This window comes from Salmo salar, chromosome 10 (assembly GCF_965601325.2).
Source record: "Salmo salar chromosome 10, fSalSal1, whole genome shotgun sequence".
NCBI classification, from domain to species: Eukaryota; Metazoa; Chordata; class Actinopteri; order Salmoniformes; family Salmonidae; genus Salmo; species Salmo salar.
Window position 1 is genome coordinate 19,368,057 of NC_138300.1, and position 144,179 is coordinate 19,512,235.

At 42.9% G+C, this 144,179-nt stretch overlaps 5 protein-coding genes and 1 long non-coding RNA gene across 8 annotated transcripts; 3 read left to right on the plus strand and 3 right to left on the minus strand.

Annotated features, from left to right (window-relative positions):
* Positions 1-3,374: 3,374 nt before the first annotated feature.
* Positions 3,375-20,979, minus strand: LOC106613688 (AP-1 complex subunit mu-1). Its single transcript, XM_014216216.3, has 12 exons — positions 20,719-20,979; positions 19,932-20,088; positions 19,530-19,597; positions 19,275-19,405; positions 18,881-19,028; positions 18,552-18,678; positions 18,061-18,203; positions 17,375-17,446; positions 17,080-17,238; positions 16,773-16,898; positions 9,105-9,180; positions 3,375-4,293 (listed from the first exon to the last, which is right to left on the minus strand). Exons 1-12 carry the CDS (start codon positions 20,758-20,760, stop codon positions 4,271-4,273), a joined length of 1,272 nt encoding a protein of 423 aa, XP_014071691.1. The 5' UTR covers positions 20,761-20,979; the 3' UTR covers positions 3,375-4,270.
* A 581-nt stretch (positions 20,980-21,560) lies between these two features.
* Positions 21,561-28,032, minus strand: LOC106613690 (protein FAM32A-like). The gene is made up of 4 exons (XM_014216218.3): positions 27,810-28,032; positions 22,150-22,297; positions 21,957-22,010; positions 21,561-21,828 (listed from the first exon to the last, which is right to left on the minus strand). Exons 1-4 carry the CDS (start codon positions 27,884-27,886, stop codon positions 21,760-21,762), a joined length of 348 nt encoding a protein of 115 aa, XP_014071693.2. The 5' UTR covers positions 27,887-28,032; the 3' UTR covers positions 21,561-21,759.
* LOC106613691 (large ribosomal subunit protein mL54) lies at positions 28,030-41,604 on the plus strand. The gene is made up of 3 exons (XM_014216220.3): positions 28,030-28,219; positions 40,893-41,040; positions 41,315-41,604. Exons 1-3 carry the CDS (start codon positions 28,093-28,095, stop codon positions 41,415-41,417), a joined length of 378 nt encoding a protein of 125 aa, XP_014071695.3. The 5' UTR covers positions 28,030-28,092; the 3' UTR covers positions 41,418-41,604.
* A 5,390-nt stretch (positions 41,605-46,994) lies between these two features.
* On the plus strand, positions 46,995-55,861 carry malt2 (MALT paracaspase 2). 2 transcript variants are annotated; one of them, XM_014216214.3, is made up of 17 exons: positions 46,995-47,284; positions 48,403-48,550; positions 48,814-48,980; positions 49,118-49,248; positions 49,777-49,927; positions 50,107-50,294; positions 50,464-50,560; positions 50,768-50,812; positions 50,929-50,970; positions 51,136-51,339; positions 51,457-51,634; positions 51,748-51,822; positions 51,911-52,038; positions 52,170-52,319; positions 52,528-52,685; positions 54,690-54,824; positions 55,064-55,861. In XM_014216214.3, the coding sequence occupies exons 2-17, from the start codon at positions 48,414-48,416 to the stop codon at positions 55,520-55,522; spliced, it is 2,445 nt and encodes an 814-aa protein (XP_014071689.1). In that variant the 5' UTR covers positions 46,995-47,284; positions 48,403-48,413; the 3' UTR covers positions 55,523-55,861. The 2 variants fall into 2 exon arrangements, with proteins under 2 accessions (XP_014071689.1, XP_014071690.1); XM_014216215.3 differs by having other exon boundaries at positions 47,033-47,284; positions 48,407-48,550.
* A 1,931-nt stretch (positions 55,862-57,792) lies between these two features.
* On the plus strand, positions 57,793-72,586 carry LOC106613692 (scaffold attachment factor B2). Of its 2 annotated transcripts, XM_014216223.3 has the most exons (18): positions 57,793-58,090; positions 58,702-58,792; positions 58,941-59,005; positions 59,101-59,328; positions 61,022-61,067; positions 61,854-62,259; positions 62,612-62,658; positions 62,813-62,919; positions 63,079-63,228; positions 68,151-68,236; positions 68,337-68,469; positions 68,578-68,720; positions 68,881-69,201; positions 69,421-69,558; positions 69,830-69,872; positions 71,488-71,570; positions 71,676-71,768; positions 71,903-72,586. In XM_014216223.3, the coding sequence occupies exons 1-18, from the start codon at positions 57,926-57,928 to the stop codon at positions 72,009-72,011; spliced, it is 2,454 nt and encodes an 817-aa protein (XP_014071698.2). In that variant the 5' UTR covers positions 57,793-57,925; the 3' UTR covers positions 72,012-72,586. The 2 variants fall into 2 exon arrangements, with proteins under 2 accessions (XP_014071698.2, XP_014071699.1); XM_014216224.3 differs by lacking the exon at positions 69,421-69,558.
* A 13,790-nt stretch (positions 72,587-86,376) lies between these two features.
* LOC106613693 (uncharacterized) lies at positions 86,377-100,855 on the minus strand. Its single transcript, XR_014378989.1, has 5 exons — positions 98,311-100,855; positions 98,040-98,106; positions 97,854-97,895; positions 97,589-97,677; positions 86,377-90,691 (listed from the first exon to the last, which is right to left on the minus strand). It is a non-coding gene; the product is annotated as an uncharacterized LOC106613693 (long non-coding RNA).
* Positions 100,856-144,179: the final 43,324 nt, after the last annotated feature.

A 144,179-nucleotide genomic window follows, 5' to 3' on the forward strand; every position in this document is an offset into this window, starting at 1 on the left:
CAAAATTCAAGGTTTACAGCTTTTGGCCTAGCTTCTGAGAAGTTATTGAAACATCCATGCAGTCAACTGTTAACACTGATATTAACTCGTACGAGTCATCTAAAAGATCTGCTAGCACTATACACTCACTGGCCAGTTTATGTTCATTAGGTACACCCATCTAGTACCGGGTTGGACCCCCCTTTGCCTCCAGAACAGCCTGAATTCATTGGGGCATTCTACAAGGTGTCGGAAACCTTCCATAGGGATGTTGGTCCATGCTGATACGACGGCATCATGCAGTTGTTGCAGATTGGACGGTGGTACATGCATGCTGTGAACAGCCCGTTCCATCCTTAAGATGCTCTATTGGGTTGAGGTCTGGGGACTGGGCAGGTCAATCAAGTAAACTGAACTCGCTGTCATGTTCCAGGAAATGTTTTTCCACTCCTCAGTCGTCCAGTGATGGTGATCTGGTGTTTTGCGGGTACTATTTAAATGAACCTGCCAGTTGAGGACTTGTGAGGCGTCTGTTTCTCAAACTAGACACTCTAATGTGCTTGTCCTCTTGCTCAGTTGTGTACTGGGGCCTCCCACTCCTCTTTCTATTCTGGTTAGGGCCAGTTCGCGCTGTTCTGTGAGAGGTGCTTCGGAGCACGCAGCACTCAGGGAGAAAGGAATTACCATTACTATATTCAGCCGAAGGGCCGCAAAAGCCATGGACTTTTTTATGGGCCATTACGTCCACACAAAGGGGATGCCGTCGGGAAATTCAAGGCATTATCAAGTGCTTGTCAAATTGTGAATGAGAGACTGATGAAGTGTATACAGTCTGTACAAAAACAAAGCAGAGCTCATGCCTTTCGTCATTAGAGTCGCATCATGTAGCCTTACAATGTATTAACAATCAAAACATTTATCCCAATGTTTGTAGAACAACTAAAGTTACATTAATAACTCTAAATGTAGCATATAGGTGTACCTATTTCTTTGTTAATTAACCGCTCAACCTGGAATAGCCGCGTTTGCGCACTGCCTCAAATCGTTTGGAGAAAATATCCTATTTTATTCAGCATTGTACAATTGCATTCTTCATACTATAAAATAATGACACGGAATTATAAGCAAATCTTGTCTGCTAAATGAACAGTGTAGCCCACAGCCATATGGCATAGCCAGATCAGGGCCTAACATAAGGACAACTACGCTATTCTGTTCTTCTGAAGTAAGATTACATTTTCTTCATATCATGTTTCTTTAGACCTGTCTAAAAGAAATTATGGATTTATTGTGAAAGAGTAGGCTATATTACATGGATTTAATATACTTTTTTAAATGAAGATGTTTCTAAATGTCTGCATCAGTGGCTTGTAGGCTATGTGTAGAAGCAAGGAGAAGCTAAATGTGTTTATGATAATAAACGGTCAATTACCGTGAGACCGGCAGTTATTTGCTTGACAATCACCGGCCGACGAACTTTTGTGACCGCCACAGCCCTAACCATACCACTTTCAAAGTCGCTTATGTCAGTCATTTTTCAATCGAACCGTTATTGAATGCTTCTCTGCCTGCTTTATATAACAAGCCACAGCCACATGACTGAGCGATACATTTTCATGAATAGGGTGAGTGTACATGTATAACCATTTAATAGCTAGCTTAAGTCGCCAAACCCACTGGCTCCAGGTCATCTACAGTTGAAGTCGGATGTTTACATACACCTTAGCCAACTACATTTAAACTCAGTTTTCACAACTCCTGACATTTAATCCTAGTAAAAATTCCCTGTCTTGGGTCAGTTAGGATCACCACTTTATTTTAAGAATGTGAAATGTCAGAATAGTAGTAGAGAGAATGATTTATTTCAGCTCGTTTTTCTTTCATCACATTCCCAGTGGGTCAGAGGTTTACATACACTCAATTAGTATTTGGTAGCATTGCCTTTAAATTGCTTAACTTGGGTCACATGTTTAGGGTAGCCTTCCACAAGCTTCCCACAATAAGTTGGGTGAATTTTGGCCCATTCCTTCTGACAGAGCTGGTGTAACTGAGTCAGGTTTGTAGGCCTACTTGCTCGCACACACTTTTTCAGTTCTGCCCACAAATTTTCTATAGGATTGCGGTCAGGGCTTTGTGATGGCCACTCCAATACCTTGACTTTGTTGTCCTTAAGCCATTTTGCCACAACTTTGGAAGTATGCTTGGGGTCATTGTCGATTTTGAAGACCCATTTGCGACCAAACTTCCTGACTGATGTCTTGAGATGTTGCTTCAATATATCCACATAATTTTCCTACCTCATGATGCCATCTATTTTGTGAAGTGCACCAGTCCCTCTGGCAGCAAAGCACCCCCACAACATGATGCTGCCACCCCCGTGCTTCACGGTTGGGATGGTGTTCTTCAGCTTGCAAGCCTCCCCCTTTTTCATCCAAACATAATGATGGTCATTATGGCCAAAACAGTTCTATTTGTGTTTCATCAGACCAGAGGACATTTCTCCAAAAAGTACGATCTTTGTCCCCATGTGCAGTTGCAAATCATAGTCTGGCTTTTTTATGGCGGTTTTGGAGCAGTGGCTTCTTCCTTGCTGAGCGGCCTTTCAGGTTATGTCGATATAGGACTTGTTTTACTTTGGATATAGATACTTTTGTACCTGTTTACTCCAGCATCTTCACAAGGTCCTTTGCTGATGTTCTGGGATTGATTTGCACTTTTCATACCAAAGTACGTTCATCTCTAAGAGACAGAACGTGTCTCCTTCCTGAGCGATATGATGACTGCGTGGTCCCATGGTGTTTATACTTGCGTACTATTGTTTGTACAGATGAACGTGGTACTTCCAGGCGTTTAGAAATTGCTCCCAAGGACGAACCAGACTTGTGGAGGTCTACAATTATTTTTCTGAGGTCTTCGCTGATTTCTTTTGATTTTCCCATGATGTCAAGCAGAGGCACTGAGTTTGAAGGTAGACCATGAAATACATCCACAGGTACACCTCCAATTGACTCAAATTATGTCAATTAGCCTATCAGAAGCTTCTAAAGCCATTACATCATTTTCTGGAATTTTCCAAGCTGTTTAAAAGGCTTCAGTGTTAATACTAAATTGTAATTATTTCGCCTCATTTCCTATTTATTGCCTTACCTCCCTACTCTTCTACATTTGCACACACTGTACATAGATTTTTCTATGGTTTTATTGACTGTACGTTTATGTGTAACTCTGTGTTGTTGTTTATGTCGCACTGCTTTGCTTTATCTTGGCCAGGTTGTAAATGAGAACTTGTTCTCCACCTTTTTTTTTAAAGTCACGTCAGTCATGTTATTTCCACTGACCAATGTGAGGATAAGAAACCCAAAAACAAATGAAAAGATCAAAATGTCAAATGAAAACACTGTTATAGTTTTTAATGAGCAAATAATACATCCTTAATAAGCATTCAGGATTTTATTCTTAATAGGGGTAATGGTGGCATAAAGGAACTGTAACTTTGGAGTGATGACACAAACATAAAAACTAATGTGGCACATATTTTATTACAATTTGTCTATTTTAAGTGCTCACTTTGATCTGCATGAATGTACCAATGCACCCTATCTCATCATAACAGCCACACAGACTGATGCCACACAAACAATATATATTGAAGAGCTTTTTCCAGCCTTGAGTCAGGCTATCACCAAGTAAATGGAACAGAGAAATTAAGAAAGCTGTTTGTCAATTCACATTTTCTTTTAACACTGTACTGTGTTGGTCACACAACACCTGAAATTGACCTATGAAATAAAATCTTCATGCATGTAATTTAGATGGAAAAAGGAGAAGTACCTTTTTTATTTTTTTAAAGGAGTGTCAGTCCCACTCACTTAATTCAGTTTTTAGTGGACAGGATAGAGGGGAAGGACAGAAGAGAGAGAAAATAGCAGTGGTACAGATTCAAACCCATGCTGCAGCGGTATATGTGATCTGGAGACAGCAGCTTGGAACGCTAGACCACAGGGAAGTAAAGTATCAACAACTGTATTTATTATTTGCAACTGACCTACCTTTGAGTAACTCTAGAGATATTGTGCATTTTACTGCTTTTGGAATACAACTGTAACCAAATAAAAGCCTAGATTCTGAATTTTCAGAGGAGTATCATATGTATTATGGCACTACATTTCAACTAAACTTTAAGATGGAAATGAAAACAAAAAGAACAGTTGACAACAACGGTCCATGACATAGGACTATAGGTAGTTATACATCCTGGAAATATGGGTCCTTCCTTCCTCTGCTGCAGCTTCTATTGGGTTCGGAGCTGGTAATCTGGAGAAAGAAAAGAATTAAACAATTCGTGAACTCATTAGTAAACATCCATTTGGCTGACAGTCATACATGAATATTGACTGATCTAGAAACATCGGTTTGGCCATAAAGGCTAAGCGAATGCTTACAGAGAAGTCCTTTCCCTACCCTTCCATCTTAACCTCAAAACACACAATTCATTAACGTTTTAATATTACTCCAAGAGCCAAACTAAATAAAATGTGATTCGTCTTGTGGGAGTTGGCTCCACCCATTATAAAACTAACAGAAGGAAGACAATAAGACGAGAAAACTCTTGTTAAAACCAGCAGAACCAGCTCAAGGATAAGTGTCCTTATTTTAGTTCCCTCAGACCAAAGACTGTGTGTTTGTAAGGAGATGTTAAGTTCCTCTGGTGCTATGCTTGGCAGCATGACTCGTAAATAAACATCTTAAATGCACATACATTTACAATGGGAAGCACACAGCTGTGTGGAGTTTGGTTTCTTCACTCAAGCCAAATTCTGACTGCTTATCTGTTCAGGAATCTGACTTTTGAGTAGAGGTGAGCATGACATCCGCACTCCCTCTCTCACACACACACACACACACACACACACACACACACACACACACACACACACACACACACACACACACACCACACACACACACACACACACACACACACACACACACACACACACACACACACACACACACACACACACACACACACACACACACACACACACCAGATTGTGTACTTGTTTGTGTGTGTATGTACAGTATGCATGTGTGTGTGGACTGTGTGAATTCACTTTTGCGACGAGGGCATGCACGCAGCGTGGGCCGGATTTAACAAGATCAGTACCGTCTGTTCGTGGAAACCGCTCCAAAATCACACTCTTTAGCCTAAAGAACACAGCCTCAATTTCTGTAATGATAACAATAATAAAAACACAGTTTGTTATGGAAACAGTGTGGTGTGTGGAACGTTAGATATGGAGTGATGAAACCGCTTGCCCCATAAGCCCAGCGTATCTGGTTTTCATTTGCCTTAAATCATATCTGCTTTAAGAGCAATTAAGTGCAAAGCCTACGGTGGAGCAGTGTTTTTGTGGTTGCTAGGGGGAACCAGAGGCACTTGGAACAATGGTGAACTGAGCCCAATAGTATTGTTACGTGACGTGGGTTTGAAACGCACTATTGACATTTGTAAATCCTTTAACATGTTACAGTGGTTCGAGAAATGACGTGTCAAATTTGGTAGTTATGAAGTGTCTAACAGACACCCACACACACACACACGCTTTAAATATCATAACATGTTTACTTCAGTAAAATGTGACGGTTTGCTTTCTAAATGTGCCTATTCATATTGTTAGTTTGACAGAATGTTTTCATGTGAATAAAACTAAAAAATACTTTTGACCCCTTCAAAACAACTTTAACAGACCTAATAAACTTCTAAATACTACTTCTCTGCAATATGACATTTCTTACAAAATATGAGACTTAAAACGGAACTCTTGAATCCAGTCTACACTGCAGTCTAAATTACTCCGACTCGCCTGGAGAACTATTTTTAATTGTAGCGTGCACATGCCACGGGCTAGACAATGGGTCTGGTGGCTTATTCCCCCCCCCAAGCCTCCTTGAAAATGACTGTCCTCTTAACCATCAAACACATGCTGGTTTCCTATATGGCTTTTGAGTGAGGAGAACATTAAAGGGGTAGAATAAGACAACTTAAGTCTTCAGGACTACTTTGGCTGTGGTAATTGATAGGCTGTGTTTACAGACCTTTACTGCACGCTTATGGGAGGTCTCTAATTTGGTCCCATGCGCCCCTCTCCCCAGAAATGCACGCGCACACAGTTCTTCTTGCGGAGACGGAGCCAACGCGTGGCTTTGCTGACTCAGGCTCCTGGCCATGGCACAGTCACACACAGGGACACGCAGATGAGGTGCCATTGGCTCTCCGTGGTCCACAACAAACTGTTTGTCGGTGCAGGGGTAAAGCCACAGGTCCTTGGGGGTGGCATTACCCTGTCACACCACTCCTACACTTTCCACCAGTCTTCAACGACAGCCCAGTCTGTGACCTCACCGCCACCAATATGCCAATCAGGACCTACAGCCACATCAAGGCCCCAAGGGCGCTCTGCAAATAGGACAAGGCTTTTCATTCAGCCTGAAGAAACTGTCAGGCTGCCAAAGGCATCAAGGCCTCTAGTTGGGTTAAGGCCAGTGCTTTATTTCTAGAGCTGTACGGTGTCGTGTATCGCTTCCCCATAAAAGAACACTGGTCCTCTTTAAAAGTGATATGAAATGTGGAATTTGAAGTAATTTGTCTTTCATTGTTTGATAACAGTGAGATGTCACCTAAACATAGAATGGAATTATTGACCTTCCCCTTTGAAGGTGTAAACGTTAATAGATGAAGTTAATAAAACCACACAGGGTACCACGCTTAATATTAAGGATGCCTAATTACATTTCAGCTCTTTTAATGAAATCAACCTCATGAAGATTGAATCGTCAGTTAAGGCTCGGGACATCTTTCCGCTAACGTTGCAGCTCTTTTGATCAACAAAATTACATAGGAAGTGAAAAAAAGACCCAAAATGGTGGTGCGGTGGAAGTCTGCGGTGGGGCACTGGCAAGGAATCAGTCTGGAAACTGGTGACCAGTTTGGCCACCAAAACCCAGAGCTCGTCGGGATGATGCAAGCAGTCAGTTCAGGTGGCATTGGCTATTCAGTTGGGGCCTTGGGGGTGAACGTGGAAGTAAAACTTGGCAGTGGCCAGAGCACGTGAGGTAGCATACATGAGATATCTTGTCTTCACACCTAGTTTGTAATTGCACCGTTGTGATCTGTGTTGTTTAATTGCCCTGACAGCTTCCATAACATGTCAACTTAAATCTGTTTAATAACAGGGTTGATGAGTGATAATAAAGTTGGATTTGTTTTTTTTTAAATTAAAGTTAGGGGCATTAACACAAATAAACAAAAAGGTGTAGTATTTGTTTAACCCTAAGCGGAACACACCACACATGAACATAACAAATACAGACGTATGGAAATGGGGATCTACACCTTCCCTTTTAGTGAGATACAACAGTGCAGCATGATGGCACCGTTCTCACATTTTTTATATCTGTGTCAACTAAAGAACTCAGTCTATATACAGTACATCTACTGTAAGTATTCAGCGATCCACCCACGTTAAGGTCTAACCTCCCCAGTATGAGATCTATCACCCATACCCAAGACAAGTAATTCAACAGACCCACAGGTCCCTGTTTAATTAGATCCTATCAGAAACATTGTGAGTGGCGATGGAAAAAGTATGCTTTCAGTTTCAGCAGCCTTGAATTTCCCTACTCACATGTGCATTCCTAAATCATTCCTTGGCTAAATGCACTGGCAATAACCCCCGAGACAAAAGGTAAGATAAACATTTAAGAGCAAGGGCGTGCACACGGAGTCCCTGTGGGCTGCCTACATTCGTCATCCGCTAACCCCAAACTGGATAGGTCACCATCGTTTGGCAAAAGCCTCTCCCCGGCCCGCCCTCCCCCCAAGCTACACTAGCAGGTTCTCTCAGTACTCTGGGACCTCAGAGCCCCCCCCCCCCCTCCTGTTTTTCTTCCCTTTTTTCACTCTTTTTCAAAAGATAGTATCAATGTCAGCGTTGCAGCATCATTCATAACCGCTTCAGCATGTGTTGGCTTTCGCTCTCCTCGCAGACAATGAAGGTGGAACTCATCTGTGTCAGAGGGGACTGAGACAAAATGGAGCCGTAGAATTCCCGGGACTCATATTGTCAAATATCATGATACTTTCTGGTGAGACTGGATCACTGGAGATACCGTTTCTTGTCCGTTGAATCTACTTTTATTGTAGTGAAAATATTGACATGAATTCCATCAGGATCGGCGATTCCGATTTGAGCGAAGCTAGACTTCTGCTGCATCTTCAAGCCACACAACAACAAAACCAGGACCTGTAGTCGGCGCAGACACCAAAGACTGCTCGGAACAAAAGATTCAACCCCCGATTGACAAAGTATCAAAACAAACAGTCGGCGGAGACGAATGCCTTCCTCTGGTTGATATCGGAGGTAATGAATATGTTGGTTGGCTCTGCGGGGGCCGGTGTATAAGTAAGACAGACATTAGTTGGGGTGTAGTACAGTACGACAGCTGGCCAGCGGCCGCCAAGAACAACGCTGTTTCCCGGATGCTTCCTTCCTGCCAATTAGAGTCGGGAGGGGAGGGGCCCCTGTCTCAGACCACCTGCACAGATAACCTGATCAGGAAGAGAGGCCTGGAGAGAGACGGACTGCAGACTGTACTGTAGAGCCTTACAACATGGCACACAGTAGAGGGGAGATAATAGAACCACACAGCACTGCATGAAGCAGGGGGAAATCCAGTGAAGGATGTTACAGACCACTTGGTAGCAGTGTCCCCCTAGACTTATTCCTAGGCAGGGCAAAACGGTCCCTGAAGCAACATTCAGTGCTGCAATTACTAAAACTATTGAAACCAGTAAAAGCCCAAACATTTATGTGAGGGGCAACAGAGCAACGTGGGGGGCCCACCCAGAAGCAGAAGCGCCAGAGTACAGGAGCAGAGACACGTGGCAGTTCAGACATGCATAGTTCAACACATAGGATTGATGGCAGATGACAGTGCGTTTCATATGCAGATGTTTGGTGGCTGGGATAACGAGAGATCATTATTACAGTATGGTGGGTTGAGGATCAGTCTTCATTGGGAGGTTTGGTGAGAAGGGTGTGAATGTCTAGTTTGAGACTTACCTCCGTTCTGTGTGATGTATCGAACCCATGGCAGAGCCTGGTAGCCACTCTTCTCAATGATCTTCAGATAACGCACCTAAAAAACAAGAGTGAGCAAACATCACGAAACCTGTCCATCGTCACACCTAGCACAAACAGTGACTAAAGGGAGGAAGCAGAGTCAAATTCTATAGAGTACATACGCTGAGTGGACAAAACATTAGGAGCTACCTGCTCTTTCCATGACATAGACTGACCATGTGAAAGTTATAATCCCTTATTGAGGTCACTTGTTAAATCCACTTCAAAATCAATGTGATTGAAGGGAAGGAGACGGGTTAAAGAAGGCTGTTTACGCCTTGAGACATGGATTGTGTATGTGTGCCATTCAGAGGGTGAATGGGCAAAACAAAATATCTAAGTGTCTTTGAACGGAGTATGGTAGTAGGTGCCAGTCGCACCGGTTTGTGTCAAGAACTGCAACGCTGCTGGGTTTTTCACTCTCCCGTGTGTATCAAAGATGGTCCACCACCCAAAGGACATCCAGCCAACTTGACACAACTGTGGGAAGCCTTGGAGTCAACATGGGCCAGCATCCCTGTGGAACACTTTCAACGCCTTGTAGAGTCCATACCCCGACAAATTGAGGCTGTTCTGAAGGTAAAAGGGGTGTTCCTAATGTTTTGTACACTCAGTGCATTTCATGTCATTCTGAGCCTGTTTGGAAAACCAGTCAAGTAAAATACATTGAACATAACAAAATAGGGTTAACTATACATGATACTGTGTTGTTTTTACAAGGAAGATTATTTTTATATTCACTTAAAATACTAACTTTAACAATGCCAAGTTCCACCCATAAGGTCATACATGCCCTGCAAACAAAGCCAATGTCTGTAGATGATGGGAACTTCTCTCACATTCAAGAGAGAAACGAGCTGGTGGTTAAGAAACTTTTAGATATTAATACTAAATTAGGGAACTGGCACTTCCCAATCCTATGTGAAATGTCATAAATTCTTCACTTGCCCTTCTTGTGAAACTACAACCTATTGAACAAGACCCACCAAGGGCACACATATTGCATAATATTACATAACTGAATTTACCAAATTGAGCCATGTCACACGAGAAAACTTTGATAGTAAGCAGAACGCATGACAGGGAGTTAACTTACTATGGTCATTAAAATCTCATTATTTACACTGAGGCCTATAAAACAAACAGCGTAAATTAACATACTTATCTCTGTGGTGAGCTTATCAGTGGATTGAGCTTCATATTACCCCATCGTAAAACAGTTCCCTATTGTTTCATGGCTGGGCTTTCGTTGAAACGAGGAGAACATTAAGGCATTCAGAGATCCTAACAGAACAAGAGAGCGGGGGATTAAGCCTTAAATCTTCCATAGGATAAAACACTTGCAATAACCGCCCAGAGAATTACACTGACAGACAGATTTGACAATGTGTAAATGGCCACAGCACACCACACCGCAGCCCAGCTCTCTTCACATAAATACTGAGCTTTTTATCAACACCATATGGGAAAGATGATAGTTTTTGCTTTAGGGAGTGAAACACTTTAGGGAGTGAAACACTTTACAACAAGGGTACCATAAATCATAACTGGGCTGTAATGAAGAAACCCATGCTACAACAGGACACCGGCCCTAACAGGCTCCTCAACAAACACCTCTGGGTGTGGGGCCCGTCTGTCTGGGGGTCCTGATGAAGATGCAAAAGGCATGCAGTCGGCCACCCAAAAAAACATCCTTCATCTTCCTCTCAGAAAAGGTGTGAACACTGCCAGTGCCAGGACACAACCTGCCTCCAAGACACACAAGGCGGTTCTTCTCATAACAGGAAACAAACAGCTTCACAGAGAGGGGGCTGTTGCGTCCCTTGACAACAACAAAAGGCTACAATCCCGCATTCTGGTGCAAAGGCAACCTAGTTGGATACAAACACATCATTTACTCCACAGAGGTAAATCTGTCTGCTGACCGACATTATCCATATCAGACTAGCGCTGTATTTGGACTGTGAGCTGTAGAAATCGCCTCCCATTTAGGCGCAACAACGCCTATTTCAAGTGTGATTTAAAATCTAAAAGGGTGTTCGAAGCAGATCATACGGCCAATACACAATGAATATGGCTATTTGCATATAGGAGGAGGACTGTCTGAACGGTCTGAGAGCGTGTGTGTGTGTGTGTGTGTGTGTGTGTGTGTGTGTGTGTGTCTGCAGTCTAGACATTGTGAGAATAGGAGGATCTCAGTGCTGGCAGGTCAAGGCTAACATCAGTTAAGTCTAGTGACTGTCATTGGCAGAACAGGGTTGCTAGCAGGTCAAAGCAAGCCACCAAGGACCATCAGAATGGCCTGGTGGTTATGTTGACATTCACTAGCGACCCTCAACTATGCGATCACCTCATACATAATCACTAAAGATTATAAATGATGTTTTTGTCCAACACATCCATTACATCTGGCCTACATTTATACATCCACACTTTTATCAGCCAGAATCATGCTAACCTAAGTCTCCTGTCTTGGCTAAAAGTGATATGCTAACTGAGCCAATTCAATATTTCATAGTTTCTATGGTTTATAAGTCGTAGTGAGAAATAGCCTTGATCAAAAGAGATGCAGGAATAGTAGCCATGGGGTGAAACAAGGACAGAGCATTTTTCTCGTCCCGAAGTCTCCAACATTAGTTTCCCCGTCTACAACTCTACACTGCCGGTGGTGAAATTGGTAGCTTCTTATTCCTACACTACCAGTTAGTCACAGACCGTAACAAGGTTGGCCGACGTAATGCTGTAATGAATGCAGCTAAATCGAGGTGTAGCCTACTACTCTGTGTCTAAGTAGTCTGGTGCCTTACAAATTTAGATGTTTGTTGTTCTAAACTACTGTAAGGCCAAAGCAGGCACAAACATTCGCACACATTCGTTCCAAAGTCTGGGGCACAGTCGGACCAAGCTAAGAATGCCATATTTTAAAAAAGGACACTCTCTTGAAATAGAGCAGATTTATCTTGGGGATGACTGTGTCCTCAGTGTTTAGGTTTCTCTGAGATGTTAGAGAATGCGAATACCAGACAGTAGTTGTTGAGAACAAGCGGTTTCTCCAGGCTATCTGGAAGACAGTTGACCTTTTCAACAGCCATTTGATTTGATTTGATCAGCGCTTCAATGAACGTTCAAGCGGAACTAGGCAACGAATCCGTCAACCAGGGTCCAACAAACAACTTGTTTTTGAAGTTCTCTTTTGAAATAACTAGGCCCACGGGACAGTTCTACTAACTACTGATAGACGTCTGATAATTTCTGTTTATAACAGGAAGAACAGTTTGTTTACATTAAATGAAGATCAAATGATCATGTGCTTACAAAAATTACCACAGAGGCACATCCATCAAATCGCATATGAAATTGATACCACACCAGAATTTCTGTGATGATGTCTGTGCCAAATACAGTTATCTTCATACACAGTACCAGTTTATTTTTTTTATTCAGTACACAATACAGACTATGATATATTTACTGTAATGCAGTACATGAGTACTTTGCAGTTGGCCAAGCGTTCTGTTCTGGTGGTTGACTAGGCCTATATGGAGTACATCTCTCCGAGAGGCTGGCAGGCCACGCCACTGTGTCTGAGGGGAGGGGGAACCTGGCTGTAATTATCCCCTGGAGGGGGACAGATGAGCCCTGATGTGGCTTCCCCCCCCTACCATCAGCAGGCTATAAAGAAACCCAGCAGCCTATGCCTCTGGAGCAGCCCAAACCGCTCTGGTGGTAAACTTCCCTTTTCTACCTCAGATGGGATATGGCTGGATATGGCTGGGGGGCTTAATGCACATCTGCCTGTAGGCCTGGCTGGTTGGCGGTGGGGTAAAACACCACTTTGATATACCACGCTGTCTAATCAAGGAGTTGATGATGTGGTTCCTTTTTTCCCCCTTGGTGCTGTGTGTCGTGTGCGAGAGACCGGGTAGCGTGGAGAGCGTGAGTGTGCAAACACATGGTCACACATGCAGCCAGGCATATGCAGAGGCACGCACCCACAGACACACACACTGAGCAGTAAGTGGCGTACTCCCTGTAATAAAGCCCAGGCTGCATTAATGTTCCCTCAATGCTAGCAGAGATCCTTGGTGGCGTGTGGTGGGCTCCGTTGGAGTGGCCACAGGGGCTCTGCACAGTTCAAGAGGCCCTGGAACACCAGCGTAGCGACCTTGGGGTCAGCCAGGGCCACAAAATAGCTCCCCATCAAAACCCCTAAATAGTAGCTTCCAGTAGCTAAAAGTAGCATCTCTGATGAAGGCTCCATTGATCTCTGGTTGAGTGAGTTATTTTGAGGGGCTTCGGTTTACAAGCAACCCTTTCCTCAAGGTGCCACCACTAGGGTTAAATAAGTGTGGCTGTTACGAGTGCATCTTGTAGTGATGATGAAACCTTTCGGAGAAAATTCTCTGGTAGAACACTACAACAGGAAGACACTGAATGTCTCTCAGTCCCGCTATTGGATTATGAAATCCCTCATTTTCCATTAGTGCCAAAACATCCTCATTTCCAGAGAGTTTCAAGCAAAGTGTAATTTAATCCTCTGCCTTTCAATTCTGTGTGGGACGCCACTGCAGAATATTGATATGGGAATGACACCAAAAACTGAGAAAAGCTCTAATTTAGCAGAGCATGTTTGGCTCTAACATTTGGGTATAGAAAAATATAACTTCCTTTGAAAAATATTGGACAGATTGTCTCATTTATTAAAACAGTTTGATAGTGAATTTACATAGAGGGTAAATTGAGAGAGACACCAGGTAACATATCCTGTGGCTCTATTGGCAAGACAAGAGGCCTTGTGAACACATGTCATACGCTCGTACAAAAGGAAAGGAAACCAGCCCAACGCACACATAAACCTGCTATGGAAGGTGAGGTAACCACTAGACACCAATGCGGGTTTCCAGCAATGTGACCTGATGTCACCACTGTGAGCTAGCATGGCACATTTACAATACGACACAATGGAGGTGTAGATAACAGGCTTGAGTTTCTTCTGCTTTACTGACTCTTAACTCAACTTTAATAACCAATTCCCTGCACTCCCAAAGTGCCTAATTTGTGTTTAGCCCAAATGCATGGGAGGTTAGAGGAGATGTCCCTAGGCAAACTTGAAAATCTAAGCTAGATTGTTACTAATGCTGAAAATGTTCTGCTGGTACAGCTCAAAAACACAGCGCTGCAGCACAATGGTATTGGGATTAAGATTTTCCAGAAGATAATTCATATTCATCCCGAGAATCCTGGGAAATACTGCGAAAATCTGAGGTTTTTGTTTATTCGTTTTGCAGAAGGAGTTGCTATTCTTTCTGGAGTCCACAAAGTGCCCGTTTAAAGTGTTTAAAATCAAGATATGGTGAAAATGCCTGGGTTCTCCCCAAATAAGAGGGACGTTGCGACACCTTGTCAGCGCCACTATGTAAAGATTTCAGAGCAAATGAAACTGATATTTAGTAATGATTGAGTAACTATCTTTGATCGCCAATGACATTGCTGTGAATTGCAAAACAGGCCATTATCATGTTCCTCAATTCAGTGCATTTCAGCAGTGGGTCATCTCAACAAAGAGTGCACTCAGGACGCACCGAGAGTACAGAGTTGTCGAACCATACAAACAAAAGTCAAATGAACAAAGTTGCTAAGCTTGCTAGATAACATCTAACGAATGACAGAATCTCTCCTACATTTGGCAAAATGGAGTTGATGATTATACAGACAGCAGATCAGCTCATGAATAACGGGGAGATGAAGAGAGGAAATGTTTTAAAAAGATATCTTAACAGGGACAAACTCTGTTTAAAAAAATAACATTCATATATACACTCACACTGTTTGTTGATCACACATTCTCAACCGAAGCTCTCAGATGGGCAGCAAGTAGGAGAAAAGCGGGGGAAATGTTATAGATGTATTTTGACATGCATAGGCACAAGACGTGCTTCGATAATGCAACCTATGGATCACAGAATAAAGTTAGGATTTTTCACGCGAGACTGGAGTAAGGATTCGGGGTTTCAGTGGGATTGAAGAATAGCCGAGGCTCTATGCCAGGAGAAGATTTCCCCTCGGGCTTCAAGACTGACAGATGTAGTGTATTGTGCATAGGGGCCTATCAAATGTGTGACTGTCTGAAGTCACAATGACAGCTCAAAGAGGCACAAATCTTTTCCTAGGCTGTACTGTAGGGGTTTCCTGTAGGGTTTACTAACTGCAGTCGGGTCGCGTGTGCAGTCCGGCAGTGTCAATTATGCGTGTGCTTTGAATTTATGGTGACTTTGTGGGAAGTAAATATCCTAGACTCAAGGCTTCCATGCAACAACCTGTTTGGATAATGTGCTATTTAATTTTTTGCTAATCTGCTGCTACACATGTCATGTATTTTGTGGAATTGCATCAATTCCACTAAGGACAAATGTAATTTCCCAGGTCTTGTCATTTTATTGGGGGGGGGGGGGTAATGTGAAGAGTGTTCCAGGGACAGTCCCAGGACCCCGTTTACCCATGTTAATCCCTACAATGGTGTAATGCGTTGACTTCATAGCTTTGTATTCCTGTATGGAGACGCAAATGGTTTGTTTTAGTGCTGATGTGAGGTTGTGCATCTCCATAATAAGTTGGCCATGCTCGTTTTTCACCAGGAAACAAAGACCCGAGGCGAGCAAACCCCACACTGAGGCAACAAAAAGGCTTTCCTTTGATTCTCTGGGCTCTGATGTCATTTCCCTGGTGTCAGATCTGGAAGCAGAGGCCTGACAGGGAGAGCTTGACACTGATCCAGAACACTGCCCGACTTAAATAAGGACCTGCACACTGGTACTCTGCCCCTAACTGTTCTCATCTTAACCAGCCCATCTAATACCTATTGACCATTCGGTCTGAGTATAATGGGTAGAAACAACATCGCAATAAAACAGAGCAAAACAAAGTAAGTCTTAAAAGCAGTGAGTTTTTGGTGCTCCTGAGTGGCGCAGCGGTCTAAGGCACTGCATCTCAGTGCTAGAGGCGTCACTACAGACCCTGGTCCGATCCCGGGCTGTATCACAACCGGCCGTGATCGGGAGTCCCATAGGGCGGCGCACAATCGGCCCAGCGTCGTCCGGGTTAGCCGTCATTGTAAAATAAGAATGTGTTCTTAACTGACTTGCCTAGTTAAATGAAATAAAGTGTGTGGAGCAGTTTATTTTTCGCCAGTTGCCTGATGCTGGCAATACAGTACCGGTGCAGAACTATTTGAATGTGTGCACATCCTTCTGAGTGTAGCTTGTCAACAACACCTTAACTCTCTAGTGTAGATATGTTACAGAGAGACCCGCCAGACCAACGCTACGGTGACGTTGTTCTCCCTGTGTTGACTGGCAGTCTGTTGTACGGTCTGCATTAAAAACCACAGCAGTTCTACCTACAACAGTACCATGCACACACCCGACACCAGTCTTTGAAGCAGCAAACCAAGCACGATCTCAAGCACATCTCAGGTTCTCAGCGCGAGCAGCCAGACCTCACCCGCGTTACAACAGCGCCATCCTGTGTTAGAGTGATTCCCAGTCTCCCAGTAACAGCAACAAGAGACCCCCTGGAGGATAGAAGAGGTACTGCAGTGAGGATGCTCACCTGGATGCCAGAGGTAGTGAAGTAGGGGATCTCAAACTTCACACTGATGGGGGGCTTCCCCTCCTTGTCCTCTGCTTCCACACTTGGCAGACCGAAGTGGGCTCTCATCAGATACTCCTTACCCCCCTGGGACAAGACAAAACAGAGCAAGACTTAGGATAATGTGGATTTTTTTACATAAATGTATCCAGGTTAGTTAAGTGACACTTGAGATCTTTGTGGTTATGATGTTCAGACACTCAAAAGAACCGCACTTTGAGAACTATGGTCTACGCTAGCATGCAGTCCAGTGTGTTGTTGTGCTCACCGGGAATGACTTGATGGACCAGACAACCTCACTGTTCTCTGGGATCCACTTGACACTGCCCACGGTGGTCTTGAACTTGGGCGAGTCTGCGTCTGTGGGAACTGGAATGTGGATCTCCACGTTGTTGGCCGTGGAGCGCCTCTTGAACTGACTCTTGGCCTTAGACACAAACAGAGAGGCTAATACATGGCATTTCTGAAGATCATGCTATTTGCATTTACGATAGCTTTGTGGTCAACTATTGATTTGATACCAGAGCATACTGTTAGCTGCTGGGTAACGTCAAGGTGTTTACCTTGATCATGTACTCGATCCTGCTGTGGGAGTGTTTCTCTATCACAGACTCTATCCAGATCAGGGGCTTCACCTGGGGACAACACATTTCATAGGCTTAAAAAACAACAACTCATCAATACAACGAAAGGGTCATTTCTGCATTGACATGTCTTTCCTGTACATGCAAAATGGCATGTCATAATCTCATATGCATAACTAAAATAGCAATTCCTTAAAGCGGAAATCTGCATAAGGTGAAAGAGGGTCACTGTCTGCCCCAGCGCATTTGCTATCGGTTTTGTTTAGTTGATGAAACGGAGTGTAAAAAAATTGTAATAAATACTCTGCTATTCTACTGCTCGTGCAATGACGTGCTATGCCCGAGGGGAATAAACAGTGTTAGCTGTATGAAGTAACTTCTTTATTGTTTTAATATTGCAAAACGGACGTGGCAGTTTCACCAAGTACGGATTCCAGCTTTAACTTGTACACTTCTAATTGCACGCCCATCCCATAAAGGGGGTGGTTACCTGGACAGAGATTAAACCTAGTCTTGGACGAAGAAGCCCTTTCGATGGAGAAGCTTCATGAACAATTATTTTTGTTTTGTCTAAGACTTCATATCTTTGTAACACAGACCCATAATGACAAGCCCATCTAATGAAACTGGCCTCTCTCTCTCTCTCTCTCTCATACAATACCCACGTGTGTGTTGAGGCGGTAGGACATTAGCTCAAACTCTCCATCGGGGGGAATGAAGGAGATGGTGCGGTCATTCTCAAAGCGGGACAGACGCACACACTGGTGGAACTTCGTGTCCTCCAGCTCCACTGATTTACTCTTCCCTCCTGTGGTGAGCACAGCGACAGAGAGAGTCAGGGCATGAAAGGATTGTACCTGGTACAAGTACAGTTATCTGAGAAAAATACAAGCTCTGTTTGGAATTTAAATAGATTAGAGGTAAGAGCTGAATCCTAACTTGAAATATGTGCGCACAGCACACAACTTCAACTTCCTTGCAACTCATACAATGATGTCGATGGGAAATTCTAAGCCAAAGGCTAAGTCACGCGTTAGTGTTTAAAATTTGGGATGAGAATACAGACAGAAACAGCTTTGAAATCTGACGTGCATTTGTATTTTAACTGAACTGTAACCAATCCAGTGACACTGACACACAGTGCAGAGGAACTCACTGCCAGTGTTCTCAAACAGAACTTTATCGTTGAGGCCCAGACGCAGCTCAGGCATCCCCGACAAGAACACACGCATCTTGATGGAGCCCACGATCTCACTGCGCAGCACGTTACCGTTCGCACTGACCTGCACAGAGGAGAGAAAGGGGGAGAAGTGTCAAACCGTTTACAACAATTGCAGACATGCGTCTACGTTCAAAATGGTTGAAATTACTTCAATAAAACACTGAATAATTTGGTCATAGAGAAATAATAAACATTGCAAGCCAAGACTGTATTAGAGGGAGGAGAGTGTTAGACTTAAAACACGACGTGACAAGGCGCCGCACCAGAAGATTAACAGACTCGATGACATCCAGGAAGACTTCATTCTTCCTGTACTTGATGCCCTCTGACCTCCAGGACACAGCGTTGGTGACGGTGGCAGGAGGGCGCGGGCCCCCTGTGTCCAGCTTGTGCCCCTCTTGGGTGATGTACCTACAAACAAACAGAGACAGACCTGGTGAGAGGACAGGACAACAATGACAGGAACTGTCTGTCTGCAGCCATACTGGGTGTTTAGGTGAAATGGAAGATAAACTGTACACACAGTACTGTAGGTCACTACTACATTATTAAATCATGTTTAACTTGGAGGAATTTTAAACTGTTTAATGGAAGCTAAACATAGGTTTGTACAGAGAGAGTTTTGTAGACAGAATAAGGGCTAGATAGGATACTCACTCTTGAAGGATCTTGCTGTCAGTAGTCTGAGGATAGCCAAAGTCCATCAGCTCATCCATCAACTCATAGATGATGACAAAGTTATCTCTGATACTCTCCTCTTCCAACTCTTTAAAATACTCGGAGAAAACCTGCAGAGACAATAGGCTGAGTCTAGATACAACACATTTTTTACCAGTTAACCACCAGTAAAAGCGATGGGTTATTGGAAAATAAGACTACTGCACACACCATTATAGACAGATTGTAACTCACCTGGATAATTTTGTAGAGGAAAGAGAAGACCAAGGAGACACAGGCATTTTTCTTAGACGTTGCTACAACTGATGGAACATTTGTTAAGGTGAAAAGTTTATGTGGGGCTTTCAACATAAGTCGACTTGTATCTACCGTCAAAAAGGTGGCCAGTTTGAGAATGAACTACAAGTGGAATTTGCAAGAAGTGAACCTATCCATTGCTTGAACTCTCAGCGAGATAAGTAGTCATTTGACCTGAGCAGTCAAACCAACCATCACTCTCCCTTTTACCCAGAACAAAATATGGAATAAATTTCCCATTTGTATTGGGGACCATATATTGGAAAGGAAAAGGAATACTGAGGCAGTAGTCATTCTAATCCCCTGTGTGAGAGGTTGAGTAAGTGGCAGTAAGGATACGGTACAGATTGTTGTGTTTGATCCACATGAAGCGGACCCCTCCGTGAGCCAGGATAGGGGATAAGTTGCCCTCCTCCTCTCTGTCCATGAGGATGGGCATAAAGTGTTCAATCTCTGACATGTCCACATCTCCTCTGTAGTTACGACAGACCAGAACCTGGAGAGGTGAAACAAAATCAACAGGAACTTACTTCTCTAGCCATCTCTCGTCCTACATGGTATGTGCCTCCTGATGGCATCATGTTTTCAGATCTTCAAGTGTCTTGATATGGAACACAAAAATCTACATGGGTCTAACTGGACTATGCATTTGAGGCTTCACATAAAGTGTGTTCTCATTCTCAAACAGGCCTTAGGATGGGGGCAAATGTTGGTGATCATGATGACATCCTTGGATGGTATGGGCTCTTGTCAGGCAGTAGACTGTTCACAAGGCCACCACAACCATTATCATAATCATGCAGAATTTAGCCACAATACATTACGTGATCCATTGAACCAGTCCATCCTAATCTGATCCCAATACCAGTCTAGCTGGGTGGGGTAGCTGCTAGCTAAGTAACTAGCTACAATGCATATTATTAATGTCCCGTATCAACATCAAAAGCTAGCCATCTCAAATTCACTATTGTATATTTTTCTTAGAATGTAAAGTAGCTAGCTGTATGTTGTAATTTGGCCATCAAATTATGTGATGCATTAGTAAACATTTTAATGTGAACCATGTTAGATTAAGCTAGCTAACGTTAGCTCTTTAGCTGGCTGAACTAATCTCAGTTCCTCTTACCTTGCCTTTAAGATCTAACACATACACCGCACTTGCTGACATTTTTCTTCTAGCTCGTCGAAACTTACGAGTTGGTACCGGTGAAAAATATTTAGAATATCTAAAACATGCGGCGGTACGGTAGCATCCACCTAGGAGTGCTAGGTGTTGCCGGCTAACACTAGAGAGGAAGAAGCGAAGCGAGAGGGTTTACTCCGCCCAAATTATGTCCATGAAAACAAGACCGCGAAAGTGAGGAACTTTTGAATGTGTTGAATTTGCTCATCAAAATAATGTAATTGCTTATTTGATCAAATATACGTTTCGAGTTCGATTGTTACGAATAAACTAACGCACGTGGTATCTCAACAACAAAACGACTTTATATCAGAGTTCTGCACGTTGTTGACATGCGTATCTGACCTTATTACCTAGAAGGGTCCAACCTTTTCGCCTCCTCCCTTCAACCTTTGAAGACATGTATTTCCATTGTTAGAGCGATTACTCGACTATCTTGTCTATATAACAGAAAACCTTTGCTAATATTTACTATTATATTGCTCTACTTCCGGGAAGCTGTCTTTCTATTCCCAACACAAATATTTCCTTCATACATAATTTGCTACATATTTTTTTTAGATTACCAGTTATGCTAATTGTAATTAATATATTGAGTTACTACACTGTACGCATGTGGTGTTATAAGAGACCACAGCTCAGCCCTCTCTCTACTTTACAATAGAAGGCTCTGCAATTGGGCCTGGAAAATGCCACCTGTCGTTTCCAGTTTCAATCTTGACAGCAATGAACCAATACTAATGTAAAAAATGTAAGGTGAATAAATTAGTGAAATTCCAGACAAGTTAAAGTAACTCAGTTTAATTAAATACATATCACAGCATGTCTAATCTAGTATAATTCTATGTATGGAACAAAAATATAGTCACACAAATTACCACATTATAAAATGACATTAATGTACAACAGAAATGACACAGCATGGGTAACAATGGGCAAAAAATTATAATTTATTCTAAAATGAAAATGGTCCAGGATTCCTCTTCATTTGGTCCAGCTGACTTTAGGAATATCATAATGTTCTGTCAGGGTGTCCAGGTGACGGTTGAAATCCTGCAATACAACAAAAATACCTTTGTTTATTGTAAATGCCAGAGGTTTGTAGAACTCAAATCTCCCCAAGTGTATTTTCTGAATTACAGTAAATTCATGCAGATGTTTTCAAATAATAAAGGTCTTACCTCAACTCTCCGCTTGTGCGTTTTTTCTGCTTTGTTCAAAATTCTCTCCATTTGCTGAAAGAAATGGAAAAAGTAGGGTGTGAATATTGGTATTTTAAACAGGAAGTAGGCATTTTTATCCCATGACTAACATTGTCTCTATTTCAGTGCTAGAACATCAGTAGGACAATACATTTAGGACAATGATTATTACCCTCTTCTCTTGCATCTTGTCAAAAGCCATTTGAGCTGGTGTTCTTTTGTCAATGTATCCACTCTTGGTTTCCTCCTCTTCGTTTTTATTTGTATTAATTTGCTGCTCCAAACGATGCTTCTTCTCCTTGTTCTTCTTCTTCTTCTTTCTAAAAGAGTAAAATAATGCCAACAAATGAAGGGTTGTTAGTGAGGCGTTAGTTAGCCTGCTACATAGCTAGCCTACACCAGCTAGAGCTTTGAGGGAAAATATTAGATTAGGTTTATATGTTTGTTTACTTTTATTTATTTGTTTATTTTATTTAACTAGGCAAGTCAGTTAAAAACAAATTCTTATTTACAATGACAGCCTACCAAAAGTCCTCCTATGGGGACTGGGGTTGGGATTAAAAATATATAAATATAGGACAAAACACACATCACGACAAGAGAGAAAACACAACACTACATAAAGAGAGACCTAAGACAACAACATAGCAAGGCAGCAACACATGAGAACACAGCATGGTAGCAACACAACATGGTAGCAGCACAAAACATGGTACAAACATTATTGGGCACAGACAACAGCACAAAGGGCAAGAAGGTAGAGACAACAATACATCAAGCAAAGCAGCCACAACTGTCAGTAAGTGTCCACGATTGAGTCTTTAAATGAAGAGATTGAGATAAAACTGTCCAGTTTGAGTGTTTGTTGCAGCTCGTTCCAGTCGCTAGCTGCAGCAAACTGAAAAGAGGAGCGACCCAGGGATGTGTGTGCTTTGGGGACATTTAACAGAATGTGACTGGCAGAACGGGTGTTGTATGTCGAGGATGAGGGCTGCAGTAGATATCACAGATAGGGGGGAGTGAGGCCTAAGAGGGTTTTATAAATAAGCATCAACCAGTGGGTCTTGCGACGGGTATACAGAGATGACCAGTTTAGAGTATAGAGTGCAGTGATGTGTCCTATAAGGAGCATTGGTGGCAAATCCGATGGCAGAATGGTAAAGAAAATCTAGCCCCTCGAGAGCACCCTTACCTGCCAACCTATAAATTATGTCTCCGTAATCTAGCATGTGTAGGATGGTCATCTGAATCAGGGTTAGTTTGGCAGGTTGGGTGAAAGAGGAGCAATTACGATAGAGGAAACCAAGTCTAGATTTAATTTTAGCCTGCAGCTTTGATATGTGTTGAGAGAAGGACAGTGTACCATCAAGCCATACTCCCAAGTACTTGTATGTGGTGACTACCTCAAGCTCTAAACCCTCAGAGGTAGTAATCACACCTGTGGGGAGAGGGGCATTCTTCTTACCAAACCACATGACCTTTGTTTTAGAAGTGTTCAGAACAAGGTTAAGGGTAGAGAAAGCTTGTTGGACACTAAGTAAGCTTTGTTGTAGAACATTTAACACAAAATCCAGGGAGGGGACAGCTGAGTATAAGACTGTATCATCTGCATATAAATAGTCGAGAGAGATTCCTACTGCCTGAGCTATGTTGTTGATGTAAATTGAGAAGAGCGTGGGGCCTAGGATTGAGCCTTGGGGTACTCCCTTGGTGACAGGCAGTGGCTGAGACAGCAACTTTTCTGACTTGGAAAAACACTGCACTCTTTGAAAGAGGTAGTTAGCAAACCAGCCCAGAGACCCCTCAGAGACACCAATACTCCTTAGCCGACCCAACAAGAATGGAATGGTCTACCGTATCAAAAGCTTTGGCCAAGTCAATACAAATAGCAGCACAACATTGCTTAGAATCAAGGGCAATGGTGACATAATTTAGGACCTTTAAGTTTGCAGTGACACATACAAAACCTGAGAAGAAACCAGATTGCATACCAGAGGGAATACTATAGACATCAAGGAAGCCAGTCAGTTGATTATTGACAAGTTTTTCCAACACTTTTGATAAACACGGCAAAATTGAAACAGGCCTATAACAGTTAGGATCAGCTTGATCTCCCCCTTTAAATTCATTTCTCTCTGCCTCCTTCTTTCCACTCCTCTCCTCTTTTAACCTCACCCTCTCACCGTCCCACCCTACTCACAAGGCAGGCAATACGCTTGACCTCATCTTTACTAGATGCTGTTCTTCTACTAATCTCACTGCAACTCCCCTCCAAGTCTCCGACCACTACCTTGTATCCTTTTCCCTCTCGCTCTCCTCCAACACTACTCACTCTGCCCCTACTCAGATGGTATTGCGCCGTCGCAACCTTCGCTCTCTCTCTCCCGCTACTCTCTCCTCTTCCATCCTATCATCTCTTCCCTCTGCTCAATCCTTCTCCAACCAATCTCCTGATTCTGCCTCCTCAACCCCTCCTCTCCTCCTTTTCTGCATCCTTTGACTCTCTATGTCCCCTATCCTCCCGGCCGGCTCGGTCCTCCCCTCCTGCTCCGTGGCTTGACGACTCATTGTGAGCTCACAGAACAAGGCTCCGGGCAGCCGAGCGGAAATGGAGGAAAACTAGCCTCCCTGCGGACCCGGCATCTTTTCACTCCCTCCTCTCTACATTTTCTTCCTCTGTCTCTGCTGGTAAAGCCACTTTCTACCACTCTAAATTCCAAGCATCTGCCTCTAACCCTAGGAAGCTCTTTGCCACCTTCTCCTCCCTCCTGAATCCCCCCCCCCCCCCCCCCTGCGGATGACTTCGTCAACCATTTTGAAAAGAAGGTTGACGACATCCGATCCTCATTTGTTAAGTCAAACGACACCGCTGGTCCTGCTCACATTGCCCTACCCTATGCTTTGACCTCTTTCTCCCCTCTCTCTCCAGATGAAATCTTGCGACTTGTGATGGCCGGCCGCCCAACAACCTGCCCGCTTGACCCTATCCCCTCCTCTCTTCTCCAGACCATTTCCGGAGACCTTCTCCCTTACCTCACCCATCAACTCATCCTTGACCGCTGGCTACGTCCCTTCCGTCTTCAAGAGAGCGAGAGTTGCACCCCTTCTCAAAAAACCTACACTCGATCCCTCCGAAGTCAACAACTACAGACCAGTATCCCTTCTTTCTTTTCTCTCCAAAACTCTTGAGCGTGCCGTCCTTGGCCAGCTCTCCTGCTATCTCTCTCAGAATGACCTTCTTGATCCAAATCAGTCAGGTTTCAAGACTGGGCATTCAACTGAGACTGCTCTTCTCTGTGTCACGGAGGCTCTTCTCTGTGTCACGGAGGCTCTCCGCACTGCTAAAGCTAACTCTCTCTCCTCTGCTCTCATCCTTCTAGACCTATCTGCTGCCTTTGATACTGTGAACCATCAGATCCTCCTCTCCACCCTCTACGAGTTGAGCATCTCCGGCACGGCTCACTCTTGGATTGCGTCCTACCTGACAGGTCGCTCCTACCAGGTGGCGTGGCGAGAATCTGTCTCCGCACCACGTGCTCTCACCACTGGTGTCCCCCAGGGCTCAGTTCTAGGCCCTCTCCTATTCTCGCTATACACCAAGTCACTTGGCTCTGTCATATCCTCACATGGTCTCTCCTATCATTCCTACGCAGACGACACACAATTAATCATCTCCTTTCCCCCTTCTGATAAGCAGGTGGCAAATTGTATCTCTGCATGTCTGGCAGACATATCAGTGTGGATGACGGATCACCACCTCAAGCTGAACCTCGGCAAGACGGAGCTGCTCTTCCTCCCGGGGAAGGACTGCCCGTTCCATGATCTCGCCATCACGGTTGACAATTCCATTGTGTCCTCCTCCCAGAGTGCTAAGAGCCTTGGCGTGACCCTGGACAAACCCTGTCGTGCTCCGCTAACATCAAGGCGGTGACCCGATCCTGTAGGTTCATGATCTACAACATTCGCAGAGTACGACCCTGCCTTACACAGGAAGCGGCGCAGGTCCTAATCCAGGCACTTGTCATCTCCCGTCTGGATTACTGCAACTCGCTGTTGGCTGGGCTCCCTGCCTGTGCCATTAAACCCCTACAACTCATCCAGAACGCCGCAGCCCGTCTGGTGTTCAACCTTCCCAAGTTCTCTCACATCACCCCGCTCCTCCGCACACTCCACTGGCTTCCAGTTGAAGCTCGCATCTGCTACAAGACCATGGTGCTTGCCTACGGAGCTGTGAGGGGAATAGCACCTCCGTACCTTCAGGCTCTGATCAGTCCCTACACCCAAACAAGGGCACTGCGTTCATCCACCTCTGGCCTGCTGCCCCCCCTACTTCTGCGGAAGCACAGTTCCCGCTCAGCCCAGTCAAAACTGTTCGCTGCTCTGGCACCCCAATGGTGGAACAAGCTCCCTCACGACGCCAGGACAGCGGAGTCAATCACCACCTTCCGGAGACACCTGAAACCCCACCTCTTTAAGGAATACCTGGGATAGGATAAAGTAATCCTTCAAACCCCCCCCCAAAAGAAAGATATAGATGTACTATTGTAAAGTGGTTGTTCCACTGGATATCATAAGGTGAATGCACCAATTTGTAAGTCGCTCTGGATAAGAGCGTCTGCTAAATGACGTAAATGTAAATGTAAATAAAGGACGAACCATGGCTGCCTTCCAAGCAATGGGAACCTCCCCAGAAAGGAGAGACAGATTAAAAAGGTCGGAGATAGGCTTGGCGGTGATAGGGGCAGCAACCCATGACAAATCAGGACAGATCGTTTCACTGAGCAGCCATTCCAAACACAGGCTGTATAACAGTGATCACTAAGGTCATTACAGAAAACACCAGACTGATACCTATCAGGATAATTTGTGAGGATAACATCAAGGAGAGTAGCCTTTTCTGGGTGTTTGGAGTCATACCTTGTGGGATTGGTAATAATCTGGCAAAGATTTAGGGAGTCCCATTGCTTTAGGATTTGGTCAGGTGGTTTAAGCATGTCCCAGTTTAGGTCACCTAGCAGGCCAAATTCAGACTTAGTGTAAGGGGCCAGGAGAGAGCTTGAGGCAGAACGGTGCTGATGGACTGATGGTCGGTGCACTTAAAAGCTACATACATTTGAGAAGGCTAACACTATGTAACTATTTACAGTGAACAAAATATTATTTTAGCTGTTGTTACCATGTTTGATGGTTAGCTAGCTGGTTAGCTGGCAAATATTTTTTTTATAACTAACCCAAAATAGACCAGAGCCTGTCGTTTCCAATGGAAGTGAATGAATCATAGTGGGCAGAACAAGCAAGAAAGTAGTCAGAGCCAAGCACTAGCCAGTGAAATCCTATTGGCGCGTTCTAGCATTTATTTGCATATTTACGTTAGGGATCCCTTACTATGTGAAGTGCGCATGTGCAATAACGCAATTCGCCCGTGCACTCCTAAACAAAACAAAACATTTTTAACTTTGGAAAATTGTAAAGTCTACAAAACGCAGTCCACTCTGTGACATATTCTAGTTTTGGAAACAGAAAACTCTACGGAGATAGAATGTTTCAACGATGAGAAAATGTGCAGTAATGTCGGCCAAAATTCATCTCACTCCCACTTTCGGCCACTGGGCTTCATCTCATCACCATATTTGGCGAGTGAGTGGAAACGCCAACCGGATGTTTCACATTTATAAATCTGGAGAAATATCTGGCTCATTCTATCTGTATTAGCTGGTTTATCGGGACAGAGAGCTAGCTACTTTGCGCCTTTACTCCATTTTAAACATAGTACGGTGTGGACAATTTTAAGAACACATTGACTTATAAGTACTAATAACACGAAATACATACTTTTTACCGGAGGAAACAATGCCTATTATTTTCAATTTCAGGGAACCTTTCTGGACGGTAGCGTATTGATCCGACATATTTGTTGTTGATGTAGATTTCGTTCTTCCTCTCTCGCTGTTATGCAGATGAGTTTCATGACTGGTACTCCGTTGCCCCCTAGGGCAGAGCACGGTGCGTTCATCCCAGCAGGTGGCAGTAACGTGACCACAAGCGGCGATTATGAACGTCAAACACATGCGCGGTAGCCTGTTGTGTTAACTGATCCCCAACGCTTCATGAAAGGATGGCAGGGTACGGTTTATTCTGCTCACCAATGACAATGAAATGCCTTGCGACCAATACACCCGTGTGGTTTTGTATGAGTAACCTGTTGTATAAAAAGCCGACGTGTGGATACGCAAAGAAAGTTGGTGAGTAACGTTAAATGGCTTCTATAAAATGTATAATCTAATCTAGCTAACGTTAGTTCCATTAGAAAATATAACTGAGTAATGAACAATACACAGGTACAGATAAATAGCAGGCACGGTGGGCAAAAGTTATTCATATGATTACAGTATGAGTAGTTAATATAGATAGTTTAGCTGACAACGTCACGAAAACGATGTGCACGCTTCAATGGGGCAGAAGCCCATGTATTGTTGTGATTCTGGATGGCAAGATAGTTCAATAGGGTCCAGCTGCAACGTCATCTCCCAGGGTCTCTATGCTCCCAGCTACTGATATGCTATCTCTCATGAAAAGTGTGGGTGTCGAAAGGACTGGGCGTTTCGAAAGGAACCATATAAGGAGAAGTGGGGGTTTCTTGGTAAATGTATTCGATAATACCGTGTCTTGTTTTGACTGATTTCATGGCAATGTTAATATGGCAAAAATGTGCTAGCTATAATTTTTTTATCAAACCTTGGAAACGAAACATAGTTTACATGTTGTCAAAGCCTACTTGGACACCGGGTCCCCATATTTCCCATGTTAAATAGCCAGATTTTTGACCTAGTTACATGTACATTGAACAACACAGAAGCTTTTCAGCATGTTTCTGTACCAACTTAGGGAAAACCTGCTATAGAGTACTACATAATGAGTCATAATACCCATAAAACCTAGCAGTCAAACAAGGAAATGGTTCCAGTCATTTTTCCACCATTCATTTTTCCCATAGGGATTTTAGAAGGTGACTTATCAATATATTTGCCTGTATTTACCCACTAAAAATTAAATGCTAATTAGCTGGTAATATGGCTATCATAAAGAACTTCAAATGCCATGATGATCTGGATGAGACTGCCAAATCGAGGCAAAGATAGGAATCTCTGGATTAACTATCTAATGTTAGCTAAATTTAGTAATGAAGAAATTGGCTACATTTCTTTAAATTTACAATTCTTTAAACTGTCTTGTGCAAGTTTTAAATTGACACAATACCTGTTAGCAAAGGTGTCAGCTAGAGATGACGTGCAGATTTGTAGTCTTGCATGATATCTACTTTGATGCTAATTAGCATTTTTGAATCTGAGAGTAAATAGAGCTGAATATATTGATAAAAGTCACCTTGTCCAAGAGAGATTTACATGGTTATCAAAACATCACACCAGGGTAAGCCTACATTCTTGCAGTTGACATATGATGCCTCCTGGTGGCCATGTTGGAAGACCACCGCATTCATTCTAACGACAAATAGCTGAGTGGCTACCCCAAACTGTATGTATGATAACAGTGCCTAAAACTACAGGGAACAAAAATATAAATGCAGTGTTGGTTTCATGAGCTGAAATGATCACAGACATTTTCCATTCGCACAAAAAGCTTATTTCTCTAAAATGTTACGCAGAAATTTGTTTACATTGTTTACAGGTGTGGCGTATCAAGAAGCTGATTAAACAGCATGATCATTACACAAGTGCACCTTGTGCTGGGGACAATAAAAGGCCACTCTATAATGTGCAGTTTTGTGCCAGTGTGCAATTGGCATGACTGCAGTGATGTCCACCAGAGCTGTTGCCAGAGAATTTAATGTTAATTTCTGTACCATAAGCCGCCTCCAATGTCGTTTTAGTGAATTTGGCAGTACGTCCAACCGGCCTTACAACCACAGACCATGTGTAACCACGCCAACCCAGGACCTCCACATTTGGTTTCTTCACCTTTGTCTGAGACCAGCCACCGGAACAGCTGATGAAACTGTGGGTTTGCACCACCGAAGAATTTCTGCATAACTTGTCAGAAACCGTCTCAGGGAAGCTCCTCTGCGTGCTTGTCGTCCTCACCAGGGTCTTGACCAGACTGCAGTTTGGCTTCGTAAGCGACTTTAAGTGGGCAAATGCTCACCTTCGATGGCCACTGGCATGCAGGAGTGTGCTCTTCATGGATGAATCCCGGTTTCAACTACCGGGCAGATGGCAAAAAATCTAATCAAATCACATTTTATTGGTCACATGGTTAGCAGATGTTAATCCGACTGCAGTAATATCTAACAAGTAATCTAACAGATTCACAACAACTACCTTATACACACCATGTAAAGGGATTAATAGGATATGTACAAATACATATATGGATGAGCGATGGTGTGCGGCATAGGCAAGATGCAATAGATGGTATAGAATACAGTGTATACATATGAGATAAGTAATGTAGGATATGTAAACATTATTAAAGTGGCGTTATTTAAAGTGACTAGTGATATCTTTATTAAGTCCATTTTTTAAAGTGGCCTGAGATTTGAGTCTGTATGTTGGCAGCAGCTTCTCTATAGTGATGTGATGGCTGTTTAAGAGTCTGATGACCTTGAGATAGAAGCTGTTTTTCAGTCTCTCGGTCCCAGCTTTGATGCACCTGTACTGACCTCACCTTCTAGATGATAGCGGGGTGAACAGGCAGTGGCTCAGGTGGTTGTTGTCCTTGATGATCTTTTTGGCCTTCCTGTGACATCCGGTGCTGTAGGTGTCCTGGAGGGCAGGTAGTTTGCCCCCGGTGATGCGTTGTGCAGACCGCACTACCCTCTGGAGAGCCTTGCGGTTGAGGGCAGTGCAATTTCCGTACCAGGCGGTGATACAGCCAGACAGGATGCTCTCGATTGTCCATCTGTAAAAGTTTGTGAGAGTTTTAGGTGCCAAGCCAAATTTCTTCAACCTCTTCATGTTGAAGAGGCGCTGTTGCACTTTATTCTGTTTGTCTGTGATGTGTACGCCGAGGAACTTAAAACTTTCCACCTTCTCCACTACTGTCCCGTCGATGTGGATGGGGGGGGGGGGGTGCTCCCTCTGCTGTTTCCTGTAGTCCACGATCATCTCTTTTGTTGACGTTGAGTGAGAGGTTATTTTCCTGACACCACATTCTAAGGGCCCTCACCTCCTCCCTGTAGGCCATCTCGTCGTTGTTGGTAATCACGCCTACCACTGTGGTGTCTGCAAACTTGATGATTGAGTTGGAAGCGTGCATGGCCACGCAGTCATGGGTGAACAGGGAGTACAGGAGAGGGCTGAGAACACACCCTTGTGAACACACCCTTTGAGGATCAGCGTGGTGGAATGTTCTTTCCCACCTTCACCACCTGGGGGCGGCCCGTCAGAAAGTCCAGGACCCAGTTGTACAGGGTGGGGTCACGACCCAGGGTCTTGAGCTTAATGATGAGTTGTTGTCAATGAACTGTAGTCAATGAACAGCATTCTTACATAGGTATTCCTCTTGTCCAGATGGGATAGGACAGTATACAGTGTGATGGCGATTGCATCGTCAGTGGACCTATTGGGGCAGTAAGCAAATTGGAGTGGGTCTAGGGTATCAGGTAGGGTGGAGGTGATATGATCCTTGACTAGTCTCTCAAAGCACTTCATGAATACAGAACTGAGTGCAATGGGGCAATAGTCATTTAGTTCAGTTACCTTAGCTTTCTTGGGAACAGGAACAATGGTGGCCATCTTGAAGCATGTGAGGACAACAGACTGGGATAGGGTTTGTTTGAATATGTCTGTAAACACACCAGCCAGCTGGTCTGCACATGCACTGAGGACGTGGCTAGGGATGCCGTCTGGGCCGGCAGCCTTGTGAGGGTTAACACGTTTAAATGTTTTACTCACGTTGGCCACGGAGAAGGAGAGCCCACAGGCTTTGGGCCTTGTCAGTGGCACTTTATTGTCCTCAAAGCGAGCAAAGAAGTTGTTTAATTGGTCTGGGAGGAAGACGTCGATGTCCGCGACGGGGCTGGTTTTCTTTTTGTAGTCCGTGATTGACTGTAGACACTGCCACATACGTCTTGTGTTTGAGCCGTTGAATTGCGACTACTTTGTCTCTATACTGACGCTTTGGTTGTTTGATTGCCTTGCGGAGGGAATAGCTGCACTGTTTGTATTTGGTCATGTTTCCAGTTCCCTTGCCATGATTAAAAGTGGTGGTTCGCGCTTTCAGTTTTGCGAGAATGCTGCCATTAATCCACGGTTTCTGGTTAGGGAAGGTTTTAATAGTCACAGCGGGTACGACATCTCCGATGCACTTGCTAATAAACTCGCTCACCGAGTCAGCGTATACATCAATGTGGTTGTCTGAGGCTGTCCGGAACATATTCCAGTCTACGTGATCAAAGCAATCTTGAAGCGTGGAATCTGATTGGTCAGACCAGTGTTGTATTGACCTGAGCACGGGCATTTCCTGTTTTAGTTTCTGTCTGGCTGGGAGCAACAAAATTGGTTCATGGTCAGCTTTGCCGAAGGCTGGGCGTGGGAGGGCTTTGTATGCATCGCGGAAGTTCGAGTAGCAATGATATGCTGATAGAATATGCTGATAGAATTTAGGGAGTATTGATCTTAGGTTAGCGTTGTTAAAATCTGCTTTGGGGGGGATATACACGGCTGTGACTATAATCGAAGAGAATTCTCTTGGAAGATAATGCGGTCTGCATTTAATTGTAAGGAATTCTAGGTCAGGTGAACAAAAGGACTTGAGTTCCTGTATGTTGTTGTGATTACACCATGAGTCGTTAATCATAAGGAATACATCCCCGCCCTTCTTCTTACCAGAAAGATGTTTGTTTCTGTCGGCGCGATGCGTGAAGAAACCGGGTGGCTGTACCGACTCTGTAACATGGCTCACTCGGGATACTTTGTCAATCTCTGATGTCTCTCTGAAAGGCAACTCGTGTCCTAATTTCGTCCCCCTTGTTATCTAGAGATTGGACATTGGCGATTTAATATGCTTGGAAGCGGTGGATGGTGTGCTCGCCTTCTGAGTCTGCCTCTCCTGCGGCGACCGTGTTGTTTTGGGTCGGCCTCTGGGATAAGATCGCATGTCCAGGTTGGAGTTCCGAACAATGGATCCGCTTCGGGAAAGACCTATTACTGGTCGTAATGATGGTAAGTTGACATCGCTTTTATATCCAATAGTTCTTCCCGGCTGTATGTAATAACACTTGAGATTTTCTGGGCTAACAATGTAAGAAATAGTACATAAAAAAACCAATAACTGCATAGTTTTCTAAGGACCGCATAGTTTTCTAAGTGAGGCGACCATCTCTTTTGGCGTCATCATTCCAATTGAATGACAGCGTCTATGGCGTCGTGTGGGCGAGCAGTTTGCTGACGTCAACGTTGTGAACAGAGTGCCCCGTGGTGGCGGGGTTACAGTATGGGCAGGCATAGGCTATGGACAACGAACACATTTGCACTTTATCGATGGCAATTTGAATGCACATAAATACAGTCATGAGATCCTGAGGCCCGTTGTCATGCCATTTATCCTCCGCCATCACCTTTCAGCATGATAATACATGCCCCCATGTCGCAAGGATCTGTACACAATTCCTGGATGCTGAAAACTTCCCAGTTCTTCCATGCCCTGCATACTCACTAGACATGTCACCCATTGAGCATTTTTGGGATGCTCTGGATTGGCGTGTATGACGGCGTGTTCCAGGTCCCGCAAATATCCACTAACTTCGCACAGCTATTCAATAGGAGTGGGACAACATTCCACAGGCCACAATCAACAGCCTGATCAACTCTATGCAAAGGAGATGTCGCATTGCATGAGGAAAATGGTAGTCACTTCAGATACTGATTTTCTGATCCACACCTCTGCTTTTTTTTAAAGGTATCTGTGACCAACATACGCATATCTGTATTCCCAGTCATGTGAAATCCATAGATTAGGACTTAATGAATTTATTTAAATTGACAGATTTCCTTATAGGAACTGTAACTCAGTAAAATCTTTGAAATTGTTGCATGTTGCGTTTTATATTTTTCTTCAGTGTAGTTCATTCGTCACCATGTAATTTTCTGAACGGTATATGGCTACTCAAACAAGGCAGAAAAGACAACAAAAAATATATGCTTACAGATTCCCAGCAATCATGAAACACCTTTGGTGACACCAAGGAGAACTGTAAGAAAAGTGAAGAAACCTTTTTTGTCCATCAAGATCTGAACCCAGACAGCTGGCAGTACAGGGTCTGCTACGGTTATTTCATCAATTTAGTTTAGCTGTTATGCTAACCAGGTGTTAACAACACTAAGTTGGACAAAATTAGATAGCTTGTAGTCTGACTATAAGCGTGTGTCGAGTGAGTTTCAAGTTTTGGGGAAGCAATTTTTTTCACCATATGGACCTTGATAACAAAGGATTGCATGCATTTATCATCGCATTTGCAGAGTAATGTTAGCCTACTATTCCTAATGTGATGACAAAATGTAGGCTATTAATGAGATCGTAGTGGTATAGGCCTATAGGCTATATCAGATTAAAAAAAAAAAATATCCTTTGTCTGGGGCAAATGTGACCTCTAAGCATTTCATACATTTCTGGTACACTTTATATAACTGGAGACATTAGCCAGTGAAACCTCCTTGGCTTGAATGTAACCACGTAATCTATGCCTATGAAAAGTAGTCATGGCTAGAAGGGATGCAACTTTTGTCAAATTGACGTCAAAAGTAAAACAATCATTTTAGCTAACCCTTTTCCTTACCTTAACCTAATTCTCCTGACCTAATCTGCAACAAATAGTCAAATGACGTTCATTTACAAAGGATGGATACATTCTACCCATGTAGAATGTACAATATGAGGTCCATATAGCCCCCCAAAAAACTATGATAATTTGACAACTTTATTCATAAGAGGGAAAATGTATGGACATTACAGCATAGGAAAAATGCCTCAATGGGTTAGAACAACCTTCTGTGTTGACTGGTTGTTCCAGCCCAACAATATATTTAATCTTTATATGACACTAACACAACTGAATGAATTAAACACAACCAAACAATTTTGAGCCCTGATGGTATAGGTGACCTGAAGAAGTGCTATTCTAACATCAGGTGTGCTTTATTTGTTTATGTACTGTATGTCGACTGGATTCCCCCTGTGAAGATGAGCAATGCTGCAGCAACATCAGTTTCTTCTACAACTTCGTCCTTTTCCAGATATGAAAGGAGACATCCCTCAGTTATACAAGGTGGTTGTCATGCTGTGCTTTGGTCAATCTGAATGATTCTGTTGTGCCATTTGAGCAGAGAGCACCTTCACTTTGTCATCATGACAAAATAAACCGTATGAAAATATATAACATTTATTTTGGAACAACGTATAAAATACTTATTTCTGATATTGTAAACATACTGTACTTTAATAATAGGCTATATTGTTGTTTGGGTGAAATTAAAAGTGTTTTGTAATTTCTGCTTTGCCTTGCTTAATTGAATAAAAAGTATTTCTTATAGCCTAACTTATATATATTTATTTAAAACAATTTAAACACATTTAGCATAGACACTGTAATTGTTGTGGTAGTCTTAGGCAAACCATCTTCATTATCACAGTGGTACTTCCCAAGTGCCACTCAGACCTTCTGGGAGAAAGGTATCTGGCATTGAACGTGGTGGTGGATGTTTTAAACTAAAGATCCCATCTCCTGCTTCCAGACATTTCACCACCTAGATTACAAGGGTTGGATTTGCACAAAACTATTTCATGTCAGCACAATGCGTGTTAAACATCTAGTATAATGATTAGCCTCATACATTGTCTACTGGTATCGTTTTAAAATTGAGAACATGTACTGTAGCGCAACAATATGTAAACAATGTGTGAGTTAAGCTAATGTCCATTAGACTAATGCCATCATACTGTAGGCCAGTGTTTCCCAACTCGGGTCCTCGAGTACCCCCAATGGTACACCGTTTTATTGTAGCCCCGGCCAAGCACTCTGATTCAACTTGTCAGCTAATCATAAGGCCCTCAGTGTTGAATCAGGTATGTTTGTCTGGGGCTGCAACAAAACTGTATGCTGTTGGAAGTACTCAAGGACTGGAGTTGGGAACCACTGCTTGTAGGCCTATGGCTGCATTGGTGTTGCATGCCATTATCAGCTGCAAAATTGGTTCACCACGCTGATATCCTGAAAATAGTGACAATCAAATAAATGTAATTGGAGAGCTTACAACTGAACAAAAGCATAGGTAATGTACATTTGAGAATTCAACACAGACAAGATGGATTCCCTTACCCTCTTTACTGACGGATTGTGAACTGTGATCAATCAACATTAACAATAGTTTATCTTGAATAATAGTTTGAAGTTAACAATTTTAAACACTTCAAAGAATCAACACTTTCATATAATTTCAAAGTGTACTAGTAAGCTAACTCATATGTAAAGGTTAGACATCTTAGTAACAAGTAGGCTATTACTACTAAAGCATCATTTAATCAGGTGGCAGGTAGCCTAGTGGTTAGAGCGTTGGGCCAGTAACCGAAAGGTTGCTAGATCGAATCCCCGAGCTGACAAGGTAAAAATCTGTTGTTCTGCCCTTGAACAAGGCAGTCCCTAGGTCCCTAGGTTGACATTGTAAATAAGAATTTGTTCTTAACTGACTTGCCTAGTTAAATAAAGGTTAAAGGTTATTAAATACCAGGGTTGGCAAACCTCGCTCCACTGATCCCTGGTCTACTGGGTGAGCTGACTTCTGTTCCAACCCAGCAATAGTACACATACAGTGCCTTTGGAAAGTATTCAGACCCCTTGACTTTTTCCACATTTTGATACTTATTTTTTGTTACTTATTCTAAAATGGATTAAATTACATTTTTTTCCTCCAATCTACACCCCATAATGACAATGCGAAAACAGTTTTAAAAAAAAATTGTTTTGTGTGGTATGTATGTATGTAGGTATGTATCTATCTCACATTTACATAAGTATTCAGACCCTTTGCTATGAGACTCCAAATTGAGCTCAGGTGCATCCTGTTTCCATTGATCATCCTTGAGATGTTTCTACAACTTGATTGGAGTCCACATGTGCTAAATTCAATTGATTGGACATGATTTGGAAAGGCACACATAGAAGGCCAAACTGAGCAATCGGGGGAGAAGGGCCTTGGTAAGGGAGGTGAACAAAAACCCAATGATTGAATGCCAAGCGTCACATCTGGAGGAAAACTGGCACCATCCCTGCAGTGAAGCATGGTGGTGGCAGCATCATGCTGTGGGGATGTTTTTCAGCAGCAGGGACTGGGAGACTAGTCAGGATTGAGGGAAAGATGAATGGAGCAAGGTAGAGAGAGATCCTTGACGAAAACCTGCTCCAGAGCGTTCAGGACCTCAGACTGGGGTGAAGGTTCACCTTCCAACATGACAACGACCCTAAGCACACAGCCAAGACAACGCAGGAGTGGCTTCAGGACAAGTCTCTGAATGTCCTTGAGTGGCCCAGCCAGAGCCTGGACTTGAACCCGATCGAACATCTCTGGAGAGACCTGAAAATAGCTGTGCAGCGACGCTTCCCATCCAACCTGACAGAGCTTGAGAGGATCTGCAGAGAAGACTGGGAGAAACTCCCCAAATACAGGTGTGCAAAGCTTGTAGCGTCATACCCAAGAAGACTCGAGGCTGTAATAGCTGCCAAAGGTGTTCAACAAAGTACTGAGTAAAGGGTCTGAATACTTATGTAAATGTGATATTTCAGTTTTATTTGTAATCCATTTGCTAACATTTCTAAAAAAAATGTTTTTGCTTTGTCTTTATGGGGTATTGTGTGTAGTTCGATGGTGGGGGGGAACAATTTTAATACATTTTAGAATAAGGCTGTAATGTGGAAAAAGTCAAGAGGTCTGAATACTTTCCGAATGCACTGTAATCCATGGTATCCAAGGATGTACCCTTATTCTCTTGGGACATTCACTGGGACCTTTAAATCTGCAGACAGGGTTTCACAGCACTCAGTATCCGAGGACAGAAAACATCACAAAGAAAAAGGCTGCATTATACTGAAATTAGACAGCACTGAATATTCTGTTGCTATGTCTCTCTGTCCTCAGTTTTTCTCGCTAGGGACTGGAACTGGAGAATCTTTTCCTAATGTCCCCCTACAAAGGTACCTGCCCTTATCCAGAGTAGCCTACTCTCCATTCTCTGACAGCTGGAACTTCTAGCTAAACCTTTCACCCTTTTCCATGGCTGTTAGCTACCTAGCCATGTGGACGATTGGAGGACTTCCACCAGACTGACTGGTCTTCCAACATGGTGCCTGGTGCGGTTTCTAGGTGATTTGTGATGCAATTGCAAGCCCTTTAAAGTGTGAAGTAGAGGTCTTCACGGGCCAAAAAAGTTGGGCTTTCCCACCTGGACCCAGTATGCATAAATATAATTTTTATAGAGAGCCATTGCAAATTAACCAGAGGACAACTAGACCCGTTCCGTATAGACCTGGTTGGATCCAGAGCCGGTCTGATCTGAGTGAGGGAAGCAGCAGAAAAGTAATTTTTTAACCAGAGCTAATAAAGCGTGAGAGGAAGGAGAGTGGTGCCCCTTCAGCAGGCAGCCTATCCTTTTCCTTTAACTTCTAATTCCATCCTTTTTAATTCCATCTTCCATTGATTACATATTTCCTAACTTTTGCCACACACGGGGCGAGGCTCTGACTGGATGCCTGTTTCCGCTTTGATGAATTATGATTGGCCAACCACAAGCTACACCCTCCACTTGTGAAAAGCAAGAGAAGCATCATAAATGTCTCTCTCTCTCTACTGCAACAGTTGCATTCGGATCTGTACGGACCCTTCCGGACAAAATTAAACATACCCGAGTCCCATGACAATCATATCAGATCCGACCCAGACCCCTAACATTATTTAGAATTCTGGTTCCGGACCCACTCGGGTCCCTGACGGGTCTCGGGTTTTCAGTTACAGGTGGATCTGTGAAGACCTCGAGTGTGAGGTAGCTATCTACTTGCTAGTAGGAGTTTATATGCCGCTTTATGGTCAGGATGCCCACAGTGATGCACAGTTCCTATCATAACTTCCTGTGTGACTTCATGTGCAATCAAAATAGCTCTTTCACCCACACCCACTGAATAATTTCCTGTATCCTCTGTATGCCTTTGCCTGTCCATATTATCTCTGTAAATGGTGAAGTTTATCTCAAGGCACTGCATTTTAGATTACATCTGAATGTTGCCTTGCCACAGCATTCAGTACAATATCAAGTTTCAAGTTGTATGTACAGGATACGCATGGTATACATCGTCCAACGAAATGCTTACTTGAAGGTTTCTCCTCGACAATGCAACAAAAATAAATAAATAAAATATAAGAAAATGGAATATAAAGTAAATTAGAATAGAATAATACATTTTATAATACAGGAAGGCACACTTTATAGTCCAATATTTACACGTGTATTGGGGAAGGTGAGATGGAGGCAAGTGTATAAATTGAGCAGTATAATAAGAGTCTGGTAGTAGCAGTTGTGTGTGCATGTGTGCTAAGGTCCGGAGAATCAGAGCAGGTGGTCAAGTCCAGTTCAAGTGTTCAGCAGTCTGATGGCTTGTAGATAACAACAGGCTCAGAGACAGTTTCTATCAGACCTTATGCTCCGATACCGTCTGCACGACGGTAAGGGAGAGAACAGCTCATGGCTGGGGTATGTGAGGTCCTGATGATGCTGCGTGCCTTTCTCAGGCACCGTTTCGAGTAGATATCCTGGATGGGTGGGAGCACGGTCCCAGTGATCTACTTGGCCCTCCAGTGGGTGGTGAAGACGGCCTTGCAATCGTGGACGGAGCAATTCCCATAACAGACCGTGATGCAACCGGCCAGAATGCTCTCGGTAGTATTTGGAGAGGACCCGGGGCGGAATGCCAAATTTCTTCAGGCGTATTAAGAAGTAGAGACGCTGTTGCGCCCTCTTGACAAGAGTGGTGGTGTTGTTGGTCCATGTCAAGTCCTCAGTGATGTGGACGCAGAGGATCTTAAAACGTGTGACTCTACTGCAGTCCCGTAGATGTGGATCGGGGCATGTTCCCTTCTCTGCTTTCTGAAATCAACAATCAACTCTTTTGTTTTGCTCACATTGAGGAAGAGGTGTTTGTCATGACACCACAATGCCAGTTCACTTACCTCCTCCCTATAGGCTGACTTATTGTTGTTGGTTATCAGGGCTACATCCGTGGTGTCATCAGCAAACTTGATGATGGAGTTGGTGTCGTGCAAAGCCACACAGTCGTGGGTGAACAGGGACTACAGCAGAGGAAAGAGGACACCCCTGGGGGGCCCCTATGTTAAGAGTCAGTGTGGAGGAGGTGCTGTTGCCAATTCTCACAGACTTTGGTCTGCCTGTCAGGGTGTCCATGATCCAGTTGCAGAGGGTGGTGTTGAGCTTGGAGAGAACAATAGTGTTGAATGCTGAACTGTATTCAATGAACAGCGTTCTCGCCTACTGTAGGTGTTCCGCTTGTCCAGATGTGTTACGGCCGTGTAAATAGCGATGGAAATGGTATCTTGCGTGGATCAGTTGGATCTTTAGCCAATGTTAAATCTTTTGCATTAATTACTTTACCTGATTTTTTTTTTTTTTTTTTTTTTTTTAAGACTTTATATCTATAAATCTGGAATAAATTAGATGTATTTAACATAAACACTGGGCAGAAATGCAGAAGAGCACAAATCATGAGTCCGATCTTGTTCATGTTCTCTAACTAATTGTTTCCACGTTTTGTAGTATGACCAGTGATAGCGATGCTGAAGTGTTGAATGAGTCATAACAGGTTTTTATCCCAACTTGTTTTCTCTCTGCCTGCTGCCAAAGAGAAAGGCAAGTGCATCGTGAAAGATGTGCTGAAGGGGCCGGAGCTGTGTAAGGACCCTGTGAAGCTCACCTCTCATGCTGTCGGAGTCAACATTTTGAAGCAAGGAGACGACCCTGCACTTAAACCACACAAGGAATACCCAGAGTGGTAAGTGCTCAAATGTGGTACTACCTTGACAAAGAGAGCTGGAGATCAGTTAAGTTTTGGTGGGATATTTTGAGATATAGCTTTCACTTGAACAATAGAAATATATCCTGTTAATGCTCTACATCCTGTTCATGCTCTACATCCTGTTAATGTTTAACTTCATGTCCATGTATATCAGCTTTTGTTATAAACATGTAGCATTGTGTGTTTTTATTCATGAATAATTACAAAAGCTTTATAAACAATTAAGTGACGCCAAGCTTCTGCCTCCCAGGCTGTTCCAGTTACAGCTGGGTCCCCTTAAGAATATCCATAAGCTGGAGCCAGATAGCCGTGAATACTGGAAGGTCCTGAGGAAGGAGCATGTGGTGCTTTAACAGGTTACACAAAGGGAAGAAGCTGTAGGACCGTGGCAGTGATCAGCTGCTCTCTACAGAACTGTGTTCTCTAGACACCAGACTGAGTCAATACTCTCAGCCTGTATGTCATCTTTCTGCTGAAAAGGAATAACCCATCACCTTGACAACTTGGACTTTGTACTGTAAGCTAAGGCAAATAGAAAGACCTGGATTTTGAATCCATCTCAACTTTTGCCTTTTGATTTCTTATCTCAAATGTTACCATGTGTAGGCTTCTTTGAAAAAGATGACGCATACAGACATGTTATTTTAGAATTATGTGAGGGTATGAGTTTTGATTCACACCTTGCAGATAGCATCTGTAATACTCTGTGAACATACACAATTATTTCTCTTTTGTCTCTCTGTGTTTCATAAATGTCCTTAAATTCACAAGGCTGAATGTGTCTCACTGGAGAAAACCTCAGAGCAAACGAAACAGCACCCTTCTGTCTCAGTATGTGTAGCCCATCATGATGCTGTCTGCTCAAAAAGTGTATGACATTGTTGGCAGTATACAAAGCGTGTGAAAAGTTAGGATTTGGCTTGACACCAATCACATCAGAAGCCAAACGTCAGTGATAGAAACAAACTTGAATTGTTGTGTCGTTGTCCTCCGGTGCCTAGCTAGCTAAAATCGTCCCTTTTCATAGATAGAGATAGGGATTTGGACTTTTGGTTTTACTTAATTCTCTGTGCTGGCCAATTATTATAAGGGAGATTCTGATCCAACCATAAATTCATGCATTGTGCCCCTGGCCTGAGAGGATGGAAGTTCAACATGACGCTAGATGTAGTTGGCTAATTTTAACTAACTGGTCTGGCGTATCATTGCCCAAGAAAGGAAGTTAGGCTAGCGAGCAAGCATTTTAGCCAGGTAGCCTAGGACAATTAAAAACTATAGAAGTGTGTACTGTATGACATAGACCGTTTAGGCAACATGAAAGAGTAGGATGGCATTTGCATTTCCCTACAAGTAGGGTGAGTGAACATGTTTTTTCTACTTACACACACAGAACTCAGTCCCATGGACAGCCACATCATATTTAGCTTAAGTTGATTGGACTAAATCGTTTTTGGTATCTTTTAGTAGTCAGATGAAGTGTAGCACATGGGGATGTGTGAAACTTACTCCTCAGCCTGAAGTGTCTACACTTGCGCCAGCAAATAGATAGCTTTTCGCGTAGCACCGACTGGTAAGACGTTACAGGAGGGCGGTCATGTATGCTAGCACGGCAGAGGTCCCAAGTTCTCGTTCAGAAAAATGAAGGCCTTGTTTATTGTTAGAACACGTAAATACCTTTTTGAGATCTGCTTATTTCGTGCAAGATTTTATGTATCAATGGTGAATAAATTAACTGTTTTGATTATTCTGTAAGTGATTATTTTGATTATTCTACACAGTGGCGTGTTCATGGATGCCAAGGGAAGCCAGGCTTCCCCAAATATTTGACCAATACCAAAATATTAATAAAATTATATTTCGTCTCTGTGTTTTCATAATTTGAGTGTCTGAATCTCACTGGAGAAATCATCGGAGTGAGGGAAACAGCACCCCTCTGTCTCAGTATGTGTAGCCCATTTATCTGTTGCTATCTGGACCTAAAAGTATAACATGTTGCCCCTGTAGCATTTGATTGAATGATACCAGCAAGCATTTGGACAAAACTTCAGTGTTGGTTTCTGGTCTGCTTGTGTTGATGTCCTGCAGTAGCTAGCTTGCTAAATCCTCCCATTCCTAAGCCATGGATGGAGATGGGGATTTGGACTTGTTGTTTTGGCTTAATTCTCTGTACAGGCTAATGATTGTGATGGGGATTCTGATCTAACTATAAATTGATATGTTGTGCCACTGGCCTGAGATGATTGAAGTTGAATATGTAGCCTAGCAGGCTCCCATTAACTAGCTAGCAAGAAAGGAGGTTGGCATTGGCATTCAGCTAGTCTACAAGTACAGTGAGGAAAAAAAGTATTTGATCCCCTGCTGATTTTGTACGTTTGCCCACTGACAAAAAAATGATCAGTCTATAATTTTAATGGTAGGTTTATTTGAACAGTGAGAGACAGAATAACAACAAACAAATGTTATAAATTGATTTGCATTTTAATGAGGGAAATAAGTATTTGACCCCTCTGCAAAACATGACTTAGTACTTGGTGGCAAAACCCTTGTTGGCAATCACAGAGGTCAGACGTTTCTTGTAGTTGGCCACCAGGTTTGCACACATCTCAGGAGGGACTTTGTCCCACTCCTCTTTGCAGATCTTCTCCAAGTCATTAAGGTTTCGAGGCTGACGTTTGGTAACTCGAACCTTCAGCTCCCTCCACAGATTTTCTATGGGATTAAGGTCTGGAGAATGGCTAGGCCACTCCAGGACCTTAATGTGCTTCTTCTTGAGCCACTCCTTTGTTGCCTTGGCTGTGTGTTTTGGGTCATTGTCATGCTGGAATACCCATCCACGACCCATTTTCAATGCCCTGGCTGAGGGAAGGAGGTTCTCACCCAAGATTTGACGGTACATGGCCCCGTCCATCGTCCCTTTGATGCGGTGAAGTTGTCCTGTCCCCTTAACAGAAAAACACCCCCAAAGCATAATGTTTCCACCTCCATGTTTGACGGTAGGGATGGTGTTCTTGGGGTCATAGGCAGCGTTCCTCCTCCTCCAAACACGGCGAGTTGAGTTGATGCCAAAGAGCTCCATTTTGGTCTCATCTGACCACAACACTTTCACCCAGTTGTCCTCTGAATCATTCAGATGTTCATTGGCAAACTTCAGACGGGCATGTATATGTGCTTTCTTGAGAAGGGGGACCTTGCGGGCGCTGCAGGATTTTAGTCCTTCATGGCGTAGTGTGTTACCAATTATTTTTTTGGTGACTATGGTCCCAGCTGCCTTGAGATCATTGACAAGATCCTCCCGTGTAGTTCTGGGCTGATTCCGCACCGTTCTCATGATCATTGTAACTCCACGAGGTGAGATCTTGCATGGAGCCCCAGGCCGAGGGATATTGACAGTTCTTTTGTGTTTCTTCCATTTGCGAATAATCGCACCAACTGTTGCCACCTTCTCACCAAGCTGCTTGGCGATGGTCTTGTAGCCCATTCCAGCCTTGTGTAGGTCTCCAATCTTGTCCCTGACATCCTTGGAGAGCTCTTTGGTCTTGGCCATGGTGGAGAGTTTGGAATCTGATTGATTGCTTCTGTGGACAGGTGTCTTTTATACAGGTAACAAGCTGAGATTAGGAGCACTCCCTTTAAGAGTGTGCTCCTAATCTCAGCTCGTTACCTGTATAAAAGACACCTGGGAGCCAGACATTTTTCTGATTGAGAGGGGGTCAAATACATATTTCCCTCATTAAAATGCAAATCAATTTATAACATTTTTGACATGCATTTTTCTGGATTTTTGTTGTTGTTATTCTGTCTCTCACTGTTCAAATAAACCTACCATTAAAATTATAGACTGATAATTTCTTTGTCAGTGGGCAAACGTACAAAATCAGCAGGGGATCAAATACTTTTTTCCCTCACTGTATGGTGAGTCCAAAAAAAATGTTTTGCTTAAGCCACACGCCCACACACACAGACTGAAATCTGTACCATGGACAGCCACATTACATTTAGCAACATTGATTGGACTAAATTGTTTTGGGTATATTTTAAGTTTGTTTTCAGTGTATTAAACTAAGCATGTATAGCCTTGTTCATTTGATGATGTTTTAATGTTTAAGTTGAAATGGTGCTGGAATAGCAGAGGCAGTGCTCCTGTTGTTTTTATGCTGACGTGTAGTAACTGGTTTTAAATCAGTAGTTGTTTAGTAAACGGTTGAAAACATGAACTTGCTTGACCATGCTGCAGGTGAAATAACTGTTACATGCAATATTTGCTTTGTGGACTTCACCAGACAGATGTTGCTCTCTGGTTTTGTGATTAAACAATGGTGTGGTTGAATTTATTCTGCCACTGTGGCTTCCCAGGTAGCACAAAACGTCTGGCCCACATCTGGCCTGATTCCGACATGCCAGATCTAAAACTGCTGGCCCAGGTCTGGCAGCCGGATCCTGCCCTGAGTCATTCGGCCAGATCTGGCAGCCTGAACTGAGCCAAAGCTGCCATTTTAGGGCCAGAATCTTCCCAGCAATGGCCCAAATCCACTCGATTTGGATCAGTTTTGGCTTTATTCTCGACAGTTTACAAGATCCAGAAAATTACATTAGGCCACTCATATGATGTATTTTGTCAGGATGTATCGATGTTTACACATAGGTTATAGCCTATTTTTCCTATGGGTGGCCTCACTAAACACACGTTTCATTTGTAAATTATGTCTGAGTGTTGGAGTGTGCCCCTTGCTATCAGTACATTTAAATAACAAAACATTTTTGCTGTCTGGTTCGTTTAATATAAGGAATTTGAAATGATATATGCTTAAGTATATTTTAGCAATTACATTTACTTTTGATACTTAAGCATATTTAAAACCAAATACTTTTAGACTTACTCAAGTAGTATTTTGGTGACTTTCACTTTTACTTGAGTCATCATCGGTTCCTCTTTTTGTGTTGTCCGTTGTATTTTTCCTTTTACTCGACTATGACAATTTGCAACTTTTTCCACCACTGGTCGTGGATCATGTATCCCAAGTCATCCTATAATTAACATTTCCACCAGCATATGACTTAAAATCGCTAATGCCATTATATTAAGCCAGGACTGGACGAATGACTGAACTTAATAGAATTGTGAGTGGGGTTCGAAAAAAAATCTGTAGTAAAATCAAATTCATTTATTGTAGAGATTATCTAGGGTAATTCTCCATCGAATAGCTTAATAGGCCGATTTTTTGCAAATGACCTAGCAAATTCGAGGTGAAATTATTACATTAATTTGTTTTTTTTATATTATTCCATCACCTGCCGAATAAAACAATCTCATATGGCCCTACTTCTGAAAAAGTTAGATATGCTGAGCAAACAACGCAATTATCACAGGTTGTAATATGACATTTTTTGTGTCTTGGCGTCGCTGTTGATTTTAAACATGCACCGCTGCTGCTAGAGACCTGAAAAAAATATGGCCTTGTTTATTCTCGTCACCTTTTGAGATCTACTTATTTCGTGCAAGATTTTGTGTGTAAATGGTGAATATACATTTTTTTGCGTGTGTGGATTTAAACTTGTTCCGCCACTGTGTGACTGTTGTCTACTTGTTGTCACGGCCTTATTGTATTTCACGGTGACGTATGAATGAATGGGTTGTAGAACAAACAACGCAATTATCATAACAGGTTGTAATAGCTTTTTTTTATTGGCTTTGCTTTCTCAGTGATTTTACACATGAACTGCTAGTGTTTTTGCAACGTGATGGAGTTGTCTCTTTTGCTGATAGTTCCAAACTTCTCTCTGATACATATTTCCACTGACGCTGAGTTTTGGTATGATTCTATTGGCGTAGGGAAGGTGAAAGTAAACTTGAGGGGGAACATGGTTGCTTTCATGCAAATACAAGGGACAACACAAAAAGAGGAACCGATGTGAAATGAGAAACAAGACATTGTTCAACCAATTGTGAGAGTTCATTCACACCGAGACGAGATTGGCAAAACGGACTACTGTAGTTCCGAAATATATGATTATTGATAGATATTTCTGAACTAGATGAGTGCGGTCGGGTTGTCTCTTCTTCCACTGAAAACTATTGAACGGCTTGTCTCATCGAAAACATCGTCGGAATCGGTAAAGAGGCAGGCGTTTGTAAGTTTTGAGATAAATATACAGTAGTCTCGTTTACGTGGACGAAGAAATTCATCTCAGGTTATTCCGGAAGCAGCTGAATCGAACGCAGGTAAATGGATGCGCTTTCAGTCACTCACTTAAGTGAGCAATACATTCAGATAAATAGACTATAGCAGTTGACCGATATTTAGGCCTATTCCTTATGTTGTAATGTGCTTGTTTAATTGTTATAGCTTTTAACTAGGCTACGTACAATCCAATCATACAAATCTTTTTTTCACACGCTTTGTATACTGCCAGTCACTGTAAGCATCAGCAAGTGAAAGTTGTAACCATAGCATTAAGAATTAGAATACTAGAATGGCTTGAACTTGACCAAAATGATCAGCCATTTTGGTCAAGTTGGTCAACCATGGTTTGCCAGTGCTGTGATTTAGATATTGTGTAAAATAATGTATTTGAACAATTTATCTGCACTGTATGTTTGTTAGCTAGCTATAGCAAGCCAGTTTTAGAGGAATGATTCCATTAATCGGACAAATGAACTGCTAATATTTCAACATTCCATTCAAACAATGCAATCAATCCATAGCCTAGCGGACTAAACTCCACTTCCTCTATCCATGGCCATACACTGGCTGAAATTAATTGATGACAGGACTTGGACAAGGTGTAAATGCAACAAGTACTCATATTGTATCATATAACGGCACTCACAGCTTTACAAGAAAATTGAGACATTTCTGGTCTGTTTACATATATTTTAGAGGCTATTTATAAAGAAAATGGGTATAAAACCTGTATAAACTGTATGTATAATTATATGACAATATTTTGTTGACAATAATTATATTACACAATTTCTAAAATATCACATGCCTTACTTTTATTTTCATGTATAAGTAAAATCAGGATTATGCCTCTACTGCCATTCATTCCAATTAGACTTTGGATGACCAATATGGCTGCCATTTTCATCCCATTCTGGAACTTTGAGGATCTATGACATAGCCCTTCTAGTAATTTAACAGGATATCTATGGTTGGAACAATGTGTCTTCTGTAGTGTGTTCTGTCATCACAGCCACTCAAGGCGTGACTGGCACGCTTGACTCTGGACGACCACTGTTACAAGTTTATTCCAAAATGTTTTGAGAACTGTGAAAACTAAGGTCAATAACCATTAGCTGTTTCTATTCTTCCCTACAAAAAACAATATTGTTTGAAGACAGACTAGAGATGGGTGACTGGAATCTCAGCATTGGGACTTTGAGTGAAGGAGCTCAGAGCAGGTTAGCTGACATGCTGGATAATGCCAAATGTGGATGGAGACAACTTGCCAATGTTGTCACCGAGGAACCTCGATTCCGCTGCAGGTGAGACTTTGAAATGAAACACTCAATGTTAATAGCATTGTCTCATAATCATTAGAGCTATGATGTTGATAACTGAGTCCGTACCCCATATTCTTTACAGAATAATCTGTCATCTATACCGAATGATAACACTCAATCTGTACTTTTTTTTTTTAACGGTGATGTTGTGAAGCTGTGGAGTCTTAATGATGGTATAAAGCCATACAGAGAGAATGTCGATGTTTAGCCTGACCGGTTAGTGGTTTGTCACCATTTATTGACAGTGAGAATGAGATGACCAGCTGTTCGCTCCAGGTGCTCAGCCCAACAGGCAGCCCCAGCCGTTACCTCCTAGAGAGGCTGTCTGAGCGCTCCTGCACCCTGGCCTTCCTGCTGCACTGCCTGAAGAAGATGGAGCACCATGAAGCTGCGCAGTACCTCACTGCTAACGGTCAGTCTTAACCTCTGCCTGTCTGTCTCTCGCTCTCTGAAATATATGATATTTGCTCAATTTTAGCAACACTACAGGTGTCCTCTGTCACCTTACTTGGTACCTCAGTCACTGTGCGTGTGTATATGTGTGTGTAGTGATGGAGCGGTTTCAGATCACAGTGCAGCCCCAGGCCCAGCATGCTACAGAGGGAGGCAGGGTTGTGCTGGTCTGTAAGGCCATTGGTCCTGCTGCTATGGGCTACCAATGGTTCAGAGGCAAAGAAGAGGTCAGTCCATTGCATATTACAGTGATTATACGCTGAGTATACAAAACATTAAGAACACCTTCTCTTTCCCTGACAGATTGACCAGGTGAACCCAGGTGAAAGCTATGATCCCTTATTTATGTCACTTGTTAAATACACTTCAATCAGTGTAGGTGAAGGGGAGGAGACAGGTTAAAGAAGGATTTTTATGCCTTGAGACAATTGAGACATGGATTGTGTGGGTGTGCCATTCAGACAGTGAATGGGCAATACAAAAGATTTAAGTGCCTTTGAACGGGGTATGGTAGTAGGTGCCAGGCGCACCCGTTTGTGTCAAGAACTGCAACGCTGCTAGGTTATTCACGCAAAACAGTTTCCAGTCTGTATCAAGAATGGTCCGCCACCCAAAGGACATCCAGCCAACTTGTTTAAGGGGTGGGGGGTGCGCAACTCAATATTAGGAAAGTGTTCCTAATGTTTGCTATACTCACTGTGTGCCCACATACAGTGTGTAAAGTGTATGAGTGAGATAATGTATTCTCTCTTTAGGTGCTGGGTGGAAGTGGTCCAGAGCTGGTCCTTTGCCCTTTAACCCCAACCCACCAGGGACACTACATCTGCCGGGTCAACCATGGAGAGAACTTCATCTTCTCCCAGTGGGCACATGTCCGCATTGTCAGGTCAGCTGGCTCCAGCACAGGTAACTCAATTCAACTATATTTTCCAATATTGTTCAATCAGTAGAACTAATGTAGTCAATGCAACGATGGTATTATAAGATCGTCTTGGCATTTAGGCTCTGCCCTTCCTGAATTAATCACATTGACTTCACCTTGCATTATGGTGTCATAACCATTGGGCCCCTTGGTTGTGTTTCAGGTGTCAGTAGCAGCTTCTTCCCCCCCTCAGTGAGTGGAGTGCGTATTGTCCGTCAGCCCAGACCCCAGGTAGTAGCTGAGGGGGACTCCTTGTGTCTGGACTGCTTTGCTGAGGCCAACCCTCCTCCTCAGTACCAGTGGTACCACAATAAACAATCAATGCCAACAGGCAAGATAAGCACCCTGAGGGTCAGTGCCGTTTTGGGTCCCCTGAATATATGATTACTTGCCTTTTTGTTTAAAAAGCCTGTATCATAATTATAGTTCCAATTATGTCAGACATGACTTGTATGTGTCTGTTCATTGGCTTTTTATGATTGCCATATTTGGGGTTGTTATGTGTCGTGGTTGTCTGCAGATACTGTGTGTGACCACAGCAGACCGAGGAATGTACAGCTGCAGGGTGTTCAACCTGTACCATGAGGTGTGGAGCGACCAGGTCCATGTCAAAATAGGTGAGAGTGTTGCACCTGCAATGATTGTATTGTCTGTTATTTCTGTTCTGTGGTCAGAATTTTATGATGTATTTTGTATGTTTCCTTTTTAGTGTTGGCTTAGTTGTGAGGATTCGTGCAGAAGTGGTTCTATGAATGTGTTTTGATTGTCCCGGAAAGCACATGACACAGTGCTTTAACTGACTTCCTTGTTTGTGGTTTTTGTAGACCCTGGTTCCTCCATTGATGCCTCCTGGGAAGAAATAGACGCTGGTACAGACATCATAGTATTTTAACCACCTTCGCTGTTTTTCTACTCCGTGTTGCACTAATGTTTTTGGGTGGTAATGTGATTAATTCATAACAATGTTATAAACAATGTTTTACAGCTGCCACACCTAGCCCTGCCAGGCAGATAAGTAAATTATATGGTAAGTGCAGTAAACAACAACAGCCATCTAAAAGAAGATGCAGTGTTGAAAAAAGCTTTAGAAACATAAATGACTGTATATGATTGTCCATTTTGAATAACATTAATAACAATGTTTCTATGTACCCTTTTTCCTCATACCTCAACTTCCTGTTGTTTGTCAAAGCCACGGACAAGGTGGCTCTTCTGATGGGCAACATGAATTACCTGCACCACAGGCCTCTGCGAGCGCCCATGGCTGACGTGCACGAGATGACCAACCTCCTGCGCCAGCTGGACTTCAAGGTGGTTTCTCTGCTGGACCTCAACTGGCAGGAGATGCACAGCGCTGTAACTGAGTTCCTACTGCTGCTCGACCGCGGAGTCTATGGTCAGTTTAGTTACAATAAGGAATCATAGTAGTTAAATAGTAATATTATTTGCATTGTCCAGCTGTGTCTGATAGTGCCTATCCCTTTCCCGTTCCTCCTCTCCCGTCATGTTCCAGGGCTTCTGTACTTTGCGGGTCATGGTTATGAGAACTATGGGAACAGTTTCATGGTGCCCATTGATGCCCCGGCTTCTTATACCTCAGAGAACTGCCTGTGGGTGCAGGATGTGCTACAACGGATGCAGGAGCGAGAGACGAGCCTCAATGTATTTCTATTGGACATGTGTCGCAAAAGGTACAGTTCTCAGCATCAACTATGTGATTGGGCTCTATGATAATGTAATAATGATATTGCTGTTATGATGTTGTAAATTAATTCATATCTGTACTAAACTTGTACTGTTTTAGAAACTTGAACGACGGCGTCCCCCCACAGCCAGGGCAACTGAAAGTGACCGCAAACATAGTGTTTGGTTATGCCACGTGAGTTGCTTCTCTGCCACCTTAAAGTACCTCTTTCACTCATACACGTATCACAGAATGTGTTATATTAATCTCTGATTATGTCTAGGTGTGTGGATGCAGAGGCCTTTGAGGTGAACAAAGACGACCTGTCCAATGGAATCTTCATCAATTTCCTCAAACAGAGAGTCATGGAGGACGAGAAGGTCACTGTCATGCTGGACAGGGTGGCCGAAGGTATGACTAATGAAGTTTTAAAAAAAAACGAAAACATATTTTGAAGTATTGTGACACTTGATATCGTGAATATCAATCTTTACAAATGACTGTTAATGTAGTTTGTCTTTTTTGTTCATGTATCTGTACAGACATGGGTCGGTGTGAGATCACACGAGGGCGGCAGGCTCTAGAGTTACGCAGTAATCTTTCTGAGCGACGTGCACTCACTGACCGCATCCAGAGCTCCGGCTGCCCAGAGACCACCTCGGCACGCAACCTGCAGTGGGCCATAGCACATGGTGAGACCTTTGGCTTATTCACCATGTATTTTTCAATCAAGGTACATTAGTGGAGTGACTGACTGGGTTTTGAACCCAGGTCATATGTGTTACATTATCCCTCTGAGCTAAATCCAATGCATTATCTCTGGGAGCTGATATGCGTTTTCTGGTAGACCTAAGCAAGCACCCATGACGGCTTCAATAAGCTTTAGCTGTCTCTTTCCAGTTCTTCCAAAGAGCCGTAACCTGCAGTTTGACTGTGGCGTGACGGTGCAGCTGGGCTTCGCAGCAGAATTCTCCAACATCATGATCATCTACACCCGAATATTGGAGAACCCCAAGGACATTGCGTCTTGCTCGGCCCATCTCACAGACTTCACTGAGGTTAGCTTCTCCATTGTCACAATGTCTTAATATGTTCAATAGTCTTCAACTGCAGCACAGTCAGGGTTGGTAACTCCTTATTAAACATTTCACAGTAATAAACTCATCAAAAAAAGAAATGTCTCCTTTTCAGGACCCTGTCTTTCAAAGATAATTCGTAAAAATCCAAATAACTTCACAGATCTTCATAGTAAAGGGTTTAAACACTGTTTCCCATGCTTGTTCAATGAACCATAAACAATTAATGAACATGCACCTGTGGAACGGTCATTAAGACACTAACAGCTTACAGACGGTAGGCAATTAAGGTCACAGTTATGAAAACTTAGGACATTAAAGAGGCCTTTCTACTGACTCTGAAAAACACCAAAAGAAAGATGCCCAGGGTCCCTGCTCATCTGCGTGAACGTGCCTTAGGCATGCTGCAAGGAGGCATGAGGACTGCAGATGTGGCCAGGGCAATAAATTGCAATGTCCGTACTGTGAGACGCCTGAGACAGAGCTACAGGGGGTCAGGACGGACAGCTGATCGTCCTCGCAGTGACAGACCACGTGTAACAACACCTGCACAGGATTGGTACATCCAAACATCACACCTGCAGGACAGGTACAGGATGGCAACAACAACTGCCCGAGTAACACCAGGAACGAACAATCCCTCCATCAGTGCTCAGACTGTCCGCAATAGGCCGGGAGAGGCTGGACTGAGGGCTTGTAGGCCTGTTGTAAGGCAGGTCCTCACCAGACATCACTGGCAACAACATCGCCTATGGGCACAAACCCACCGTCACTGGACCAGACAGGTCTGACAAAAAGTGCTCTTCACTGACGAGTCGCGGTTTTGTCTCACCGGGGGTGACGGTCGGCTTTGTGTTTATCGTTGAAGGAATGAGAGTTACACAGAGGCCTTTACTCTGGAGCGGGATCGATTTGGAGGTGGAGGGTCCTTCATGGTCTGGGGCGGTGTGTCACAGCATCATCGGACTGAGCTTGTTGTCATTGCAGGCAATCTCAACGCTGTGCGTTACAGGGAAGACATCCTCCTCCCTCATGTGGTACCCTTCCTGCAGGCTCATCCTGACATGACCCTCCAGCATGACAATGCCACCAGCCATACTGCTCATTCTGTGCGTGATTTCCTGCAAGACAGGAATGTCAGTGTTCTGCCATGGCCAGCGAAGAGCCCGGATTTCAATATCATTGAGAATGTCTGGGACCTGTTGGATTGGAGGGTGAGGGCTAGGGACATTCCCCCCAGAAATGTCCAGGAACTTGCAGGTGCCTTGGTGGAAGAGTGGGGTAACATCTCGCAGCAAGAACTGGAAAATCTGGTGCAGTCCATGAGGAGGAAATGCACTGCAGTACTTAATGCAGCTGGGTTGCCACACTAGATACTGACTGTTACTTTTGATTTTGACCCCCCTTTGTTCAGGGACACATTATTCCATTTATGTTAGTCACATGTCTGTGGAACTTGTTCAGTGTCACACCCTGACCATAGAGAGCCCTCGGGGTTCTCTATGGTGTTTTAGGTCAGGGTGTGACTAGGGGGGTTCTATGTATTCTATTTCTGTGTTGGTGTGTGTGTATGGTTCCCAATTGGAGGCAGCTGAATATTGTTGCCTCTAATTGGGGATCATACTTAGTGTGTCCCTTTTCCCACCTGCGTTGTGGGATATTGTTTTGTTTAGTGCCTATGTGCGCTACGTACTGCACGTTCATTAATTCTTTGTTGTTTTGAGGTTTCACTGTAATAAATATGTGGAACTCTACTCACGCTTCGCCTTGGTCCGATTATTTATATAACGAACGTGACATTCAGTTTATGTCTCAGTTGTTGAATCTTGTTATGTTCATACAAATATTGACACATGTTAAGTTTGCTGAAAATAAACGCAGTTGACATTGAGAGGACCTTTCTTTTTTTGATGAGTTTCTGTTTCTGTCACGTGGACATGCAATGATACTTGTTCCTGTTTCCAATTGTGTTCTGTATGATGGCAGGGTTTGGATATGGATCTGAAGATGAGTAATCAGGAGAACCTCCTAGATGCAGGGAGTTTACTGCCAATGGAGATCCTCCTGCCTGCAGAGCTTCCAGGCCTCTACACCCGCCTGAAGGGACTGCAGAGACTTACGGTCAGGGTTCATTTTACACATTGACTCTCATGGGTGCTCCAAAACAGTGTTGGTATTCGAACTCTAAATCAGATATCATTGTTACTAGTTTTGTTTGGGGATACGGGAGAGCCCAGAAACCCTGTAAGAACCTTGCTCAAGGTGATTGTGAATCCCTTCTCTGTGTAGGCCTATGAGTTATGTGACTATCACCATTTTATGAGCTTTGACGCATCTGCCTTTGTTTGTTCTCATTACAGAAGGAGTTGACATTCACTGTGTGTCTTCAGTATAAGTATACAAACTTGGATGAGGAGGTCCATGAGAGGCAAACTGTCACTGTGGGAAAACCACTGGTATCCAAACTCAATCTCCACGAACCTCGGCTTCCCCGCTCCTACTCGGCCTCTTCCTCATTCGACCTTCACTCCTTCAGCCATTCCTCCTCCTTCCCAGAGGGCTTTGGGCCAAGCTTCCCTGCCTCAGAGACATCCTCCATTGGCTCAGCCTCCACCACCTGGTCATATTACTCACAGCCAGGACTGTCTGCCACCCCATCTTCTCCTGGGAAGTTAAATCTACCTGTGGAGGATGACAGTCCAGAGTTGTTTGATTCTGACGCCCCTCAGCCTCTCACCACAAGCAAAAGCCTGCCTCATGGTCAAGTAGAGGACCTCACATATCGGTTCAGTAACATGCACAACTTCCATTCATGTTAGTCATGTCAATTTGCAGAGTTGTAAGCCGTGCAACCCATTGTGTTTTGTCTACAGACCTACACATTAACTTATAGTGCAACTTACTTTACAACAAATTGATCCCATGACCTGCATTGTTTATATGTTAAAGAATATGTAGAGAAAAACTGATGTAATCTCATTTTTTTTAGCTCATGTAATGGGTGTTTGTCTTAATGTTATGAAAATATAGTGCCTTAAAGCATAACCATTTGGGCATGCTGTTAATACATTTCTTTCACATCTTTCACATGGTGGATTTAACTTTTTTTTTGTTAAACAGACATTAATAACTTATTAAAATGTGTTTGAACATTTTGATTCTGCCCCCTCAAATAGTGTACACAAAATACAACTCATTTAGGCTGGGATATGTTTATTATCCTGTCATAGCCTTTATAAACAGGCCTTTGCAGTGTAAGACATGTCAAATGTTTGGACATGTAAAAAGTGTCTGCAGAAGGAAGGAGCCGAGATGTGGAACGTGTGGGGGAAAATCCGTTTGATAGAGACTGTATAGCAGAAGAGAATTGCAAAGGAATAAAGTGTTGTAACTGTGGAATGCCCAAATATGGTGGAAGAGGTGGAGGTGGCCAAAATCAGGGCATTTCAGTCCGTCTTTTATGCGGAAGGTGCTATAAAGGGTAGAAATAGCAAAAGGTCCGACACAGCAACAAGCAGCGATGCCTGCGTGTCACCTGCAGGATCCAGACATTCTTCAAGTAAAGAAAGTGGACTTTGTGTCATTTATAGCAATGGTGCTAAATGGAACTGCAGAAGTAAAAATAAGTCAAGAAAGATCGACATTGATTCTGCAGCTGAACTCTTTCAAGGATTAAAGGATTTTACATCTGAGGAGTTGCAGTGCCTTCGGAAAGTATTCAGACCCCTTGACTTTTTCCACATTTTCTTACGTTACAACCTTAATCTAAAATGGATTAAATCGTTTTTTCCCTCCATCAATCTACACACAATAACCCATAATGTCAAAGCAAAAACTGGTTAAGAAATGTTTGCTAATTGATAAAAAATTAAAAACATCACATTACATTTACATAAGTATTCAGACCTTTTAATCAATACTTTATTGAATATTCTTTGGCAGTGATTACAGCCTTGATTCTTCTTGGGTATGACACTACAAGCTTGGCACACCTGTATTTGGGGAGTTTCTCCCATTCTTCTCTGCAGATCCTCTCAAGCTCTGTCAGGTTGAATGGGGAGCGTCGCTGCACAGCTATTTTCAGGTCTCTCCAGAGATGTTCGATCGGGTTCAAGTCCGGGCTCTGGCTGGTCCACTCAAGGACATTTAGAGACTTGTCCCGAAGGAACTCCTGCGTTATTTTGGCAGTATGTCCAACCAGCCTCACAACCGCAGACCACGTGTTTGGCGTCGTGTGTGCATTTTATCAATGGCAATTTGAACGCACAGAGATACTGTGACGAGATCCTGAGGCCCATTGTTGTGCAATTCATCCACCCCCATCACCTCATGTTTCAGCATGATAAAGCATGGCCCCATGTCGCAAGGATCTGTACACAATCACTGGAAGCCGGAAGCTGAAAGCCACTGGAAGCCGTTTCTTCCATGGCCTGCATACTCACCAGACATGTCACACATTGAGCATGTTTGGGATGCTCTGGGTAGACGTGTATGACAGCGTGTTCCAGTTCCCGCCAATATCCGGCAACTTCGCACAGCCATTGAAGAGGAGTGGGACAACATTCCACAGGCCACAATCAACAGCCTGATCATCTCTGTGTGAAGGAGACGTGTCGTGCTGCATAAGGCAAATGGTGGTCACACTGGTTTTCTGATTCACACCGCTACTTTTTTAAAGGTATCTGTGACCAACGGATGTATATCTGTATTCCCAGTCATGTGAAATTAATAGATTAGTCCTAATGAATTTATTTCCATTGACTGATTTCCTTATGTGAACTGTAACTCAGTAAAATCTTAGACATTGTTATTTTATTTTTTTTCGTTCATATTTTTGTTCAGTGTGTTCAGGGAAAATTAACACGAATCCACCCAAACTACGCAATATATATTTTGTATTTATTTATTTATTTGTAGTTTGTGTGGAGTCGTGTATATTTTCGCTTCCCCTTATGGAATTTCCCTTTCTCTTGTATATTTTTTGCACCCCGGTTCAGTTGGAGGCGACAATACACCACCAATTCTGCGTGTAGCGCGACTTAAAACTCAAAGAAGAAGAACAAGCGAACACTGCCCCTTTTCACGAACTGTTTTCAGATGACATATGCGCAGTGGAGTTCCCTGTTCATAGTGCGCCATTTTGTGACAGTAGGCCGCTTGTTTCGTGCAAGAGATTAGCTAACCTGTGCTTGCAAACAAAATAACGTTTTCTCAGTGTAATCATGGCTGAAAACTATTCGACGGGAGAAGCAGGGGGCGTTGAGATTCCTGAGGGAGCAATTCGTAAATTGTCGGAGCTGAGAGTCATTGACTTGAAAGCAGAATTAAAAAGACGAAATCTGGACGCCACTGGCATTAAGAGTACGCTGACAGAGAGGCTGAAAAAGGTAACGTTAGCCATGCTAACTAGTAGCTAGTTAGATGTGCTTATGCATCATGATAATTCACAAATGAGCTGGAACCAGTGTCACATCATTAGTTAGTTGCATGATGTAGATAACCACTAGAATTTTCTAGCGAACTAAGTTTTATATTTCAAATAAATGAAGCTAACGTCAGCTAGCCATGGCCTTGCGTAGCCGAACGGCAAGGCCTTTGTGAGCGGGCGGTGATAGCCACATGGTGCCCTTCCCAAACCTCTCCTCCGGCACCCCCGCTCCGTATTCTAGAACTAGCTAGTTTAGCATACATGATTCAACAAATGAAAGCCTTAGTGATTTAGTTGGCCATTTGAATCAGATGTGTTAGTACTAAAATGCATCGAATAGGTTTAATACTCGTAGGCACTGGAGGAGAGGTTAAAGAAACACAACTCCAAGGCCTGCAAGCTAGCTTGTCAGATTTTGTGTAAGTGATAATGTTCACCAACTAACACTGTTTTGTAGTTGGCCACACAGCCGTTTGTTTGATAATAGTCGAGTTGGCTAAACTGAAACCAGATTTAATGTAGTTAGCTAGTCAGGTAACTATAATCATTCCTTATGTAATTTCCCAACAGGCGATTGAAGAAGAGGGTGGGAACCCAGATGAGATGGTGGTTGTTCTCGATGCAACTCCTAAGGCAGCACTGGCTAAACGGACCTCCAAAGGTATGTTTAGGGAGTGAGAGCAAGGTCATAATTAAGCAATGTCTTGGAGTAAATTGATATTAGGGACTTAAATATTTGTTTTTTTACCCCACTTTTCTCCCCAATTTTGTGGTCTTTAATTGCGATCCAATTACGATCTTGTCTGCAGGGAAAAGACAGGAGAACGATGAATCAGAGGACTGCACCATTGAGGAAGATTCGGGTGATGGCCAGGTGAGCATCTACCACCGTTTTTATCTAACGCAATCACTATGCACTCCCTGGATAACAATCTATTAATAAATTCACCTTCCATAATTCCATTCAAGGATGACAACATGCAGGACATGGACATCCTGGATATGAATGTGCTTGATGAGGCCGAGAATGACAACAGTATGCCGGCAGAGGAGGAGTATGACACAGATGAAGTCCTGAACTCTCCGTCGGATGAAGTCAACCCCGAGATCCTGGCTGACGAAGGGGCCATGAACGAAGATGAACACAATGGAATCTCTGGCTCTCTTGAGCTGATGAGTGAAGCCAAACCTGAAGAGGTGAGACAAACTCGCTGCTGTTGTGGGGAAGTCATATCTAATCATTCCAATATTCTCCCACTTGTTTAAAAAAAAAAAATTTAGGCGGCACAGCCGTAATTAGCAGACATTTAACCTCTATGGGCTAGGTGGGACGCTAGCGTGCCACCCGTGGTGCACTCCATCAACAGCAGGTGCATTTCAAGAGCGGCAAATTTGAATCCAAATAAATGTCAAAATTCAAATTTTTCAAACATACAACTATTTTACACCCTTTGAAAGATAAACATCTCCTTAATCTAACCACGTTTTACGATTTCAAAAAGGTTTTACGGCGAAAGCATAAATTTAGAGTATGTTAGGACAGTACATTTACAAGAGTTGTGTGTAATGTTTTGTCAATTCAAAGACAGGGTCACCAAAACCATAAAACCAGCTAAAATGATGCACTAACCTTTTACAATCTCCATCAGATGACACTCCTAGGACATTATGTTAGACAATGCATGCATTTTTAGTTCTATCAAGTTCATATTTATATCCAAAAACAGCGTTTTACTATGGCATTGATGTTGAGGAAATCGTTTCCCTCCAATAACCGGCAGTCAAGTCAGCGTCACAAATTAAATATTTAAAATTAGAAAACATTGGTAAAATATTATATTGTCATTTAAAGAATTATAGATTTACATCTCTTGAACGCAATCAACTTGCCAGATTTAAAAATAACCTTACTGGGAAATCACACTTTGCAATAATCTGAGCACTGCGCCCAGAAAAATACGCGTTGCGATACAGACTAGACGTCATGTTGGGGAGATCTAAAATCGAAAATACTATGTAAATAATCCATTACCTTTGATTCTCTTCATCAGATGTCACTTCCAGGTATCACAGGTCCATAACGAATGTAGTTTTGTTCAAAAAAGCTCATCATTTATGTCCAAAAATCTCCGTCTTGTTAGCACATGATCTAAGCCAGCCGGACTTCTCGTCATGAACGAGGGGAAAAAATATATTTACGTTCGTTCAAACATGTCAAACGTTGTATAGCATAAATCATTAGGGCCTTTTTTAACCAGAACATGAATAATATTCAAGGTGGACGAATGCATACTCTTTTATAACGTATTGGAACGAGGGTACCCAACATGAACTCGCGCGCCAGGTGTCTAATGGGCCATCATAGTTCCATGGCTCTTGTTCGGTCAGATCTCCCTCCAGAAGACTCAAAACACTTTGTAAAGGCTGGTGACATCTAGTGGAAGCAATAGGAAGTGCCAAAATATTCCTCAGCCCCTGTGTTTTTCAATGGGATAGGTTTAAAGGTAATACAACACATCAGGTATCCACTTCCTGTCAGAAAATGTCTCAGGGTTTTGCCTGCCAAATGAGTTCTGTTATACTCACAGACACCATTCAAACAGTTTTAGAAAATTTAGGGTGTTTTCTATCCATATGTAATAAGTATATGCATATTCTAGTTACTGGGTAGGAGTGGTAACCAGATTAAATCGGGTATGTTTTTTCATCCAGCCGTGTCAATACTGCCCCCTAGCCCTAACAGGTTAAGAGAAGGAAGAGTTAAAGTTGAAATAAAATGCAGGCGCATTTCATAATCATTTGTGTTTAGTTGGAAGGAAAACAGACTGTAAAACCCCATTTGTGCTAGGAGCCATGTTACACTAGATACATTTTCCTTTTATTCCTTTAGGTTCAAGAGAAGGATCCGAAGCCCAAAGACTCAAAGGAAGAAATAGGTACTGTTGAAAAGGGGTTGGAAGTTGATATGAATGCACACTATCTTTTTGCAGTGTTAAATCCGGTATGCAAGTCGTTCTAGATTAACATTCTTGCCTGTGGTTGGTCAGGAAGGGACTGGAAATCCAAAGATAATTGCTGACTGTGTGTTGATGCTTGTTAACTGGAATTGCTAAACACTGATATATGAATCTGTCTGTTTTGGGCACCCTCCTATTATTAAAACAGAACTGGTTAACAATCTGAAGCACAAGGCCAGTAATTAAAGGTTTAGTTGTTGCAGTTAGCACGCAGTGTTTTTAGCTTGCCACGCAAAGACCAAGAAGAGAAGACTGAGGCCCATCATTTGAAACCAACCATTCAAAAGCCTTTTTAGGACTCTGACTAATATTCTCACTGGAGATGAGACTAATGGACTTGTTATACAAACCAAAAGAATTCTGAATTCGCTGTCACTTACCAGATTATGGACACTCATGAAGTCAGCAATTGCATGAAGATGGACCTTCATGGAGCCTCTGCTGATCTTTTGGCTTTCTTCAGATCAGATCTTTTTCTGCCTAGGGATCAGGTGAACTGAAATGGTCGACTTGAATGAGGAGTTAGGCTGCTTGGTCAGTCTCTTTGGTTTTTCCAGTCTCTTGTTACGTGTGTATCTGTGTATACGTAGTTCAATGACAGCGGAGGGCCACGTCCTTTTCCAGCCTTGCCAGTTCCACGTTAACCATTGCTGTGTTTCAGAAGTAATTAAACTCTGTGCCATTCTATTCCTGTTAAATCCGTAGAAACTGATAAAGTAGCCGGGTCTTGTTTATCTGAGCCGCTAAATGAAGAGCGCCAGGAGCCACCGACAGAAGATCAAGCCACCATCGGGGACAAGGTCAATGTTGCCGAGGAAGACAATTTGGAGCCTGAACTGTCGACTAGCGACATGGACGTTGCTAAGCTAACTGCGAGTGAAACGAAAGACACTGGCGACACACAAAATGTCCCCGACGAGGCAGATGACGCTGAAAGCGAGAGCGCTCAGGCTGTTAGCGTAAGCGAGCAGGGCGCGGGTGAAACCGAAAGCGCTGTTGATTCGGAAATGGTCTCTAAGGCTGAGGGTGAGGAGAAGACTGAAGAGAATGCTGCAGAATCAACGACAGTGAAAGAGTCCTCTTCTGTTGAGGGTGATGATCAGAAAAAGAGGTTTGTTGTTTTCTGTCTACTAGAACAATGGCTATCTCTGTTGCATTGGGTCCTTTTTTTAGCAAGTTTTGGTGCTCTTCTGGATGTAAAATGGTCTGCATTTGTGTCAAGTTATCATTTTGTCATTTCCCACCCCTACCTCACCTCTTTACCTTCATAAAGTAATGTATTGGGAGTTTCTTTGGCCATGTAAGGCTGCCTTGTAACATTGACACCCACCCAAATCACTGTAGTGTTGTATATGCTGGGGTAATTACTATGTGCACAGGGTAAGTATGATTAATCTGGATGAGCCCCCTCCCCCAGGTCTTCTCACTTCCAGATATTAATTGTGTGTTCTCTTTGTCTTTAGTTCTGATGAGGAAAAAGGTAGCAAGCCTGACTCAAAAGATGAAAAGGGTAAGTGTAAACATTGTTCATCCTGTATCATTCTGTAATTGTGATGTATCCATTGTGGGAAATTGCAAAATACTTGCTCACACCTGAATGAGGTGCTGAATCAGCTCTGTTGAATGTCTGTACATTTGGCTCATGTTTGTCTGTGTTCTGAAAGGCCCTGCAGGTAGTGCTCCAGCTAGTGGCAGAAACCTGTGGGTTAGCGGCCTCTCCTCCAACACCAGAGCAACTGATCTAAAGACTCTGTTCAGCAAGCACGGAAAGGTCAGTATCCTGAGGAAAGAAATAAGCACTTTTTTGGTACATGTTCATGCAAGAATGTAATTGAGCAAGATGTAGGTGTGAAATGGTACTTTACTTTTGGACCCCACACACTTTCCCTGCTCATGAATTAAGTGTTCTATCCTTCTGTCTCAACATCAGGTTGTTGGAGCTAAAGTGGTGACTAACGCCCGGAGCCCCGGGGCTCGCTGCTACGGTTTTGTCACCATGTGTTCCACAGAGGAGACCACCAAGTGTATCAGCCACCTGAACAGGACCGAGCTCCACGGTAGAATGATCACTGTGGAGAGGGTGAGGGTCATTATCTACCATCTTCAATGTCAGTGGCCTCTTAGTTCACTGCTCTCAACCTGTAGTTTTGTCAAATGTATGGGATGCCTTCATTCAGATAAGTGAGGCTTGACCATGCCAACCTGCATGCATTTTGCGTGCCATGTACGCCATTTGAGGTCAAAATAAGCTTGAACGAAAAACTCCCCTAAAATAGGCTTCTAGTTGGCACATTGTGGTTTTTGACTTAATAGGGATAGGCATCCCGCTAGCGGTACACCTGGGAACAACATTCGGATAAATCGAAGGGCACGCAAATCAAATAAATAATCGTAATATTAAACATTCATGAACATACAAGTATCTTATATCATTTAAAAGCTTAAATTCTTGTTAATCTAACTGCGTTGTCCGATTTACAATAGGTGTTTACAGCGACAGCATTCAATAGACTGACATCTAGTGGAAGCCATAGGAATTGCAATCTGGGAGCCAGGATTACATAGGACCCATAGCTTTCCATTGTAAAAGCCTGGGACCTCAAACATTCTGGTTGGTTTTTCTTTGGATTTTTGCCAGCCATATCAATTCTGTTATAGTCTCAGACATTATTTTAACAGTTTTACCAACTTCAAAGTGTTTTCTATCCAATACTATCAACTATATGCATATCCTGGCTTCTGGGCCTGAGGAACAGGCAATTTATTTTGGGCACGTCAGTCAGGTGGAAATTCAGGAAACTAGACCCTAACCCTAACAAGTTTAACTGTCTAAAGTTGGAGCTGAGCCAATCAGATGATTTGGGCAAGGATAAAATGATCTCTAGATCTCTACTCCGGCCTGCCCTGTAGTCTTATTAATATTAAACTCAGCAAAAAAAAGAAACGTCCCTTTTTCAGGACCCTGTCTTTCAAAGATAATTCGTAAAAATCCAAATAACTTCAGATCTTCATTGTAAAGGGTTTAAACACTGTTTCCCATGCTTGTTCAATGAACCATTAACATGCACCTGTGGAATGGTCGTTAAGACACTAACAGCTTAGATGGTAGGCAATTAAGGTCACAGTTATGAAAACTTAGGACACTAAAGAGGCCTTTCTTCTGACTCTGAAAACACCAAAATAAAGATGCCCAGGGTCCCTGCTCATCTGGATGAACGTGCTATAGGCATGCTGCAAGGAGGCATGAGGACTGCAGAAATGGACAGGGCAATAAATTGCAATGTCCGTACTGTGAGACAGGACGGACAGCTGGTTGTCCTCGCAGTGGCAGACCATGTGTAACACCTGCACAGGATAAGTACATCTGAACACCACACCTGCGGGACAGGTACAGGATGGCAACAACTGCCCGAGTTACACCAGGAACGCACAATCCTTCCATCAGTGCTCTGACTGTTCGCAATAGGCTGAGAGAGGCTGGACTGAGTGCTTGTAGGCCTGAAAGGCAGGTCCTCACCAGAAATCACTGGCAACAACGTCGCCTATGGGCACAAACCCACCGTCGCTGGACCAGACAGGACTAGCAAAAAGTGCTCTTCACTGACGAGTCGAAGGTTTGTCTCACCAGGGGTGATGGTCGGATTCGCGTTTATTGTCGAAGGAATGAGCGTTAGACCAAGGCCTGTACTCTGGAGTGGGATGGATTTGGAGGTGGAGGGTCCGTCATGGTCTGGGGCGTTGTCACACCATTATCGGACTGCGCTTGCAGGCAATCTCAACGCTGTGCGTTACAGGGATGACATCCTCCCTCATGTGGTACCCTTCCTGCAGGCTCATCCTGACGTGACCCTCCAGCATGACAATGCCACCAGCCATACTGCTCATTCTGTGCGTGATTTCCTACAAGACAGGAATGTCAGTGTTCTGCCATGGCCAGCGAAGAGCCTGGATTTTAATCCTGTTGAGCACTTCTGGGACCTGTTGGATCAGAGTGTGGGGGCTAGGGTCATTCCCCTGAAAACAGCTCATGTAGGCCTAGTTGTTTCATATTCCAAATAGCTTACATCAAGCTAGATTACTACATTGCATCCAGTAATAGAATTATTCTGAATTCTCTCCACAAATTAAATGTAAGTTGATTCAAGTTTACATTTTCACTAGACTATACACATACAATGACAAATTTGAATAAATAATACCTCAATTTCATTGACCACTTCAATTTCATGAGGACTTCTATGTTGGCTACAATGTTTATCATTTAAAACCCTATTCGGACGGGACAAGTATTATTAGAGAACGTTGGTTATTTATTTATAACCCCAGAATGTCCGTTACTCCAGAGGACGATTCGGACAGGATTATTTTTTTCCAAAATGCTCTCCTATTTTTCTCAATAAATTGACAGTTATGACGGAAGCCTTGACTTTTTTTCTAGGCTTGTCCAGGCGACAACGGGTTACACTGAAAGCTCACGTTTCTTTAACCTCTATGGGCTATGTGGGACGCAAGCGTCCCACCCCTGGTACACCCTATCAACAACAGGTGAAATATCAAGAGCGCCAAATTTGAAAACAAATGTCATAATTCAAATTTCTCAAACATACAACTATCTTACACCCTTTGAAAGATAAACATCTCCTTAATCTAACCACGTTGTCCGATTTTCAAAAAGGCTTTACGGCAAAAGCATAAAGTTAGATTATGTTAGGAGAGTACATTGACAATAGCTGTGTGTAATGTTTTGTCAATTCAAAGACAGGCGTCACCAAAACCATAAAACCAGCTAAAATGATGCACTAACCTTTGACAATCTCCATCAGATGACACTCCTAGGACATTATGTTAGACAATGCATGCATTTTTTGTTCTATCAAGTTCATATTTATATCCAAAAACAGCGTTTTACTATGGCGTTGATGTTGAGGAAATCGTTTCCCTCCAATAACCGCCAGTCAAGCAGCACAACAAATTAAATAATTACCATTTGAAAACATTGGTAAAATATTATTGTCATTCAAAGAATTATAGATTTACATCTCTTGAACGCAACCGGATTGCCAGATTTAAAAATAACCTTACTGGGAAATCACACTTTGCAATAATCTGAGCACTGCGCCCAGAAAAATACGCTTTGCGATACAGACTAACCGCCATGTTGGAGAGGTCTAAAATCGAAAATACTATGTAAATAATCCATTACCTTTGATTCTCTTCATCAGATGTCACTTCCAGGAATCCCAGGTCCATAACAAATGTAGTTTTGTTCGAAAAAGCTCATAATTTATGTCCAAAAAGCTCCGTGTTGTTAGCACATGATCTATGCTCGCCGGACTTGTCTTCATAAACGAGGGGGAAAAAAATATTTACGTTCGTTCAAACATGTCAAACGTTGTATAGCATAAATCATTAGTGCTTTTTTTAACCAGAACATGAATAATATTCAAGGCGGACGTTTGCATTCTCTTTTAAAACGTATTGGAACGAGAGTACCCAACATGAACTCGCGCGCCAGAGTCTAATCGGCCACCACCGTTCCAAGGCTCTTGTTCGTTCAGTTCTCACAGTATAAGACTCAAAACACTTTCTAAAGACTGGTGACATCTAGTGGAAGCCATAGGAAGTGCTCAACAATTAATAAGCCCCTGTGTGTTTCAATGGCATAGGCTTAAAGGTAATTCAACACATCAGGTATCCACTTCCTGTCAGAATTTGTCTCAGGGTTTTGACTGCCATATGAGTTCTGTTATACTTAGACACCATTCAAACAGTTTTAGAAAATTCAGAGTGTTTTCTATCCAAACCTGAACAATAATATGCATATTCTAGCTTCTGAGTTGGTGTAGGAGGCAGTTAAAAATGGGCAATTTTTTTTCAAAATTCTCAATACTGCCCCCTAGCCCCAAGAGGTTTTAAACCATACCAAACCATCTTTGCTATAGTGTTGTCATAATATTTGAATTGTGGAACTGTGATCATTAGGATATTTTAGCAATCTGCAGTAGATGTCCTAAATGCCCCCCAGCCTAAACAGCGCTGTTGTGGAAATTCCTACACAGGGACACTCAAAAGTCAATCCTAAATGAATCATTGTTTATTGTCAGTGCACTGGAGAGGTTCTATTAAACTTGATGCACCATAGTGAATGTCTGTCAGGAGCTCTAACGGGACAGTCCCGTTGAGTCCTCTTTTTATATATGATAGACAAGTCATATTTGCATGATTTTTAGCTTATTCATTTAATGTTTGCTTCATTCATGTGACCGACCAGTACTGGGTGCTGCATGTGACCGACCAATACTTCACAAGCTTCTGGGTGTACTGCCAAATTGCAGACACTGAACGAATCCTCACTATCAATCAGTCACTAGCATGAACACAGAAATTGGTTTATAGACGAGCACCAACATAACATTTTCCATCACAGTGCACTTTTTATCAGATCAGTTAATGATTTCTTGCTCAAACCACGAGCAATGCCTGTCAAACTCGGAACATTTCTCTCAAAACACAGGGATGCCAATTCGCAAAGGGCTAGTATTATCAGAGGTCATTATGGTTGGAAATGTTACTCTCCTGCCATGGAAAATTTACTGCCATGGCAGATTCGGACGTGACTGAAATTTTACTTTTTGTGCTTGTGCACCTAATTACATTACCCGACCTCCCCCAGTAAAACTAATCCCATCTGAATAGGGCTTAAAGTATACATTTAATTGTATTTAATTATAAAAATATGTACTTTTAAACATTTTCTAGTTAGCTACTGAAAAGCAGCCAATTACCAAGTACGTATATGTCTATAGCATACCATTCCTGCTTAGGCAGTCTTCTGCCAACATCAGTATTAGGCAAAAAAAGGTGCATTTGATGTGAGCAGTGTGGGATTTGCACGTGTACCGATGTGGGAGCCGGAGATGCTGCTGCCACCCTGAAGTGGTACTCGTACAAAATCTTCATGGTTGGCAAGTCTGCTGTTTTATAATCCGACCTCTGTTCCAGGCTAAGAACGAGCCTGCTGGTAAGAAGCCTGCTGACAAGAGCGATGCTAAGTCTGGCACCGACAGGAGACCATCCTCAGACTCCAAGTAAGCTCTGAGAACGTCAATGTCGTTACACATTAAGCTATGTGCTTACTGTATGTCATCAGATACTAGATTTGTGTTTTTAACCATTTTCTCTATCCAGGTCCGATGCCAACAAGGACGAAATGGCTGAAGGTGAAGTCGGAAAAGATGGCAAACGTAATGAGAGGACAGTGGTGATGGACAAGTCCAAGGGAGAGCCTGTCATCAGCGTGAAAGCCAAAAGCAAAGACCGGGTAAGCTACCCAAATGCTGACATCTATGCTCCATCTATTGAACTTTCACCTCAAACTTTTGTGGTAAAAATGGTTACACTACAAGAGCTTTTGTCTTGTTCAAAACAGAGTACCAAGAGTCGCGACCGCAAGTCCCCAAGCAAAGAGAAGGACATCCTGTCGTTTGACCAGATCAAGGAGCAGCGTGAGCGGGAGAGACGGAGGCAGCGGGAGAGGGAGGTCAGGGAGGTGGACAGACGCAGGCACTCTGGGTGAGGAGTTGCTATAGCTGCACGACATTTCACCTCAATGCTAAGAATGAAGCCCGCTTGTACACTGTTAGCTTGTTCCAGCAGTTAGAATCCTTTGAAAAGAGACTGGTCATTCAAAGTGATTCCACTAAATATCTCCTATGCTTTCTGTTTGGCTCAGGGAGCGCGGCAGTGGCCCAGACCGTGGCAGCGTGGACAACCGCACAGAGCGTGAGCGTATCCGCCTGTTCCGAGAGAAGGAGGAACGCGAGCGCCTCCTGCGGAAAAGAAACTGGCTGGAGGTGGAGAAGGAGCGGCTGAACTTTGACCGCATGGAGCGTGAGTTCCTGGAGCGCGAGCGTCAGCGCGTGGAGTACGAGCGCCGGCGTGAGCAGGAGAGGATCCAGCGGGAGAGGGATGAGCTCCGCAGGCAGCAGGAGCAGCTGCGCTTCGAGCAGGACCGCCGCCCCCTCAAGAGGCCCTACGCCGACTTGGACAACAGGTACACACTTCATCCACGTCTGCCACTCTTTCACCCCTCTCCACAGCGTCAGTACCCCTGTTTGAGTTACCAGGTTTCTTATCATAGAATAGATGGCTGGATATGGCCACATAACAACCTCAGCCTTACTCTAGATCCTCAGTGTGCATGACTGTCATCTAAAGACGTGCATGGTTTGAGAATATTTTATTGCGACTGACAAAGACCTGCTGCTTGTAGGAAAGACGACTGGCAGGACAAGAGGCTGGCTATGGATGACCGCTATGGGGGGCGCTCAGACTTCGGTCGCCAGGAGCGCTACCAAGACATTGACCACAGGGACCGCGGTCGCTACCAGGACGATGCCGTCATTGACAGGTACAGAGTAGACTAAGGTTATTTGCAGTTAGCTGACACCAGCTGTCATGACTGTTTATGACATCTGTTATGTAGGTCTTATGATGGGGGGGGGGGGCTTCAAATATTTTGCGCCTGTTTCTGCATCACTTCAATTGATGCTTATAATTTATACTTACGTAAAAAGCAGTTTCAATGGCCAACTGCTTGTTGATGTTGAATTTGTGGTTGTATGCCACACGTTTCGGTCAATAATCAATGTTTGTGTTTAATAATGTAATCTTTCCTGTAGGAGGGACACTTCACGGGCTGTAGTTGCAGACAGGGATAGCACGGTAAGTCATGTCCTCATGCAAGCTACACACAATACCCCATAATGACAAAGCGAAAACAGGTTTTTAGATTTTTTTCTCCAAATGTAATATTAAAATATGTGTATCGCTCTCTGCTATGAGACTTGAAATTAAGCTCAGGTGCATCCTGTTTCCATTGATCATCCTTGATGTTTCTACAATTTCATTGGAGTCCACCTGTGGTAAATTCAATTGATTGAATGTGATTTGGAAAGGCAATCCTGTCTATATAAGGTCCCACAGTTGACAGTGCATGTCAGAGCAAAAACCAAGCCATGAGGTTGAAGGAATTGTCCGTAGAGCTCCGGGACAGGATTGTGTCGGCACAGATCTGGGGAAGGGTACCAAATAATTTCTGCAGCATTGAAGGTCCCCAAGAACACAGTGGCCTCCATCTTCCATTTAAGTATGTTTAGAACCGCCAAGACTCTTCCTAGAGCTGGCCTACTGGCCAAACTGAGCAATCGGGGGAGAAGGTCCTTGGTCAGGGAGGTGACCAATAACCCGATGGTCACTGACAGTGCTCTAGAGTTGCTCTATGGAGATGGGAGAATCTTCTGGCAAGACAACCATCTCTGCAGCACTCCACCAATCAGGCCTTTACGCTAGAGTGGCCAGACAGAAGCCGCTCCTCAGTAAAAGGAATATGACAGCCTGCTTGGAGTTTGCCAAAAGGCACCTAAAGACTCTGACCATGAGTAACAAGATTCTCATGTCTGATGAAACCAATATTGAACTCTTTGGCCTGAATGCCAAGCTTCACTTCTGGAGGAAACCTGGCACCATCCCTACGGTGAAGCATGGTGGTGGCAGCATCATACTGTGGGGATGTTTTTCAACGGCAGGGACTGGGAAACTAGTCAGGATCGAGGGAAAGATGAACTGCACAAAGTACAGAGATCTTTGATGAAAACCTTCTCCAGAGCGCTCAGGACCTCAGACTGGGGTGATGTTTCACTTTCCAACAGGACAACGACCCTAAGCACACAACCAAGACAACGCAGAAGTCGCTTCAGGACCAGTCTGAATATCCTTGAGTGGGCCAGCCAGAGCCCGGACTTGAACTCTATCGACCATCTCTGGAGAGACATGAAAGTAGCTGTGCAGCAACGTTCCCTATCCAACCTGACAACACTTGATAGGCTCTGCAGAGAAAAATGGGAGAAACTCCCCAAATACAGGTGTGCCAAGATTGTGGCGTCATACCCAAGGAGACTCAAGGCTGTAATCGCTGCCAAATGTGCTTCAACAAAGTACTCAATAAAGGGTCTGAATATTTAGGTAAATGTGGTATTTCTGTATGTAATTTATCAATTAGCAAAAATGTCTAAACTGGTTTTTGCTTTGTCATTATGGGATATTGTGTAAAGATTTCCCCCCCCCAATTTAATCAATTGTAGAATAAGGCTGTAATGTAACATAATGTGGATAAAGTCAGGGTCTGAATACTTTCCCAAAGTGTATGCTATTAGGCACCAATATGAGTTGTTGATCATGTCGTACCACTGTTTTACAGCATTTGGTGCCTTTTAAAAAAAAAAAAAAATTTAAAAATGTGATGCGATTCTTTTGGTTTTAATTGTGCTTCCCTCACCAGCACTTCTCGGACCGTACCGAGAGGCACGGGAGGGACACCTGGACCGCAGCAGGAAGTTATGACAAGCGTACTATTAATCCAAGGTTAGTTTGATTTTTAGATAGTTTTGTCAATTTGAATTTACCCCTCACCAGATGGATGCCACGGTGTGCTTTGAGCTGCTCATCACTGTCTGTCTTTTCTTTCAGGGAGGGCCGTGACTGGGACAGAACCTGGCAAACAGGTCGAGACGGGGGCATCCCAGGCCAAAGTCACATGGGGGCACGGGGAGGAATGGCAAGGTAAGCTCATATATATATGGCAATATTGACTATGTTTTTGAGACATCTGCCAATGTAGGATTCGGACATGTGGGGCCAGTGTGAAATCCATCAGCAATTCTGGTCCTTATGGTGTCTTGTTTTCTGACCCCCAGTCGTGGAGGAGGCTACATGACAACAGGGACTTCCCAGTCCCTCTCTGGAGCTCTGAATCGTCAGAATCAGATGATGCAGGGTGGTGGGGCCTTCGGTCGCCGCTACTGAGGTCTGAACACCCTTGTTCCCAGTCACATGTTTAGATGTATTGTGAAACTGTCTGCAGCATGTATATTGCTCACAAAAGCTTTGTGAATTCGATGTTGCTTTTATAGACCCTTTGACTTTTCTTCCTCCTTTTAAAATGTAAGATTGCAATTGAATTTAACTGAACATCTGAGTTTTAAATGTCTGATCAGATCATTCATAGTTTTTTCACTCTGAATTACTATTTTTTTTTTTAAATAGAAAAATGATAAATTCTGTTCAATTTGTGTATTTTGAGTGTGGTTGAATCTTGGTAAGAAATGCTCAGGAATGCGTCTGCTTAAACTTGGTTGCGGAAAAGTACGAACACAATGGTTATGATTGCATTTCAGGCTTAATTTCAATTACTGTCAAATGTGGCATTGTCTTAGTGGTAATGTACAAAAATCTTTTAAGAATTTGTATGGATAATAGGAAACGATTAACCGCGTTTGATTCAACTGCAGCTGTACAATACCACCACTGGATGGCACCAGATGGCTATTTTTCTGTGAGATGAAAATGCTGCCTAATAAAGTTTTCTTTTTGCAGGCCAAGGGCAAACATTTTTATTTACTTTCTCATCAAGATTGTTTTTAAGAGCAATGTTTTGCAATCGATGATTAACGCAGGTTTGGTTCGTGGTAGATATAACACTCCACAAATCAAATAGAATTAGACCTAAGAGTTCGGGGCTCTTCATGCAACCAGAAAAATAAGTACATGAATCATCTTGCCCTAGTGAAATGTGTTGTGGGTATTTTCACCTACATACTTGTAGGCTACATGTTTGGAGCTTTACACTTGACTTTTTTTTTTTACTATCTTTATTCATAATGAGCTTAAGAATGTGTTAAAATAACTTAATTCGTTTGGCATGGTTGTTGTCTATCTACTCCATAGGGCCTAGGCCACACTGATGTAAACAGTTGTTTAAAATTTACATTTTGTTTAATCCACTTGATTTTCTCCTAGCCTACCAGCAGTTTTCCCCTCTAGCAGCCTACCATAATTTTTGGTGTCTAACTTGCCCAGCTCATATTAAAGATTCATCTTTGGTCCAGTCATAGAATTAGTATACTACAATAGACATGAACCTTAAGGTCAGCCATCTTGGTCAGGGAGTTGGACAGGCAAGAAGTACTGATATTGTATCATAATAGCGTTCAGTTTTCCAAGAAAAACATTTAGACATTTACCGGCCGTTTGCATATTTGAGAGTCTATTCATATAGAAGTTGTATTTATAATGACAGTATTTTTGGTAGATGATTATTACACTATCACACGCCTAACTTTTATTTTCCTGCATAAGTAAAATCAGGATTGTCTGATTTTGGATTTCTCCCTGACCAATATGGTTGCCATTTTCACCACATTCTGGAATGTTGACGGTTAAAATTAGCTAGATAACCAACAACTGTAATGAAGTATTTGAGACGAGTGCTCATTGTGAAAATGTATTTGTTTTCAATAAACATTGGAGACAATATAGTTTACATGTCAACAAATCTAAGCCAACCCTGTCTGTTTTGCTCGCGACGGTTTTGTTGCTAAACCACCAACCCATCTATGGGTCCAGTACTGTCTTCGTGCCCAATTCGCGCCACACGTGATGGGCGTTGACAGAAAAACCTGACTTGCTAGCTAACGGATCCACTGCAAAGTGATTTCACATGGATTAAACAGTCAAAGTATGATTATTTATCAAGCTAGCAATCTAAAATATAGTGAAATGCTAGCTAGCTTTATATTCTTTTGCTAGCTAGCCAGCTATACTGAACAAAAATTCAAACGCAACATGCAAAAGAATTTACTCAGTTACAGTTCATATAAGGAAATCAGTCAATTGAAATAAATTAATTAGGAGAACATAGGCCTTCCCACTTGGCAGGTAGGCCCACCAATTGGGGAGCCAGGCCGACCCCCACTCAGACTATCCCACAGGTGAAAAAGCCGGATGTGGAGGTCCTGGGCTGACGTGGTTATACGTTGTCTGCGGTTGGTTTGCCGGTTGCACGTACTGACAAATTCTCTAAATCGACATTGGGAGGCAGTTTATGCTAGAGAATTGAACATTCAATTCTCTGGCAACAGCTCTGGTGGACATTCTGCAGTCAGCATGCCAATTGCACTCTCCATCAAACTGCAGATTTTATAGTGGCCTTTGTCCCCAGCACAAGGTGCACCGGTGTAATGATCATGCTGTTTAATCAATTTTGTGATATGCCATACCTGTCAGGTGGATGGTTTATCTTGGCAAAGGAGAAATGCTCACTTACAGGGATGTAAACACATTTGTGCACACAATTTTAGAGAGAAGCTTTTTGTGCATTTTAAATATTTCTGGGATTTTTTTGTTTCAGCTTATGAAAAATGGGACCACCACTTTAGATGTTCTGTTTATATTTTTTTTCAGTGTACTTTCGCTTGTTATCAAGCAAAGATACTGCTCCTTCCGTCTGTGTTACAAGTTAATAATGGCTCTCCAGAGTGGAGAAAAAGTTATCCGGATAGCTATGCGTCAAATAAACATAAACATGTTTTGTAAGTAATTAAAATCACTAATTCATATTTGGTGGCCTACATTATTGTAGCCAATTTCGGTGCTGTTTCTGGGTGTGATAATACACCAAGTGGCCCAAACCTCTGACATGGTAGTCCTTGCAGAACTAAGAATAAGCCTGCAACATTTCTTCATAGGTGTCCCTGCGCTTCACACATCCATCCTGCCTGCCCAGTTAACGGTCAGAATTCTGATGGCCTCCCAGCACCAGCTGGTGCCATCCCACTTCTGATGTAGAAATATTTGATGGGAAGCCCTGAATTAAATCCAGGACCCTGCCAGTATCAGTCCAAACGGGTACACACACAGGAGCTAGGTGTACTGATCCACGCTGATCCTCAACACTGGTGCCCCTCAGTGGTGTGTACTTAGTCCCCTCCTGTACTCCCTGTTCACCGACGACTGCGTGGCCAAACACGACTCCAACACCAAGTTTGCTGAACGACACAACAGTGGTTGGCCTGATCACCGAAAATGATGAGACAGCCTATAGGGAGGAGGTCAGAGAACGGGCAGTGTGGTGCCAGGACAACAACCTCTCCCTCAATGTGAGCAAGACAAAGGAGCTACAGGAAAATGCAGGCCAAACAGGCCCCCATTAACATCGACAGGGCTCTAACTTAGAGTAGTGAATGCATATATTTCATACTTTTTTTTTTAACGTACTGGTCCGCCGTGGGAATCAAACCCACAACCCTGGTGTTGCAAACACCATGCTCTACCAACTGAGCCACACGGGACCTACCACATCAACGAACTATCATGCTCCAAACACACCAAGACAGTCGTGAAGAGGGCACGACAAAACCTTTTCCCTCTCAGGAGACTTGGCATGGGTCCCCAGAACCTCAAAAAGTTCTACAGCTGCACCATCGAGAGCATCCTGACCGGTTGCATAACCGCCTGGTATGGCAACTGCTCGGCATCTGACCGTATGGCACTACAAAGGGTAGTGCATACGGCCCAGTACATCACTGGGGCCAAGCTTCCTGCCATCCAGGACCTATATAATAGGCAGTATCAGAGGAAAGCCCATAAAATTGTCAGAGACTCCAGTCACCCAAGTCAGACTTTTTTTCTGCTCCTGCACTGAAAGCGGTACCGGAGCGCCAAGTCCATGACCAAAAGGCTCCTTAACAGCTTCTACCCCCAAGCCATAAGACTGCTGAACAATTAATCAAATGGCCACTGGACTATTTACATTGACACACCGCTCCCCTCCATTTGTTTTGTACACTGCTGCTACTCGCTGTTTATTATCTATGCATAGTCACTTCACCCCTGCCTACATGTACAAATTACCTCAACTAACCTGTACCCCCGCGCACTGACTCGGTACCGGTACCCCTTGTATATAGCCTCGTTATTGTTATTTTATTGTTACTTTTTATTATTTTTTACTTTAGTTTATTTGGTAAATATTTTCTTAACTCTTTTTGAACTGCACTGTTGGTTAAAGGATCGGCCCCTTTTTTCCCAATTTTCGCCTAAAATGACATACCCAAATCTAACTGCCTGTATCTCAGGCCCTGAAGCAAGGATATGCATTTTCTTGGTGCCATTTGAAAGGAAACACTTTGACGTTTGTGGAAATGTGAAAGGAATGTAGGAGAATATAACACATTAGATCTGGTAAAAGATAATACAAAGAAAAAAAATATGTATTTTTATATTTGTTTGTACTGTCATATTTGAAATACAAGAGAAAGGCCATAACGTATTATTGCAGCCCAGGTGCAATTTAGATATTGGCCACTGGATGGCAGCAGTGTATGCGCAAAGTTTTAGACTGATCCAATGAACCATTGCATATATGTTCAACGTTTGTATCAACACTGCCCAAATGTGCCTAATTTGTTTATTAATAACTTTTTATGTTCAAAACTGTGTACTCTCCTCAAACAATAGCATGGTATTATTTCACTGTAATAGCTACGGTAAATTGGACAGTGCAGTTAGATTAACAAGAATTTAAGTTTTCTGCCAATATCAGATATGTCTATGTCCTGGGAAATGTTCTTGTTACTTACAACCTCATGCTAATCGCATTAGCCTACGTTAGCTCAACCGTCCTGCAGGGGACCCACCAATCCTGAAGAACTTTAAGGGCTTGTAAGTAAGCATTTCACGGTAAGGTCTACACTTGTATTCGGCTCATATGACAAATAAAGTTTGATTTGATTTACTAAGGTTGTTACTGTTGCTCGCTGGTGATGTCTACCAGAGTCAAATAATCTTGATGCAACATATTGATTCCAAATTGTGTTGTGTTAAATTAATGATCATTTGTTTGATAATTTGTTAGAAAAAGCAAAGCAGTAGGTGACACCAAATACCTATCATCTGAGTCTTGAATTTTTTTTCTTCATGTCCTTACAGTGACAATACCATGCCAATACCAACTTTTTTTTAAAGTACCGAGGATGACCTTATCCTGTCTGCTGAGTGGCAAGGTAGTCCATGGCTGCAGGAGTGGGCCTAAGAAGCTGTTATCAGAGGAGAATGAGAGATTGGTAAAGGCATGTAAAAAGGGCATGTCAGTCAAGAAGGCAGTTGTGATATTTCAAGTACCGAGGATGACCTTAGCAGTGGCGGTCATGAAAGATGATTGTTAAGCAAATAACTGCTGGACTCACGGTAATTGACCGTTAATTAACAAAAACACGTTTAGCATCTCCTGGCATACACGCGTAGCCTACAAGCCACTGATGCAGACCTTTGGAACATCTACATTTTAAAAAGTCTAATAAATCCATTTAATATAGCCTACACTATCACAATCAATCCATTATTTATTTTAGACAGCTCTAAAGAAACATGACATGAAGGAAATGTAGACTATTTCAGAAGAACAGAATAGCATACTCTGAGTTGTCCTTATGTTAGGCCCTGATATGGCTATGCCAAATGGCTGTAGGCTACACTAGTTCATTTAGCAGATAAGATCTGTTTAGATTTCTGTGACATTATTTTGTATTACTTTATAGTATGAAGAATAAAATTGAACATAGCTGAATAAAATAGAAAGGATATTTTCTCCAAACAATTTCCAAGGAAGTGCGCCCACGAGGCTATTCTGTGTTGAGCGGTTAACAAAGATACAGATCCTCCCGATATGCTTCATTTAGAGTTATTTATGCAACTTTAGTTGTCATACAAATGTTGGACTATATGTTTAGATTTTTTATATATTCTAAGGCTGCATGATGCAACTAATGATGAGCTGAAAAAAGTTGCATGAAAGGCTGCACACCTCATCAGTCTCTCATTCACAATTTGACAATATCAAATCAAATGTATTTATATAGCCCTTCGTACATCAGCTGATATCTCAAAGTGCTGTACAGAAACCCAGCCTAAAACCCCAAACAGCAAGCAATGCATGTAAAAGAAGCACGGTGGCTAGGAAAAACTCCCTAGGAAAAACTCCCTAGAAAGGCCAAAAACCTAGGAAGAAACCTAGAGAGGAACCAGGCTATGAGGGGTGGCCAGTCCTCTTCTGGCTGTGCAGGGTGGATATTATAACAGAACATGGTCAAGATGTTAAAATGTTCATAAATGACCAGCATGGTCAAATAATAATAATCATAGTAGTTGTCGAGGGTGCAACAAGCACGTCCGGTGAACAGGTCAGGGTTCCATAGCCGCAGGCAGAACAGTTGAAACTGGAGCAGCAGCACGGCCAGGTGGACTGGGGACAGCAAGGAGTCATCATACCAGGTAGTCCTGAGGCATGGTCCTAGGGCTCAGGTCCTCCGAGAGAAAGACAGAGAGAATTAGAGAGAGCATATTTAAATTCACACAGGACACCGGATAAGACGAGAAATACTCCAGATGTAACAGACTGACCCTAGCCCCGCGACACATAAACTACTGCAGCATAAATACTGGAGGCTGAGACAGGAGGGATCAGAAGACACTGTGGCCCCATCCGATGATACCCCCGGACAGGGCCAAACAGGCAGCCCCCACACCACTAGAGGGATGTCTCCAACCACCAACTTACCGTCCTAAGACAAGGCCGAGTATAGCCCACAACGATCTCCGCCATGGCACAACCCAAGGGGGGGCGCCAACCCAGACAGGAAGACCACGTCAGTGACTCAACCCACTCAAGTGACGCACCCCTCCCATGGACGGCATGGAAGAACACCAGTAAGCCAGTGACTCAGCCCCTGTAAAAGCCCCTTGCCTTAACAGGAAGCCAGTGTAGGGAGGCTAGCACTGGAGTAATATGATCAAATTTTTTGGTTCTAGTCAGGATTCTAGCAGCCGTATTTAGCACTAACTGAAGTTTGTTTAGTGCTTTATCCGGGTAGCCGGAAAGTAGAGCATTGCAGTAGTCCAGCCTAGAAGTAACAAAAGCATGGATTAATTTTTCTGCGTCATTTTTGGACAGAAAGTTTCTGATTTTTGCAATGTTACGTAGATGGAAAAAAGCTGTCCTTGAAACAGTCTTGATATGTTCTTCAAAAGAGAGATCAGGGTCCAGAGTAACGCCGAGGTCCTTCACAGTTTTATTTGAGACGACTGTACAACCATCCAGATTGTCAGATTCAACAGAAGATCTCTTTGTTTCTTGGGACCTAGAACAAGCATCTCTGTTTTGTCCGAGTTTAAAAGTAGAAAGTTTGCAGCCATCCACTTCTTTATGTCTGAAACACAGGCTTCTAGCGAGGGCAATTTTGGGGCTTCACCATGTTTCATTGAAATGTACAGCTGTGTGTCGTCCGCATAGCAGTGAAATTTAACATTATGTTTTCGAATGACATCCCCAAGAGGTAAAATATATAGTGAAAACAATAGTGGTCCTAAAACGGAACCTTGAGGAACACCGAAATTTACAATTGATTTGTCAGAGGACAAACCATTCACAGAGACAAACTGATATCTTTCCGACAGATAAGATCTAAAACAGGCCAGAACTTGTCCATGTAGACCAATTTGGGTTTCCAATCTCTCCAAAAGAATGTGGTGATCGATGGTATCAAAAGCGGCACTAAGATCTAGGAGCACGAGGATCTTAGTGCCCATTACGTGGTTGTAATGCCCCTAAAAATCTATGCCTTTTGCGGCCAAAGTGGCTGTTGTGCCCTTGGGCTGAATATAATATAATTACATTCTCCCGGCTGCCGTGCTCCGAAGCACCTCTCACTCACATGGCTATCAGATATCTCAATTCTTATTCGCCAATGCTCGTCATGTGATCGGGTCCTTCTCGCAGCTAAGAAGTAGGCTACAAGTGAAGACATACACATCCCTCTTATCGAATTCTGAGGTGCATATTGAAGATGTTAGAAGAACTGTCCAGATTTTGCCTATTGTTAGTCAGCCAACATGATGAGTAGGCCTAACAAACAGCAAAAACACTAGCCTATGTTAATCTACTATCCCCCATAGTACAAAAGTTGACCTATTCTATTTGTCAACTTGTCCTGTGCAATAAATAAATATTCTTAACCTAAGCTGGGACAGTTGTGGGATCCAAATTAATACAACCACTCGCATAAAAAAAAAACTTTAAAAGCAATGAGGCTGGTGCAACAGATCAGAACATTCAGCTTAAAATGTTGATATACTATTAGGCTATTTCATTATGAATGTTCCAAAATGCAATCAGTTAGCGGGAAAACACTGTTCTGACCGTAAATGCGATTATACATGTCATGAAAATGATCTTCCCCAAACTTGAAACTCACGTGCTGCCTGTGCCGCATGCCAGTTAGGCTCTACATCGATTGTAAAGCGGATTAATGAACTTAATTTTATTAAGTTATTTGGCCACTGTAGTTGTGACACAAACCTTATTAAAACATATCGGCCTATGGGCTAGGCTACATGAGGTGTGCGACTATGATTTGAAAAAAAATCAACAAAAAAAGGCATGCTGTTTCTTGCCTTGCTGGGCATCATTCACAAGTGATATTACATCATTCACAAGTGATAGGCTAATATTGTCACCCATGAGACTATTCTTAATTGTATGTCGTCTATTATAGTAAATAATATGTGTGAAATTAGTTTTGATTTAGAATGGACTATTATCATGCACCTGTCTTGGAACAGGTGTCACACCTGCTCCCGCTCATTACCTGTCACCATCGTTATGCGCATCAGAGCTCATTGGGCTCAATGCAACGACGTCGTCGATGCACTTATTGATGAAGCTGGTGACTGATGTGGTATACTCCTCAATGCCATTGGATGAATCCCGGAACATATTCCAGTCTGTGCTAACAACACAGTCCTGTAGCGTAGCATCGGCGCCATCTGACCACTTCTGTATTGACGGAGTCACTGGTACTTCCTGCTTTAGTTTTTGCTCGTAAGCAGGAATCAGGAGGATAGAATTATGGTCAGATTTGCCAAATGGAGGACGAGGAAGAGCTTTGTATGCGTCTCTGTGTGTGGAGTAAACGTGGTCTAGAGTTTCTTTTACTGGTAGAAATGAGGTAAAACGGATTTAAGTTTGCCTGCATTAAAGTCCCCGGCCACTAGGAGCGCCGCTTCTGGATGAGCATTTTGTTGTTGCTTATGGCCTTATACAGCTCATTGAGTGCGGTCTTAGTGCCAGCATCAGTTTGTGGTGGTAAATAGACGGCTAAGAATAATATACATTTGAAGTTGGAAGTTTACATACTCTTAGGTTGGAGTCATTAAAACTCGTTTTTTCAACCACTCCACAAATTTCTTGTTAACAAACTATAGTTTTGGCAAGTCGGTTAGGACATCTACTTTGTGCATGACACAAGTAATTTTTCCAACAATTGTTTACAGACAGATTATTTCACTTATCATTCACTGTATCACAATTCCAGTGGGTCAGAAGTTTACATACACTAAGTTGACTGTGCCTTTAAACAGCTTGGACAATTCCAGAAAATGATGTCATGGCTTTAGAAGCTTCTGATAGGCTAATTGACATAATTTGAGTCAATTGGAGGTGTACCTGTGGATTTATTTCAAGGCCTACCTTCAAACTCAGTGCCTCTTTGCTTGACATCATGGGGAAATCAAAAGAAATCAGCTAAGACCTCAGAAAAAAAATTGTAGACCTCCATAAGTCTGGTTCATTCTTGGGAGCAATTTCCAAACGCCTGAAGGTACCACGTTCATCTGTACAAAAAATAGTACGCAAGTATAAACACCATGGGACCACACAGCCGTCATACCGCTCAGGGAGGAGACCGGTTCTGTTTCCTAGAGATGATCGTACTTTGGTGTGAAAATCAATCCCAGAACAACAGCAAAGGACCTTGTGAAGATGCTGGAGGAAACAGGTACAAAAGTATCTATATCCACAGTAAAACGAGTCCTATATCGACATAACCTGAAAGGCCGCTCAGCAAGGAAGAAGCCACTGCTCCAAAACCACCATATAAAAGGCCAGACTATGGTTTGCAACTGCACATGGGGACAAAGATCGTACTTTTTGGAGAAATGTCCTCTGGTCTGATGAAACAAAATAGAACTGTTTGGCCATAATGACCATCGTTATGTTTGGAGGAAAAAGGGGAGGGTTGCAAGCTGAAGAACACCATCCCAACCGTGAAGCACGGGGTGGCAGCATCATGTTGTGGGGGTGCTTTGCTGCAGGAGGGACTGGTGCACTTCACAAAATAGATGGATCATGAGGTAGGAAAATGATGCGGATATATTGAAGCAACATCTCAAGACATCAGTCAGGAAGTTAAAGCTTGGTCGCAAATGGGTCTTCCAAATGGACAATGACCCCAAGCATACATCCAAAGTTGTGGCAAAAATGGCTTAAGGACAACAAAGTCAAGGTATTGGAGTGGCCATCACAAAGCCCTGACCTCAATCCCATAGAAAATGTGTGGGCAGAACTGAAAAAGTGTGTGCGAGCAAGGAGGCCTACAAACCTGACTCAGTTACACCAGCTCTGTCAGGAGGAATGGGCCAAAATTCACTCAACTTATTGTGGGAAGCTTGTGGAAGGCTACTCGAAACATTTTACCCAAGTTAAACAATTTAAAGGCAATGCTACCAAATACTAATTGAGTTTATGTAAACTTCTCACCCACTCTGAATGTGATGAAAGAAATAAATGCTGAAATAATTCATTCTCTCTACTATTTTTCTGACATTTCACATTCTTAAAATAAAGTGGTGATCCTAACTGACCTAAGACAGGTGAATTTTTACAAGGATTAAATGTCAGGAATTGTGAAAAACAGAGTTTAAATGTATTTGGCTAAGGTGTATGTAAACTTCTGACTTCAACTGTAGATGTGAACTCTCATGGTAAATAGTATAGTCTACAGCTTATCATGAGGTATTCTTCTTTAATATTAGGCATCGCACACCAGCAGTTACCAGACCTAGTTGCTCTGTCCTGCTGAAAAACAGAGAAGCCAGCCAGCTCTATATAATCCGCGTCGTCGTTCCAAGTCTCCGTGAAACATAAAGTATTACAGTTTTTAATGTCCCATTGCTAGGATATTCTTAATCTTAAATCGTCCAGTTTGATTTCCAATGATTGCACGTTGGCCAATAATACAGAGGGTAGTGGTGGTTTACTCAATCGCCAGCAAATTCTCACAAGGCACCCAGAACTCCGCCCCCTGTAGTTCCATCTTTTATTCATGCAAATGATGGGGATGATGGCCTGGTCTCCGGGAAGCAGTATATCCTTCGCGTTGGAATCATTAAAGAAAAAATCTTTGTCGAGGTGAGTATTCGCTGTTCTGATGTCCAGAAGCTATTTTCGGTCATAAGAGACGGTAGCAGCAACATTATGTACAAAATGAGTTACAAAATATGCAAAAAAATGAACTAAATAGCTGGTTAGGAGCCAGTAAAACGGCAGCCATACCCTCCGGCGCCAACATGTTTTCAGATGTGAGCAAAACCTTTAAACAGGTCAACATTCACAATGCTGTTGGGCCAGACGGATTACCAGGACGTGTACTGAGAGCATGTGCGGACCAACTAGCAAATGTCTTCACTGAAATATTCAACCTCTCCCTGACCGAGTCTGTAATACCTATATGTTTAAAGCAGACCACCGTAGTCCCTGTGCCCAAGAACGCCAAGGTAACCTGCCTAAATGACTACCGCCCCGTAGTACTCTGAAAGTGCTTTGAAAGGCTGGTCATGGCTCACATCAGTCCCCTCCTCTTCACCCACGACTGCGTGGCCAAGCACGACTCCAACACCATTATTTCGTTTGCTGACGACACAACGGTGGTAGGCCTAATCACAGACAACGATGAGGCAATCTATAGGGAGGAGGTCAGTGACTGTTTATTAGCCTTCCCTTTGGCTCAGTTGGTAGAGCATGGTGTGTGCAACGCCAGGATTATGGGTTCGATTCCCATGGGAGGGCCTGTACAAAAAAAATATGAAATGTATGCATTCACTACTGTAAGTCGCTCTGGATAAGAGCGTCTGCTAAATGACTAACATATAAAAAATATCTATGCATAGTCACTTTACCCCTACCTACAGTGCATTCGGAAAGTATTCAGACCTTTTTCCACATTTTGATATGTTACAGACTTATTCTAAAATGGATTCAATAAAAATAAGTCCTGATCAATCTACATACAATACCCCATAATGACAAAGCGAAAAACAGGTAAAATATATATTTTTAAAATGTATTTATTTACATAAGTATTCAGACTCTTTGCTATGAGACTCGAAATTGAGCTCAGGTGCATCCTGTTTCCATTGATCATCCTTGAGATGTTTCTACAACTTGATGGAGTCCACCTGTGGCACATTCAATTGATTGGACATGATTTGGAAAGGCACACACCTGTCTACATAAGGTCCCACAGTTGACAGTGCATGTTAGAGCAAAAACCAAGCCATGAGGTCGAAGGAATTGTCCGTAGAGCTCAGAGATAGGATTGTGTTGAGGCACAGATCTGGGGAAGGGTACCAAAACATTTCTGCAGCATTGAAGGTCCCCAAGAACATAGTGACCTCCATCCTTCTTAAATGGTTTGGAATCACTGAGAGAATGCCAAGAGTGTGCAAATCTGTCATAAAGGCAAAGGGTGGCTACTTTGAAGAATCTCATATACACTGCTCAAAAAAATAAAGGGAACACTAAAATAACACATCCTAGATCTGAATGAAATAAATAATCTTATTAAATACTTTTTTCTTTACATAGTTGAATGTGCTGACAACAAAATCACACAAAAATAATCAATGGAAATCCAATTTATCAACCCATGGAGGTCTGGATTTGGAGTCACACTCAAAATTAAAGTGGAAAACCACACTAAAAGGCTGATCCAACTTTGATGTAATGTCCTTAAAACAAGTCAAAATGAGGCTCAGTAGTGTGTGTGGCCTCCACGTGCCTGTATGACCTCCCTACAACACCTGGGCATGCTCCTGATGAGGTGGCGGATGGTCTCCTGAGGGATCTCCTCCCAGACCTGGACTAAAGCATCCGCCAACTCCTGGACAGTCTGTGGTGCAACGTGGCGTTGGTGGATGGAGTGAGACATGATGTCCCAGATGTGCTCAATTGGATTCAGGTCTGGGGAACAGGCGGGCCAGTCCATAGCATCAATGCCTTCCTCTTGCAGGAACTGCTGACACACTCCAGCCACATGAGGTCTAGCATTGTCTTGCATTAGGAGGAACCCAGGGCCAACCGCACTAGCATATGGTCTCACAAGGGGTCTGAGGATCTCATCTCGGTACCTAATGGCAGTCAGGCTACCTCTGGCGAGCACATGGAGGGCTGTGCGGCCCCCCAAAGAAATGCCACCCCACACCATGACTGACCCACCGTCAAACCGGTCATGCTGGAGGATGTTGCAGGCAGCAGAACGTTCTCCACGGCGTCTCCAGACTCTGTCACGTCTGTCACATGTGCTCAGTGTGAACCTGCTTTCATCTGTGAAGAGCACAGGGCGCCAGTGGCGAATTTGCCAATCTTGGTGTTCTCTGGCAAATGCCAAACGTCCTGCACGGTGTTGGGCTGTAAGCACAACCCCCACCTGTGGACGTCGGGCCCTCATACCACCCTCATGGAGTCTGTTTCTGACCGTTTGAGCAGACACATGCACATTTGTGGCCTGCTGGAGGTCATTTTGCAGGGCTCTGGCAGTGCTCCTCCTTGCACAAAGGCGGAGGTAGCGGTCCTGCTGCTGGGTTGTTGCCCTCCTATGGCCTCCTCCACATCTCCTGATGTACTGGCCTGTCTCCTGGTTGCGCCTCCATGCTCTGGACACTAAGCTGACAGACACAGCAAACCTTCTTGCCACAGCTCGCATTAATGTGCCATCCTGGATGAGCTGCACTACCTGAGCCACTTGTGTGGGTTGTAGACTCCGTCTCATGCTACCACTAGAGTGAAAGCACCGCCAGCATTCAAAAGTGACCAAAACATCAGCCAGGAAGCATAGGAACTGAGAAGTGGTCTGTGGTTACCACCTACAGATCCACTCCTTTATTGGGGGTGTCTTGCTAATTGCCTATAATTTCCACCTGTTGTCTATTCCATTTGCACAACAGCATGTGAAATTTATTGTCAATCAGTGTTGCTTCCTAAGTGGACAGTTTGATTTCACAGAAGTGTGATTGACTTGGAGTTACATTGTGTTGTTTAAGTGTTCCCTTTATTTTTTTGAGCAGTGTATGTCACGTCCTGACTATTGAGTGCTCTTATTTTCTATGGTAGAGTAGGTCAGGGCGTGACTGGGGGGTTTATCTAGTTAATTTTTTCTATGTTGTGTTCTAGTTTCTTTTTTCTATGTTGGGGTTTTTGTATGATTCCCAATTAGAGGCAGCTGTTCATCGTTGTCTCTAATTGGGGATCATATTTAAGTAGTTGTTTTTCCCACCTGTGTTTGTGGGAGATTATTTTGAGTTAGTGCATGTTGCACCTCTGTCGTCACGGTTTGTTGTTTGTTTATAGTTTATTGTTTGTTTTGGCTAAGTTTCACAATATATAAAGATGTGGAACGATACGCACGCTGCGCCTTGGTCTGTTCCTACACACAGTCGTGACAATATAAAATATATTTTGATTAGTTTAACACTTTTTTTTGGTTACTACATGATTCCATATGTGTTATTTCATAGTTTTGATGGCTTCACTATTATTCTACAATGTAGAAAATAGTAAAAATAAAGAAAAACCCTTAGGTTTTAGGTGTGTCCAAACTTTTGACTGGTACTGTATATGCAGTTATCTTAAACAGCAAGCTATCCAGCCACCTAAAATGAGCTATTTAGCTAACTAGCTATTAGCCTAGCCAACAACTACGATTATGGTAGGCAAGCTAGAGCCCAACTACTAAAGACCAGCTCGAACACAACTAACCAAACTAAAACATAACCACAGATCAAAGAGAGAGCAGAGACTTACAGATTGATGGCTGGGGCACATCCGATGGTAAAACTTTTAAAAGCGTTCAGGCTGAGTTAGCTACCAAATCCAGGGAGGCGGGCCGATGGAGAATCAAAAAATCCCAAATAGATAGATTCCAGATGTCCGTCAGCTAGCCTGCCAATGTGTACAAAGTTACAAAACTCCCGTAGCCTACTTCACAGAGAACATGCCGAAAAGTTGATAAAACAAAAAGGAGAACAGACGAGGTACTACAAAATTAGAGCAAGCAGGTATGATTTTCTCTTTCTCTTTGTGCCCAGGTGAAGAAAGCACCTGAGCCAGTCGTGCTAATGGTTTCCCACTAGATAGCACAGCCACAAACTCAAATACCTCATACTCAAATACCACAAACTCAAATAACACAAACTCAAATACCTCATACCTCCATTCTTCTGTATTTTATTTTATTCCTTGTGTTACTATTTTATTTTTTAACTCTGCATTGTTGGGAAGGGCTCGTAGGCAAGCATTTCATGGTAAAGTCCACACCAGTTGTATTCGGTGCATGTGACAAATACAATTTGATTTGATTGGTGGATTGTAGCTCACCACCACCAACACTTGGTCTGGAATGTAATTATATACATGCTAGCATGGCTAACGTTAGCCAGCTTGAGCAACACTAGATGACCATAAGTATGAGTTCACCAGTGGCGGTCGGTGCCGTTTAAGATGAGGGAGGATGATCTTCTTTTTTTCTTTTTTTTTTTTAAACATGGCCTCATTTCTATTACAGCATATTGGATGACTGTCATTCAGATAACATTCACTCAGCTCAATGTAACATAGATAGGTTTAGGCTACTACATGATACTCAAATTTTCCCTGTACACATCATGAGGTTGCTACAACCTAGCCTATGAATGAAAGTTTACAACGTAGGTGTACAGGTCAAGAGAATTCTGAGTAATCAAGGTGACAGACACATTCAATACCGCCTTGCATACTCTTGCCTGCATCTAGCTGATATAGGGTGTAATCATTACTCCAACAGTTGCAAATGAGAGTTTCTATTGGACAAATTCAGATATGTTTACCCCCGTTTCTTTCCATTTGCTTCCATTTAAGAAACGTTTTTCAACAGAATCGGCGCAATGAATACACCCCTGATCACACGCAAACACAGTTCACTTTCATACCAGACACATACAAACCGCTCGTTGTATATATAATTCCTTCTCATTTATCTATGCACTCTCCTCCTCTCACCTTTTCCCTTCACTTGTGGACTTCAGTACAGAACACATCAGCTGTCTGTGACCAGGTGAATAAACCTTTCCAAGCCAAACCTTCATATCATTACTGCTAACTGCTACATACAGCTTATTTCGTTGTCACGTCATAGTCAACATAGGCATAGCTACTAGAACTAAGGCGTTAGTAAACCCGCTACAATCATGCACAACAGTGTAATCAGACGCAATCAGTTTAGCAGTTGCACCAGCAGGCCCCGGTGGCAATAAATTAATAAAGCCAAAAGTTTACCTTGACTTGGAAGAGTTCCACTGTTGGATATCCATAGTCAGCTAGCTAACATAACATCCCTCTCTGTTGGAGCCGGGTGTTTGAGTAGGCTAAACTAGCTAGCTGAATTTGACAATAGCTAAGTAAGTGAAAGTGAAAAAATATATACTACGAAATATAGCTAGCTCTCTTTCTCCCTCTCTCTTGCTTCTCCTTAATTTTGAAAGGAATTAATTTATTCAAAACTTCTCAACTATTGTCTTTCTCTTTGAGTCACATTTTATGCACTGCAGTGCTAGCTAGCTGTAGCTTATGCTTTCAGTACTAAATTCATCCTCTGATCCATTGATTGGGTGGACAACATGTCAGTTCATGCTGCAAGAGCTCTTCGTAGTATATAATTTGGAGGACGTCCTCCGGAAGTTGTGATAATTACTGTGTAAGTCAATGGAAGGGGGTGACAACCATGAACCTTTTGTATTTGTACCTTTTGTAGTTTTGTATTGAAGTCAATGTACCCAGAGGACAGAAACTAGCGGTCCTCCGGCTACACCATGGTGCTACTCTACAGAGTGCTGCTGAGGCTGCTGTAGACCTTCATTGCAAAACAGTGTGTTTTTATTAATTATTTGGTGATGTGAATATATTTAGTATTGTTTTATCTAAAAAGGATAAACTTTTTAATGTTTCACTATTTTTATTTTTATGAAAGTCAATGAGGAGGATGGTCCTCACCTTCCTCCTCTGGGGAGCCTCCACTGGTGGACACCTGCTCATCGAACATCTCATTCCAAAATCATGGGCAATAATATGGAGTTGGTCCCACCTTTGCTGCTATAACAGCCTCCACTCTTCTGGGAAGACTTTCCACTAGATGTTGGAACATTGCTGTGGGGATTTGCTTCCATTAAGTCACAAGAGCATTAGTGAGGTCGGGCACTGATGTTGGACGATTAGGCCTGGCTCGAAGTCGGTGTTCCAATTCATCCCAAAGGGGTTTGATGGGGTTGAGGTCAGGACTCTGTGCAGGCCAGTCAAGTTTTTCCACACTCATCTTGACAAAACATTTTTGTATGGACCTCGCTTTGTGAACAGGGGCATTGTCATGCTGAAACCGGAAAGGGCCTTCCCAAACTGTTGCCACAAAGTTGGAAGAACAGAATCATCTAGAATGTCTTTGTACGCTGTAGCGTTAAGAGTTCTCTTCACTGGAACTAAGGGGCCTGAACTATGAAAAACAGCCCAGAACATTATTCATACTCCACCAAACTTTTCTCCTGGCATCCGCCATACCCAGATTAATCTGTTGGACTGCCAGATGGTGAAGCGTGATTAATCACTCCAGATAACACGCTTCCTCCAGAGTCCAATGGCGCCGAGCTTTACACCACTCCAGCCGATGCTTGGTATTGTGCATGGTGATCTTAGGCTTGTGTGCGGATGCTCGGCCATGGAAACCCATTTCATGAAGCTCCCGGCGAACAGTTCTTATGCTGGCGTTGCTTCCAAAGGCAGTTTGGAACTCGGTAGTGAGTGTTGCAACTGAGGACAGACGATTTTGTACGCGCTATGCGTTTCAGCACTCAACGTTCCCGTTCTGTGAGCTTGTGTCGCATATCACTTTGCGGCTGAGCTGTTCTTGGTCCTAGACGTTTCCAATTCACAATAACAGCCCTTACAGTTCGGGGCAGCTCTAGCAGGGTTGGAAATGTGGGATCCTATGACAATGCCACGTTGAAAGTCACTGAGCTCTTCAATAAGGCCATTCTACCTCCAATGTTTGTTTATGGAGATTGCATGGCTCTGTGCTCGATTTTATCAGCAACAGGTGTGGCTGAATCCACTAATTTGAAGGGGTGTCCACATACTTTTGTCGTCCATGTGACATTGAGAAATAGCGCATTGTGGGTAGTTTAAAAGATATCCAGAAATAAGTTAATAAATATGTAATAGGTAACCAGATAGTGACTACAACTAAGTTACCAAGTCTTTGACCACACTGTCTTGTTACATTGGTGAGTAAAAACACATGCTTCGTACCCTATAATATAGAAAGTAATATGAGCGCCTCAAGAAGAATGTGAAGACCCTAGTAGATAATTGAGGTGGGTGGAAGCAAAGGGGATTGTAACTGTGACCCACCTTGAAGCCAAAGCCAGGCCAGTGTAGCTCTTAATTTACCTGTCTTGACAAAGAGGATTTATGTGGCGGGGTCCAGCTATGAAAGAGATGGGAGACCACGTGGCACCTAGGGTGGAGAAAGGGGAAGGTTAATGGGAGAGAAAGGTTGAGGGGGGGGGGGGATCTGGGAGTAGAGTGCTGTCAATATAAGGTCAAGTCAAATGTGAGTGTGTGTGTCTCTGCCTGACTGCCTGTCAGTCAGTCTGTTGCTACTCAAAGCATAGGCTACCTCGGTCAGTATTGCATAGCGATGAACTTATCTTCCACTTTGGCTGAAGGACTATTCCTGGCCTCGGCGATGGGAGAGGACCTGCGGGTCCCAACAGAGATCATCGCGGCGCGGCCGGCATTTTTCATGTTGCGGGTGGGAGCAGGTGGTCAGACAAACAACTTTGGGATGAAAATATTTTTGTTGTCCCGCAGATAATTTGGAAACGGTCGTCTTTGTTGCATTATTCACACACACTCAGAATTCGCTGCTTCAACTTCAGTATCCTACCCAGGGGCGCAACATTGGTTTTAGAAGTGTGTGGGTGGGGGACATAACCTGGCGTGGGGTCTGGGTCTCCTCCAGAAATCTTTTGGGCATCTAAAGCTAATTTCTTCCATTTCTACACAGTCCAAATGAACCATGGCCCTTCTAGCCTTCTCTATTTAGAACAAATAAAATAATAAAAAATGCCCAAGGTCGTCAAGCTAGGTAAGATATCATTATTAAATATGTTTAAATGATTGATAGGACTTAACGAATTCAAATAATCAATATTGTGTTGCACCTTTAACCAACAGAGCTCTTTTTACATGCACACAATATAGTTGGGTCGCCCCGTTCTGTCCCTAGGGGTCCACTACCCTGAAGCGCCCCAATCCAACACACTCCACTCAGCTTTAAGTTCTCAGTGAAATATTCATAATTGGTTTTGGGTGTGTTAGGCCAAGGCCAGAGTGACAACCCACAGGACAGCAGAGTCCCAGGACTCGTACTGAGCAGCCCAGCCTAAATAGGTATCTCCCCTGACGTGGGCATGTTTTCAATACAGACTCCTTTAGTTATACTGTATTCCATATAAGGCATCCAGACCTTATGAAAGTTGCAAAGTATACCGTTAATCTTGTAATAAATCAAATCTAGTGATACATTTTACATTTCTGCCGTCCTTTGTGCCATTGTGGGAGGATAATCAACCTTACAATTAATGTCAATGCATTTCTTAGCCGATATAAATGCTTGGTTACACAGTTTCTTCTTATAAGTCTCCATTATCAACATTTCCAAGCAAACAAAAACAGAGAGAAGGGATAATCTGTAGACATGCTGAGGTAAAAGAACATGCTCTTTGCCAGAATTCAGCCAGCCTTCACAAGACCATAACATATGCAAATATGTCCCCTTTTGTGTTTTACACCTCCAGCAGAGGAAATACATTTCTAAGTGCATGTTATTCAGTTTCACTGGCATATAGTATGATCTATGGATGGTCTTAAAACTGCAGTAGTTTATGTCTGAGATTATATGAACAGGACTTGGCATTCTAACATATCTGTATACATTCATCATCATCAATAGCTCCTAGTTTTCCTCACATTTTAGTTTTACATGTTTTGTGCCATCGGAAAAAGCCTCCATCAACCCTAGATACAGTTTGGAAATCAACTTTGGAGGTTTGTCAGACAGCCTGCAAATAGTTTCAATCTCTGAATCATCTTGCTTGTCTAGTGTTTGCACAGAGAGAATAAAGTGTTTTATCTGCAAAAATTAACCTCAGCGCCGTCATAGACTGGTTTTCCCTGGCTACCTGACCCTGCTGAGACCCCTGCCACAATCTGATCCTCCTAAGATGAGGCATGACAAAGAATTACCTTGGTGTACATGTATACTTTATATTATCCAAGAATAGAATCAATGGTTCAATAAAATTAACATTATTCCCAGATCCCAGACTGTACCTTTCATCTTAAACCGCTGTCCTGTACTGTAGGTCTACCCATCACCTCAACATGGAACTTTGTATCATTCACTGATATTGTTATAATATACTGCAAAATTCACCTGAGCTCCATAGACTGGTATTCCCTGGCTGTCTGACCCTGCCTTGATACCTGTCACCTTCTGACCCTAATGAGCAGTGTTGTGTACTGACTATGCACCACGACAATTTAGCCTGTAGAGCTGTTTATTAGTGTGAGTGTGAAAAGCAGCTAGGGAATTAGCTAGGGAAACTGACATATTAATAACGTTATGTTGGGGCGGCAGCGTAGCCTAATGGTTAGAGCATTCGACTAGTAACCAAAATATTGCAAGTTTGAATCCCCGAGCTGATTCGAATTCTGCCCCTGAACAAGGCAGTTAACCCACTGTTCCTAGGCTGTCATTGAAAATAAGAATTTGTTCTTAACTGACTTGCCTTGTTAAATAAAGGTAAAATAAACATTGCTATACTGACTCTAATAAAAACTCATGAGACTGGCTGCATCACTTTTTATTTGTATTATTATTTTTTGAATATCAGATTATCAAGCTTCAATTGTTTGGCCGCTGGTTCCATTGTTTGATTCAGGTCTAGTGTGATTGAAGCAAAAATAATAGCTAACGTTAGCCAACTTTTGGCCAGCTCTCTCTCTAATGGCACATCAACTGGCGAAAGCTAGCCAAATTCATTTATTTTTGTTGAAATGGGACAAAGCAAAGGCTACAAAACATTTCCACACAAACAACAGCTGTTAGATAGTAATAATTGTCACCTCATATCGCTATCTGACAGATAGCTAGAGCTGAACTGGCTATGGTAGTAGCTAGCTAATTAGTTTACTACATTGCCTAGAAATAAATATTGATCACCCATATTTGTCTCCTTCTGAAAATCGTCCCAATCCTAAAAGGTAGGCTAGAAAAATTGCTAAAGCGAAAAAGTGCAAGTCTCTCCAACTCTGCTCTTTTCAAATGACGTCTACCATATTGGCTGATATAGCCCAGTAATAACGATAGCTTAATATAATGGACCACGTGAGAATCTCAGGTAATTTAACCTAGGCTATTTCTCAGGGTATTTTTTGCAAATGTTCATATTGCCTATAGGGCGCAAAATTGATGGCACCATGGCTGGCAAGTGAGCTGCGTCACATATGCCTAAAATAACATTGCGGTAGCGGGAGGGAGTCAGACAGAAAACTGCGAATGCAGGCGGGAGGGATGAAGAAATCAGTCCTGCCCAGTCCTCTAGGCTAGTCCCAGATGTATGTCCACTCACCCACATCTACTAATCATTGACCAGGGGGTCCGACTGAAGTTATTGAAAGGATGAGGGAGAGAGAATTCACCATCAGAGTAGGAATTCTGATCTAGGATCAGGGCCACTCTGTCCATATAATACTAAACTCAGCAGAAAAAGAAACGTCCTCTCACTGTCAACTGCGTATATTTTCAGCAAACTTAACGTGTAAATATTTATATGAACATAAGATTAACTTCACTAGGGTAAGGGGCAGTATTTTCACGGCCGGATGAAAAACGTACCCAAATTAAACGGCCTACTACTCGGGCCCAGGAACTGGAATATGCATATTACTAGTAGATTTGGATAGAAAACACTCTTAAGTTTCTAAAACTGTTTGAATGATGTCTGTGAGTATAACAGAACTCATATGGCAGGCAAAAAACGGAGAAAAATCTAAGCAGGAAGTGAGAATTCCGGTGCTTGTAGTCCTTTCAAGTCTTGCCAATCGAACACACAGTGACTAAGGATTCATTTTGCACTTCCCAAGGCTTCCACTAGATGTCAACAGTCTTTAGAACCTTGTTTGAGGCGTCTACGATAAACAGAGACCCGACTGGAAGGCTGGGAAGTTGGTAACCCAAGGAATGACATCACTTCATTGGTGTGCGTTCATGAGAGTGTTAGCTCTGTTCCAAATCCTTTTTCAAGACACAGGAACCGTCCGGTTGAAATATTACTGAATCTTCACGTTCTATAGGCCCTAAAGATTGATGTTTTACAACGTTTGACATGTTTGAACGAATGTAAATACAATTTTTTTAAACTTTTCTCGTGACATTTCCCTCGCGCGCCCTACATTTGGAGTACCTTACTGAACGCACAAACAACATGGAGTTATTTGGACATAAATTATGGATTTTATCGAACAAAACAACATTTGTTGAGTACCTGGGACTCCTGGAAGTGCCTTCTGATGAAGGTCACGTGTCGATGTACTCTCCTAACATAATCTAATGTTTTGCTTCGCTGTAAAGCCTTTTGGAAATCGGACAACGTGGTTCGATTCAGGAGAAGTGTATCTATAAAATGGTGTAAAATAGTCCTATGTTTGAGAACTTTGAATTATGACATTTTGTGGTTTTAAATCTGGCGATCTGATTTTTCACTGGCTGTTGAATAGGGTGGGACGATTTCGGCCCTAGCCCTCACCCTCTGATCTAACAGGTCCCAGACGTGCTCAATGGGATTGAGATCTAGGCTCTTCGCTGGCCATGGCAGAACACTGACATTCCTGTCTTGCAGGTAATCACGCACAGAACGAGCAGTATGGCTGGCGGCATTGTCATGCTGGAGGGTCATGTCAGGATGAGCCTGCAAGAAGGGTACCACATGAGGGAGGAGGATGTCTTCCCTGTAACGCACAGCGTTGAGATTGCCTGCAATGACAACAAGCTCAGTCCGATGATGCTGTGACACACCGCCCAAGACCATGACGGACCCCCCATCTCCAAATCGATCCCGCTTCAGAGTTCAGGCCTTGGTGTAACGCTCATTCCTTCGACGATAAACGCAAATCCGAACATCACCCCTGGTGAGACAAAACCGCGACTTGTGAGTGAAGAGCACTTTTTGCCAGTACTGTCTGGTCCAGCGACGGTGGGTTTGTGCCCATAGCCGACGTTGTTGCCAATGATGTCTGGTGAGGACCTGCCTTACAACAGGCCTACAAGCCCGCAGTCCAGCCTCTCTCAGCCTGTTGCGTACAGTCTGAGCACTGATAGAGGGATTGTGCCTTCCTGGTGTAACTCGGGCAGTTGTTGTTTCCATCCTGTACCTGTCCCGCAGGTGTGATGTTCGGATGTACCGATCCTGTGCAGGTGTTGTTACACGTGGTCTGCCACTGCAAGGACGATCAGCTGTCCGTCCTGTCTCCCTGTAGCGCTGTCATAGGCGTCTCACAGTACGGACGTTGCAATTTATTGCCCTGGCCACATCTGCAGTCCTCATGCCTCCTTACAGCATGCCTAAGGCACATTCACGCAGATGAGCAGGGACCCTGGGCATCTTTCTTTTTGTGTTTTTCAGAGTTACTAGAAAGGCCTCTTTAGTGTCCTAAGTTTTCATAACTGTTATCTTAATTGCCTACCGTCTGTAAGCTGTTAGTGTCTTAACGACCGTTCCACAGGTGCATGTTCATTAATTGTTTATGATTCATTGAACAAGCATGGGGAACAGTGTTTAAACCCTTTACAATGAAGATCTGTGAAGTTATTTGGATTTTTACGAATTATCTTTGAAAGACAGGGTCCTGAAAAAGGGACGCAAAACTAATATTGATATTCATGTGTGGTGGGCCGTAGAAAATTACAGTATCTGCTTTAGTTTTCGAGATGATCGATCTCACCCTTACAAAAAGGCACCATAGGATTAATATAAAAGAGTATTATATAAATATCACAAAAAAAACGTATAGTATTCTTGTGGTAAATTCGGACATACTATAGTATAACAATAGCAATCTTATAGTAACAATATAGCAATAAATATAGCAATATTATAGTGATCCTATAAGATTACAATAGAAGAATATTATAGAAATATCACAGAAAAACTTTTAACAAATTCTATAGTATTCTTATGGTAAATTCAGACATAGTATAGAATAACTATAGTTATCTTAAAGGAATACTATAACATCTTCTTATAGTGATACTATAGCAATAACTAATATTATACATTACTATACCAATATACAAAGATATACTAATGGTATATGGTATATGGCGCTCTATAAGTTAAAACACTTATAAGACAAATTATCATTGTACTACAATATGCAATAAACATTTACATTAAATTACCGTAATTTCCGGACTATTAAGCGCACCTGAATATAAGCCGCAACCACTGAATTAAAAAATATATATTATTTTGAACATAAATAAGCCGCACATGTCTATAAGCCGCAGGTGCCTACCGGTACATTGAAACAAATGAACTTTACACAGGCTTTAACGAAACACGGCTTGTAACAAAAATAAATAGGCTTTAACGAAACACGGCTTGTAACAAAAATAAATAGGCTTTAACGAAACACGGCTTGTAACAAAAATAAATAGGCTTTAAGGAAACACGGCTTGTAACAAAAAATAAAAAATTAGCAGTAAGCTTTAGTTGTCTTTTGAGTCAATTCCTCACGCTGCTGTTTCCAACGTCCTATCATCGACTCATTAAGACCAAGCTCCCGTGCAGCAGCTCTATTTCCTTTTCCAACAGCCAGATCAATCGCCTTCAACTTGAAAGCTGCATCATATGCATTTCTCTGTGTCTTTGCCATGATGAGGGTGACAAATTGACTACCGTAATCAGAATGATGGGAAGTTTGAGAGCGCTCGATTTAATCTAAACAGTAAACAAAAACGTTGTTTGACCTTCACCCGTTCGGCAATTTCATTGGTCTAATGAAAGCTTCATGCCACCAAAAAACTGAGCACGTCACAGAATGTGTTTTTTTGGAGAAAAAAAAATTTGAAAGCGGGAAAAATCCATATATTAGCCACCCGCGAGGTTCAAAGCCTGGGAAAAAAGTTGCGGCTTATAGTCCGGAATTTACGGTAAGCAAAATTGCACATGCATACAGTATTTTTCTGCTTGCTGTGTTGTTACAATGTTAATACACCTGCTTTTGTATTCAAATTGTGACTAGTTTGCATCCCCGCTTTACAGCTCAAGATTTGAAGTCACCCTACCATAATGTCTGGTAGGGTTGTGATGGCTATGTCTTGGACTGCTGCTTTTGGGGGTTGGAGGAAGGGTGTGGATTCACCAGCCATGATGTCTGGGAACACACAGTATGACAGACAGTTAAAGAGATTTAATACAGATTAATTCAACCACCTCCTTACAACTTCTAATCATCCCCCCTACTCTCAATCTCTACTCCTCATATTCTGATCATCAACCAACAACAATCTATAACACACACACCGTTAGAAACCGTGTTTAATCTCTCACCATTGTGAGATTTGGGGATGGGTCTCAAACCACCAGCCATGTCTGGGAACACACAGAATGACAGACAGTTAGAGAAAGTGAATACAGATTCATTCAACTACATCCTTCCAACTTCTAATAATCTTTCCTACTCTCAATCTCTACTCCTCATATTCTGATCATCAAGCTTAAACCAAACACACACACCCTTTGAAATTGTGTCTCATTCTCTCCCTCTTTAGGTTTTTCACCTCCTGGAGCAAACCTGGCAACTCTGAAAATATAGAACATAATGTGCTATCATTACTTGTATGCAATCAACTAATAGATTGGTAGACACTATACAACTGTACCTATTCACAGATACATCTACAACTGAACCTAATCACAGTATCTATGGGTATATACACAACTAAACCTGGACTTGCATGCAGGGTGGGAATATTCAGTGGGAGCATCCACAAACAGGAAAGCTTACCTTCAATCATGGAGAGAGATTGTCTGAGTGTTGCATTTTCTCTTTTGAGATCCATATTTGAAAGTTTGCAGTGGTTAGCTGCATTTGCATTTCCTGTTTTGACACTAAGGTGAGGTCACTGCGGTCTGGCCTGGAAGGACAAAGATTCTTTCTACAACTTACAAATTTAGACATGAATAGGGGACATATTTTTGGAGGGGTTTCAGACATAGTTATTAACCACATAACTTTTTTAAATGTATTTGGTTGTGTTGAGGAGAAATCAGATTTTTATGACACAAAGTGTAATGCTAATATTAGTACATAAAGTAGGTGAGACATGGTTAAATTCACCTTTAAAGCATCAACTTAAATTGCACAACTAATGCTACAAAGTGTTAGAAACTTACTTGACGTGATACACTGGTCATTAGTTCTGCCTGATGTTTTTTTTTTTTTTTCAGACTCAGCCCTCTTCTTTTTCTGTGATACTCTGGTAGAGTAACAAATAGCAAAGAGCTAGCTATAGCTAGTCAACTTCACAACTAAGCATGCCTTTTGAGTTGTATTTTCCGCTTCTTCCACATAATGCGGGTTCTTTACTTTCTCACTCATTCCTCTATCCTTTCTTCGCTTGCACATTCTGACATTTCTACTGGTCTCTTGCGATCTTCTACAAAGTAAAAATGAACATTAGTTAGTGGCTCACATCACTCACCATGTTGCATACCCTCTCACCCCATAATATCATAAGCTGTGTTTGCAACCTTGCTAGCTATATCTTTTATTTTACCAGGCAAGTCAGTTAAGAACAAATTCTTATTTTCAATGACGGCCTAGGAACAGTGGGTTAACTGCCTTGTTCAGGGGCAGAACGACGGATTATTACCTTGTCAGCTCGGGGATTCGATCTTGCAACCTTTCCGTTACTAGTCCAACGCTCTAACACTTCAAACACATCGACTGTGTCATTGCGTTTTGATACACCAGAAGTAAATTCATTTACAATGGAACGCTGCATTTGCCTTGCAGCATTGCCTTGCAGAGGCAGTGCGTTCTGTGTGGTGCATACATTGGATTTATCAAATGTATGCATAAAATTGTATGCATAGACTTGACAGAAAGTAGCAAAATGTGAATGTTGAATTTTTGTTGCACATATCCAGTGACAACATGTGGGATAACATAATAAAAACAGTTTGACTGTAGAATTTCTTTACATTTTTTATTCATTTATTTGCCAAGTTTATTATTTATTCGATGACATCCACAAATTAATTATGAGAGCCTATAATATAATTTCCCTCTAAAATGCAGTTTTGGAGGGAATAAGTTTTGGAGGCAATAATAAATAGTCAAGATAGCAGAGTAGGCTCTTTCAACAATGAGAACAACGTTGAGGAAGGTGGTTTTGATCGCGCTGTTGGGCCGGGACCAGTGCCGCCGAAAGCGCAGTGTCTGTGTAGGTCCAGAGATGGTTAAAGTCACGAAAGCAGGCAGGGGAGTTCCACCGTGTCATTCAAGAGCTTCGACTGTTTGGAGAGGAATTCCGATGTTACTTTCGTTTGGACCCAAGCCAGTTCGATCACCTGCTCCAGATGGTTGGAGCCAGGATCACCCGGGTGGATACCAACTACCGAGTCCATCAGCCCAGTTGAACGCCTGGCGATTTGTCTCAGGTAAGCTAAATTCAAGTACATTTTTAAAGCCTTTGATACCATAATTGATTGATATTTGATACATTGTTTTTATGTGCAACCTAGCTAGGTAAAGGGCTCTCTAGTTAATAGTCCCTATTTGACATCAGATGTACTTTTACAGAATGTTCATTAGGACTATAACTTTTCCCAAAGTTGGTTTATAATCCTTTTTTAATTATGCAATGTTACCAAATATAAAGAAAGTTGAGGTGCCTTCTGCCTTGATGAAGGTAGGCTAGTCTTCTCCAGTCTATCTGCCGCCCCGGCTTGCCGAACAGCTAACTAGCCAGTGGTTAGCATGCTACCTACACATACTAGTGAACTTAAGTGATATAACTAGCTCCTTAGCTAGCGAACGTTAGCTACATTACTTCTTATTGTTATAGCCAATGTTTTGTCTGTATTACTTTTTTATATCTGAGTTTAACGATTGATAACATTAACCATATATTGTTAGCTAGCTACGTTATACTGTCATTAGCTGGTAGCTAGCTAGTTAGCTTACCATCCAGAGCCATGACATAGGCAGGATATCTCTTACCCTTGCGCTGCCAATTAACAATACATTCTTGAAAATTATCGCACGTCCCATCAAACTCTTCAATGTTTTCCATTTCAACAATTTCTGATGTCCTTTCTTCAAAGAAATACACAAGTGCATACATGTTTGGTGATATTTTGCTTGTGCTGCAAAGTGCAAACTGAGCGTAAACCGTTATTTTCTTTGCTCGCGCCTAGTTTTTTAACTTCCGCCCATGCGCACGATTTAGTTACGTAGAGCTTGGCGCCTTTTATGTGGCGGCTTTATGTCTTCTCCTTGATTTGTTCCTTAGATGCAATTGCCAGGCCAGTACCTCGTTACTGTAAGCAATTCAATGGTGAATATGGTTGTGACTGGTGCTTGCACCCCGGGAAAGTTGTCCCCAAAGGCAGAGGATATGTAAGATCCTATCCTTACAGTCAACAACTGCAAATTGAAAGATCACACAATCAATTTAAGGATAATGCATTTCACACTGCTCGCACTGACATTCCGCAAAATGGTGTAAAGGGGTTGTCAACTGTTTTTGCTTCCATTGTGCAACATTGTGTTTGGTTTTGTGCCTGATGCATGCATTCTGTTCTCCTCGGCATAACTCGACAACTTCTGTCTCTTTATTTGGACACGTGCAACTGTTTGAATCCGTCGTACATAGGCTGACAAATTACAGAATTAGACGTTCTACTGCTAAATCTCAAGCCACTAAAGAAAATCACAAGAATACCGTGATCACCGCATACGAGACAAGTTTAGAACGCATCGGAGTGTCGTGCATTTCTTCTGTTTTATTCAATCACTGTTCTGCCTGGCATCCTTCTGGCTCCATTTCTACAAAAAAAAACATATTATGGTCCAAGGATCTATTTCACAGCGTGACTTTAGATTAGCTAACATTTCTTTAGTCCTCTTTGTCAAGAAAATGGAAGAATTATATGGACAAGAAAATGTTTCTTTCAATTGTCATCAGCTAATCTACCTTACTGATAGTGTACTGAACTGGGGGCCTCTCTGGGCAACGTCATATTTTACATTTGAGGGTAACAATTCAAGTTTGAAATCTCTTTTCCATGTGACGCAGTGTGTTCCATAACAAATTTGCCAGCTTTTCCTTCTTTGGCGAGACATTTCCAAACGTCTTAGTGTTTTAGGATTTCACCCGGAGTCAGAGTTCGGTATATTCCTTACAAAGTTTGCAGACAGGAGATTGAAAGGAGAAAAAATCTCATGCTCCCAAAACTCTTGGAAAATCTGTTCCTCTTCACCTCACAGCTTCTGTAAAACTTGCTGTAGTATAACTAATTACCGGATTTGTCCCGTCCCAGTCTATGGAGTCATACGGACGATTCATTTATGGATTGTTTATCACACAACTAACTACAAAATCTCAGAAAAAAGGGATAATACCTCAGTCATGTTCAAAAATGGATGTTGTGCACAACTGCTGTTCTTTTTCTTTGTTAGGCTGAATTGCATTTGTCAAACAAACTGCTTATGTCAACCTATTCCCATTGTTGTGGTTCAACCATATGTAATTCAAACTAGGCCGCAATCTATCTCATCAAAAAAAGTGTGTGAAAGTTGAGAGGTCGAGACAAAAAAAAAGCTTTTTCTTTGGAAGATATCAAGTGTAAATGTATTCATGTGGATGGCTGGCTTGTCCCTCTGCCAAACATTTATGAGAGAGATTAGTTATGGCTGTTTTTTAGAGAGCTGGTTGATGTTATTGAGCTGATTGATAATGAGAACCGATTCTCATTTGCAATGGTGACCTGGCCAAGAAAATCATCAACATACTTTAATTCAGGTCCATCCTGTATGAGGATATGTTAGGGACGTGCAGCTTCCAGTTAAAACACATGCATTTAGTTTCACTGGAATTGAGCAATAGTTGGAGATCACAGAATGTGTTGTATGTCATTGAATCTGTGTGATTCTAATTGTATCACTCAATGATAACTTATCAGGGACATACATCAGTGATGCAAGGGCCATCGCTTATATATTGTATTATACATGTGGTTAACATGTTCAGTGGAAAATATGCTTTTTTAAATAAAAATAAATTAATATTAATTTATTTATTGGATTTAATGTATTGAAAGTATCCAACCCCCAAAAAATCATACTACTTTAAAAGTAACCTGGCTATACCCATGTTGGCATATAAAATAAATATTGGTTGGCTTTCTTTTTTTGCTTGCAGGATAATTTTCATCACCTCAATTAGAATACTATTACAAACCCGACAGGAATAGCCTATAGGAATGCTTTCAATAACTTCAGGGGAATACTATAGAAAATAATACAGGAACGCTATTTAAATTCATAAGAATACTATAGAGATACTGCATATTATTTATACTATTGAAATCTTATTGGATATTCTGAAGTTATTATTGGTCAAAAATACTATAGAGACTCCTATAATCATTCTATAGTATTTTCATAGCAAAATAATATCATAGCATACTTTAAGCTAACTATAGGGTATTATAAAAAAATGTACAATTTCTTATAAGAATCTTATAGGAATGCTATGGTGCTTTTTCGTAAGGTTCTGTCGAGGGAGGAGCTGTATTTTACATATTGTGTATATGTATTTCTTCTGAACACATTTCCATTCGTTGGCAATGTCAATTCTTGCAAATGTTTTCAAAATACTTACTTTTATGTTGCTAGCTAGACAGGCAAACACCAATGAGTACTAAACTATAAACCAATCAAAACTTGTGTACTATCACATCTGCCAGTCACTTTATCTGTATCTAAGGTAGTAGACAGCTGGTGACATCTCTCGAGATATCGCCATCCGACAAATTGCTATCAGCAGTGGTGTGTATTCATGGATGCCAAGGGAAGCCAGGCTTCCCCCAAAAATTGTCCAAGAAAAAAAATATATATATGAAAATAATTCATCTTTCATCTCTCTGTGTTTGATAATTTTCCTTCAATTCGCAATAGGCTGAATGTATCTCACCAGAGAAGGCATCCAAGTGAGTGAAACAGCACCCCTTTGTTTCTGTATCAGTAGGCCATCTATCTGATTTTGTCTGGTCCAAAAGAGTACGACATTGTTGCCACCCGTAGCGTTGAATTTAACGGAAGCCAGCGAGCATTTGGTATTTTGGGGTATTCTATTAGGATCCCTATTAGCTGTTGCGAAAGCAGCAGCTACTCTTCCTGGGGTCTGGACAAAACATGAAACATGACATAACACTGACCATTAATAGACAACAACAGCTCAAGGACAGAACTACATCAATTTACAAAATGGCACACATAGCCTACATATCAGTACATACACACAAACTATCTAGGTCAACTAGGGGAGAGGCGTTGTGCTGTGAGGTGTTGCTTTATCTGTTTTTTGAAAACAGGTTTTCTGTTCATTTGAGCATATGAGATGGAACAGAGTTCCATGCAATAATGGCTCTATATAACACTGCACGCATTCTTGAATTTGTTCTGAAGTTGGGGACTGTGAAAAGACCCCCGGTGGCATGTCTGGTGGGGTGGGTGTGTGTCAGAGCTGTGTTCAAGTTAACTATGCAAACAATTTGGGATTTTCAACACATTAATGTTTCTTATAAAAAGAAAAAGTAATGCAGCCAGTCTCAACTCAACTCTTAGCCAAGAGAAACTGGCATGCCCTCTGATAACAATGATTACAAGAAGTGTCGCTCTGTTCTGGACCAGCTGCAGCTTAACTAGGTCTTTCCTTGCAGCACTCGACCACAAGACTGGACAATAGTCAAGATAAGACTAAACTTGAGACTGCAGGACTTTATTTTTGGAGTGTGGTGTCAAAAAAGCGGAGCATTTCTTTATTATGGACAGACCTTTCTCCATCTTTACAACCATTGAATCTATACTGAACAAAAATATAAAAGCAACATGCAACAACTTACAGTTTGTGTAAGGACATTGGTCAATTAAAATAAATTCATTAGGCCCTAATCTATGGATTTCACATGACTGGGAAGGGTTGCAGCCATTGGTGGGCCTTGGAGGGCACAGGCCCACACACTGGGGAGCCAGGCCCAGCCAATCAGAATACATTTTTCCCCACAAAAGCCTTTAGTAAAAACAGAAATACTCCTCAGACGATCCCACAGGTAATGAAGCCAGATGTGTCCTGGGCTGGCGTGGTTAAATGGTGTTTGTGGTTGTGAGGCCAAATTCTCTTAAACGATGTTGGAGGAGGCTTATGGTAGAGAAATTAACAAAAAATGGTCTGGCAACAGCTCTGGTGGACATTCATGCAGTCAGCATGCCAATTGCACGCTCCCTCAAAACTTGAGACATCTGTGGCTTTGTGTTGTGTGACAAAACGGCACATTTTAGAGTGGCCTTTTATTGTCCGCAGCACAAGGTGCACCTGTTTAATGACCATGCTGTTTAATCAGCTACGTGATATGCCACACCTGTCAGTTGGATCTTGGCAAAAGAAAAATGCTCACTAGCAGGGATGTAAACAAATTTGTGTACATCATTTGAGAGAAATAAGGAACTTTTCGGGGATCTTTTATTTCAGCTCATGAAACATGGGACAAAGACTTTACATGTTGCGTTTATATTTTTGTAAAGTATAATTTCAACTGATCTCTTTTCCACACGTTTTCGGTCTGATCATAGTTATTTCATAATAATGAGTGCCAGAAATATGCAAAGTGCAATGTCTGGCTTTTTTTTTTATGTGCAAAAAATGACAAGTGAAATTAATGCCATTGCCTCATCTCTGGTCTGAGTTAAGAAAAACTGCGGACTGGGGTGACTCGTCTCTAATGAAATGTGCCCAACTAGAATCCTCAAGGGTGAAATGTTGCACAGAATGAACCAGTCAATGTTGAAGAAATAAGGCAAAAAGCTGATAGTGAGACAGACAACCTTCGACCTGTACAAGTACTGTAGAAATTGTGTTGCATTGACCCCTACATTTATCCCTTACCAAATGGCACATAATTGTTCATATTTCTGACTGGTGAGCAATACAGAGAATCCATACGCAAACAGATACTTTACATTGACAACATTTTTCTGACTTATCTATGATCTTCAAAAAATGGTGTTCTCTCATATCAACAACAAAATATCTGACAGGTTTAAAAAAAAGAAAGCGGAAGGAACTCTTCCCAATTCTCACTTCCTTGAGCCCAATATGCTTATTCGTCCTCCTCTGGAGTTCTCTCTTCAGTTCCTCACTCTATCCATTGTTCTCCGTCTTTGTGGGGTTTCTTTAGGACAGTGGCTATTTTATTTAGAAAGAAGAACGTAAACAGCGCAGAATCGCATTAGTGGAAACCAAGACTGTTCTCAGGGCAGGCCTGGTTATAGCAGGGAACATTTTAGCATTTTAGGTAACCCTAACCCTTTTCCTAACCTGCCATGTTAATTACCTACCTTCAGTGTCAGCCCCGGACAACTAGATTAATGTATGTGGGCAATTCCATGCCAGGATGGCCCAAACATATTTATGATGTTTTGGATCTTCCTGAAATTAATTCCATAGAAAGGTCCTTTGGGGGAAGAATGTTTGTCATACATTTGAAGTCTATATGATTATTGACAAATTATGTATTAAAGTTGTGAAATGTATGTAATTTTTGCCTTACTCAGGCCTTCTTTAAGACACTTAAATTATGTGTCTGTAAATGCTACTAGGCCAGATTTGTTGTCATCTAAAATATTACTGTGTGTTTTGAAATATGAGTAGTGTTTAGATTAAGGGTTCAATTCATTTACATGAATTTATGGATAATTTAAAATATTAACATAGTTATCTCAAAAGTATTTTTAGACATATTGTTTGTAATGCTATACTCTTCAAACATGTTAATTTTCCGTAGCTCTCACTTCAAAAGTAGCAGAGAGCCCACTCTGGAAATGTGATTTATTTATAGAATATCTTTACAACAATATGTCTAATAATTAAGAACATCAAAAAGGGTACTTTTGAGATATTTATGTTAATATTTTTCTTTGTCCATAAATTCATGTAAAAAGGTGTATTCTTAACCTAAACACTTCTCATATTTCAGAACACACGGTAAGCTTTATGGCTTTTTAGCATCTACAGATATATCGTTGGAGAAGGCCTGGGTATGGCCAAAATGTTAAACATTTCACAACTTTAATAATTATTTTTAAATAATTATTTTGGATACAAATTTCAAAGATATGCCGGACATCCTTGCCCAAAATGACCTGTTTGGGCTATCCTTGCACCATGGAATTGCCCATATATGGCCACTGCCAAGACAAATGGCATGACCTATGCAGGTGTGAAGATATCCTTCAGAATGTGATTTGCACAATGACTGTATATATGAAGGATTTGCCTGTCAGGTTACTATCATTCAACCAACCTTGCTGATGAGAGGTAACTATGGTTCATGTGGTGGCACATGTTGTCCAAATGGGCCAGGGAATGGCAACCACCTGTATTGAGGAAGTGAGCGATTTGATTAATACTGCAGACTCATCATTTCAACTAAAGTGGAAGGAAATAATAAAATAACTCCACCCTGACTACTTTAGGTCAAGTGGAAGGAATTTCAGTGCATAGGCCTACTGTATGTCATTTTTCTCAGACATGTTTTTCCTCCAACATTCTCATGTTTTCTTGGATGTTAATCTTATTTTCTTTTATGGTATTATGACATTTCTATTAGGAAGTGTGAGTGATATTGATTCTAATATTATTATCATTAGACAAGCTTCACCCAGCTGCAGATAACCCACATGTATGGGATCCAGGGTAACACAAGGACGTGTTTTGTCTTTCCCCTCTACGAATAACATCTGCCATTCAAGGATTCATTATTTAACAAAACACAAAGATTAAAGTAGTTCAGAAATGTCATTTGTTCTTTGTTTTATATCTGCATAGGACTATCACAGGCTGTTTCTGATATAAAGTAGCTGATCACGGACAGTTTCTAATCCGAAGTGATAGGCACTGACAAACACCCCACCCAGAAGTCCTTGCCTAGCCTCTTGTTTTGGGGTGCTTGTAGCATGCATGTCCTTGTGTCTGTTGAAGTTTCGGTCTCTTGGCTGCAGTGCTGCAACTGATGGCCCTTTCCCAAATACCATGCTCACCTCACAGAGTACGACGTTTCAGGTAAGACCCAAAAGCAGACTGTGTTGAAGTAACAATGTTTATTACAGCAACAGGGGCAGGCAAACGACAGGTTAAGGCAGGCAGGGGTCGATAATCCAGAGTAGGGGCAAAGGTACAGGACGGCAGGCAGGCTCAGGGGCAGGCAGAGTGGTCATGCAGGCGGGTTCAGAGTTAGGATAGGCAAGGGTCAAAACCAGGACGGCTAGGGAAAGCGAGACTGGGGAAAAGCAGGAGCTGAGAGAAACCACTGGTTGACTTGAACGAACAAGACAAATTGGCCACAGACAAACAGAGAACACGGGTATAAGTACCCAGGGGACAATGGGGAAGATGGGTGACACCTGGAGGGGGGGGTGGAGACAAGCACAAGGACAGGTGAAACAGATCAGGGCGTGACGCAGAAAGTGAGGTGTGTACCTTGTGCACTAGAGAGACTTTCATTCCCCAAAGCTTGCAGCAGGGGGCGATGCAATACCACATTTGAATTACCCCCAAGTTTACCCTGAAGGTTGAATCGAGAATTGACTGCATCTGAAGATGTCATGAAGGATAGGACTTTTTCAAACAGGAAATCCTCTGTTAGTGGTGGGAATGTGGGTCTTTTGACACACACATTATGTCTATCAGGCTTTCTCCCTCTAGAACTACACTATTTGTATAGATCATATCTGCTGTCTGGGAGTAATGACAAGATATACCTTCACCTTTCACAGTCTTTGAAGCATCCTGAAATAGTTCACTATGGCTGGGGTAGCAGTCTGCTGTGCATGGGACATTGGTAGCCAGTCTAGTGTCTAACACGTTCCATGATATCATGGTTACGACCTGAATGGACTTCAATGGACAGAAATTGGTCAAAATGCTGACCATTGGTTACACTTGAGCTCTCCTGCTGTATGGACTTTCATACATGGAACCCTGACTAACATACATTATTAAGACACTGATGAATGGACGTTTGCCTAGTGTGGACATTGTGTGCTTTAAAGGCATGAAATGGAAGAGCATCTCTGTATTGAATCCTTTATGAAGTGGGTCATGTACTTACCTATATAGAAAATAATAATGAAAATCAAATAAGAGTCTTATATGGCAGAAGATCATTTGTACAAAATGTGTCTGCTAAGATTTTTTTTTGTTTTGCCTTATGTCAGTTTTGTATTTCTCTATGTGTTAACTTATGTCTTTTGTGACTAACACAATTGAATACATGATTGTTGTGATTTTCCTACATAGATATGGTATTACATATATGAGACAAAATACACTACATGGCCAATAGTATGTGGACACCTGCTCATCGAACATCTCATTCCAAATTCATGGGTATTAATGTGGAGTTGGTCCCCCCCTTTGCTGCTATAACAGCCTCCACTCTACTGGGAAGGCTTTACACTAGATTTTGGGACATTGCTGCATGGACTTGCTTCCATTTAGCCACTAAGCCTGGATCACAGTCAGCATTCCAATTCATCCCAAAGGTGTTCAATGGACTTAGTGTCAGGGCTCTGTGCAGGCCAGTCAAGTTCTTCCACACCGATCTCGACAAACCATTTCTGTATGGACCTCGTTTTGTGTACGGGGACATTGTCATGCTGAAACAGAAAAGGGCCTTCCCCAAACTGTTGCCACAAAGTCGGAAGCATAGAATCGTCTAGAATGTCATTGTATGCTGTAGCATTAAGATTTCCCTTCACTGGAACTAAGGAGCTTGAACCATGAAAAACACCCCCAGACCATTATTCCTCCTCCACCAAATTTAACAATTGGCACCATGCATTAGGGCAGGTAGCGTTCTACTGGCATCCGCCAAACCCAGATATGTCCATCAGATTGCCAGATGGTGAAGCATAATTCATCACTCCAGAGAACGCGTTTCCACTGCTCAAGAGTCCAATGGCGGCGAGCTTTATACCACTCCATCTGTCACTTGGCATTGCGCATGGTGATCTTAGGCTTGTGTGCAGCTGCTCGGCCATGGAAACCCATTTCAGCTCCCGACGAACAGGTATTCTGCTGATGTTGCATCCGAGGGAAGTTTGGAACTTGGTAGTGAGTGTTGCAACCGAGGACAGACAATTTTTACGCGCTTCAGCACTCAGCGGCCCCGTTCTGTGAACTTGTGTGGCCTTCCACTCTGTGGCTGAGCAGTTGTTGCTCCTAGACGTTTCCACTTCACAATAACAGCACTTACAGCACTTACAGTTGACCGGGGCAGCTCTGACAGGGCAGAAATTTTACGAACTGACTTGTTGGAAAGGTGGCATACTAAAATAGTAAAAATAAAGAATAACCCTTGAGTAGGTGTGTCTAAACTTTTGACTGGTACTGTATACAGTGCATTCGGAAAGTATTCAGACCCCTTGACTTTTTCCACATTTTGTTACGTTACAGCCTTATTCTAAACTGGATATGTAAAAAAATACTCATCAATCTACACATAATACCCCACAATGACAAAGCAAAAACAGTTTTTGCAAATGTAAAAAATAATAAAATCTGAAATACCTTATTTACATATGTATTCAGACCCTTTGCTATGAGACTCGAAATTGAGCTCAGGTGCATCCTGTTTCCATTGATCATCCTTGAGATATTTCTACAACTTGATTGGAGACCACCTGTGGTAAATTCAATTGATTGGACATGATTTGGAAAGGCACACCTATCTATATAAGATCCAGCAAAAACCAAGCCATGAGGTCGAAAGAATTGTCTGTAGTGCTCTGAGACAAGATTGTGTGTCAAAGCACAGACCTTTGGCAGGGTACCAAAACATTTCTGCAGCATTGAAGGTCCCCAAGAACACAGTGGCCTCCATCATTCATGATTGGAAGACGTTTGGAACCAGCAAGACTCTTCCTAGAGCTGGCTGCCTGGCCAAATTGAGCAATCGGGGGGAGAAGGGCCTTGGTCAGGGAGGTGACCAAGAACCCAATGGTCACTCTGACAGAGCTCCAGTTCATCTGTGGAGATGGGAGAACCTTCCAGAAGGATGACCATCTCTGCAGCACTCCACCAGTCAGGCCTTTATGGTAGAGTGGCCAAACGGAAGCCAAAAGGCACATGACAGCCCGCTTGGAGTTTGCCAAAAGTCACCTAAAGGACTCAGACCATGAGAAGCAAGATTCTCATGTCTGATGAAACCAAGATTGAACTCTGGCCTGAATGCCAAGCATCACTTCTGGAGGAAACCTGGCACCATCCCTATGGTGAAGCATGGTGATGGCAACATCATGCTTTGAGGATGTTTTTCAATGACAGGGACTGGGAAACTTGTCAGGATCAAATCAAATGTTGTTTGTCACATGCGCCGAATACAACCTTACAGTTAAATGTTTACTTACAAGCCCTGAACCAACAATGCAGTTTTAAGAAAATACCCCCCAAAAATAAGAGATAACAATAACAAATGCTTAAAGAGCAGCAGTAAATAACAATAGCGGGGTTATATACAAGGGCTACCGGTATGAAAATAGTCTGGGTAGCCATTTGATTAGCTGTTCAGGAGTCTTATGGCTTGGGGGTAGAAGCTATTTAGGAGCTTCTTGGACCTTAATTTGGCACTCCGGTACTGCTTGCCGTGCGGTAGCAGGGAGAACAGTCTATGAATAGGGTGGCTGGAGTCTGACAATTTTTAGGGCCTTCCTCTGACACCGCCTGGCATTGAGGTCCTGGATGGCAGGAAGCTTGGCCCCAGTGATGTACTGGGCCGTTCGCACTACCCTCTGTAGTGCCTTGCGGTCTGAGGCCGAGCAGTTGCCATACCAGGAAGTGATGCAACCAGTCAGGATGCTCTCGATGGTGCAGCTGTAGAGCGTTTTGAGGATCTGGGGACCCATGCCAAATCTTTTCAGTCTCCTGAGGGGGAAAAGACGTTGACAGAGAGAGAGAGAACATTATTATTGGCATGTTTTTTAATTAGTTGGTACTGATTAGATTGTCAGTGATGCAGAAATGCCAAACCAAACACAGGATCAAATAGCAGCCACTTTCACATGGGCCCAGGTGAGTGATGTTGGTAAAGCTAATTAAAAAATATATATATATAATCAAAGTGAACTGACTTATTTAACTTAAGACATAGAAAAATTAATGACAAAATGCACACTACTGTAAACACACTTCCCCTCCCTCTCTCTCTCCATTCTAATTTTGGTTTCTATCATGTGTGTTGTGGGTTTCTTTCTCTTTTGTGCAAACTACAGTAGACCAGGGCAAGGTTATAATGCAGTAATGGAAAACTAAAATCAAACTGAACCTACAGTACATAATTAAACTTCTAATAATGTTTCCTACCACTTGTAGGACAACGTCGCTCAAGAAACAGAGGATACCGGGATGCCCACTCATGGACTTACAGAAGACCTACGCCAGTGGGCCAGCAACCTTCCAGGAGTCATCAGACACCTACCTCAAGAGTCCAGGTCAGACAGCAGTGAGCTCTAGTTCACCCAGGATGGCGTGGAACCCCAAGAGCTCACCCTTGGACTATGATGGTAATGTCTGTCTGACACTCTTGGCTACAAGCACGGTCAAATAAAGAAAGCTGAGCCCACCATACACAACATATATCGGATCCTTGCCAGCCAGTAGAATCCACTCGGCTTCATCGTCCCATACACCACACGGGCCAAGGTCGTGGTCCAGAGCCATTGGGACAAGAAAAGAGGGTGGGATGACCCAGACCTACCTGAAGATCTTCTCCAAGCGTTGCTTACTTGGGAGAACAAACTTCCACAGCTGCCTCAGGTCACACTGCCTAGGTGTTACGTCAGCACCGACATGGACCTCCCAACCAGCACAAGAAGTGTCCATGTCTTCAGTGATGCCTCAGAGTGTGCGTAAGGTGCCGTCTTATATCTCCGCATTGAAGACACCAATTGACGGATCCAAGTGGCATTCCTTGCAGCAAGATCAAGAGTGGCTCTGAAACGACAACAGTCGATGCCAAGACTCGAGCTCTGCGCTTCACTCACCGGTGCTCAGCTGGCCGTGGTCCTCAGAAGAGAACTCACCCTGGAGATCCATGTCTTCATATACTGGTGGGATTCTACAACAGTCTTAACTTGGCTCCAGTCAGACTCCTGCAGGTACAAAGTATTTGTTGGCACAAGAGTCGCAGATATACAGGAGCTCACGGATTCCCAGGCCTGTTACCTGTTACGTGGAAACGGAGCCAATCCAGCTGACAATATCACACGTGGCAAGACACTGTCTCAGCCAGTCCCTCCGGGCAGCCGTCTGGTGACTGTGGCCCCTGAGTACGACAACGACACCGGACTGATCCATGTTAGAAGTTGCCTTCGGAGATGTGATCAGCTGGGCCCTGTTGTCCTTCATCCAGTGGTCCTGGACCCAGCTTATCCAGTCAAAAGGCTACTGATAAAAAAAATTGACGAGCAGCTGTGGCATCCAGGCCAAGAGAGGGTGATTGCTGTGTTATGTAAACGGTTCTGGATTCTGAGGGGGGGGGCAGGTATCCGTCGCTTCCAGCTTGGTTGCGCCAAATGCAGGAAGTGGCGAACCCAGCCTAAGATGGCTGATTTACCCCCAACCCATCTGCGGCTCCACAAGCCCACATTCTTTTCTACAGGTGTGGACTGCTTAGAACCGTATGTATTCAAGATTGGCCAAAGAAATTAAAAGAGATGGTGCATCATCTTTAAGTGCATGACCACCTAGGCTGTACATGTGGATCTACTGATGAACATGGATACCGATTTGTGTGTGTGTGTGTGTGTGTGCGTGTGTGTGTGTGTGTGTGTGTGCGTGCGTGCGTGCGTGCGTGCGTGTGTGTGTGTGTGTGTGGATCTTCATTAATAACCCAACTTATTTCTCTGCATGTCCGCGATATTGTAAAAATCATAACAATCAGACAATCCCCATTCTCCAGATCTTTCCATATATTGTACATGGTATGACACTGATGGGATAGTTTAGAATGTTGTGCAGTAGTACTTACTGATTGCCGGACACAGTGAACACAATTGCAGACATTTCTCTTCTGATGAAGACAATGTGATAATATTCTGTGAGCAAAACACTGTGAATTTTGTATTTACTGATGATATTTGTATTCAATGTTTTGCAAAAGGTGGTCTATGCATGTCATGGAGTGGACCTTCCTCGCACCCAAAGATTACATTTGAACTTTCTACAGAACACGATAAATGAAATGAATCATGAAATTAGCCTCTGTACTTGTTATGATCCAAGTGCTTTGAAATGTGTATTTCCCATGTATGTGAGACCTTCCATGTCTCTCAATGATTTTTATATAACACATGCAACATTTCTGTTTGGCTAAAGCTTGTCCATCCATATAAGTCAGATATTACAAGGATCTACTATGGGTCTTGTATGTCTATTTGATGCCATACAGTGAGGGAAAAAGTATTTGATCCCCTGCTGATTTTGTACATTTGCCCACTGACAAAGAAATGATCAGTCTATAATTTTAATGGTAGGTTTATTTGAACAGTGAGAGACAGAATAACAACAACAAAAATCCAGAAAAACGCATGTCAAAAATGTTATAAATTGATTTGCATTTTAATGAGGGAAATAAGTATTTGACCCCCTCTCAATCAGAAAGATTTCTGGCTCCCAGGTGTCTTTTATACAGGTAATGAGCTAAGATTAGGAGCACACTCTTAAAGGGAGTGCTCCTAATCTCAGCTTGTTACTTGTATAAAAGACACCTGTCCACAGTAGCAATCAATCAATCAGATTCTAAACTCTCCACCATGGCCAAGACCAAAGAGCTCTCCAAGGATGTCAGGGACAAGATTGTAGACCTACACAAGGCTGGAATGGGCTACAAGACCATCGCCAAGCAGCTTGGTGAGAAGGTGACAACAGTTGGTGCGATTATTCGCAAATGGAAGAAACACAAAAGAACTGTCAATCTCCCTCGGCCTGGGGCTCCATGCAAGATCTCACCTCGTGGAGTTGCAATGATCATAAGAACGGTGAGGAATCAGCCCAGAACTACACGGGAGGATCTTGTCAATGATCTCAAGGCAGCTGGGACCATAGTCACCAAGAAAACAATTGGTAACACACTACGCCGTGAAGGACTGAAATTCTGCAGCGTCCGCAAGGTCCCCCTGCTCAAGAAAGCACATATACATGCCAGTCTGAAGTTTGCCAATGAACATCTGAATGATTCAGAGGCAACTGGGTGAAAGTGTTGTGGTCAGATGAGACCAAAATGGAGCTCTTTGGCATCAACTCAACTCGCCATGTTTGGAGGAGGAGGAATGCTGCCTATGACCCCAAGAACACCATCCCCACCGTCAAACATGGAGGTGGAAACATTATGCTTTGGGGGTGTTTTTCTGCTAAGGGGACAGGACAACTTCACCGCATCAAAGGGACGATGGACGGGGCCATGTACAGTCAAATTTTGGGTTTAGAACCTCCTTCGCTCAGCCAGAGCATTGAAAATGGGTCGTGGATGGGTATACCAGCATGACAATGACCCAAAACACATGGCAAGGCAACAAAGGAGTGGCTCAAGAAGAAGCACATTAAGGTCCTGGAGTGGCCTAGCCAGTCTCCAGACCTTAATCCCATAGAAAATCTGTGGAGGGAGCTGAAGGTTCAAGTTGCCAAACGTCAGCCTCGAAACCTTAATGACTTGGAGAAGATCTGCAAAGAGGAGTGGGACAAAATCCCTCCTGAGATGTGTGCAAACCTGGTGGCCAACTACAAGAAACGTCTGACCTCTGTGATTGCCAACAAGGGTTTTGCCACCAAGTACTAAGTCATGTTTTGCAGAGGGGTCAAATACTTATTTCCCTCATTAAAATGCTAATCATTTTATAACATTTTTGACATGCGTTTTTCTGGATTTTTCTGTTGTTATTCTGTCTCTCACTGTTTAAATAAACCTACCATTAAAATTATAGACTGATCATTTCTTTGTCAGTGGGCAAACGTACAAAATCAGCAGGGGATCAAATACTTTTTTCCCTCACTGTATGTATTACTTACAAGTTTCAGGTAGAACATATACAAATCTTGTAATATTCTTATATATCGTTCCATATGGATAAATTCATATTTGGGTATGTCTAAAGATGAATGTGGTTTGATAATTCCCATAAACCCAGGGACAACAAAATAATCCAGCTAGGGCAAAGTCTTCCCTAGTCACTCGCAATCCTTTGGCTGGGTCTGAATACCGCTCACTTGTAAGGTCATCTTGGATGTCACATGTAATGTTGATTTAACCTAGCAACTGGCAACCAAAAAGGCTAGTAAAAGTTGTTTTGAAGTAGTGCTGAACAATTCCTAATCGCAATATTGACATGTGCAATATCCATATCGCAAGAGATCATATCGCATGCAATATTTTTGAAACGCCACCCAGGTCTCGGGTAACTTCGGGCAACTTCCGTTTTTAGAATTGACCCTGTTTGTCATCTCTCTCCCTCTCTCCTCTTGCGCCTGCTTCCTACACACAAATCCCTGCCCCCGCTCACAGTTACTCCTGGCTGTCAGATTCGCTATACTGTTAGGGTAGATATGTTCAACAGATTGTTCCAATCAAGAATGATGATTCTTTCCACTTTGCTTCTTAATATAAATAATTATATTTCTATGATTCCATCCGTTAACCCAAATGTTTTAATCTATATTGCATGTAAAATCACAATCAAAATATTTGGTAAAAAAAAAAAAGCCATATATGTTTTTGCCGGTATGCTACAGCCCTAGTTTGAACAATTTATTCCCATGTTTAAAACATATTGCCCCTGTGGGACGAGAGCTAAAGGCTGAGTATGCAGGGAGCAGAACGGAAAGGAAAGAGCTCTATATCTGGGCCTGTCCCAGGGCTGGCTAAAGACTCAGAACCGGACTAGATGGGTACATTTACAACTTTAGAGATGTCATTAAATATTGAGATCACATCCTATTGCATGGGGAGAGGTAGTGTTTCAACCCACCCCAATGTCCTAAAGTAACCTTGTGTGGAGTGTGGTACCATGTGGGCTGGATTTTGTGTGTGATGTCATATTTCAGATCAGGCTGTCCAACCCTGGCCAATCAGTTTAAGGCCGGAGGTTTGGGGGAGGCAGTCATAGAGTAGAAGAGCAGCTGGAGAGATCAGTTACAGCCCTGAAGAGCAAAATATTAACCTAAATGAGAGTGGCTGAAGCTCTGACCACCTCTACTTGTGACAGCTGTGTTTCTCTGGAGGTGAACCAGATCAGACAAGAAGTGGAACTAGGTTTTACGTCTCCATTTCAGTCTAAGACACATTACATTGTCTGGCCTATATTGTGATCTGTCATGATTAGTTCCTCTCAGTGTCCCTGGAGGCGAAAGAAACACACACCTGTTTAGGCGAGGTGCTGGCTAGCGGAGTAGAACACTTGAAAAAGAAAAGGAGAGCCGCACACTAGGAGCTCAGACGCAATAATTTAATAACCAACGTTTTGACAGACAAGCTGTCTTCATCAGGGTATAATGACAAACACTGCAGGTCACTTGTTTGTATAGTGTCAAAGGACACACACAGGTGTCTGTAATCATGACCGTGTGTGTCTTGATATTATTGGTTAATTTACAGATATAAATATAACATACAAAAAACATGAATGGATAACATACGATCATAGATGCAATTTGGCTACATAGGCCTACAAACATTTACAATGAATAGCAAAATCACAAGAATGGCTTCAGATCAAAGTCTATGTTGAGACCGAGGTCACCCCCTCTCCGATATAACGTAGGTACGAAATCGAACGGTTCACTTCCAAAAAGTGGGCCACAACTGGGTACGTTGAGTTTTTGCACCTAATGGTGCTACGATGTTCAGAGATTCATCCTTTAATCCGCGCTTCGTTTTACCCACATCATTTTTTACCACAAGGACAAGTTCTAAGATAAATAACTGCCTTAGTGGAACACGTGATAACACCTTTGATTGGAATCTGTTTCCCTGTTTGGGTGTGTCCCTGGCATTAAAACAGTTACAGTTCAGCAGTTGTTCTTCATCTACTACAAATTACAAATGAATTGTTCAAAGGCACATTGACACTTTTTTCACCTTGTCGACTCTAACCCCTAGGCAGTGGCATGTATTCATGGATGGCTTCCCCCCAAAATGTACCAATAAAAAAAAACATTTCATAAAAGTCCTTAAATTCGCAAGAGGCTAAATGTATCTCACTGGAGAAAGCATCCCAGCGAGCAAAACAGCGCCCCTCTGTCTCAGTATGTGTAGCCCATCTATCTGATGCTTTCTGGTCAAAAAGAGTATGACGTTGTTCCCGCCCGTAGCATTGAGTGCAAGGGAAGCTAGAGAGCATTTGGCCTCCCTTGATAGCCAAACAGCGTTGAGTTAAACTAAGTGAGGTCAGTTGTGAATGGTCCTGTGTCACCCAAAATAAAGTGTCAAGGGAATCCAGTTTGGATTTAACTTCACACCAATCACATCACATCAAAAAAATGTATTGTTGCATCTTGTTGTGTCGTTGTCCTCCGGTGGCTAGCTATCTAGCTAAAATCCCTTTCCTAAATTATCCATGAATGGAGATAGGGATTTGGACTTGTGGTTTTACCTAATTCTCTGTACTGGCCAATGATTATAATGGCGATTCTGATCCAACCATAAATTCATACATTGTGCTCCTGACCTGAGAGGATGGAAGTTCAATATGTAGCTAGTTGTAGAAGGCTATTTTAACTAACTGGTCTGGCGTATCGTTGCCCAAGAAAGGAAGTTAGGCTAGCGAACAAGCATTTTAGTCAGGTAGCCTAGGACAACAAAACTTAGTGTGTACTGTATGACAGTCATAGACCGTTTGAGCAACATGAAAGAGGGTGGCATTGGAGTTTCTCTACAAGTAGGGTAAGTCAACATGTTTTTCAACAATGTTTTCTACACACACACACACACACACACACACACACACACACACACACACACACACACACACACACACACACACACACACACACACACACACACACAGAGAGAGGGAGAAATCAGTACCATGGACAGTCACATCATATTTACCTTACATCGATTGGACATAATAGTTTGTGGTATCTTTTAGTTGTCGCTGTATTAGACTAAGCAAAGGTGATTAGATATTGTTGAAATGTTGAAGTTGAAATGGTGCTGCAATAGTGGAGGCTGCGCCTGTTTTCTTTGTGACTTGCGGTAACGCCGTGGTTCTAAATCAATAGCTGTTTAGTAGTCCAAAGATGTCTGAAACATTAACTTGCTTGACCATGCTGTTGTTCATGTGACTGTTTGTTACATGCAATATATTTTGTGGACTTCTCCAGACAGATGTTGTGCTCTGGTTTTGAACTGAAACAAAGGTGTGGTTGAATTTATTCTGCCACTGTGTCTTCTTATTGTCTCTGCCTTAGGCCTATATATCACGGTGTCAAGGAATATGAACTAGCAGGTTATAGAGCAAACAACACAATTATCACATAGGTTGTAATATGGCTTTTTTTCCTGGCTTGGCTTCCCTGGTGATTTTACCCACGCAACGCTACTGCCACTAGGCTACCTGCCACCTTATATAGGAACCTGGTTTTGACACTGGCTTTATATAGGAACCTGGCTTTGACACTGGCTTTATATAGGAACCTGGCTTTGACACTGGCTTTATATAGGAACCTGGCTTTGACATGGGCTTTATATAGGAACCTGGCTTTGACATGGGCTTTATATAGGAACCTGGCTTTGACACTGGCTTTATATAGGAACCTGGCTTTGACACTGGCTTTATATAGGAACCTGGCTTTGACATGGGCTTTATATAGGAATCTGGCTTCGACACTGGCTTTATATAGGAACCTGGCTTTGACATGGGCTTTATATAGGAACCTGGCTTTGACATGGGCTTTATATAGGAACCTGGCTTTGACATGGCCTTTATATAGGAACCTGGCTTTGATATGGCCTTTATATAGGAACCTGGCTTTGACATGGCCTTTATATAGGAACCTGGCTTTGACATGGGCTTTATATAGGAACCTGGCTTTGACATGGCCTTTATATAGGAACCTGGCTTTGACATGGCCTTTATATAGGAACCTGGCTTTGACATGGCCTTTATATAGGAACCTGGCTTTGATATGGCCTTTATATAGGAACCTGGCTTTGACATGGGCTTTATATAGGAATCTGGCTTTGACACGGGCTTTATATAGGAACCTGGCTTTGACACAGGCTTTATATAGGAACCTGGCTTTGACACTGGCTTTATATAGGAACCTGGCTTTGACATGGGCTTTATATAGGAACCTGGCTTTGACACGGGCTTTATATAGGAACCTGGCTTTGACATGGGCTTTATATAGGAACCTGGCTTTGACATGGGCTTTATATAGGAATCTGGCTTTGACACGGGCTTTATATAGGAACCTGGCTTTGACATGGGCTTTATATAGGAACCTGGCTTTGACATGGGCTTTATATAGGAACCTGGCTTTGACATGGGCTTTATATAGGAACCTGCCTTTGACATGGGCTTTATATAGGAACCTGGCTTTGACATGGGCTTTATATAGGAACCTGGCTTTGACACTGGCTTTATATAGGAACCTGGCTTTGACACTGGCTTTATATAGGATCCTGGTTTTGACACTGGCTTTATATAGGAACTTGGCTTTGACACTGGCTTTATATAGGATCCTGGCTTTGACACTGGCTTTATATAGGAACCTGGCTTTGACACTGGCTTTATATAGGAACCTGGCTATATATAGGAACCTGGCTTTGACACTGGCTTTATATAGGAACCTGGCTATATATAGGAACCTGGCTTTGACACTGGCTTTATATAGGAACCTGGCTTTATATAGGAACCTGGCTTTGACATGGGCTTTATATAGGAACCTGGCTTTGACATGGGCTTTATATAGGAACCTGCCTTTGACATGGGCTTTATATAGGAACCTGGCTTTGACATGGGCTTTATATAGGAACCTGGCTTTGACACTGGCTTTATATAGGAACCTGGCTTTGACACTGGCTTTATATAGGATCCTGGTTTTGACACTGGCTTTATATAGGAACTTGGCTTTGACACTGGCTTTATATAGGATCCTGGCTTTGACACTGGCTTTATATAGGAACCTGGCTTTGACACTGGCTTTATATAGGAACCTGGCTATATATAGGAACCTGGCTTTGACACTGGCTTTATATAGGAACCTGGCTATATATAGGAACCTGGCTTTGACACTGGCTTTATATAGGAACCTGGCTATATATAGGAACCTGGCTTTGACACTGGCTTTATATAGGAACCTGGCTTTATATAGGAACCTGGCTTTGACACTGGCTTTATATAAGAACCTGGATTTGACACTGGCTTTGACACACAATGCGGAGACAGAGAGTGCACCATAGTTCAGTCAAGTCAATGGGTTGCCTTGTTCCGTTAGGGATGGGAATGTCTCTATTGCAGTTTCCCAAACTTAAAACGTCCACATTTGTTCCTTGAATGAGTATATTTGCAAGTAAAAGGAGGTCGTTGAAAACACTACAGTACAGGTTTTTACTTCCTTTATATTAGTCTTCCCTATATTTACTTCCCTTTTATTAGTCTGATGAGAATATTTTGATTTGTGTTCTACATTGCTCCCCAAAATATATAAATTGTCTATTATAAAACATTCTCCAAATAGATTGGATGTTGGGTGTAGCCTCTTTTCCTTTTTTTGGGGAAGTATTAATGAAGTCATGTCACAAATAGCATGACATGTACCTATAATCAGACACTTCATATCTCTGTATCACACACTGTGTCCAATAGGAGTTTCCAGCATATCATGATCTAATACAACTAAATAAAGATAACTTCTCACCCTAATTCATGTTAGTGTGACCATGTCAACCACAATTTACTTCCACAATTTACTTCATGACCTCTGTCATTACCACTATGAAACTCTAACACCATTGTTATGAAACTGCTGTTTCCTATTTCACATGAATCTTCACTAATTTTATTTCAAAGGACTCCCTAACTTAAACATAAACCCCAGCATAACAACAAGTCTGAATATGCCTTGGACTGTGTGTGTTCCTTTCCAATGGTACACTACATGACCAAAAGTATGTGGACGCATGCTGATTTTGGAACATTTCATTCCAAAATCATGGCCATTAATATGGAGTTTGTCCCCCCTTTGCTGCTATATCAACCTCTACTTGTCTGGGAAGGCTTTACACTAGATGTTGGAACATTGTTACGGGGACTTGCTTCCATTCAGCCACAAGAGCATTAGTGAGGTCGGGCACTGATGTTGGGTGATTAGGCCTGGCTCGCAGTCTGCGTTCCAATTCCTCCCAAAGCTGTTGGATGGGGTTGAGGTCAGGGCTCTGTGCAGGCCAGTCAAGTTCTTCCACACCGATCTCGGCAAACCATTTGTGTATGGACCTCACTTCGTGCACGAGGGAATTGTCATGCTGAAACAGGAAAGGGCCTTCCCCAAGCTAGTCATCTTGATTACTTTCTTGTGTCATTCTCTCTGGCACCAAAAGTTTAAAAAAGTGTTGATAGGGGACAGAATGCGGTCGGACCATCACATAATTGGCATATACAGTTGAAGTCGGAAGTTTACATACACCTTAGCCAAATACATTTAAACTCAGTTTTTCACAATTCCTGACATTTCATCTTAGTAAAAATTCCCTGTCTTAGGTCAGTTAGGATCACCACTTTATTTTGAGAATGTGAAATGTCAGAATAATAGTAGAGAGAATGATTTATTTCAGCTTTTATTTATTTCATCACATTCCCAGTGGGTCAGAAGTTTACATACACACAATTAGTATTTGGTAGCATTGTCTTAAAATTGTTTAACTTGGGTCAAACGTTTTGGGTAGCCTTCCACAAGCTTCCCACAATAAGTTGGGTGAATTTTGTCCCATTCCGCCTGACAGAGCCGGTGTAACTGAGTCAGGTTTGTAGGCCTCCTTGCTCGCACACGCCTTTTCAGTTCTGGCCACACATTTTCTATAGGATTGAGGTCAGGGCTTTGTGATGGCCACTCCAATACCTTGACTTTGTTGTCCTTAAGCCATTTTGCCACAACTTTGGAAGTATTCTTGGGGTCATTGTCCATTTGGAAGACCCATTTGCGACCAAGCTTTAACTTCCTGACTGATGTCTTGAGATGTTGCTTCAATATATCCGCATAATTTTCCTACCTCATGATCCATCTATTTTGTGAAGTGCACCAGTCCCTCCTGCAGCAAAGCCCCCCCACAACATGATGCTGCCACCCCCGTGCTTCACGGTTCGGATGGTGTTCTTCGGCTTGCAAGCCTCCCCCTTTTCCTCCTAACATAACGATGGTCATTATGGCCAAACAGTTCTATTTTGTTTCATCAGACCAGAGGACATGTCTCCAAAAAGTAGGATCTTTGTCCCCATGTGCAGTTGCAAACCGTAGTCTGTCTTTTTTATGGCGGTTTTGGAGCAGTCGCTTCTTCCTTGCTGAGCGGCCTTTCAGGTTATGTCGATATAGGACTCTTTTTACTGTGGATATAGATACTTTTGTACCTGTTTCCTCCAGCATCTTCACAAGGTCCTTTGCTGTTGTTCTGGGATTGATTTGCACTTTTCGCACAAAAGTACGTTCATCTCTAGGAGACAGAACGCGTCTCCTTCCTGAGCGCTATGACGGCTGCGTGGTCCCATGGTGTTTATACTTGCGTACTATTGTTTGTACAGATGAACGTGGTACCTTCAGGCGTTTGGAAATTGCTGATTTATTTTGATTTTCCCATGATGTCAAGCAAAAAGGCACTGAGTTTGAAGGTAGGCCTTGAAATACATCCACAGGTACACCTCCAATTGACTCAAATGATATCAATTAACCTATCAGAAGCTTCTAAAGCTATCACATCATTTTCTAGAATTTCCCAAGCTGTTTAAAGGCACAGTCAACTTAGTGTATGTAAACTTCTGACCCACTGGAATAGTGATACAGTGAGTTATAAGTGAAATAATCTGTCTGTAAACAATTGTTGGAAAAATGACTTGTGTCATGCACAAAGTAGATGTCCTAACCGACTTGCCAAAACTATAGTTTGTTAACAAGAAATGTGTGGAGTGGTTGAAAAACGAGTTTTAATGACTCCAACCAAAGTGTATGTAAACTTCTGACTTCAACTGTATATGTATATGGGTATGTGTATGTATGTACTGTATATAGATATATATATTTACCCCCAAAATACATGGGGGGTTGGAAATGATGCAGACCATTACATTGATGGAAGCAAATATCTATCCGCAATATTAAAGCTGATCCACCCCTTAAAAAATTTAATTAAATAAAAGGGCCTTCCCCACAAAGTTGGAAGCACAGAATCATCTAGAATATCATTGTATGTTGTAGCGTTAAGATTTCCCTACACCGGAACTAAGGGACCTAACCCGAACCATGAAAAACAGCCCCAGACCATTATTCCTCCTCCACCAAACTTTACAGTTGGCACAATGCATTCGGGCAGGTAGCGTTCTCCTGGCATCTGCCAAACCCAGATTTGTCCTTCGGACTGCCAGATAGTGAAGAGTGATTCATCACTCCATTTAGATTTCAGGTAGAATTCCCCTGTAAATTTACAGCATTATACTGGCATCACAGTTGCCAGCTTAATACTGTAGTGATGCTGTAATATGTAATATGCTGTAATATGTTTTACAGTGCTATTTCACAGCATCCTTGCTGTAAAATGCTGTCATTTCTTACAGTAAGGAAAACAGTATTGTAATGCAACATTACAGTATTAAGCTGGCAACTCTGGTGCCAGGATAATACGGTAAATTTACAGTGAAATTCTACCTGATATCTAAATGTAAGAAAAACAATACATTTATACATAGAATATGTTTATTCAAATTGGTAACAACATTAAAAATGAATTAACAACATAATTGAAAACAGAAGTAACAAGAAGTTAACATATATGTAACCAAATAAGAGAATCATTACAACAATAATGGAAAAACTGTATTGTGTGTGGGTTGTGGGGGAGAGAGAGATAAAGCGAGAGAGGTGAGACGAGTTAAAATTGGGATTGGGTACAATCCTAGATCTTCAGATTCAGAGCTCCCAGCTCCAACATGCAGGACTAAGTGAAATAAAACAATAAAAAGAATAAGAAAAATATCAATAACAATATATACATACTGTATGTCCTGGCATGAGCAGCTATCTAGTCACATTCCACAGTGAGACAGACATGATGAATACACCCAAATACTGCCTTCTGATATTGCTTATCTATTCTGGTGGACCCAATGCAGGTAGAATTACTTTTATTTAGTCCTGTGTGATACTTGACACCGTTGTTAGCTTAGTGTTGAGGTTTGACTCGTCACGCGATGCAGGGGGATCTTGCGCCGTTGTTCCCATTCATTGGCCTCCCATTAGCTTGGAACTGTCAGTTAAGACAGGAGATCTGCCTTAGCTTGTCCTCTGATGTATGCTTTGACCAACAAACAAATAGGCCTTCCCCACTGGGCACAGACCTCAATTCAACATCTATTCCACATTAGTTCAACTTAATTTCATTGAAATGACATGGATACAACAGTGATTAAACCAGTGTGTGCCCAGTGGGACATTGATGCGAAGGCCTTCATGCGATGTTAAAGCTGTGTTTTGCTTGATTTTGCTCTTTGAAAACAGATCCAGTACAGCGGATCTCTTCCATCTTTATTCTGAAGAACTTGAAGGTATGACATTTCAGGGTCTCGTGGCATCATAATCCAACGTAGTGTAGCCAGCCTCCCCTCAAAAATACAATCTGCCTGCCTTTCTCTATCTCTCTCCTCACTCCATCTCTCACTAACTCCCACCTGTCTGTCTCTTACCAGATGAGAGGGGTTCCTCCTGCCACGGCTCTGTCATCCAGGGCCAGTTTGAGGGTTCCGTCCTTACAGCCAATGGGGCATATCATGTAGAGCCCATCCACAGATACACCAGCCAGCCCTCACAACACCACTCAATCATCTACCATGAGGATGACATAGGTAAGAGGATTGTTGAACATCTAATGAGTGTTCTTCTTAAATGTATATCAATTGCTATATTGCTCCCTCAAAATGATATGGTGTATTACAAACGATTCTCAAAATATATCTGCCATTGTGTCACATGGGTATGTATACACCCTTCCTCATTTTTGGAATGAGGAAATTAATATAAACCTATAATCAGACCATGACCTCATCTACCAAAGGTCAAGCTGACATATTTTATGACATCATGGTCAGATGAAATGGACTAACGCTCAATGCCATGGCCTGACACCTCCTTACATTTACATTTTACATTTACATCATTTAGCAGACGCTCTTATCCAGAGCGACTTACAGAAGAGTGCATACATTTTTATTACATTTTTATTACATTTACATTTACCAGACCAGAGCAGACCATGGCCTGACACCACCTTACCAGACCAGAGCAGACCATGGCCTGACACCACCTTACCAGACCAGAGCAGACCATGGCCTGACACCTCCTTACCAGACCAGAGCAGACCATGGCCTGACACCACCTTACCAGACCAGAGCAGACCATGGCCTGACACCTCCTTACCAGACCAGAGCAGACCATGGCCTGACACCTCCTTACCAGACCAGAGCAGACCATGGCCTGACACCTCCTTACCAGACCAGAGCAGACTATGGCCTGACACCTCCTTACCAGACCAGAGCAGACCATGGCCTGACACCTCCTTACCAGACCAGAGCAGACCATGGTCTGACACCTCCTTACCAGACCAGAGCAGACTATGGCCTGACACCTCCTTACCAGACCAGAGCAGACCATGGCCTGACACCTCCTTACCAGACCAGAGCAGACCATGGCCTGACACCTCCTTACCAGACCAGAGCAGACCATGGTCTGACACCTCCTTACCAGACCAGAGCAGACCATGGCCTGACACCTCCTTACCAGACCAGAGCAGACCATGGCCTGACACCTCCTTACCAGACCAGAGCAGACCATGGCCTGACACCTCCTTACCAGACCAGAGCAGACCATGGCCTGACACCTCCTTACCAGACCAGAGCAGACCATGGTCTGACACCTCCTTACCAGACCAGAGCAGACCATGGCCTGACACCTCCTTACCAGACCAGAGCAGACCATGGCCTGACACCTCCTTACCAGACCAGAGCAGACCATGGCCTGACACCTCCTTACCAGACCAGAGCAGACCATGGCCTGACACCTCCTTACCAGACCAGAGCAGACCATGGCCTGACACCTCCTTACCAGACCAGAGCAGACCATGGCCTGACACCTCCTTACCAGACCAGAGCAGACCATGGCCTGACACCTCCTTACCAGACCAGAGCAGACCATGGCCTGACACCTCCTTACCAGACCAGAGCAGACCATGGCATTGATGAAAACAGAGAGGATCCTGCACGAGGGCCAGACTAATGGCTGTCTATTGTTCCCTATCTCTCCTTTTATCCTAACCCAGTTTTAAACCAGCAGGCTGTGGGCTGGGGTTACTGTGGGTCACTGATCCAGTCATGCCCTGTGCTGTTCAGAGCAGACAGGGGGTAACGGGTTAACAGAGTCCTCTTATGGAGCTCTGGGGGGGTGGGAGGAGGTGGAGACTCACTCAGAGCTCCAGCCAAAGAAAATTAAAATCTAAGATGATGTAAGGGAGGAGGAGGAGCAGTGTCAGGTGACCTTCCTCCCAAGCCTGGGAACCCTTTGAGCTGGGTAGGCCTCTGAGAGGGCCTTACTAGAGAGGTTTGGCCAGATGGCACTCATTGGAAAGAGCCGTCATCCTATTTAACATGTGCTTGTGTGTGTTTCAGTGTAAGATCAATTCCAGGAAAGAGGTTAGCTCCCTAAAACTATATTACACACACAAAGCACAACCCACTGGTTTCTCAAGCTTTTTGTATCCCCCAATATACAACTGTAGCAAATAATTTTTTGCGTTTTGTTGATGTTGCTTGTAAGCAGTGTCCTGTACTTTTATACACATGCCAAAATACAGTATTGTTTTATTTATTTTTATTTATTTCACCTTTATTTAACCAGGTAGGCAAGTTGAGAACAAGTTCTCATTTACAATTGCGACCTGGCCAAGATAAAGCAAAGCAGTTCGACAACATACAAAAACACAGAGTTACACATGGAGTAAAACAACGTACAATCAATGATGCAGTAGAAAAATATAAGACTATATTCAATGTGAGCAAATGATGTGAGATAAGGGAGGTAAAGGCAAAAAAGGCCATGGTGGCAAAGTAAATTAAGTATAGCAAGTAAAACACTGGAATGGTAGATTTGTAGTTTGAAGAAAGTTCAAAGTTCAAATAGAAATAATATGGTGCAAAGGAGCAAAATAAATAAAATAAATAAATACAGTAGGGGAAGAGGTAGTAGTTTGGGCTAAATTATAGATGGGCTATGTACAGGTGCAGTGATCTGGGAGCTGCTCTGATAGCTGGTGCTTAAAGCTAGTGAGAGAGATAAGTGTTTCCAGTTTCAGAGATTTTTGTAGTTTGTTCCAGTCATTGGCAGCAGAGAACTGGAAGGAGAGACGACCAAAGGAGGAGTTGGCTTTAGGGGTGACCAGAGAGATATACCTGCTGGAGCGGGTGCTACAGGTGGGTGCTGCTATGGTGACCAGTGAGCGGAGATAAGGGGGGACTTTACCTAGCAGGGTCTTGTAGATGACCTGGAGCCAATGTGTTTGGCGACGATTATGAAGTGAAGGCCAGCCAACGAGAGCGTACAGGTCGCAGTGGTGGGTAGTATATGGGGCTTTGGTGACAAAACGGATGGCACTGTGATAGACTGCATCCAGCTTGTTGAGTAGGGTATTGGAGGCTATTTTGTAAATGACATCGCCGAAGTCGAGGATTGGTAGGATGGGCAGTTTTACGAGGGTATGTTTGGCAGCATGAGTGAAGGATGCTTTGTTGCGAAATAGGAAGCCAATTCTAGATTTAACTTTGGATTGGAGATGATTGATGTGAGTCCGGAAGGAGAGTTTACAGTCTAACCAGACACCTAGGTATTTGTAGTTGTCCACAAATTCTAAGTTAGAACCGTCCAGAGAAGTGATGCTGGACAGGCGGGCAGGTGCAGGCAGCGATCGGTTGAAGAGCATGCATTTAGTTTTACTTGTGTTTAGGAGCAGTTGGAGGCCACGGAAGGAGAGTTGAATGGCATTGAAGCTCGTCTGGAGGGTTGTTAACACAGTGTCCAAAGAAGGGCCAGAAGTATACAGAATGGTGTCGTCTGCGTAGAGGTGGATCAGAGATTCACCAGCAGCAAGAGCGACATCATTGATGTATACAGAGAAAAGAGTTGGCCCAAGAATTGAACCCTGTGGTACCCCCATAGAGACTGCCAGAGGTCCGGACAGCAGGCCCTCCGATTTGACACACTGAACTCAGTCAGAGAAGTAGTTGGTGAACCAGGCGACGCAATCGTTTGAGAAACCAAGTATAAGGAAGTTACAGTAGGCAATATTTAATTGAAACACCAGAACTGATGGAGACCGATGTGTTATATCAGTACAATCAGTGCATGTGGGCATGAGGTAATGTAGCTCTTTTGTACTACACTAACTTCCTGTGGTTGTCATCTGGTCCCCAGACATGGGACAGCCTAGGTTTGTTTGTAAATAGGCCTTTAGGAACAGCCCTCCAGACAGACAGACTGTCTGTTTAACATCTTACTAACATTACTTTTATCAACAGACTTGTCTGACTAATTATTAGGACTTTTTATTTATTTAGCCAACTAGGCAAGTCAGTTAAGAACAAACTGTTATTTACAATGACAGCCTACCCCAGCCAAACCCTAACCCGGACGACACTGGGCCAATTGTGCACAGCCCTATGGGACACCCAATCACGGCCAGCTGTCATACAGCCTGGAATCAAACCTGGGTTTGTAGTGACACCTCTAGCACTGAGATGCAGTGCCTTAGACCGCTGCACCACTCAGGAAGTCATGGTACATGAGGTGTGTGGCATAAATTTACTCCATGAAGACCAAGCTCATAACAATATTATGAAGGCACCGTGGAAGAAGTTTTACCACCCATGGGGTTATAAAGCATTGAGGTTATCTCCAATGGCTTTGATAAGAGTAGTCTTTTGAAGTGTGTGTGTGTGTGCACGTGCGTCTGTGTGTTTGTGTTCAGGGAGGAGATAGAGCCGTGGGAGCAGGCTAGTACTGACAGGTCCCCATGCTGTGTAGAGTCCTGGCAGACAACCCACATTTAAACAATATCAGAGAGAGGAGTGTCCGACTGTGTCTGTGTGTGAGCTCTCCATGGTAAACCCCTGGTCACGTGATCTCTCTTTTGAAGTCACACCACCTTGGTGTGAGAGAGGGATAACCTTTGAGCATTTGTCATGCTCGCTGGGGCTCTGTCATTCAGCCTGCCAGCTCTCCTTCCGCTCTGGGTATCATTAGTGAAGGGGCTCACTCATGAAAACATACCTTGACTTCCCCGCCAACATCCTGCAAGCAAGCAGATTGACAAAGTCTCTAGTTCTGCTTGTAGGTGAACAACAAAACAAAAACAACAGTGAAGCATATGTATTCCAGATGTGTGAAATCATTTTTGCTTAAAGATCGATTCAAAAGATGGACAGCCCTCACACAGTGCTTTCACACATTGTTCGTATTGCAGTCCCGTGTAGCTCAGTTGGTAGAGCATGGCATTTGCAACACCAGGGTTGTGTGTTCACTCCCATGGGGGACTAGTATGAACAAAATAAAAAAAGTATGAAAAATGTATGAAGTCACTCTGGATAAGAGTGTCTCCTAAATTACTAAAATGTGTGTTGTAAAGGTCCAGCTGTTGAATTTCATCCAGCATCGAAGACTGATTTCAGTCCCTTCATGGAGGATTTCGTGAACTAATCTGTGTTGGGAAATACCCCCTGTGACCACGCTTGCAACACCCCCACAAGGTCTTCTCCTGGCCCGGGTTGATGACATGATTTTAAGCCCACCATGGATGACGTCTAAGGGTGGCTACTTTTAGCAAATTACTCTGTTACTTTGACATAACTTTTAAATGAGCACATTCAGAGTATTCATGTGGCCATTAACTCCAAAAAATATATCTGGTAACTAGGGGTTCTGATCTACTCTGTGGCTGAGTATGGCAGCGTCTCAGTGGACGTTTTATGGAATACACTTTTAGTCCTGAATTGGTTTGATCTTCAGGTAATCCGAACAGGAAATCCACCTATGGTTTTTATGATGGATGTAGTACGTTTCAAACGTGCACATTACAATAGGCTGTGTAATAGGCTGTTTAAACTATGTATGGGATATTTCTCTACTGCAGTGAGACAGATTGAGTTTAGTTTTTTAAGTTGGCAAAGAACTATGCCTTTTTTTAAGAGTTTGGCTGCACTGTCCAGAAACTTCTAGACCGTTTGCTTATTTTTGTCTCCCCACGCATGCATAGTTGAGAGAGAGCCCAACTCTTCATCTCTGAGGCTCAGGGAGCTATGGCAGATGTCTGGAAATAATTCTGTCAATGGGTCAACGCCCGGCATTTAACCCCCTCCCCCTCTCCCCAGTCCAACATCCCCACCCATGCCATCTATAGAGCCAACAACTCTCATTGGCCATAGGTGCCTCAGCAGAACGGTGTGACCCAATCACGAGTGTTTGATGGAGCGACAGGTCGCCCAGCTGGCAACCTGACAGTAGTATTTTCTCAGTCCTCCATGGTTCAACAATCAGGTCTTCCTCTGTCAGCCCTCCAATCTGGGTCGCCAATTAATAACATGGCAGAAATCCAGGAAATCACATGTTTAAGTGATTATTGTCATACAATAATGCCATACAGATGTACAGTGCCTTTGGAAAGTATTCAGACCTCTTGACTTTTTCCACATTTTGTTACGTTACAGCCTTAATCCAAAATGGATTAAATAAATAAAAATCCTCAGCAAACTACACACGATACCCCCATAACGACAACATTTTTGAAATGTGTTAAAAATAACAAACAGAAATACCTTTTTACATAATTATTCAGACCCTTTGCTGTGAGACTTGAAATTGAGCTCAGGTGCATCCTGTTTCCATTGATCATCCTTGAGATGTTTCTACAACTTGATTGGTGTCCACCTGTGGTAAATTCAATTGATTGGACATGATCTGGAAAGGCACACACCTGTCTATATAAGGTCCCACAGTTGACAGTGTATGTCAGAGCAAAAACCAAGCCATGAGGTAGAGGGAATTGTCCGTAGAGCTCCGAGACAGGATTGTGTCGAGGCACAGATCTGGGGAAGGGTACCAAAACATTTCTGCAGCATTGAAGGTTCCCAAGAACACAGTGGCTTCCATCATTCTTTAATGGAAGAGGTTTGGAACCAGCAAGGCTCTTCCTAGAGCTTCCCACCTGGCCGAACTGAGCAATTGGGGGAGAAGAGCCTTGGTCAGGGAGGTGACCAAAAACCCGATGGCCACTCTGACAGATGGGAGAACCTTCCAGAAGGACACTCATCTCTGCAGCACTCCACCAATCAGGCATTTATGGTAGAGTGGCCAGACGGAAGCCACTCCTCAGTAAAAGGCAGCCCGCTTGGGGTTTGCCAAAAAACTCTCAGACCATAAGAAACAAGATTCTCTGGTCTGATGAAACTGAGATTAAACTCTTTGGCCTGAATGCCAAGCATCACGTCTGGAGAAAACCTGGCACCATCCCTACGGTGAAGCATGGTGGTGGCAGCATCATGCTGTGGGGATGTTTTTCAGCGGCAGGGACTGGGAGACTATTCAGGATCGAGGCAAAGATGAACGGAGCTAAGTACAGAGAGATCCTTGATGAAAACCGTTTCCAGAGCGCTCAGGACCACAGACTGGGGGCGAAGGTTTACCTTCCAACAGGACAACGACCCTAAGCACACAGGCAAGACAATGCAGGAGTGGGTTCGGGACAAGTCTCTGAATGTCCTTGAGTGGTCCAGCCAGAGCCCGGACTTGAACCCGATCGAACATCTCTGGAGAGACCTGAAAATAGCTATGCAGCAACGCTCCCTATCCAACCTGACAGAGCTTGAGAGGTTCCTTGGTGTCCACATCACCAACAAACGATCATGGTCCAAACACACCAAGACAGTTGTGAAGAGGACATCCCGAAAATCGGTCTTCTCACCAAAAACGTCTGTAGCGTACAAACCGTTTGACCTACAAACTATTTTGACTAAAAAGGGGAGAATCTCACGAACACGATGGGGGTCTCCATTTTGCTCTCCAACCCCCATAAGTGTCACAGGAATCGTCTGAAGGTAACCGGTACCGGTTTTAAAATATGCATGGAAGTATGAAGGTAGTTTTGTGCCTCCCCAAAAAAGGGGTTAAATACTGTATGTGTACAAAAAATAAAACATATTTACTGAGTTTTCTTATATTTCAGACACTTCAAAACCTTCTTTCTTATGATTTTTTTTACTGTCTTTTTTGCCATTTATGGATGTGTTATTCTATGTGTTTTTGCTGGGCTATTGCAGTAAAGGCCAAATTCAATATTTTGTCAAATATATATATATTATACCTAAAGGGGTCCTGAAATGCAAAACAAATAGCTAAATGATCCACAGTATGACCATCTTAAAACAATTCCATATGTCAGCTTAGAATAAAGGTGTCACGTCCCTTCAATAGAGTTCCAGACACTTGTTGAATCTATACCAAGGTGCATTGAAGCTGTTCTGGCGTGTGGTGGCCTAACGACCTATTATAATGGCACCGGAGGGGATTGCTGCCGTTTTATGGGCTCCTAAACAACTGTGCTATTTTTATAGATATTTTTTTGCGTTGTTTGTAACTTATTTTGTACATAATGTTGCTGCTACCGTCTCTTATGACCGAAAAAGCTTCTGGATATCAGAACAGCGATCACTGGACAAAGATTTTTTCTTTAATGAGTCCCGATGCGAAGGATATACTGCAAACAGGATTATCTCAGTTCGAGACTATCCTACCAATGGGACATTAAAAACTTGTAATATCTTATGTTTCACAGAGTCGTGGCTGAACGACAATACAGATAATATACAACTGACTGGGTTTACCGTGCATCAGCAGGACAGAACAGCTACGTCTGGTAAGACGAGGGGTGTTGGTGTGTGTATATTTGTCAATAACAGCTGGTATGCAATGTCTAATATTTAGGAGGCCTCGAGGTAATGCTCGCCTGAGGTAGAGTACCTCATGATTAACTGTAGACCACGCTATCTACCAAGAGAGTTTTCATCTATATTTTTCGTAGCTGTCTATTTACCACCACAAACCTGATGCTGGCACTAAGGCCGCACTTAACGAGCTGTATAAGGCCAGAAGCAAACAAGAAAATGCTCATCCAGAAGCGGCGCTCCTCGTGACCAGGGACTTTTATGCAGGCAAACTTAAATCCGCTTTACCACATTTCTACCAGCATGTCACATGTACAATCAGAGGGAAAAAAACTCTAGACCACCTTAACTCCACACACAGAGACGCACAGAGACGCATACAAAGCTCTCCTTCACCCTCAATTTGGCAAATCTGACCATAATTCTATCCTCCTGATTCCTGCTTACGAGCAAAAACTAAAGCAGGAAGTACCAGTGACTCGCTCAATACGATGTGGTCAGATGACGCGGATGCTACGCTACAGGACTGTTTTGCTAGCACAGACTGGAACATGTTCCGGGATTCATCCAATGGCATTGAGGAGTATACCACCTCAGTCACCAGCTTCATCAGTAAGTGCATCGATGACGTCGTCCCCACCGTGACCGTACGTACATATCCCACCAGAAGCCATGTATTAGAGGCCACATCCGCACCGAGCTAACGTTTAGAGCTGCCGCTTTCAAGGAGCGGGACACTAATCTGGATGCTTATAAGAAATCCTGCTATGCCCTTAGATGAACCATCAAACAGGAAAAGTATCAATACAGGACTAAGATTGAATCCTACTACACTCTTACGCTTGTCAGATGTGGCAGGGCTTGCAAACTATTGCGGACTACAAAGGGAAACCCAGCCGCGAGCTGCCCAGTGACGCGAGCCTACCAGACGAGTGAAATACCTTTCATGCTTGCTTCGAGGGAAGCAACATTGAAGCATGCATGAGAGCACCAGCTGTTCCGGAAAACTGTGTGATCACGCTCTCCATAACCGATGTGAGTAAGACCTTTAAATAGGTCAACATTCACAAGGCCGCGAGGCCAGACTGATTACCAGGATGTGTACTCAGATCATGCGTGGACCAACTGGCAAGTGTCTTCACTGACATTTACAACCTCTCCCTGACCGAGTCTGTAATACCTACATGTTTCAAGCAAACCAGCATAGTCCCTGTGCCCAAGAAAGCAAAGGTAACCTGCCTAAATGTCTACCGCCCCGTAGCCCTCACATCTGGACAAAAGGAATAACTATGTGAGAATGCTGTTCATTGTCTACAGCTCAGCGTTCACAACCATAGTGCTCATCACTAAGCCAAGGACCCTGGGACTAAACACCTCCCTCTGCTACTGGATCCTGGACTTCCGGATAGGCCGACCCCAGGTGGTAAGGGTAGGCAACAACACATCTGACACGCTGATCCTCAACACGGAGGCCCCTCAGAGGTGCGTTCTTAGTCCCCTCCAGTACTTCCTGTTCACTCACGACTGCATGGCCAAGCACAACTCCAACACCATCATTAAGTTTGCTGACGACACAACACTGATCACCGACAACGATGAGACAGCCTATATGGAGGAGGTCAAAGACCTGGCCATGTGGTGCCAGGATAACAACCTCTCACTCAACGTGAGCAAGACAAAGGAGCTGATCGTGGACTATAGGAAAAGGAGGGACGAACATGCCCCCATTCACATCAACAGGGCTGTAGTAGAACGGGTCGAGAGTTTCAAGTTCCTTGGTGTCCACATCATCAACAAACTATCATGTATCATGGTCCAAACACATCAAGACAGTTGTGAAGAGGGCACGACAACACCTTTTCCCCCTCAGGAGACTGAAAATATTTGACATGGGTCCCCAGATGGTATGGTAACTGCTCAACATCTGACCGTAAATCGCTACAGAGGGTAGTGTGTACAGCCCAGTACATCACTGGGGTCAAGCTTCCTGCCATCCAGGACCTCTATACTAGGCAGTGTCAGAGGAAGGTCCAAAGAATTGTCAAAGACCCAAGCAATAAGACTGCTGAACAATTAATCAAATGGCCACTTGGACTATTTACATTGACAACCCCCCTTTCTTTGTTTTTACACTGCTGCTACTAGCTGCTTATTATCAATGCATAGTCACTTTACCCCTACCTTGATTTGATTTGACACTATGTTGATGTTTCCTTTATTTTGGCAGTTATCTGTATGCATCCTTACTTTTTATTGATAAAAAGTAGCTGTGCAACTCGTATTTCAACACTACAAACACATGTTCACTGCTTCCTGCCAGAGAGGAAATGCTGTTTGATGTTTCAGGTGTCCACCCACGCCAACACATGCAGTGAGTGAGTCATTAACCTTCTCCGGACATGGCTTATATTTCAGCAATCCAGCCTCCATTAACCTAGACTAGTGGGTGTGCCGGTCATCAGTGTGTTGATTTTACACAACGCCATATTAGGGCCAATGCTGGTGGATTATCCACAATCATGTGACCACCTCCTACGCTCAAATGGAGGAGTAGAACATAGTACAAGGCCCCTTACCTTTGGCCTACTGCAATGACTGTTTGATGGGAATTCAGATTGCTGCATTTGTTGGAAAGAGTCTTTGCTTTTACGGGAAAACATCAGTGTACAATCATGATAACTATTACGAATTTAGTCACTAGGGTTGGTTTGTGTTAAAAATAAACATTTACAAGTATATGCAAATTAGAAAGTCAATGTGTTTGTGTTTGATGCTTATTTATAAAACCCTCTTAGGCCTCACTCCACCCTATCTGAGATATCTACTGCAGCCCTCATCCTCCACATACAACACCTGTTCTGCCAGTCACATTCTGTTAAAGGTCCTTCTTGACCTTTGTGCTGTTGACTGTGCCCAATAATGTTTGTACCATGTTTTGTGCTGCTACCATGTTGTGTTGCTACCATGTTGTTGTTATGTTGTGTTGCTACCATGCTGTCTTGTCATGTGTTGCTGCCTTGCTATGTTGTTGTCTTAGGTCTCTCTTTATGTAGTGTTGTGTTGTCTTGTTCTGATGTGTGTTTTGTCCTATATTTATTTTGTATTTTGTATTGTTTTTAATCCCAGGCCCCAGTCACCACAGGAGACCTTTTGCCTTTTGGTAGGCCATCATTGTAAATAATAATTTGTTCTTAACTGACTTGCCTAGTTAAATAAAGGTTAAATAAAAAATAAATACATTTGTATTTGAAATCCTGAAGAACCGTGGTGAATTAAGGCAGAAGCATGAATTTTTTGTGAAAACTTCAAGAGGCTGAATATGTCTTGCACATTTGGTTTTGGATGTACATTTCTTTAAATGTTTAACTGTGTAGTTGTGCATGTGTTCATACAGTAAGATATATATTTTTAAAGATTTTAAATTTTTTTTTTTACCAAATTAGTGCACTAGGCTTTTACTACTCCTGTATGAGCAGAGAAAAATACTCATCAGCAGAGCAGGGATAAAAATCCACGTAAATTCTCCTCCCAATGGAAGCAGCCTGTCACGGCTGTTCAAAGGATCGGACCAAAGTGCGGCATGGTTGTAGTTCCACATATTTATACCGTGAAATGTTGCAATACACAAATAACTACAATAACAAAAACAACAAACTGTGACGCAGAGAGAAATAAACACTACTCAAAAGATAACAACCCACAAACACAAATGGAAAAACCCCCTACATAAATATGATCTCCAATTAGAGACAATGAGAACCAGCTGCCTCTAATTGGAGATCATCCCAACAACCCCAACATAGAAATAGAAACCTAGAAAAACAACATAGATAACAAGAAAACCACCCAAAAACACTCCCTGTCACACCCTGACCTACTCTAATATAGAAAATGACATCTTACAAGGGTCAGGACATGACAGTACCCCATCCCCCCCCCCCCCCCCCCCAAAGGTGCAGACTCCGAATGCAACCAAAAAAAAACCAACAAAACAACCACAAAGCACAAAGGGAGGGTAGGGAGGGTGACAAATGTCTATGGTGGCTCTAGTGCGAAACCCAGAACCTTACTATCCCTCCGATCCTCCAACAGCGGAGGTGGCTCCGGTTCAGGGTGTAACCCCCGTTCCGCCTGCAGATCCCTCCGCATCTGTAACACCGGACCGTGGATCGTTATCGGAGGAATCGGACTGTAGATCATTACCGGAAGCGCTGGGCTGCAGACCGCCGCTGGAGGTTCTGGGCAGCAGACCGCCGCTGAAGGCTCTGGGCTGCAGACCGCCGCTGAAGGCTCCAGGCTGCAGACCGCCGCTGAAGGCTCCGGACTGGGGAGCGTCGCTGGAGGCTCCGGACTGGGGAGCGTCACTGGAGGCTCTGGACTGGGAATGTGCACTGGAATCCTGATGCGTGGGACTGGCATGGGTGGTGCCAGACTGGTAACACGCACCTCAGGACGAGTGCAGGGAGCAGGAACAGGACACTCCGGACTGGGCATGCGCACTGGAGGTCTGATGCGTGGGACTGGCCTAGGTGGTGCCAGACTGGTAACACGCACCTCAGGACGAGTGCAGGGAGCAGGAACAGGACACTCCGGACTGGGCATGCGCACTGGAGGTCTGATGCGTGGAACTGGCCTAGGTGGCGCCAGACTGGTAACACGCACCTCAGGGCGAGTGTGGGAAGGAGGCACAGGACGTACTGGGCTATGGAGGCGAACTGGAGACCAGGCATGCTGAGCAGGCCTACTCCTTCCTGGCTGAATGCTCATCTTAGCCCGACACCGATGAGGAGCTTGCACCGAGCGCACAGGGCTGTGAGTGCGTATGGGCGATATAGTGCGCATCACACCATAACCCAGTGCTCGTTCATCCTCTCGCTCCTCAGCATGCCCGCTCCGCAGCGCTCTTAACGCCAGCACCTCTCTCCAGAATCTTGCGTCAAACTCCGCGCTCGACTCTCTGACTGGCTCCGGTTCACTCCACAGCTCTCCACGGTAAGCACGGGAAGTTGGCTCAGGTCTCCCCTCTGACATTGGCAAACTTCCCGTATGCCCCCCCAAATTTTTTTTGGGGGGGCTGCCTCTCAACCTGGCCTCTTAGTGGATATAGGGCCTCGTAGTATCGTCGCTCCCTTTTTGCGGCTTCAATTTCCTCTCTCGGGCGACGATACTCCCCAGCCTGCCTCCAGGGTCCTTTCCCATCCAAAATCTCCTCCCAAGTCCATTCCTCCAGCTGATCCCTACCGCGCTGCTTGGTCCTTTTGTGGTGGGTTGTTCTGTCACGGCTGTTCAAAGGATCGGACCAACGCGCAGCATGGTTGTAGTTCCACATATTTATACCGTGAAACGTTGCAATACACAAATAACTTGAATAACAAAAACAACAAACCGTGACGCAGAGAGAAATAAACACTACTCAAAAGATAACAACCCACAAACACAAATGGAAAAACCCCCTACATAAATATGATCTCCAATTAGAGACAACGAGAACCGGCTGCCTCTAATTGGAGATCATCCCAACAACCCCAACATAGAAATAGAAACCTAGAAAACAACATAGAAACAGATAACAAGAAAACCACCCAAAAACACCCCCTGTCATGCCCTGACCTACTCTACTATAGAAAATGACATCTTACAAGGGTCAGGACGTGACACAGCCATGACGGGTTCTGTGGTGCAGAGTGTCTGCAGTGCGTCTGCAGCGCCTTGCCCATAGCCTCAGACCCAATAAAGTAGGCCAGACATCACCTCACACACACACACACACACACACACACACACACACACACACACACACACACACACACACACACACACACACACACACACACACACACACACACACACACACACACACACACACAGTGTTTGGTACTAGTATTGGCACCACTATGGCATAGTGTTTGACAGAATGATAAAATGGCAGATAAGATAAAAGATAAGAGAAAAGAGTGCCCACATAAACTCAGCAAAAAAAGAAACGTCCTCTCACTGTCAACAGCGTTAATTTTCAGCAAACTTAACATGTGTAAATATATTTATGAACATAACAAGATTCAACAACTGAGACATAAACTGAACAAGTTCCTCAGATATGTGACTAACAGAAATGGAATAATGTGTCCCTGAACGAGCAGTATGGCTGGTGGCATTGTCATGCTGGAGGGTCATGTCAGGTTGAGCCTGCAGGAAGGGTACCACATGAGGGAGGAGGATGTCTTCCCTGTAACGCACAGCATTGAGATTGCCTGCAATGACAACAAGCTCAGTCCGATGATGCTGTGACACACCACCCCAGACCATGACGGACCCTCCACCTCCAAATTGATCCCGCTCCAGAGTACAGGCCTTAATGTAACGCTCATTCCTTCGACGATAAACACGAATCCGACCATCACCCCTGGTGAGACAAACCCGTGACTCGTCAGTGAAGAGCACTTTTTGCCAGTCCTGTCTGGTCCAGCGATGGTGGGTTTGTGTCCATAGGCAACGCTGTTGCCGGTGGTGTCTGGTGAGGACCTGCCTTACAACAGGCCTACGGGCACAAACCTGTCATCCTGTCCCGCAGGTGTGATGTTCGGATGTACCAATCCTGTGCAGGTGTTGTTACACGTGGTCTGCCACTGCGAGGACGATCAGCTGTCCGTCCTGTCTCCCTGTAGCGCTGTCTTAGGCGTCTCACAGTACGAACTTTGCAATTTATTGCCCTGGCCACATCTGCAGTCCTCATGCCTCCTTGCAGCATGCCTAAGGCACGTTCACGCAGATGAGCAGGGACCCTGGGCATCTTTCTTTTTGTGTTTTTCAGAGTCAGTAGAAAGGCCTCTTTAGTGTCCTAAGTTTTCATATCTGCGACCTTAATTGCCTACCGTCTGTAAGCTGTTAGTGTCTTAACGACCGTTCCACAGGTGCATGTCCTTTAATTGTTTATGGTTCATAGAACAATCATGTGAAACAGTGTTTAAACCCTTTACAATGAAGATCTGTGAAGTTATTTGGATTTTACGAATTATCTTTGAAAGACAGGGTCCTGAAAAGGAGACATTTCTTTTTTTGCTGAGTTTAGCATTGATTTGATTGTTTTTCCTCTGTAGATGATCTGCAGATACAATAGCTATTGCAGGTCATATTATGTTTAGAGCTATAAGCTACCCTGTAAATTGATTAAATAAACAGCAGGTATGACTTTGCGTGTCAGCTCCATGAATAATCTATTATAGGCAGGCCATTGTCTCTAAGGCATGAGGCTAGTTTGGTTATGGTCCCTATATCTTGATCAACAATGGGCACAGGGAGATTTGAACATATACAGAACATCATGTGAAGTTATTTATAGCCACATGCTTGGAAACATACATAATTTCCTTTATTTTGAGATTAGCTATAAAATGGATTGAGCAGATGTTGTTCCATGAGGAATTTTCCATCCTGCCGAACCCGTTCTCTCCCCTCAAACACGTTCCCACAGGTGACTGGCCCTCTGTCTATGTGGCAGACGTATTACCTTCTTTTTTTTACCGGACAATGTGATTTTAACAACAAACCTTAGCTTTGCCCAAAAGGGTAATAACCATACATTTGTGGTGGTGTGAGAATGCACAAGGCCGTAAAGCTAAATAGCTCATGTTCTTGCTGAAAGGTTATGACTAGACGCCTATTTTGTCATTTTGAGCATGGCTATCTAGTGACTACCATCTCATGTGACGTCCACAGGAAGTTCCGGTGTCCAGGTCGAAGAGAACATCGGACAATTCTAAAACCAGCTGCCTGCTCTATCTCCCTGCCGACCACTTCTACTACAGGAAGTTCGAGAGCGTTGAAGCTGTTGTGGCTCAGGTAATTGGTCTAAAGAAATGTGAACCCAAAAAATACCAAATACGTGGTCTGTATGATGTTGGATGCCTTAAAAAAACTAAATGTATTGGTCACACACATATTTAGCAGATGTTATTGCGCGTGTAGCGAATTGCTTGTGTTCCTAGCTCCAACAGGGCAGTAGTATCTTAACAATTCACAAAAATACACACAAATCTAAAAGTAAAACAATGGAATTAAGAATATATACAGTACACCTTAGCCAAAAACATTTAAACTCAGTTTTTCACAATTCCTGACATTTAATCCTAGTAAAGATTACCTGTTTTAGGTCAGTTAGGATCACCACTTTATTTTAAGAATGTGAAATGTCAGAATAATAGTCGGAAGTTTACATACACTTAGGTTGGTGTCATTAAAACTTGTTTTCAACCACTCAACAAATTTCTTGTTAACAAACTATAGTTTTGGCAAGTCGGTTAGGACATCTACTATGACACAAGTAATTTTTCCAACAATTGTTTACAGACAGATTATTTCACTTATCATTCACTGTATCATAATTCCAGTGGGTCAGAAGTTTACATACACTAAGTTGACTGTGCCTTTAAACAGCTTGGACAATTCCAGAAAATGATGTCATGGCTTTAGAAGCTTCTGATAGGCTAATTGATATAATTCCCACAGGTGACTGTAATTTGAGTCAATTGGAGGTGTACCTGTGGATGTATTTCAAGGCCTACCTTCAAACTCCTGATTTTGTTCATTTACCCACTTACAAAGAAATGATCAGTCTATAATTTTAATGGTAGGTTTATTTGAACAGTGAGAGACAGAATAACAACAAAAAAATCCAGAAAAACACGTCAAAAATGTTATAAAATGATTTGCATTCTAATGAGGGAAATAAGTATTTGACCCCTCTGCAAAACATGACTTAGTACTTGGTGGCAAAACCCTTGTTGGCAATCACAGAGGTCAGACGTTTCTTGTAGTAGGCCACCAGGTTTGCACACATCTCAGGAGGGATTTTCTCCCACTCCTCTTTGCAGATTTTCTCCAAGTCATTAAGGTTTCGAGGCTGACATTTGGCAACTCGAACCTTCAGCTCCCTCCACAGATTTCCTATGGGATTAAGGTCTGGAGACTGGCTAGGCCACTCCAGGACCTTAATGTGCTTCTTCTTGAGCCACTCCTTTGTTGCCTTGGCCTTGTGTTTTGGGTCATTGTCATGCTGGAATACCCATCCACGACCCATTTTCAATGCCCTGGCTGAGGGAAGGATGTTCTCACCCAAGATTTGACGGTACATGGCCCCGTCCATCGTCCCTTTGATGCGGTGAAGTTGTCCCGTCCCCTTAGCAGAAAAACACCCCCACAGCATAATGTTTCCACCTCCATGTTTGACGGTGGAGATGGTGTTCTTGTGGTCATAGGCAGCATTCCTCCTCCTCCAAACATGGCGAGTTGAGTTGATGCCAAAGAGCTCCATTTTGGTCTCATCTGACCACAACACTTTCACCAGTTGTCCTCTGAATCATTCAGATGTTCATTGCCAAATGTCAGACGGGCATGTATATGTATTCTTGAGCAGGGGGACCTGGCGGGCGCTGCAGGATTTCAGTCCTTCACGGCGTAGTGTGTTACCAATTGTTTTCTTGGTGACTATGGTCCCAGCTGCCTTGAGAAGAACATCCCGTGTAATTCTCATGATCATTGCAACTCCACGAGGTGAGATCTTGCATGGAGCCCCAGGCCGAGGGATATTGACAGTTCTTTTGTGTTTCTTCCTTTGCGAATAATCGCACCAACTGTTGTCACCTTCTCAACAAGCTGCTTGGCTATGGTCTTGCAGCCCATTCCAGCCTTGTGTAGGTCTACAATCTTGTCCCTGACATCCTTGGAGAGCTCTTTGGTCTTGGCCATGGTGGAGAGTTTGGAATCTGATTGATTGATTGCTTCTGTGGACAGGTGTCTTTTATACAGGTAACAAGCTGAGATTAGGAGCACTCCCTTTAAGAGTGTGCTCCTAATCCCAGCTCGTTACCTGTATAAAAGACACCTGGGAGCCAGACATCTTTCTGATTGAGAGGGGGTCAAATACTTATTTCCCTCATTAAAATGCAAATCAATTTATAACATTTTTGACATGCGTTTTTCCGGATATTTTTGTTGTTATTCTGTCTCTCACTGTTCAAATAAACCTACCATTAAAATTATAGACTGATCCTTTCTTTATCAGTAGGCAAACGTACAAAATCAGCAGGGGATCAAATACTTTCCCCCCCCACTGTAGGTATTCCTCTTGTCCAGATGCGATCCATGTCTATGTAAGGGGGTTTATTGTTCCTGTTCGTTCAGCCCAATGGCCAAATGCTACTTTCCAAAGTTTTTACTCCAAATTTCCATTTATGGAATGGAGAGAGAATTTATTTAATTTTTGGACAGATAAGAAACCTCTGCCCTTTCCGTCTGCCATTTGTGAGTTACTTCAATGGGAAGGGAGTCTGCCACATCTGACTTGTTCTGTGTTTCAT

Bases quoted from the DNA above. Each gene is read 5' to 3' on its own strand.
- LOC106613690 (XM_014216218.3), bottom strand. From the start codon at position 27,886: ATGTCGGATCAATACGCTACCGTCCAGAAAGGTTCCCTGAAATTGAAA. The intron at 22,011-22,149 runs GTAATAATCATT...CATTTCTTTCAG, and splicing joins ACAAGATGCAAGAGAAGAGG to CAAATGGAGAGAATTTTGAA. The intron at 21,829-21,956 runs GTAAGACCTTTA...GTTGTATTGCAG, and splicing joins CGCACAAGCGGAGAGTTGAG to GATTTCAACCGTCACCTGGA.
- LOC106613692 (XM_014216223.3), top strand. From the start codon at position 57,926: ATGGCTGAAAACTATTCGACGGGAGAAGCAGGGGGCGTTGAGATTCCT. The intron at 59,329-61,021 runs GTGAGACAAACT...TTATTCCTTTAG, and splicing joins GTGAAGCCAAACCTGAAGAG to GTTCAAGAGAAGGATCCGAA. The intron at 71,571-71,675 runs GTTAGTTTGATT...CTTTTCTTTCAG, and splicing joins AAGCGTACTATTAATCCAAG to GGAGGGCCGTGACTGGGACA.
- LOC106613691 (XM_014216220.3), top strand. From the start codon at position 28,093: ATGGCAGGGTACGGTTTATTCTGCTCACCAATGACAATGAAATGCCTT. The intron at 28,220-40,892 runs GTGAGTAACGTT...CTGCTGCCAAAG, and splicing joins TGGATACGCAAAGAAAGTTG to AGAAAGGCAAGTGCATCGTG. The intron at 41,041-41,314 runs GTAAGTGCTCAA...TCTGCCTCCCAG, and splicing joins CACAAGGAATACCCAGAGTG to GCTGTTCCAGTTACAGCTGG.
- LOC106613688 (XM_014216216.3), bottom strand. From the start codon at position 20,760: ATGTCAGCAAGTGCGGTGTATGTGTTAGATCTTAAAGGCAAG. The intron at 20,089-20,718 runs GTAAGAGGAACT...TCACCTCTCCAG, and splicing joins TGTTAGATCTTAAAGGCAAG to GTTCTGGTCTGTCGTAACTA. The intron at 19,406-19,529 runs GTGAGTTACAAT...TTGTCTCTGCAG, and splicing joins TCCTCTACAAAATTATCCAG to GTTTTCTCCGAGTATTTTAA.
- malt2 (XM_014216214.3), top strand. From the start codon at position 48,414: ATGGGTGACTGGAATCTCAGCATTGGGACTTTGAGTGAAGGAGCTCAG. The intron at 50,561-50,767 runs GTGAGAGTGTTG...TGGTTTTTGTAG, and splicing joins CCAGGTCCATGTCAAAATAG to ACCCTGGTTCCTCCATTGAT. The intron at 51,635-51,747 runs GTACAGTTCTCA...GTACTGTTTTAG, and splicing joins TTGGACATGTGTCGCAAAAG to AAACTTGAACGACGGCGTCC.